Source organism: Saimiri boliviensis, chromosome 12 (assembly GCF_048565385.1).
Source record: "Saimiri boliviensis isolate mSaiBol1 chromosome 12, mSaiBol1.pri, whole genome shotgun sequence".
Taxonomy (NCBI): Eukaryota; Metazoa; Chordata; class Mammalia; order Primates; family Cebidae; genus Saimiri; species Saimiri boliviensis.
Genome location: NC_133460.1, coordinates 82,377,204 through 82,520,092, shown reverse-complemented (window position 1 = coordinate 82,520,092; position 142,889 = coordinate 82,377,204). Strand labels below are relative to the sequence as shown.

The following is a 142,889-nucleotide window of genomic DNA, read 5'->3' as shown; positions in this document are numbered from 1 at the left end:
GGGGTGGGACCTGGGAGGGGTGGGACCTGGCAGGGGTGGGACCTGGCAGGGGTGGGACCTGGCAGGGGTGGGACCTGGCGGGTGTGGGACCTGGCAGGGGTGGGACCTGGGAGGGGTGGGACCTGGTGGGTGTGGGACCTGGGAGGGGTGGGACCTGGCAGGGGTGGGACCTGGCAGGGGTGGGACCTGGCAGGGGTGGGATCCAGGGGATGTGGGATTCGGGAGGGGTGGGACCCGGAAGGGGTGGTACCTGGGAAGTGTGGGACCTGGGAGGTGTGAGAAGGCTATTTTGACCAGCAGAGTTAGGAGGAGAGCACTCCAGACTACAGAAAAAACAGGGACAGAGGTGTGGGCAGGAGGCAGTCAGCGAGTTCTTATAATCAGCTCATTTGTAATTCGAGACCATCCTGATTCTCACTAATCCCCACTGGTATGGGGGTACGGGTCAGGACCTAGAGACAGGAAGTGAAATTGGGGTTCCCTGTGGGGTCCCCAGCACATTGACCGTCCACGGTGGCGGGGTGCAGTGGAGAGAACACTGGCTGGGGAGTCAGGAAACCCAGGTTTGAACCCCAGCTCAGTCCTTTATGAGCTGTGTGACCTGTGACAGGCCATGGGCCCTCTCTGGACCTTGTGCTCTCCATCACTGACAGAGGCAGGTGCTCTCCCAGGCTTGACACTCTGAGATTTGCAAATTCTCCTGCATTCCAGCTGTTCATGTATGTCTGGGTTTCTGTCCCTCATTTGAGTCATTTTATACACAAGAGAGCAGGAAATCAGGATCGGTGAGAGGTCTGTGAAATTGAAGTCACTGAGTGTCAGAGGATCTACCAAACACAACAGGCAGGGACTTCCCTATGGCTCCAGAGTGGCCAGCTTCACCAGGCCCTGACTGGTCAGACAGAAAGAGCAAGGTGGGACGAGCAGGTCCTGCATGGAAAGCCACAGCCAGAGAGATGCTGGGCCCCAAGAAGAGGAGCCTTTGCCCGTGCCCAGGGCAGGTTCCAGGGGACCAGCTGGCTCCTACATTGCTTCAGACAGCCCTGGGGTAGCTGGGTACCACCGATGGCTCAGCACGCAGAGCGGGGAGACCTGACCCACATCCTGGTGTAGCAGGACCACTCCCATTTGTTGACCCTTACTCTGCCGCCAGGCCGCAAGGCAGGACCTCACAACCATCATCTCATTTAGTCCTCCCAGCCACCAGCCATCCTGCGACGAGTGGTACCTCTGCCACACACATTCTACAGACAAGCAAGGAATTTCCCCAAGAGGAGACATCCAGGTAGGAAAGTCAGGATTCCAACCCTGGTCTATCTGATACCCAATCTTGTCCTCTTTCCAGAGACTCCTCCACTCCCCTAGTGGGAGTTCAGAGACTGGAGGCCAGCCTACCCCCGCCAGCCTGTATTCCACTGTCCACTCCTCTGAATGAAAGCACTGTTGTCTCCTGAAGGTCCCAGAGGGACACAGTAAATGGGGAAGGTATTGGACTGCCAGTCACTCCAATAGGCCAGGCAATAAGCAAATAGGACATGGGCCAACAAGCTTTGCCGGGAGATGAGGCTGGGACTACTGGGAGGGGAGGGGGTCTGAGAGACCTGCAGGTGCTCCGGGAGGTGTGCCTAAAGAAAGAGGAGCGTGGTACCGCAGAGTGACCAAGTGACTGCAGTACCTCGCTCCCACACTTGGGTGCAGCCCAGTAATCTAGAAAGAAAAAGCTCGCCGGGGCAGAAATGCACAAGGCCAGAGAGGCTTTAGAGAGAAGGCCTCTCTAGCAGGAGTTTCAGCTGACTAGAGAAGACTGCATGCAGCTGGGGCCCTGCTCCCAGGATCTAAATCAGGCCACCCAGGCTCTGGAGCCCCCAGGCACTGGACGGCTTTGGGAACTGGGGAAATTCCTCCGGGAATGAGACGGCACACAGCCTGTCAGCCATCCTCCCCGGATGCTCACTGAGCTTCCTGGCAGGGAGGGAGCCCAGAGCCAGCAGAGGGGCTGCATTTTGAAATCAGCAGGATGCCTGCAGGTGGGAGAGACTGTCAGTAGGAAGCCTATAGCCCCTGGGCTCCTGTGGAAGAGAGGAGGGATGGAGGAAATGGCCTTCTTAGAGGCCCCTGGTCATGGCCCAGCCACACCAGGAGGGGAGACTGGCCCAACATATCCTCCAGAGATCATATAATAAATAATAACATATTACTGAGCACCAATTCTGAGCTAGACCCTGGAGGTATTGTGGGGCACAAAACAGGCAAAGGGCCCTGCTCTCATTACGTTCTAATGGGAGTGACAAGCAGCACAATACAAATACATAATACATTAGAAGGCGATCAACACTGAGAAGGGATATAGAGGAGGGAAGGGAGACGGGGAGGGGGGCGGGGTGCTGGCAGGGGCCAGGGGGCAGTGTGCAGTGTTAGACAGCAGGACCAAAGACCTCACTAAAGAGGTGACGTGGCCGAGCGCAGTAGCTCACACCTGTAATCCCAGCATTTTGGGGGGACAAGGCAAGAGGATGGCTTGAGCCCAGGAGTTCGAAACCAGCCTGGGCAACATGGTGAGACTACATGTCTACAAAACACTTTAAAAGACTAGCCGAGTGTGGTGGCATATACCCGTAGTCTCAGCTACTCAGGAAGCCAACATGGGAAGATCTCTTGAGCTCAGGAGGTCGAGGCTGCAGTGAGCCATGTTTGCACCATTGCACTCCAGCCTGGGTGACAGAATGAGACCCTGTCTCAAAAAAAAGAAAAAAAAAAAAGTGACACGTGATTGAAGACCTGAAGGAGGCTTCCCAGGTGTCCTCCCCTGTGGACACCTGGGGAGGAGCATTCCAGGTGCAGGAGCAGCAGGTGCAAAGGCCCCGAAGCAGGAGGAACCTGGCAAGTTCCAGGCATGGCAAAGAGGCCGGCAGCTGGAGCAGAGTGACAAGAAGGGAGCAGCATGGGGACACTTGGGGAGGATGCTAAGGGGCAGGTCAAATCAGGCAGGGCCGGAAGATCGTCACAAGGATTGTGGCTTTTCCCATGCGTGAAAGGGGAGTCCCTGGAGACTTGTCAGCCGAGGAAGGATATTATCTGCCTATGTCTTAACAGAACTACTCTTGCTACTGTGTTGAGAATAGATGAAAGGAAATCGGGAAGCCCAGTTGCTATTATCACCATCACCATCACCTGCAGCAGCAACAGCCAGTGACTGCACCTGCACCAGGCTCACTCCCACCCACTTTACGGTTATCTAGTTTATATCTCACAGCAACCTGTATAGACAGAGGGCCTTATTTTTCCCATTTTCTAGCTGAGGAAACTGAGGCTTGGCCAAAGTCAGAAGGCCACACAGATACACCCTCTCCAGAATCTGGCCCACTGCTCTGGCTCCCCTGCCCAGCCTTGTCTCCCACACCTCCCTCCTCACCTGCACCCAGCCTCCATCCCCAGGGAGCTACTCTCAGTCTCCCCAACTCCACACATCCTCCAGGCCTCTGATTTTTCTCATATGCTGTTCCAGCTACCTAGAACTCTTTCCTCCCATACCTAACTGCCACATGACTTCCAACCCATCTTTTGAGAGACAACTCAAGCTCTGCCTCTTTGGGGGACCCCTCCCCGATTGCCTCCACGACGGTAGCTCATGCCCACCTCCCCAGAAATACGAGGCATTGCAACTACCCTGCAGCTGCCTACCACATACCAGGTAAGCACATGGCCAGGAGCTGGAGCTCGTCAACCTCAGTTTCCCCAGCCATCAGTTTTGCAACCTGACAGGACTCAAGTTCAAATCCTGCTGACTCTGTTGGCCTAGGTTGTTTTAAATTTCTCCGTTGCAATTTAATTCTGAATCACAGTTCCTTCATGCATGTCCATTTCTGTGCACATACTCCTGACCTTGGACAGATACACGCAGAGCCTTGGGCTGATGGATGCCATCTTGCTTTAGAAGAATGATGCTTGTAACAGAGGAGGAGGTGCACGGTACAGAGGGAGCCCTGTGCATGTTAGCATCAGCCAGATCCCATTTCAGGTCCTGTCCTGCCTCTCACTGGCCGTGTGGCCATGAGTAAATCATTTAACACGGGCCTTGCTGTCGTCGTCTATAAATGGTGCAAATGATATCCGCTCTCATAGGTGTTGTGAGATCTGGAAATGGAACAATGCCTGGCCTTGAATGTTCCCTCAAGACATGGAATTAATGTCTCCTTGCCTGTCCCATTCCTAACCCCAGGAGTGCCCTGTACATTACACCTGGCCACAGTACTTTCGGGAGTCCTCGTGCTTCTCAAGGGCTTGTGTACTAAGCCAGAATCCACACTTCTGGCCCCAGTCCTCTCTCGGAGGCAGAGCCTATAACTTCCTGCCAGTTTCGACTGCCCTGGTCCCTCCCCAAAGAGCACCCCTGCCCCTTGCAGCAGCCCTGGCCGACCCCACTGCCTGGCAGGTCCATGTGCCCACTCCTTCCCACCTACCAACTGTCCTGGCTCCATTGCTACCAGGTCTTCCTGCCTGATTGTCCAGGCCAGCCACACTTCCAGCCGACAGTGGGAAACAGGTAACAAGAAGGGGAGACGCCACAGCAAGGAACAGGTCAGAGCAACATTTGATGCCAGCCAATAGGCAAACACCCCAGCTCCTGGTCACTCAAGGTATTATAAGATGCCAGGTCAGGGAGATTTGAAGTTCCAACTCCCTCACTTTACAAATGAAAGGCCCAGAGTGGGCAAGAGACTAGCTCAAAGTCACACAGTGAGCGAGGAGGAGGCTTCGGACTTGCCCCTGGCTGCACTCTTCCTACGGCACCAGGCTCCCCTCATCAGGGTCCACATTTGTCTTATTCTGTTTTGTTTTGTTTTGTTTTGTTTTGTTTTGGAGATGGAGTCTCGCTCTGTCACCCAGACTGGAGTGCAATGGTGTGGTCTCGCTGCAACTCCTGCCTCTTGGGCTCAAGCAATTCTCATGCCTCCACCACCCACATAACTGGGATTACAAGTGTGTGCCAGCACACCCTGCTAATTTTTGTATTTTTAGTAGAGAAGGGGTTTTGCCATGTTGGCCAGGCTGGTCTCGAACTCCTGGCCTCAAGCGGTCCTCCAGCCTCGGCCTCCCAAAGTGTTGGGATTACATGCGTGAGCCACCACACCCAGCCAGAGATTACTGTTGAACTGGACTGACCACAGGAGCAGAGCAGCTTGTTGAAGGCCCTGGAGCTCTGTTTCCCTTGAAAGATACCGAACCCTTCAGCATCTGAATCCCCATAGGCATGACACCTGACATCAGTCTCGGGCGTGGCCTGCAGGGAAGCCGTTGCCGAGGTTCTGTGCAGCCACCAAGTCCACTGACTAAGCTCCAAATCCACAGTCTCCTGAGGTTGCTGTTTGTGCTCTGCCTATGGACTGCTACTACATCTGCGGCAGCACCGTGCTTGAAACCTCAACAGCCTATCTCAGGGTGGGTAGGGGGAGGCTGGGATAAATGGAGCCCCCGCCTCTGGAGGCCTGAGGTGGAGGCTGCGCATCTCAGTCCCCGGGCCTCACCCTTGGAGAGTCCCATCCAGTGGAGGGTCAGAGGGCGACTCGGGGATCTGTACCATAAACAAATGCCTCCAGGGATTCTGGCATGCCAGAGCCACCAGCCTAGTTCAGCCTTTCCCCAGGAAGTCCTCTCCTCCACACCCTCGCAGAAGGCCACCCATCGGGGGAGCGGGCACTCACTACCTAACGGGTGGAAATGCTCCGGCAGTGAGCACACAGGCGGGGCCATGCTGAAATCTGAGTCCAGGGTCCTCGTCTGCCTTCTGCGGCTGACCAGCCAAATGTCTTTTCTTCCTCAGGAACAAAATCAGGCCTATTGCAGCCCTGTCCCCAACCCCTGGCCCCCCAGATGCTGTCCCTGCCCTGGAGGCTCCCGGTGTCCCCCAGGCCTGACGAGGGAGAGACTCTCCTTATCCAGTATGCAGGCTCTATCCGTGGGTAACTGCCCCTCCTCCTGCCCCACCCACACATGCCCATCTGCACCAGACACCGCCAAGCACCAGGGCACAGTGTCCTCCCCGGCCTGAGACCACGAGCAGGCCCAGTCAGGAACATACAGGGCCCTGCCTTCTCTGTCCAGTGGCCTCTGGCTCCTGGTACCATTGTGTCTACTTGAGATCTTTCCAAACAGAGAAGACAGAAACAAGGAGCATTCCTCCCAAGAAACCGAGTGTGAAATCAGAACACCTCCCCAACCCCCACCACTTCCAGCCGTGGGACCTTAAGCAAGTCCCAGGGTCCATCTGATGAATGGGGCTGCTGAGGGAAATTCAGACAAGCATCAGAGCCCACAGTGCCCTTCCCTCTCAGCGTCAGGTGTTTTCTGCCTGATGTGACCCCACTCCTTTGCTAACCCTTCAGACAGCTGACACATATACAGTTGTTGCCCTGGCGTGGGATCCTGATGTGGCCCGACCAGCACGGACCCCTGACCAATGCATTAACTAGCAGCAGATGAGCCTCATTAAAAAATATTTGAGGCCAGATGTGGTGGCTCATGTCTATAATCCCAGCACATTGAGAGGCCGAGGTGGGCAGATCACTTGAGGTCAGGAATTCGAGACCAGCCTGACCAACATAGCAAAGCCCCATTTTTACTTTAAAACACACACACACACACACACACACACACACACACACACACACACACACACAAATATCAGCCAGGTGTGGTGGCATGTGACTGTAGTGCCAGCTACTTGGGAGGCTGAGGCAGGAGAATCATTTGAACCCAGGAGACAGAGGTTGCAGTGAGCCGAGATCATACTATTGCACTCCAGCCTTGGCAACAGAACAAGACTCTGTCTCAAAAAAAAAAGAAAAGAAAAAAAAAGGACCAAGTGCAGTGGCTGCTGCCTGCAATCCCAGCACTTTGGGAGGCTTAGGAGGGAGGATTTCTTGAGGCCAGGAGTTTGAGACCAGCCGAGGCAATGCAGTGAGACCACATCTCTACAGAAACTTTTAAAATTAGCCGGGTGTAGTGGTGTGCACCTGTAGTTCCAGCTACCCAGGGGGCTGAGATGGAAGGATTACTTGAGCTTGGGACATTGAGACTACAGTGAACTGAGATCATACTACTGCACTCCAGCTTTGGCAACGGAGCAAGACCTCGTGTCTTAAAAAAAAAAAAAAAAAAAAAAAATTGCATCTTGAGGGACATGAGGGCTCAGTAAATATCTGTGGCATCTAATTTAGGAACACCAACATGTACCCACCAAGGAGAATAAAAAATATACCTTAGTACTCACCTAGTTCAACCTTTTAGGGTTCCCAGAGAAGGGAAGTGACTCATCGCTGGTTGCCCAGCAACTTTAGCCCATAGTGGCTCAGTGAGCCCAGCCAGAAATCCCCGATGCTTCCATCAAAGGTTGCGGTGCTGACAACATCACAGCTGAGGGAAGACTCTGCGCTGCCCAGAACCCCCACAGCACCATTCACCAGAAGTGGACAACGCTCCCTCCCAGCATCCTCTGGGGCCTGGCTCCTGACCAGAATCCTGCCCTGGACATCTCAGAAGTCCTCAGGACCTTGGTGCTGCCACCTGCTCACAGAGTGTGGCGAGTACGGGGGTGGACAGCCCACGTCCCTCTGCCAGGTTATTTATAACGTGGTTTCAGATGAGTCAGGCAGGGAGCTGCCCAGCACCACCAGGGACTATACCCTGGAAATGCTAGAATGATCCCGAGCTCTGGAACCCCACCGCCACCTTCATAGCCTGCTTCTCTTGGAAAGCTAGAGGCAGGAAGCTGAGGCCAGGGCTGTGGGGCTGTTGTGATGCTCCCCATGAGTCCTGGCAGGCCAGGCTTGGGGAATAGATGGGGGAGCCCCAGGCAAGAGAAGAAGGGCCTCGGCCAGGCCCCCTCCAGGCCACAGACCACATGCCCTCCCCCTGCACCTCCCAAACAGGAATGACGGACAAGCCCAAGAAGCCAGTCCCACCCTGTGCCCCAGGTACCGGCTGCTCGCACCTCCATTCCTGTGTGTACTGCTCTCCGCCTCCACCAGCAGCCCAGCTACTTCCTGGAAAGGGAGCCAATGCCTCCAAGCCTCCAGCCCCGCTTTCCTGCTCCTGGCAGTGCTCTAAGTACTTCCTCAGCTGGATGCTGCCTTCTGTGGGTACCCTGGCCTGGGCTGCCCTGAATAAGTGCACCTGCACTCACACCCAGCTTCCCACAGAGGCAGGGCCTGGTGCCCCTGCAGAGAGTGTGACCCCAGGGGGCCTGGTCCTAGGGGCCTGGACTCCCCAGGCCATGCACTCTCCTTTGTGAGCCTGAGCTGAGGGCAAATGGGGGTCTTTGGGACCCGCCTTCTCCCCTGCAGTCTCCATCACAACCCTGAAGGGGCCACTTGCATGTTCAGCAATCCTGCTGTGTGCCTGGCATGGGGCTCAGCCCTGAGCAGGGGAAGAGATGGGAGGGCAAGGAGATGAATAAGCCTGTTTGCCCTCAAGGGAGGCAAACACGTAAACAACTCATTATGCAATAAGGAAGAATGAAGCTAGTGCTAAATTAAGGTACAAGCTGGGCACTGAGCCTGCCCCTCAATTCTTCCCTACTTTTTTTTATTATAAAAGCAATTCATACTCACTTTACAAATAATTTGTATATGCAGATAACAAAAAGAACATTATAATACATTCTTTATCACATCCATTGAGGACAACTTTGTCCATACCTGTGGCCCAGATTTCCAGACATATTTTTAACAGAGCAAGGACAGGTCACAGATCTGAGGGTCTTTCTCCCAGGGACTGCTCACCTGGCTCTGGAACAGTCTTTCCAACTTGAAATTCACACGAAATGAATATAAATATTTCAAAGCAAGATAATAGGGATAGTATGACAAGTTCGCATAAAAAGAAAAAAATCTAAAATTCTGTCAATGCCTAGAAAATGTCTGGAAGGATACATACTAAAGGGCCAGCATTTGTCAGCCAGGGGGAGAGTGCAGGGGGAGCAGATAGACTTTTTTCTGATAGAAATGTCTTTGAATTTTTACAGTAGGCATGTGTGTATATGTAACTTTATTTTTTTAATTGAAACTTTTTAAAAACTGCTCAATGAATAATTTCCAAATTTTCTATAGTGTTGTCTTATCTTTGCACTTAGAATAATATAATCCGAAAACTAAAAGGAGGTACCAGCCACTGTGGGGAACAGTTTGGCGGTTTCTCCAAAAGATAAACAGAATTTCCATATGACCCAGCAACTCCACCCCTTGGCATATGCTCTAAAGAATTGAAAACAGGGACTTCCCTTGTTCACAAATGTTCCTCACGGCACTATCCACAGTAACTGAAAGGTAGAAACAACTCAATCTCCATTGACTGCAGAATGGATAAACAAATCGTGTTATATACATGTAATAGAATATTATTCACCTATTAAAAAGAAATAAAGTACTGACACTTGCTATAACATGGATGAAACTTGAAAACATTATGCTAAGGGAAGGAAGCCAGACACAAAAGGCCACAGAGTCTATGATTCCTTTGAAATGAAATGACCACATCAGCAAATTCATAAAGAGAGAAAGCAGATGAGTGGTTGCCAGGGGCTTCGGGGAGGGAGGGAATGAGGAGTGATTGCTTAATGAGTATGGAGTGTTTTTCTGGGGTGATAAAAAAAATTGAAAATAGTGGTTTTGAAACTGGTGGTTGTACAACATTAGGAATTTCCTAAGTGCCACTGAACTGTATAATTTTTATTTATTTATTTATTTTGAGACAGGGTCTCACTCTGTCTCCCAGACCAGAGTGCAGTGGGGTGACCTTAACTCACTGCAACCTCTGCCTCCTGGGCTCAAGCCGTCCTTCCATCTCAGCCTCCTGAGTAGCTGGGACCACAGGCGCACACCACCATGCTCACCTAATTTTTTTGTAGAGATGGGGTTTCACCATGTTGCTCAGGCTGGTTTCAAACTTCTAGATTCAAGTGATCACCCCATCTGTGCCTCCCAAAGTGCTGGGATTAGAGGTGTGGGCCACTGTACCCAAACTGAATTGTACACTTTAACATAGTTCCTTGTATGTTATGTGAATTTTATCTCAAAAAAAAAAACCCAACGAAACGTTAAAAAAATCTTAGTCTCACTCAGCTTTCATGCTCCCTGACTCCTGACCACCAGTCTGGCCTTCGAGGGTCGTGAAGGAAAAATCTTCAACCTGCCCACTGGCAGGTCTGAGGCACTTGGCTCCCAGAAGGCCTTGGAGAGGCAGGGGGAGTCCAAGGGGAAAAAACACCCCCAAGTAGAAGAGGGGAAAGGGGAGCAGGGGCAGGAGCTGGGCCGGGCAGACAGAAGGGAGAAGGCAGCCATCCTACACCAGGAACCACACTGCTGAGGAGCCCTCAGATATCCCCAAGAGGTCAGAACTTCCATCCCATTCTCCAGATGAGAAAACCAAGGTTCAGTGTGGCTTGGAACAGGGCTTGGACCTCCTGACTCCAAGGAGGAGAGGCAGGGGAACCTGGCATAGCCCCAGGGCTGCAGCCCAGCACCAGCTCCTTCCAGCTGGCTGGTCCCCACACCACACCTCCTGGCCCCTGGAGGGCAGGTGAGGGACATGAGAGGGGAGCGGGGAGCCTGAGGGAGGGGCAGGGATGCACTGCATGGGCGGGAGGGTGAAGAAGCTTACCCTAGCTCTACCCCTCCCCTCCCTGCTTCCGAATCTAGATGTAACCCTCTGGCCGCCCAAGGCCTTCCTATCCCTCACCTTGTGCATGGCTAAGGTAGTGGTTAGGCCTCGAGCTCTGGTCCAGACTGCATGGGTCCCCGTCCAGCCCGGTGGCTACATGGCTCTATAATGCTCAGCTTCCATATCCCCAACTGTCAAATGGAGATGATGGTATCAGTCCCAACCAAATAAGACCAACGAAGGAGAAAATGCTCAGAAAAATTCGCCACAGCAACTTCTGGACATTTTACTTTTCTTTTCAGCCAAACATCTGCTAGGATTACCAAAGCTTCTGGGGTTATGGGATTCAAGTGCCCTCTGGTCCTATCTCTCCTCCTGCTGCTCAGGGAGGCCCCCTTGTTGGGGTGGATGCTGGGCAACTTGCAGGGCCTCTGAAGCGCTGGCCAAGGTACCCGGCACTGACATTCCCAGGCCCTGGCTCCTCCAGCCAGCCCTACCCTGCCCTCATCAGAGCTGCTACCTGGGATTTCTTTGTTTTTCTCAAGAATTCAACAGTTCAAACCCAGCCCTTTGACTCTTTATAAGGGTTCAGATGGTCCTGCTTCTAACCATTAAGGCCCAATTATACCTGTATCATGTTTTATAGTCTATCGAGCACTTTTCCAGGTATTATCTCACTCCGTTCTTACCAAAACCCAATGAGGCAAGGATCATTGTTCCCTATATTACAAACATGGATTAAATACAAATACATAGATATAGATCTACCAGGTAGTGTCTTTGTTCTGAAATCTACTTTGTCTGATATTAACATCGCCCTTCCAGCTTTCTTTTGATTAGTGTTAGCATGGTATATGCTAATCATCTTTGTACTTTGAATATATTTCTGTCCTTATATTTACAGTGGGTTTCTTACAGGCAGCATGTAATTAACTCTTGCTCTTTTATCACATAATCTCTAAATGGTGTTCAGACCATTGACATTTAATATGATAATTGATAGAGTTTTTGTTCCATCTATTTTTTCCCTTTTCTGCCTTCTTTTGGACTATTTTTGATGATTCCATTTTATCTTCTTTGTTGGCTTAGCAGCTGTAACTGGCTTAGCAGTCACTTTAGTATTTATAGTATACATCTTAACCTTTTCACAATATACCTTCAAGTGATGTTGTGCCACTTCACATCGAGTATAAGAACCTTACAGAAGTTACTTCCATTTCTCCCCTCCGAGCCTGAGTTTCCCCTCTCTGGTTGTAGCCAGAAAACACTCTCCAGGCAGTAAGGAGGGACAATCGTAGAGCACTCTGGGGCCCCTGAATCTTGTAGCCTGATGCCTAGTGTCTTGAAAACCATTATTTCCTATGTTCTGTCTGTTTTTTAAAAATTGTTTCAGGCAGGAGTGCAAATCCAGTCCCTGTTACCGTGTCTTGGCCAGGAGCAGAAGCCCCCTGCATGCACAGGAGGAAGCCAGGACTCAGAGGCTAAACCCCTCATCCAAGGTGAGGGAGCCCCTAAGTGGACAGGCAGGAATCCAGCCAGCCCTGGTGCTGTCTTCCCTGGCCTGCTGCTCCTGCATGAACCAACTGAGAATGCAGAAACCACTCTCAGTAGGAGAAAGTGGACTTCTTTCACCACAGAAAAAGCTGCTCACAGCATTGTCACTGCTGTGGAAGCCAGTGGGACAATTCCTTTGCATAAAGTTACCCATTAAAGAGCAACTTTCAGCATCTTCCAAGTCTCACCTTAAATACTCTCTCTTTGCATCTTCAGAAGCCTCCATGGCACATTCTCCACGGTGTTTGCTGTCTGCCAGGATGCATAGGTCTGCTGAGAATGTGGGATCGGCCCCCACACGAAAGGAATCTGTAACCTATAATGTGCTGTCACAGATGGAACTGTCTCCCCACTTACCCTCCCATGAGGATTTTCTGGCTGAATCTAATCACCTAATTGGTGAAATTGCAGTAACTCTGAGAGAGAGAGAGAGAGAGAATTTGGAGGCAAGGAAGAGGCCCCCTTTTTACCACACTAGTCAAATCACTTTAGGTCCAGGGACCTATCTGGCTTTAAGCAAAGGGAGAGGTATTTTTTCTTAAAATCACTTGGACAGCTGGCTGAGGCCAGATTCTGACTTAATCTGATGGGGAAAGGGGCCTGAAATAGCCTTCAGCTCCTCCTCACCCTCTGTCTTGCAGGAAGAGAGAAGTCGGAGCCCAGTTCTTTCCTAAACCCGCTCCTCCACCAGCTGACCCCAGAATTACTTTGTTTACAAAATCAATTGAAAGCAACAGGAAGGACTTTCATCCCTACCAGCACCTTGTCACACATCAATTTCAATTAAGGCACTACTACTCCACAGCTGTGAGGTGCAGGCAACGTCCTTAACCCGGCCAAGCCTCGAGCTCCTCGTCCGTAAACTCTCAGGGCTGACCATTAAGTGGCAAATATGATGCGTGTGGCACAGACTGGGAGCCTGAATCTCAGGCTTCTTTCCATCCACCTCATAGTCTATTCACTTTGTTGAATGTTGACAATAGCATACAGCTATTGGTGTTACCAGCAAAAGCATTACCCAGGCCGGGCATAGTGGCTCACACCTGTAATTCCACCATATTGGGAGGTCAAGGCGGGCGGATCGCCTCTGGTCAGGAGTTCAAGACCAGCCTGGCCAACATGGTGAAACCCCATCTCTAGTAAAAATACAAAAATTAGCCAGGCGTGGTAGTGTGCAATTTTTATCCCAGCTACTCGAGAGGCTGAGGCAAGAGAATCTCTTGAACCTGGGAGACAGAGGCTGCATCCGTCTCACAGAAAGAAAGCATCCTGCTTGTTGGTCTGCGGCTCACAACTCAAACAGATGGAAGGAAAACCCATAAACAACACCCTCCCTGCTCCACCCACATCAGAGCTTTTCAAACTTTGCTGCACATTAGAAGCCCCTGGGGAGTTTTAAAAACCCCAACACCTAGGCTGCACCCCAGATTAATTAAATCCAAATCTCTGGGGATGGGGTCCTGGCATCAGGAAATGTTAAAGCTTCCCGGAGGCTTCCTGTGTGCAGCCAGGGTTGAGAGGCAGTGGTCTGAAGTGAGAGCTCCTGAACGCTCTGCCTACCCCACCCTCTCCTTCACCTGCAATCCCAGCACATTCCTCGGGCTCCCTGAGTGCAGTGATCAGGGTGCAGGACCCGACAACGGTTGGCCAGTGAGACATTTAGGTAGCCCACATGCTCAGGTGCTGGCAACAGTGGCTGGGGGTGGGCCCTTCACCATCTTGAGAATGAGGGCCTCCCATTTGCTCCCTGGGAACCTCAGTATGAAGGAGACTCTCCCTTGCTGGGCCACTTCAAGAACCAGAGCATAAGCACCTCCTTACACACGCCCTGGCCACCCCCAGGGTGCCTCCCTACCCCTGCCCCTCCTTACCTACAAAGGGCCATGATTCCAGCCCCCTAGCCAGAGCCCAGCAACTGTCAGGCCACCTGGCTGAGAGGCAGGCACACCCATCAAAGGGAAGAGGAGACAAGGTGTCCCTTACCAGCTGACCAGCCGCCATCCCACTCCCCGGAGCTGGCCCACTGCCTGCGTGGCAGTTCAAAGATGCTGGAAAATGACAAGACTTGGCAAAGGCAAGCCTGACCTTTCCTCCAGGTGCAGGGCCCGGAAGGCTGGAGAAGAGGATTCTCACGCCTTCAGCCTGGTGGGGGCTCCAGCTGTGCCTGGAAGCAGGGTATCCAGAACAAGCCTCCCTTGACTGGAAGGGGGAGTTGTGTCCCGAGTCTTGCCCTAGAAAACATGGTTTGTGTCAGACCCACGGCCCGCTAAGCCCCAGCCTCCTCTTCTCATACTTGAGCAAGAAGGACATCACCGGGAGCTTCCTTGCAGGCTGTGCTGCAGTGGGGCTGCGTTTTCAGCCAGCACCCCCAGGTGATCCTGATCCAGGTAGTCCAGACCATGAGATCCACTACCCTGAGCCTTGGTGGTATGGTATCGCAGCATCTTGCTCTCCTGCCCATTCTCCCTCCCCCCACACTATCATCCTCTCTGGAGAGCATCTGACCAGGACAGCATTACCCTGAGAAGGAAGATCCTGAGAAGGCTTGGACGGGCCCTCTCCAACCAGTGACCAAGCCTCACTGCCTCCCCTGTGAGGCCTTCACCAACTCTTCCCATCCATCCAGATTAGCAGAATTGTCTACATGTCTAGCGATGAAGCAGAAACGTACATACCTCGGCCAGTAGGCATGAGACTGGAAGGATTCTGGGGACTGTAGCAAACTGGAGAAGGCATGCTGTGCCCACGGCTTCCTGCTGCTGTGTAGCAGGCTGGGGTTGCCAGATCTCTTGATTTGTCGAGAGAAATCAGGAAGCTAGTTTTTATAGGCTATTTCTGGGTTTTTAAACTATAGAAACCAAAGCCAGCCCATCTGAAGTCCCAATCTGGCCTATGGGGTACCCGTTCACAACCTTTCTAGGAGGCAGGCCCTCAGGACGAGAGCCCCTGTGGCATCCTCACACAGTTGGCGTTAGCACACCGCCTGGCATACCCAGGGCCCCAGGAAACACCCCCGACATGAAAAAGTAGGTGAGCACATGGTGTCGGCAGGCAGGCGAAAGGGATATTTTTGTAGGGAAGGGGGACTTCCCACTATACCACACCTAAGGCCAGCCTGGTTGGCAGGGGTGGAGCCTGTCCCCCCTCACTCTCAGTGGAGGGCCAAGCTAATGCCTAATTCACCACCCCACACTTAACCGCCGCTTCTAAGATCACTGGGTGTTCTGTGAGCACCCCGCATGGTGCAGATCTCTCTTGGGTCTGTAGCTTTATCCACTCTCTCTCTAAAGCCCCCCAGCTTGGCCTGGCTTCAGACCACTTCTCAGAAACCTTTGCCCAGGGCACCCAGCCTCCGGCCCCTTCCCAGCTCCTCTGAGCCCTGCAATGCAGCAGCCAGTAAAGCCACAGAGCTGCCCCTGGGAGCAAAGGCCTGATCTGGGTGCCCGCAGGAATATCCCAGGGCACATCCTGCCAAGGGAGGCACATCTGAGGCTGCCATCTCAGGAAACCACAGTAGACTGTCACCAGTGATGTGCCAGGAGGGAGGAGCCCCGCCCATCACAACAAGAGCTGAGAGGCTGCTAAGATGGACAAGAAAAAGAAGTAAAGGTCCTGAGGGAACGATGTAAAGCACATGGTGTATAATACCACTCCATGTGAAGTTCAAGGACAGCTGCTGCATGCTATGAGCACAAGCTGGGTTGATGGGGGAAGCGGGTGAGGGGATGGGGAAGCCTCTGGAGCGATGGAAACAGTCCATATCCTGATTAGAGCGATGCTTGCACTGATGTACAAACACAGAAAAAATACACAAACTATACAGCACATGACTTGGCCAAGTATGGTGGCTCATGCCTGTAATCCCAGCACTTTGGGAGATGGGTGGATCATTTGAGGTCAGGAGTTTGAGACCAGCCTGGCCAACACAGTAAAACCCCATCTCTACTAAAAATACAAAAATTAGTCAGGCATGGTGGCGGGAGCCTGTAGTCCCAGCTACTCAGGAGGCTGCGGCAGGAGAATCGCTTGAAACCGGGAGGCGGAGGTTGCAGTGAGCTGAGATCGCACCACTGCACGTCAGCCTGGGTGACAGAGAGAGACTCTGTTTCCAAAAAAAAAAAAAAAGAATTTGTGGACTTTACTGTAAGTAAATTTTACCTCAATAATAAAAGAAGAAAATAGCAAAGGACAAACGGAAGGAAAAATTTCCCCACACATACCTGCAAAGCAAGAAACTGGAGACCTGCTTATCTGCTCCTTGGGGAAGCGTAAAGGGAGGCCCAAAGGCCAAGGAGGTAGAAGAGCCTTGCTCCAAATAAGCCACGGCCTTGATTTCTAACAAAGCCAGCCATCAGGTGGCCAAGTTCAAGTGCAAATACATAACTGAAAATCTGCTCCTGGTAGAAGCCTTGAAGGCAGGAAGTAATACCACACTTAGAGCCCTCCAGCCTTCTCCTGCTCAAGTCCCAGTCCATCCTCACAGCAACCCTGAGGCAGCAATCCTGTCTCCTATTCAGAGGGACATCAATAGAGGCCCAGGGAAGTTCAAGGACTTGCCCCAGGTCTCACTGTCAGTGCCAGGACTCAAACCTGGGCTCCCAAGTCTGTGCCCCTCCTAGGCCACCTTGCATTGGAAAGCAATGCAAATGCACGGAATTGTCTATAACAATGGCCAATTACTAGGAATAGTCATTTTACCCAAACTTGATTTGGGGGATAATTTTGTGCGTGGGGCTAATGGTCAGCCTTTTCTTCAGAACAATCTCTGTTCGCAGAGACAGCAGTCTTTGAGATGTGCTGGAGTGAGAGCCATCTCTATCTCAGTCATTTGTAACCTACAGACTGGCACAGCACGCAATTCTGTGAAATTTGACGAAAGAGGACATCTCTTCCCTATGACATATTTCATAGCAAAGTACGAAGAGGGCCTCAAAAGCTAAAAGGAGGGTCTGACAAAGAAGGGGGTATTCTCTTGGGGCTCCTCAGGCAAGCCAGAGGTGGGCCTGAGGGCTTATGCCAGCAAGTTGAGGGTGACACAGGAAATTAGAAAGACTGGTGGACACTGTTAGTGCCCATCCTAAAGTCCCTGTCTTCTCTTTATTGCTCAGACTCTGATATTTGTTCCAGCCTCAGAAGATGAATCATGACTGGGCTAAACGAACACAGTAATTTCATTTGCTTTTCCCAGATTCTTACTTTCCCATTTTCCCTTGCCATCGAGATACAGTTCTAGTCAATGAAAAATAAAGACAAATCTGAGGAAGGGCTGCTTGCCTCCTGATAAAAGAGATAGATATTTAATTGAAGAAACTGTCCCTTTCTCCTCCTTCCAGCCTTGACTGTGGTTGAGTGAGGGTGTGATGGCTGGAGCTGTGGCAGCCATCTTGCCATCAAAAGGTAACAAGCTTGGCCAGGCACAGTGGCTCATGCCTGTAATCCCAGCGCTTTGGGAGGCTGAGGTGGGCAGATCACCTGAGCTCAGGAGTTCAAGACCAGCCTGGCCAACATGGTGAAATCTTGTCTCTACTAAAAATACCAAAATTAGCTAGCTGTGATGGTGTGCGTCTGTGGTCACAGCTACTCAGGAGGCTGAGGCAGGAGAATTGCTTGAACCCAGAAGGTGGAGGTTTCAGTGAGCAGAGATCGTGCCATTGCACTCCAGCCTGGGTGACAAGAGTGAAACTCCATCTCAAAAAAAAAAAAAAAAGACAACAAGCTTAAGAAAAGCAAATACAGTGAGGATGACTAAGCAGAGAAATCGAAAGAGCCTGAGTCCTTTCAACATTTTTTATGTGCTCATCAACTCTAGACCAGACTTCTGAGATAATTCAGTGTCATTATGGTTTAAGCCACTGTCCATGGAGTGTTCTGTTACCTGTATCCTATCTGACTCAACAGGCAGAAGCAGACAGATACAGGCTGCAGGATTCAAAGCACATAAATGAGACCAGTCTTAAGAAGCAGAAGCAGGCCAGTCAAAGACCTGGAGGGCAGCAAGAGACAGAGTTCTGCAGCTTCACCAGGTCAGGGAGCGCATGCTCATTATTTCCCGGGCTATCCAGCCCGCAGCAGAAGCCTGAACTTGCTCCACGGGCCCACTGCTCTCATGGTATTCCAGATGTCTCTCATCGACGATTACCTGAAGCTGCTGCACAAAGGGCTACTGCCCTTTATAGCCACAGAGTTACATGGATCTGGGTTTTTAACGACTATAACCTTGGGAAGAGGAGAGAAGCTAATCTTCGAGGCAATGTGATCTCTTTTCAAATCAGCGCATACGAAAAAATAGCTAGATTCATTGCAGCTGCATCCCATGCATTAATGAACAGGGCAGCCACTCTTCGTATTCTTTCCTGGTGGTAAGTTAAACTTTTTATATTATAATGACTTGTTCAAGTCAGGAAGTGCTGCAAAATCCACACGAATTAAAGATCAGACACAAGGCTTTAGACACCCTTCTCACTTGTAGCAGACTTGAACGGTGTTCACACGCCTTTGTCTCCGGGGGTGCTTTCAGGCAGAAGCTGGAGAAGCACCAATCTGCAGCCACCTCTGAGCCAATTTATCAAGGAGGTTCTCAGAGCATCTAACTAGGGCAGGTCAAAAAGAGTATCTCAAGATCTTCAAGATCAGGGAACCCAAATTCATGGCCAGAAAAAAGACACAATTCTGGGGACCAATTTAGGATCAATAGGAAACCTGAAGTCTGGGTTCCAGGTCAGAGCTGAGCCATGAAGTCCAGAACCACACAGAACAAGAGCATAGCACAAGCAAGAAGAAACAGAAGTGTCCTGGAGGAAGACCTTTGCTAAAGAGTTTATTCACGCCCACCTGAGCCTGCCCCTGTAGCGGGAGGAAAGCATTTCAGCTGCTGCGGGACAGGAGGCGGGAGCAAGGCTGCAGCCAGGGTCCTCACAGTGGTTCATGTCTCCAGAATAATCATCACAATGGCTTTCATTTGCGAGCTTGCCATGTGCCAGGCACCATGCTCAATGGCTTTTCAAATTCTCACAAAGTCCCATGATTTAGGCCCTAGTATTATCCCCACTTGACAGATGAGGAAACTGAGGACAAGAGAGGTTAAGTCAATTTCCCAGCTGCATGTGGTGACTCATGCCTGTAATCCCAGCACTTTGGGAGGCCAAGGCAGGCAGATCACCTGAGGTCAGGAGTTCAAGACCAGACTGGTGTGGCGGTGCATGCCTGTAATCCCAGCTACTCAGGAGGCTGAGGCAGGGGAATTGCTTGAACCCGGAAGGTGGAGGTTGCAGTGAGCCGAGATTGTGCCATTGAACTCCCCCAGCCTGGGCTACAAGAGCAAAACTCTGTCTCTAAATAAATAAATAAATAAATAAATAAAACAATTTCCCAAAGCTTCACTGCCAGTAAGTGGTAGAGGCAGGTTTCAAAGCCCAAGCTCTAGGCCAGGCATGGTGGCTCACACCTGTAATCCCAGCAGTTTGGAAGGGCAAGGTAGGCAGATCACCTGAGGTCAGGAGTTCAAGGCCAGACTGGCCAACAGGGTGAAACCCCTGTCTCTACTAAAAAAATACAAAATTGGCCAGGGTGGTGGTATGCACCTGTAATCTCAGCTACTCAGGAGGCTGAGGCAGGAGAATTGCTTGAACCTGGGAGGCAGAGGTTGCAGTGAGCCAAGATTGCACCACTGCACTCCAGCCTGGGCCATAGATGAGACTCCATCTCAACAACAATGACAAGAAGCCCAAGCTCTCAGTCATTTTGAATCCCAAGCCCACCCACCTCCCCTCTTCCTTCTCTCAGACCTCACCCTTCTCTCCGATCACTGTCACTGCGTGATCAGTGCTGAGTTACCTCCTGCTGCCATATGGTGACCTAATGATACCTGAGTATGTTCCTTCTCTCCCCAGGAGCCCTGTAAGCTCTTTAGCGACCATAACCATTAAGATTATGCTTTTGGCTGCAAGTAACAGAATGCCCAACTGAAAGTATCTTTTGTAATAAGAACACTTATAAACTTATACAAGAAGCCTGGAGGCAGGGGACATCCAGATTATGTTAATTCAGTGGCTCAACAAAATCAGGGCTTTGGGTCACCTTCTCTGGCATTCTCTGGGCTTTACCCAATCCAGTCATAGAGTCCTGTAACAGTGACTAACATCTCATTCTCACACAATAACATCCAAAGACAGGAAGAGGCCTTTGCATGTCTTGCCTTAAAAGCCACTACAATTTTCCCAGATGCTCTCCCCCGGCATACATCTCCTAGCGTCTCACTGGCCAACTGCTAGGGCACTGAGCACCTACCACATGCCCAGACCTAAGGCAACCACTAGCAAGAGGACTGGAAATACGTGTAATCAGAGATAAGATGAATGGTATGGGCTTGTTTTTTTTTTTTAAAGTTTGTACAAAGTCGTGTTTATTGAAGTATGATTTTACATTCAGTAAAATTCATCCTGTTAAGATTTGGCAAATGAATAGTCATACCATAATCAAGATGCAGAAGAGCTGTAGAATCACTCTAACGATTCCCTCCTGTCCATTTGCAATCAACCCCTTTTTGATCCCAAGGAACTCACTGATCTGTTTTTCTGTCAAGTGTCAAATTTAATCACTAAAATGATCTACGGTACTATAGAAAAATGTATAAGCACATAAAATACACAAACCAATTTTTTTAAAGAGTGAGATACTGTAAAAAGTTTCTTTAGCATACCAACAAAAAATAAAGGTAGCATTGCATTTTACTATAGATGTGCAAATATTCCAAGTCCACCATTGTCCTATATATGGCTTAACAGTAATGTTGAAGAAAATACTGGGTAGGCATAGTGGCTCGTGCCTGTAATCCCAGCACTTTGGGAGGCCGAGGTGAGCGGATCACCTGAGGTCAGGAGTTTGAGACCAGCCTGGCCAGCATGGTAAAAACCCATCTCTACAAACATTAGCCTGTAATCCTAGCTACTTGGGAGGCTGAGGCAGAAGAATCACTTGAACCTGGAAGGTGGAGGTTGCAGTGAGTCGAGATTGTGCCACTGCCCCCCAGCCTGGGCACTAGGAAGACTCAAAACAAAACAAAAATGTGTAAAAATACAAAATTAGCTGGGTGTGGTGGTTCGTGCCTGTAATCCCGGTTACTCAGGAACCTGAGGCAGAAGAATGATTCCAAGAGGCAGATGGTACAGTGAGCTGAGATCGCACCACTGTCCTTCAGCCTGGGAAACAAGAGTGGAGCCTTAAAAAAAAAAAAAAAAAAAAAAAAAAAGACTCGGATCTCATAAACTACAAAAAAAAAAGTACTGTAAAATAACAATCTTAACAATATTTAGAGTTAAGTCATATCTTTGTTGAGTATATGAACCATGATTAAGGTATTGCTCTTTGGTATTAACACTGCCAAGTTACAGACCACAGCTGGATCATAGAAAAACTACTTTAAATAATGAAATTGAATTCCATAAAAATTTTCTGCAGGATCAATTCAACTATAAGGCAGAGACACAAAACTGTCAGGTAGTATTCTTATAGATGGTTGGGGCCATCTCAAAATTCACACTTGCTACCGCTATGAAAAGAACAACCAAAAAAAGCAACCTCTATTCTGTAGATACTAAAGGTAACATATCCAAATAGATCTCATCTACTTGAAAAGCTTCACTGATTCTTTCAAGCTCCAGACCATAAGTTCATCAGCATCTTGAAACTCCACCACACCTAGTCATACGCCATGGCCGAAAAGCTGGGCTTCTTAAGATATGGCCTTTGAGCCGGGCGCAGTGGCTCAAGCCTGTAATCCCAGCACTTTGGGAGGCTGAGGCGGGTGGATCACGAGGTCGAGATCGAGACCATCCTGGTCAACATGGTGAAACCCCGTCTCTACTAAAAATACAAAAAATTAGCTGGGCATGGTGGCGCATGCCTGTAGTCCCAGCTACTCAGGAGGCTGAGGCAGGAGAATTGCCTGAACCCAGGAGGTGGAGGTTGCAGTGAGCCGAGATCACACCATTGCACTCCAGCCTGGGCAACAAGAGCGAAACTCCGTCTCAAAAAAAAAAAAAAAAAAGATATGGCCTTTGGAGCTGGAGAAGGGGCCATGAAATACTGTTACCTGATACCAGAACAAAATCTCATTCAGTCTACAAGGAAGGGGTTTGACTGTGAATGGTCAGCTATAGGATCTGATTCAGGGGCCCTGTGCCCCTGGGCCTGCGTTAGGTGCTCAGTAAACACTACTGTAGGTCAGGTGTGGTGGCTCACCCTGTAACCCCAGCACTTTGAAAGGCTGAGGCAAGAGGACTGCTTGAGATCTAGAGTTAAAGACCAGCTTGGGCAACATACCAAAACACTGTCTCTACAAAAATAACACTACTGGCGGTATTTAATAGTACCAGTCACTCTAAGGATGGTTTGAAACCTTTGCCTGCACTCAAGCAACAGCAATTTTGGTCATCTTATAGGAAGTCAAGTTAAAAAACACATTCCCTTTGATATGAGACAAGTACACTTGTCCGCACACACACAAAATATACATATATATATATGTCATATTAGGTGAGAACAGTGTCTGTCTCTAAGAACAATATCAACAATCCTATTATCCAATATTTTTGGCTGCTAACTATGTGCCTGGCAGCCCCTGTGTTCAGCAGTAAAGCTCCTAATGTAGACATGGTTACTACCATACACTGTCTACTATGAAGGCAGTATTTGGCATCATGATTAATAATGCAGGCTCTGACAAGTGTAATGGCTGACACCTGTAATCCCAGTGACTTGGGAGGTTAAGTCAGGAGGAAAACTCGAGGCAAGGAATTCTAGACCAACCTGGGCAATATAACAAGACCCTGTCGCTACAAATTTTTTTTTTAAACTTAGCCAGACATAGTGGCATGTACCTGTAGCCCCAGCTACTTGGGAGGCTGAAACAGGAGGATCCCTTGACCCCAGGAGGTTGATATTAGGCTACAGTGAGCTATGATCACACCGCTGCACTCCAGCCTGGGCAACAGAGTGAGATTCCCGTCTCCAAAAAAATGTAGGCTCTGGGGTTATATCCCAGCTCTACCACTTGTTGTGGTGTGATTTGGGTAGGTCCTTGACTTCTCTAAGCCTCAGTTTCTCTGTCTGTAAAATGGGGGTCATAAAGCACTCTGGCTTTGGTGTCTAGCTAATCTTAGGTTCAAATCCCAGCTCTGACATAAACTAGTCATGTAATCTTAGGAAAGTCTCTTCACCTCTTTAGGCCTACATTTGCTCATCTGTAAAATGGGGATAATAAAGCCAACCTTACTGGGATGTGGGAAGGGTTAAATAGGAATACACAGAAAGCACATAAGACAGAGTCATCATTCAAGGGAGCGCCCAGGAGAGCAAAGTGTCTAGAGATCATAATAGATAAAAACTGGTCAAAAGATCCAAGGATCTTGATAGGACAGCAGCCTGCAGATGTCTGCAGGGCTGCCATCTAGAAGACACGCTGAGTTTACTTGATCTGACTCCAGTGGGCAGAACCAGAGCCACAGGGTAGAAACCCCAGGGAAGGAGATTTTCTTTCAAATAAGAAAGATTCGGCCAGGCATAAGGGCTCATGCCTGTAATCCCAACACTTTTAAAGGCTAAGATAGGAAGATCACTTGAACCCAGCCTGGCCACATAGCAAAAAATACAAAAGTTAGCTGGGGACAGCGTGCATGCCTGTGATCCTAGCTATCCAGGAGGCTAAGGTGAGAGGATCACCTGAACCCACGGAGGCTGAGCCTGCAATGAGCTGAGACTGTGCCACTGCACTCCAGCTTAGGCAACAAAGTGAGACCCTGTCTCAAAAAAAGAAAGATTCCAGCTGGACATGGTGGCTCACGCCTTTAATCCCAGTACTTTGGGAGGCCGAGGCAGGTGGATCACTTGAGGTCAGGAGTTTAAGACCAGCTTGAACAACATGGTAAAACCCCATCTCTACTAAAAAACACAAAAATTAGACAGATGTGGTGGTGGGCGCCTGTAATCCTAGCCATTGTGAGGCTGAAGCAGGAGAATCGTTTGAACCCAGAAGGCAAAGGTTGCAATGAGCCAAGACTGCGCCATTGCATACCAGCCTGGGTGACAGAGCCAGACTTCGCCTCAATTTTTAAAAAAAGAAAAGAAAAGAAAGAAAGAGTCACCTTTTATCCACTGTGAACAATAGCCTTGCAGGTAGTAACTCTGGAGACCTAGACACCATCAGGCAGAGGCCAGCTGAGCCCAGATTCCATTATCTCAGAAGGCCAAATGCATGCATCCAATCAAGGAGACCTAGCCCCAGCTCCCAAAATGTTAAGGAGCTGCTCTCCCGTATAGTTGTCCTCAAACTTTGACATACATTAAGAACCGCTCGGGAAACACGTTCCAAAACCCACTCCAGGCCCCGCTCCTAGAGATTCGAACTTGGCGGATCTGAGCTGGAGATCTGTATTTCCAACAGGGTGAAGCAGGTTCATGTGGCCCGAGGACCAACCTTGAGGACCTCTGCCTTCAACTCCCGTCTGCTGCTGTTTCAGAAACTCAAATGTGGGGGCTGAGCCCACACTTAGAAACACTGTACACAAAGAACCGCTTTGAGCTGAGAAGACAGACCCAGGGAAATCGTCCTCACCCTTGGAGGTGCTCAAAACAGGTGCTAATGAATGCTGGTCCTAAATCAGAAGGTGTAGCACGCAGCACCTAAGAAGGAGAAAAGTTATTCCACGTGATCTCTAGAACAGGTGGGGATGAGAGAGTGAGTCAGGGTGCTCCTCTCCAACAGGCACCTACAGAGCCAGCCCTTGGGGAGCACACTGGGGGAGATGGAAACCCAGTGGTTGGGAAGGGGACAGGACCCTACCAAGGGGGTGTCACTCACCTTGAGGTCTTTGTGATGGCACCCCCAAGAGTTGGCCACTGCTGGGGGCCCTGAGGATGAGGCTACAAATACACAGATCAAACCCTTTTGCAAAGCATTCAAAGGCCCTTAGAGTTGGGCCCCAGGCCACCCTACAGGCACCTTTTCCCCTCAGCGGCCCCTCCTGGAGCTGATTTATTTGCAAGAAATTGGGAATTCTATGGGCAAACTGTGCTCCCGGAGCATCCCTGGCTCCTGCCATGTGGCCCTTCCAAGCCTGAACTTGCCCAGCTCCTGCTCACTTCCAGACTCTCAGGCATGGATGCCCCTCCGCGGCTCTGCCTCTGTGTGCCTTGGTGAATCTCGCTCAGCATTCAAGACCCTGTCAAATGCCTCCTCTTATGGGAAGCCTTTCCAGTGTCCTAAACACACACACACACACACACACCACAGAGCAATCTGGGTCCCCCAGCACTGCATTGTATTCAAGAACAGAGCTTTATACCCCCCTGTGTCTTTCTTTTACACACTGCTCACTGGTGTATCCCAACTGCCCAGGACAGTTCACTGTCCAGCACACAGGAGGTGCTGCATAAACACTTGTTGAATGTGGCTGGGCGTGGTGGCTTATTCCTGTAATCCCAGCACTTTGAGAGGCAGAGGTAGATGGATCACCTGAGGCCAGGAGCTGGAAACCAGCCTGACCACAATGGTGAAACCCCATCTCTACCAAAAATACAAAAATTAGCTGGGTGTGGTGGTGTGCGCCTGTGGTACCAGCTACTCAGGAGGCTGAGGTACAAGAATCACTTGAACCCGAGAGGCGGAGGTTGCAGTGAGCCAATATCGCACCACTGCACTCCAGCCTGGGCAACAAAGTGAGACTATCTCAAAAAAAAAAAAAAAAAAAAAAAAAAAACACCCTCTTGTTGAATGCAGAAATTTTGCAGGACAGAGGCTCCCAGCCATTTCAACTAGGTGAACCAGCAACGCACCATGCACCACCAATATTCTCATCTGGAAGAAGACGACTGGTAACCCCTCTTGGTTATATAAAGGTCAGGCAAGTAGACATTCATTGCCCAGGACCTCCTATGGCCTGACAAAAACCACCACACCCAATCTCCCTTGGTACACAGAAGTAATTCCAGAGGAGCAGATGGGTAAATTTGCAAATTTCCCGGAGACCAAAAACTTCCCTAGAGGAACGTGCTGCCCAACCCCAGTAGCCTTGAAGATGGATGTGGTGACATTCACATTTCAGGACACAACATTGTGGGTCTATGGCTCGTCCCCTGGTCTGGGAGTCTGAGGGAAGGGGCATGGCTTGGGATTGAAGCTCACTGCCTCTTAGGACTCAGCCCCTCGGGAGCTAAGTGAGTATGAACTAAAATAACTAGAACTTCAAGAGCGTGAGAATGGGGCAGTCTGCAACCTACCAGGCCGGGGCATCCCTGCAGCAGCAGATGAGGAGACCCACGAGCGCCCAAGACTGGGTCCAATAGTTAAAAATTCTGAGTGAAGGGGCAGCTCTCTCCAGTCTTCTGACACAAAGCACTGTGGATTCTTGGGTTTTTCAGGAATGGGGGAGGCCTCACTAGGAAGAAACAAGCTAGCGGATTTTTGCATGATTAATTGGCATAATAAGAGCCATGATTGCATTTTGGCAAGTTGATAATTTAGCACCCATTCAAACCATTGTTTGTAATTATTTACACAACATGCATTTAGCGAGGATGAGGAGAAACTCCTTTTCTCTTATAAAACTTGAATATCTTCCTTTTGGTTCAAACTAATGGATTTATTACATGCATTTATTATGGGCAATTTTCTAAACCAGACAGCTTCCTGGGAAGCACAGGCACCCTTTAAAATTTAGATGCTAAATAAATCACTTGCTCTGGTAAACAGCTCTGTGCTGGCATGAATCCATTTCACCCGGCTCAGCTGACTGGAGCTGTTAACGGTGGTGGCCACAGAGGCCCTCAGGCTGGGTCTGGCTTGCAGTCTCCTATTACCAGCAGGTGCTCATCAGAACAAAAGAAACTCTACAGAGAAGTAGGTCAGCAGTGGTAAGGAGGGGTTTTGATTTTTGTTTTGTTTTCTTTTATTTCCAGAAGAAGATACCACACTGTCTTCTGCCTGAGCCAAACCAATGAACATAGGTCAGAGGTCAGCAAACTTCTACAAAGAGCCTGAGAGTCAATGTTTTAGGCTCTGTAGGGCCAAGAGTCACAAGTGAGCAACTGTTCTAGGTGAAGGGCTACATTGTCTTTTTTTCTACCCCATTTTATATTTTAAAATGTGAAAACTATTCTTAGCTCTAGGACATATAAGACCAGGTGGTGAGCCGGATTTGGTCTGTGGGCCATAGTTTGCCAACTGCTCATTCAAATCAGGCAGTTATGGAAGGAGTGAGGAAAGCTGCGTGCCCAGGCCCCAGGTGCATGACTCTTTAAAGGGAGGTTTTCGCTGGGGATAGTGGCTCACGCCTGTAATCACAGCACTTTGGGAAGCCAAGGCAGGTGAATCACTTGAGGCCAGGAGTTCTCGACCAGCCTGGCCAACATGGTGAACCTCGTCTCTACTAAAAATACAAAAATTAGCCAGGTGTGGTAGCATGCACCTGTAGTTCCAGCTACTCAGGAGGCTGAGATGGGAGAATCGCTTGAACCCTAGAGGCGGAGATTGTAGTGAGCAGAGATTGCACCACTGCACTCCAGCCTGCGTGACAGAGTGAAACCCTGTCTCAATAAATAAAGGGAGGTTTTCATGTCTTTATTAGGATAATTTCATGGCTGATAACTCCTTAAAACAATTCTGAATAAAATACTGTCTGGTGTTTGCAGAGCACTTTACAAGTTCTTCCCCAACTTAATATAAGCCACCCCGGCCACTCAGCCAAAAACCCAGGGGTTCTTCTGCTCCCGTCTTTGCTTCCGCCTATCCATCTTTCTGATGGCTCTGCTCCGAAAGACCCCTCACAACCAACCACAGGACTCTCTCAGATCCTCGAACACCCCCGTGCACAGCAGCATTACTGTGGGTGAACCTTGAGGATGCTACGTGAAGTAAAGTAAGCCAGCTCCAAAAGGACAAATACTGTGTGATTCTGCTTCTATAAGGCACCTCGAGTAGCCATAGTCATAGAAACGGAAAGTGGAGCAGGGGTTGCCAGAGACTAGGGGAGAGAGAATGGGAAGTCATTGCTGAATGGGTACCGAGTTTCTGTTTGGAGTGATGAAAAGCTCTGGAAATGGATAGTGGTGATGGGGTTCAACACTATGGATGTATTTAAATGCCACTGAACTGTATATACTTAAAAGCAGTGAAAATGATAACGTTTATGTCTATTTTACAATTTTATTTTATTTTAATTTTATAATTTTAAAAATTAAAAATTAAAAAAATATTTTTAAGGCAACTACCAGCACCATCTACCCTGCTACCACCCTAACCCAAGTGATCGTGATTGCTGGTCCCTTAACTGGCCTCCTAGTGTCACCTCTAGTCCCCGACACTGGACTCTTCACAGACCAACACAGATCAAGTCACCACTTTCCTTTTTTTTCTTTTTTTGGAGATGGAGTCTGGCTCTACGGCCTGGGCTGGAGCGCAGTGGCACAATCTCAGCTCACTGCAACCTCCACCTCCCAGGTTCAAACAATTCTCCTGCCTCAGCCTCCTGAATAGCTGGGATTACAGGCACCTGCTACCGTGCCTGGCTAATTTTTGTATTTTTAGTAGAGATGGGGTTTCTTCATGATGGCCAGGCTGGTCTCGAACTCCTGATCTCAAGTAATTCACTGCCCTCGGCCTCCAAGCGTGTTGGGATTACAGGCATGAGCCACCGCGCCAGGCCTACCACTTTCTTACTTAAAACTCTCCAGTGGTGTTTACCCATCTTCTTCAAAGTCTCAAGGATAAGCCAGCCCCATCAGCAACTGAGAGCATGTCTGAAACACAGAACCTCAGACCCCAGCACAGACCCATGCATCCTATGTCCTGAACGTTCAAGAAGCGCTAGTGCTGCTGAGGCCAAGGCCCACCCACACCCAACCTCTAGCCCTAGCTCTCCTGCTTGCCTTCATCTGGGGGCCAGAAAAGTTCATTCCTATACTTGACTCCCTTTTCCAGGCTTCCTTGGAGCTAAGAGCAGTTCTGATTAAGAAGAAGCCAGTAGACTCTGCCTGGGATGTAGCTGTGATACCTGGAGCTGCTGCAGCCACTCACAACCAGAGGGGAAAGTCCCGGAATGGCATACATCTCAGCCCCAACCTCCCCAAGTCACGGAGCCAGCACAAACAGCCACCCAGCCCCAGTCTCCTTCTCAAGTGAGAAAAATAAACTTCATTTGTTTGTGACACTGTTGGTTTAGTTTTCTGCAACACATGCATCTCTAAATTACACAACCCAGTTCCCATTCCCCCAAGAATAAAATCCACACTTGGCTGGGCACAGTGGCTCACGCCTATAATCCCAGCACGTTGGGAGGCTGATACAGGAGGATGGCTTGAGCCAGTAGTTCAAGACCAGTCTGGACAACATAGTGAGACTTCATCTCTAAAAAAATAAAAATTTAAAAATTTGGCAGGTATGGTGGTGCATGCCTCTAGTTCTAGCTACTCAGGAGGCTGAAGTGGAAGGACCGCTTGAGTCTTGAAAGTTGAGGTTGCCGGGCGCGGTGGCTCAAGCCTGTAATCCCAGCACTTTGGGAGGCCGAGGCGGGTGGATCACGAGGTCGAGAGATCGAGACCATCCTGGTCAACATGATGAAACCCCGTCCCTACTAAAAATGCAAAAAACTAGCTGGGCGTGGTGGCGCGTGCCTGTAATCCCAGCTACTTAGGAGGCTGAGGCAGGAGAATTGCCTGAGCCCAGGAGGCAGAGGTTGCGGTGAGCCGAGATGGCGCCATTGCACTCCAGCCTGGGTAACAAGAGCGAAATTCCGTCTCAAAAAAAAAAAAAAAGGAAAGTTGAGGTTGCAGTGAGATGTGATTACACCACTGGACTCTCAAAAAAAAAAAAAAAAAAAAAATCCAAAGTCCCTGCCAGTGCCCACAAGACTCCTGCAGCTGGCCCCTGCCTGACTCTGTCCTCCCACGCTGCCTTCCTTCCACTTACTGTGCTCCAGCCGCTGGTCAGACCCTCCTCCCATCCCTTCACCAGTAAGGTTCCTTACGTGGCTGGTTCCCTTATGTCAATGGTCACCAACTCCAGGCATCACCTGCTCACATGGCCTCTCTCTTCCAGTCCATCTGACATAGACTGAGTCCCATCGCCATCTCTTGTTTTTTTCTAAGCACTGAGCATTGTGAGAAAGAACACGGTGTTGTTTATTACCAATTTGTTGATTGCATGTCTTCCTATCCCCACACTAGAGTTTAGGTCCTCTGAAAGCACGGACCTTGCCTGTTCTGTTCACTGCTGTCTCTCTGGGGTCTGGAAGGTGTCCAGCACAAAACAGGGACTCCATAAATCATCGTTAATTAAATAATAAATGAACCTACAAATAGGTGTCACATGCCTGTTTCAATTGAGTCTAACTGCTTGCTGTGATGTAATCAGGATAAAAGTATTTAAAACCATTTTGCTGATGAGCAAAAGGAAGTTGGGAAAGGTAGGGTGGCTCACAGCTGACAAGTGACATGCTTGTCCGTGATGCTGCCTGTGACCTGTGGAGGAGACACAATGGGATTGGTCCCATTGTGAGACTCTTTGCCTGCCACAGGACCTTGACAAGTCACAGGCCTTCATGGTACTTGCCTCTTTGAAAATGACACCTTCCTCATAAGATTCCTGGGATGATTACAAGAGACCATTCATAGATGCCCTTGGCACAATGCCTGGCATATGGTAAGCAGTACATAAAGAGTTGTTCCCTTATTAGTTCATGGTCATTATTCATTGACATCTATAAAGCTGGCACCATGATTACGATGTTAGCTTAAATATACTTAATGAGCATAAATGCCGGAACCAGGGCTGGTGCTTGGGTCTTCTGACCTCGGACCCAACTCATCTGCCAATGCCCCACTGTTCCCCAGCCACCAGCCCCACCCTCCCTCTTCTCACCCAGTGGACCCTGAGGAGGGTGAGAGGGACCCAGCGGTGGTTCTGTGCCTCCTTGCTGTGTGCCTCTGGGACCCAGCCCTGCCACCCACCATTCCCCAGCACCTCCATGGCACTCTGGGCAACCTCCGCTGGCAGATCAGGACCCTGTGATGCTGGCTAGCTCAGGGGACCCTGTTCATGGGCCCCTCCCTACGGCCTGGGCAGCTTCCAAGGACATTTCTCCAGGTTGGGCCAGCTCCTTCCTTGGGCACGCAGCACACATTCTGAGGTTCAGCTGCAGACAAAAATCGAACGGTACCTGCAAGCCTGGATCTGCATCTACGCCTGAACTGGGGCAGGTGGCAGAGAAGTGGCTGTCTCTGAGCTCCTAGACCTACAGTGAGCACAGCCGAGGCAGCAGGGGGCTCACTCCAAGTGGGGCCCAGCTTGGCTCTGCTTGCTGCACGGCCTCTGTTGGTCCACTCCCCACTGTGTCCCACCCCATCTTCCTCCAAGGACACTCACAGCACTCAGCCTCCCTGTTGGCCCAGCCTTGGTAAACCTTCTGAAGCTTTCTGCACAGGAGCCGTGTGGCCCGGATCCTCCACCACCTCCATCCCCTGCACTCCCCACGAATCCCAGCCCCTCTCGGCAGAACAACAAACCCCAAGGCTGCCACTTCCCTCCCGGGGAACCCCTCTGCATCATGGGTGGTGGAGAGCTTGCACTGTGAGGTAGGCAGGGCCATGCCCACACTGGCTGACTGTGGAACCTGGAGCGAACTGCTGACATCCTCTAAGGCACATGGTATGCGCCAGAATCTCCAGGGCCAGGAACAAAGACAGCAGAGTTCCACCCAGAATAGCAACAACTACCACTTGCTAATATGAACTATTATTATCTCCATTTTGCAGATGAGGGAACAAACAAGAGAGAAAGGTTAAGCAACTTTTCCAAAGTCACACAATTAAATAAGTCTCAGAACCAGCTTTGAATCTAGGCAGCAAAGCTCTTGGGAGTCACAGATCCTCCCCTCTGGCTCCATCAGAACCTACTGGGGTGAGTACAACGTGATCCACCTAATTGCCTCCCACACCCCTGACAGGGACCAGAGACTGAGAGCCTGCAGGAGAGGAGGCAGAGCCCCTGGGCACCGGTCCAGTCTGAAGGCCTCCTGGCCCGGGGTTCTTTGATCAGCCCTGCCAGATGTAGCATCTGCTGCTCCAAAGGTCAGGCAGGCCCCACTTATGAGGTCCCGCCAATGGACGTGGAAGCCACTAATAAGGGCATCATGACAGATGAAGGCCAGTGTGCCAGCTTCTCAGGAGATGACTCTCACGCCAGGGGCACAGTGAAGGCCTGGGGAGGGGCAGCGGGCCCCTGCTGGAACGAGGTGTTCTGGGTTCCTGCCTCCATCTCTCTCATTCCTTGGAAAGTTCTGTCCTGGCCTCTTCCTTCCCTTCCCTCTGTCCTTTTTCCCTCTCTGCCCACTGACCTTGGAGACCAATGACCCTGATTCTAGCTGCGTAATGATTCCTTTCTCCCTCTAAAGCCAAGGAGAACTGAAGAAGCAGATTTGCATTCCCCTCCTCTCTCCTTCCTTTGCCCGTTTGACAGATGAAGTCACGGAGACCCAAGCATCATAGAACCACAGGCTCCCACAGAATGCCACTGTCAGGGGGACTTTAGAACCGCGTTGTCCAGGGGTTCACAACAGGAAGCAGCACTGTCCCCTAGAAGCAGGTAGCAAAGAGCAGGGCTGCTTTGGTGGCAACAGAGCCCAGGTATGCTACTGACATTTAATAGACATGGCGTGGGAGTGCTAAATGTCCTACATGGCAGAGGACAGTTCTGCACAGTGAAGAATTGTGCCATCCAAAATGCCAACAGTGCCTTCTCCCCAATTATACATGAAGAACTGAAATCCAATGAGAAAACGTGATCCAGTCACAGTGACAATGGCAGAAACTTCCAGTTGCCTTCCAAGTTCCCTTTTTCTTGCCTTCCTTAGAAAAAGAACCCTACAACCAGCCCAGTGCTACCCAGCTCAGAGGTTCCTTTTCCCAACTTCCCTGGCAGCTCCGCATGAGTGGTATGAAAGGTCCAGTCCGTGAGACTGAGGAGGTTTATTCCGCAGGACTGTCAAGAAGTCTCCTCAAACGGGAAGGTGTGTCTTTTTCCAGCCCTTCTCCTCCCACACCTAAAATGCAGGTGCAGCTTGAGTGGCATCTTGGGCCGCAAGTCCCTGCACTAAGGATGAAGGAGCAGCAAGGTGGCTGGCATCAGCGGTCCCGATAAAGTGGAGTCACTGCCCCAGCCCTGGACTACGTACCTGCAGATGTCAGTGACATAAGAGTGAGAAATAGGCCGGGCACGGTGGCTCAAGCTTGTAATCCCAGCACTTTGGGAGGCCGAGGCGGGTGGATCACGAGGTCGAGAGATCAAGTCCATCCTGGTCAACATGGTGAAACCCCCGTCTCTACTAAAAATACAAAAAATTAGCTGGGCATGGTGGCACGTGCCTGTAATCCCAGCTACTCGGGAGGCTGAGACAGGAGAATTGCCTGAACCCAGGAGGCGGAGGTTGCGGTGAGCCGAGATTGCGCCATTGCACTCCAGCCTGGGTAACAAGAGCGAAACTCCGTCTCAAAAAAAAAAAAAAAAAAAGAGTGAGAAATAAACTCTCTGTTGAAAGCTACTGTTATTTTAGGGACATTTCTGGTATTTGCAACTAAATTGATATAGCATGTAACTGGTTCAGATTAATATTCTTCAAACATTTTCTGAGTGTTAAAATGTGTCAAGCAGCATGTTCACAGGCATTATTTTAGGAGAGCTGGTTCTTAATTCCATGTTGCAGATAAGCTATTAAAAAAAAAAAACAACAACAGAGGCCTAAAAGGAGAAGTAACTCCCTTTTCCAGGATAAGGAAGGAGAAAGTGGCAAAGCCAGCACTGAACCAAATCTCCAACTCCTTGACTATTGCTGCTTCTGCTTGTGGCAAAAGAAAAATTGGGGCCAAGAACATAACTATATGAGGATGGCACTACCCATCCTGCGTGACCAAGTCAGATGTGCTCATGGTCAACATGGGGGCCCTTTGTGATGAAAGCAAGTCCAGGAAGGCAACCAAACCTCCTTTGGAGAACAAAGCCAGTGTTGCTATTTCTCTAAGAGTAAGGTCACTATCACTCATTCTTCATTTAAACTCTTGGTTGCTATAACAAGGTAATTCAGGCGAGTTTTCAGTGAGGACAATGAAAGGAAGGTGATCCAAAAAATCAGAAAAATCTCTTCTTGAAAACATCAAAGATTACAAACCCCTGAGGAGCTGCTAGGCTAGGATCTGGGAGAAGACAAGAATCCAGAGAGATAAGCCCAGTCACAAAGTGGCTTTTGTCCAAAAGACATTTGCTTGCCTGGGAGAAACAGATGTTTGTGCTGTGCTCTGAGTATCCCTCCCAGGGATGGAGGGAAAGAAGTAAAAACCCAGGGCTTGTCAAAGATGGGACTGCTGAAAACCCATGCCTTGCACAGAACTGAGACTATAAACCCAGGATGGGTGCCAGAACAGGCAGGGAGTAAACCAAACCTGACATAAACCAGCCTTCACACAGACTTGCACCCTGGTTTCTTACCATGAAATGTCAAGCCTTAAAATTGAATTGTGGTGGTCCCAGAATGGTAACACCCCTAAGCATTTGGCTGAAGCAAATAAAATTATTCTCTGGATTTTGAACCCTAGGCTTCAATATATATATATATATATATATATATATATATATATTTTTTTTTCAGATCTCTAATTGATCACAGCCGGGTCACAGCCTGGGTAGCACTGGACTGGTGGTAGGGTTCTTTTTCTAAGAATAAAAGAATGGACAACAGAAATAGATCCCAAAGTACATAAAATATGGATATTACCAAGTAAAAACTGAAACCAACTATGCTTACTATATTCAAAGAAATAAAACTCTTCACACACAGGTCTGAGTTTAAGTCTGTTTTAAAATTTTGGCAGGGAATGAGTAATTATAAAAGGTGACATAGCAAATCTGAAAAAGAACTAAACAGAAATTCTAGCTCTGAAAAAAAAAATTAGGATCTCAAAGAATGGGGTTAATAGTAGTTTAGATACAGCTGAAAAGAGAATTAGTGAACTAGAAGTTAGGTCTTAAGAAACTATCCAGAATGCAGCACAGAGAGATTAGGACGAAAAATATAGATAAAAGTAAGAGACATAGGAGACACAGTGAGAAGACTTAGCACACTTTTAAGACAAGTCTAAGGAGAGAAGAAAATGCATGTGGCAGAGCATTCCTTAAGTGACTCTATCCTATGGGTTCTTTGATGATAGTGAGGTGTTTTTGCCCTTAAGTAAGTAGAACACTAGTCAAAGCCTTAGTAGAGAAAGTCTAAACTTTTCCTTCTTTGTCAAATCCCTCTCCTAATTTTCAACCTGCAAACACCTGGGCAGAGGAAGACCTCATTAGCATCTGGCTGAAGCCTGAGATGGCAGAGTTTTGCAACACAAAGGAAGGGGCATGGGGGTTGGGACTCTGTTACCTTGAGCAGTAGAGAGGAGTATATGCAAGGACCAGGGCAGGGAACCAGATGGGGAAGGTGTGAAGAGGCATCTACAGGAGGGCTCTGGGGAAGCCTGGGAGAACAGAATTCAGACCTGAGAGAGATCCCTAGGAGCCTCTGAAGGTTTCAAGGGCATTTAACTGTTTCTCCCCAGAGTGTCTGATTTCCAGTGGCCCTGTCACCCTGACCCTCAGTTGGAATCCCACCACCCTTCCAGATGGTCCCACTGGAATAAAACTAAAGCAGCTCTAGACTGTATCTCCCTCATGCATGGCCTCATCTGGTCCACAGGAAACATGCACACCTCCTTTGCTTTACCATCCAGAGAAGAGGAGTTGGCTCCCAACACAGGTCTTTTTTCACTTGCTCTTTTTGCTACACCTTTTCAGGCTGAAAGCCAAAGCCCTTCACATTAGACTCCTTGGGTTCATGTCATGATCCTTGAGCCTCCCAAACTCCAGAAGACATACCCCAGGTTCCTCCAAGGGATTTTCTTATAGCCCATCTTACCAGGCTTGAGGAGAGGGGCAACCTCCCTCCCTCAGGGTTTGGCACCAAGGGGTTGGAACTCACAGCATAGCCTTCTACAAAGAAATTCTTTCAAAATTCTCCCCGATCTCCAGATCCTGACCCCCTTTTGCCATCTCCCCAGTTCTCAACCACAGTGCACTGCCCACAGCTCCTTCTGCATGTGGCACCTTTGTCTTCATGCCTCAGTCACTACTGGAAGAGAAAGGGTCCTGACTTCATTTCTCATCTATGTGTTACTGCAAGTAAATAGAGAAAAAAAATGAGAAAGATATGGATACTGCACAATGCTAACAATAATAATTACCAGAAGTTGGAATTATAGGTGAATTTTGTTTATTTTACTTTATGTCATTTTCAGATTTTCTAAAATGCATATTATAAGCATAAAAATTAAATTTTATTTTTGAAAAAGATGTAGGCTGACCACATCACTTTGGGAGGACAAGGAAGGAGGATCACTTGAGGCCAGGAGTTTAAAACCAGCCTGGACAACACAGTGAGACTCCCATCTCTGCAAAAGTAAATAAATAATCTGGGCATGGTGGTGTATGACTATAGTCCCAGCTATTAGGGAAGCTGAGGTAGGAAGATCACTTAAGCCCAGGAGTTTGAGGCTGCAGTGAGATGTCACACCACTGCATTCCAGCCTCAGCAAAAGAATAAGATCCTGTCTCAAAAAAAAAAAAAAAAAGAAAAAAATGTGATTGCTGAAGCAAACATTGTTGGTTACCCACCCAACAGCCATTTCCTGACTCCATCCTCACTAAACAGCCCATGCAAGAATGTTTTCATGTATTCAGTTGTCAGATCTTCAGGGAAGGCTGGACTCTCCCTTGTCCCAGGACAGATACTGAGTCACTCATGGTAATGTCTTTCCCCTTGCCATCAACTGGCTTAGGAAGGAGCATGTGACTTGATTCTTCCCAATGAGACATGACAGGAAGTCAGCAGGGGAAACTTCTAGGAAATGCTTTCTTGGTCTTAGAAAACGACACAAAGGATAAGTAAACTGTGGCCAATCAATGCAATGGAATGTTATTCGGCAAGAAAAAAAAGATGAGCTACCAAGTCATGAAAAGACATGGAGGAAGCTTAAATGCATATTACTAAGTGAAAGCAGCCAGTCTGAAAAGGCTACGTACTATGTGATTCCAACTATATGACACTCTGGGAAAAGAAAAATGGCGAAGACAGTAAAAAGATCAGTGTTGTCAGGGGTTAGTGGAGAGAGGGGATGAATAGGTGGAGCGCAGAAGATTTTTAAGACAATGAAACTATTGCCAGGCACCATGGTGCACGCTTGTAATCCCAACACTTTGGGAGGCCGAGGCAGCCAGATCATGAGGTCAGGAGATCAAGACCATCCTGGCCAACATGGTGAAACCCCATCTCTACTAAAAACACAAAAATTAGCTGGGCATGTTGGCACATGCCTGTAGTCCCAGCTACTTAGGAGGCTGAGGCAGGAGAATCACTTGAACCCAGAAGACAGAGGTTGCAGTGAACTGAGATCACACCACTGTACTCCAGCTGGGGTGACAGAGTTAGACTCTGTCTCAAAAAAAAAAAAAAAAAAAGAAACTATTTTGTATGATACTATAATAGTGAATACATGTCATCAGACATTTATCCAAACCCATAGAATGTACAACACCAAGAGCAAATCATAATGAAAACCATGGATTTTGGTAACCATGGTGTGCTCACATAAGCTCATCAATTGTAACACATGTACCACTCTGGTGGGGGTTGTTAAAGTGGGGGAGGCTGTGCACGTTCGGAGGGCAGCAGGTATATGGGGAATCTCTCTACCTTCCTCTCAGTGTTGCTGTGAACCTAAAACAGCTCTAAAACAATAAAGTCTATTAGCCAGGTGTGGTGGCTCACGCCTGTAATCCCAGACCTTTGGGAGGCTGAGGCAGGTGAATCACGAGGTCAGAAGTTTGAGACCAGCCTGGCCAACATAGTGAAACCTCATCTCTACTGAAAATACAAACAAACAAACAAAAAAAAAAATTAGCCAGGCGTGGTGGTGAGCACCTGTAATTCTAGCTACTTGAGAGGCTGAGGCAGAAGAATCCCTTGAACTCAGGAGGCAGAGGTTGCAGTGAGCTGAGATCGAGCCACTGCACTCCAGCCCAGGCAACAGTACAAGACTTCGTCTCAAAAATAAATAAATAAATAAATAAATAAAAATAAATAAAGTCTATTAAAAATAAAAAGTTAAAGAGAGACATGAGAAAAGAAACAGTTCTCTTCTGCCCATTAACAAGGTCCTGTGAGACGAGACACAACATCCAGGGGCGCGGTGCACGTGGAATGAATGCCTGCATTGTTGGTGGGGGGAGCAGGGCGGTGACAGTGGGCCCTCCCAGGGGCAGGCAATGTCGGGGTGTGCTGGGAGAGAATCGGAAACATTAGTAAAACAAACCAAGGGGCCATCTACATGCTATTCTCACCACGCAATTCCTTTAAGCTATATCGACAATAAAATACCTTTCCCAAAAAATCCTTCATTGGTCTCGGTTCTAAACAAGTGCCGTGGTTACTGCTGGGCTTTCGTACGTGTTAACTTCCAATTAGCACATTTTCGTGACTTATTCTTTCATAAGCATCATATTCTACATGATAATTTAGAAAGCTCTCCGTAATTTGGGCAGCCTTAGACACAGGTTGACTTAGCTATCCTTGTGATATCTTTTTAATTAGTAAACTTCATTTTTAGAGCGGTTTTAGGAAAAATTGAAAGTGGGTAGTTCCCCTTAATATTAACATCTTACATTAGGGTGGTACATTTGTTACAACTGGCGAACCAACGCTGATAGATGGTTGTTAATGAAAATCCCTAGTTTGCATTGGAGTTCACTAATGACCAGCAAAAGCTTTGTACATTCTATGAGTTTTGACCATGTATAATGGCATTACTCACCATTATAGTATCACACAAAATAGTTTCACTGTCCTGAAAATCCTCTGCCATCACCTATTCATCCCTCCCTCCCCCAGCCCCTGGCAACCACTGATCTTTTTGCTGTCTCCATATCTTTGCCTTTTCCAGAATGTCATGCACTGTAGCTGGAACCACACAGCATGTGGCCTTTTCAGATCGGCTTTTCCCCTTAGTACTATGCATGTGAGGTCCCTCGGTATCTTTTCATAGCTTGATAGTGCATCTTATCTCTTTTGCTCACTGAATAACATACCATTGCATGGACACACCACAGTTTACCATTTATTTATTGAAGGGCACCTTGCTTGTTTCCCACCTGTGTATTTCTAGGGTAAGTTCCTAACAGTTTAGAATCATTCAAGCTGGGCCGAGCATGGTGGCTTATGCCTGTAATCCCAGCACTTTGGGAGGCTGCGGCAAGCAGATGACCTAAGATCAGGAGTTTGAGACCAGCCTGGCCAATACGGCAAAACCCAGTCTCTACTAAAAATACAAAAAAAAAATTAGTAACTGGGACTACACACCTGTAGTCCCAGTTACTCAGGGAGGATGAGTCAGGAGAATCACTTGAACCTGGGAGGTAGAGGTTGCAGTGAGCTGAGCTCAAACCACTACACTCCAGCCTGGGTGACAGAGCAAGACTCCATCTCCAAAAAAAAAAAAACAAAAACAAAAAGAGAGAATCATTCAAGCTGGCTTCATGTGCAGTTTGTGTCCCCAGATCCTGCAGTACTGCACAGTCCTGCATTTAAAGGGCATTTTATTTAGTTCGTTATTTTATTTTTTATTTTTATTTTATTTATTTTATTTTATCCAAAATAAAAAATTATAGCATATTCAATATGAAAACAAAAACAGAACTTGAGTTTCTTCAGTTCTGTCATTCTACGGGACCAGTCTACGGAGGTTTGTTTTGTGTTTAAAATGGATAACCGGGCGCGGTGGCTCAAGCCTGTAATCCCAGCACTTTGGGAGGCCGAGGCGGGTGGATCACGAGGTCAAGAGATCGAGACCATCCCGGTTAACATGGTGAAACCCCGTCTCTACTAAAAATACAAAAAAATTAGCTGGGCATGGTGGCGCGTGCCTGTAATCCCAGCTACTCAGGAGGCTGAGACAGGAGAATTGCCTGAACCCAGGAGGCGGAGGTTGCGGTAAGCCGAGATCGCGCCATTGCACTCCAGCCTGGGTAACAAGACCGAAACTCCATCTCAAAAAAAAAAAAAAAAAAAAAAATGGATAACCATGATGTAAAGTATGAATGCTTTTGTCTGGTAAACACGACTTTTGTTTACACATAAAACATTTTACTGACTTTGAACAATATGTTTAAAGTTGACATTTCCTTTGTGCTTGTTTCTTTCAAAATGAAAAAACAAATTGTTTAAAAAATAATTATTACTGATTATTACATGGTTATTAGTGAAAATAATTTTTGTCCTACTGATAATTCTGAAAGAGCGTCTATGAGTCCTACCCTGACTGTGCATGGCCTGTATGAGCTCCTCTTCCTTAGTGTGGGTGGGACCAGCAAACATGGAATGTTCTAATCCGTTTACTTTTTGTGAATAGAAAGTGAGAGGATCCTGGGTAGGCCTGACCTAATCAGGTGAGCCCTTTTAAAGATGGTGACATCTCAGAGAGAGCTCTCCAGCTGGCTTTGAAGACACAGTCTTCAAGAAGAAGATGTAGGGCTTGCTGCAGTGGTCACGCCTGTGACTCCAGCACTTTGGGAGGCCAAGGTGAGAGGATCGCTTGAGCCCAGAAGTTTGAGACCAGTCTGGGCAACATACGAGACCTCATCTCCTAAAAAAAAAAAAAAAGAGAGAGAGAGAGAGAAAGAGAGAAAGGAAGGAAGGAAGGAAGGAAGGGAGGGAGGGAGGGAGGGAAGGAGGATTTTAAAGAGGCTGGGCTGGGTGTGGTGGCTCACACCTGTAATCCCAGCACTTTGGGAGGCCAAGGCAGGAGGATTGCTTGAGCTCAGGACTTTGAGACCTCATCTTTATATGAAATAATAAACAGGGAGGGAAGGAAGGAAGGAAGGAAGGGCAGGGAAGGAAAGGGAAGGAAGGGAGGGAAGGGAAGGTAGGGAGGGAAGGAGGGAGGGAGGGAGGAAGGGGTTCTCCAGCTGCAAGGAAATTAATTCTGCCAAAACCTAGGAAGTCAGGAAGAAGCCCCCAGGTCTCAGAGGACCCTAACCCCGGCTAACATGTTGAGTTTTGTTTTGTTTGAGATGGAATCTCACTCTGTTCCCCAGGCTGGAGTGCAATGGCGAGATCTCAGCTCACTGCAGCCTCCACCTCCAGGGTCTAAGCGATTCTCCTGCCTGTCTCTCAAGTAGCTGGTACTACAAGCATGCGCAGCACCACACTCGGCTAATTTTTGTATTTTTAGTAGAGACGGGGTTTCACCATGTTGGCCAGGCTGGTCTCAAATTCCTGACCACAAGTGATCCACACACCTCGGCCTCCCAAGTGCTGGGATTACAGGCATGAGTCACCGTGCCTGGTCCTGGCTGATACTTTAACTGCAGCTTTGTGAGACCCTGAGCAGAGGACCCAGCTAACCTGTTCCTGGACTCCCAACCCACAGAGACTGTGCGTTAATAAATGTGTGTTGCTTTAAACGCTAAAGCAACACACATTTGTAATTGGTTTCACCAGCAATAAAAAATGAATGTATGTGAGTGCAAGGCATCACAGCTGGCAAGAGGTGGAGCTGGCAAGAGGATGGACACACCACAGTCCTCACGCCATGTAGGAATCTTTATTACTGCTTTGCAGATGCCAAAACATAGAATTTAAGCATCTTAGCCAAGGTCACACAGGTGATAAGTGACTAAGCCAGGCCAGAAGCCAGGCCTGTGTCACTCCAGGCCTCCGGTGGGTTAGTTCCATGAATAATAATCCCACAGGTGTCTAGTAAACTAAACGTCCTCCCTGCTGTCATGGCCTGTGCTGATGTCTGGTGACAACAGGAGCCCACAGCTGAGAGGGTCACAGTGGAGGAGGCAGTTCCCACCCACAGACTTGCAGACTTGCTCCACCTCAATCGCGCCTGGCCATCTAGGTGAGCAGTGTAGACATGGGTCCCCCGCTGCTGCCTCTCCCAGCCTCCTGTTTATTTCCTTTACCGCACATTTGCCATTACTCCATTCATACATCTTATCTTTGCCCAGCTTCCCTCTAGAATGTCAGCCCTGTGAAAGGCCACGTCTGCCATGCACTCCCAGGGCTACCACGGTGCCTGGCACACAGCTGGCACTGTATGACATTAGCAGGACAGGCTACGGAGTGAAACGGTGACTTCTATTCCTCCCTGGATTGCACGGGAGGCAGGGGCTGAGATCTCAGGCCCAGGAAACCCCATCCCTTCCCTTCCTTGCCCATCTCCTGGGCTATGGAGAGCTGAGACTGGCCTTCTTGGAGGAGATCTAGGATGCAGCCCTCACCCTTGCTATCTCTGCTCCAAATCACTCAGTCACCCTCTGGGCTGAGGGGCTCCCAGGACAAGAGTACACCCTGCCAAGAAGCCACCTCACCAGCCTCTCTGGTTCCCAGACACAGCTCCTGCTCCCTCTGCTGGCGAAAGCAGACAAGTGCCTGCAGATTCCTCCCTGCCAGAGACCTGGGACACGCTGGGAAGGCAGGAGGGGAGGGCTCCAGGGAGCTCGCAGCCTGGACCCCCTAAGCCTAGGAAGAGGCAGGGCGGGAAGGTTAGGGCAAGTCGGTAGCCTGGCCAAGTCCTGCCCTCAGGCGTGGGGGCCTGGCCTCAGCCCCACTTACAGGGCTGACAAAGCAGCAACATCACTTGGATTCCCTGTCTTTGCTGAGCACAACCTGGATGAGAGTCTCCAGACCAAGAAGCGGGGACATTGCTTCCACCATGAGAACACACTGCTCCTAAGGAGGGCAGCCCTCCCGCAGCCCAGCCCCAGGGTTACCTGGCCCCATCCCATGGTAATAACAGACAGCGAGGCACACCTGCTGCATACACACCTCATCTAATCCTTGCAGCCGTCCTGCCCCACGGACACGATTGCTCCTGCCATACAGATGAGAAAACTGAGGCACGAAGCCAAGTCAGAACCTGAACCCAGGTCGGTGTGGCTCTGAAAGTCCCTACCCTTCCATGCCCTGTGCTTCATACATTACTTTCAATCCTACAACCAAGGAGGTCTCCTTACTGTAGCCAGTCCTGTGTGGCTTCAAAGCCAAGGCTGGATTAGATGCTGCTGAAACTGGGGGTTACCTGGGGTGGGGAATGGCCTGGTGTGGTGAGAAAGGCCAGGCTCTGGGACGAGACAGCACTGTGGACACCCTTTGGCTGGTGGCCTTGGGCAAATCGCTTCATCCCATTGAACCACTATGTTCTCACCCATAGAAGAAACTTCATTCCATGGGTCGTGGTGGCACGTGCCTATAGTCCCAGCTACTCCGGAGGCTGAGGCTGGAGGATCGCTTGAGTCCAGGAGTTCTGGGCTGCAGTGCGCTATACTGATTGGGTGTCCACACTAAGTCTGGCATCAATATGGTGACCTCCCGGGAGCGGGGAACCACCAGGTTGCCTAAGGAGGGGTGAACCGGCCCAGGTCAGAAACGGAGCAGGTCAAAACTCCCGTGCTGATCAGTAGTGGGATCGCACCTGTGAATAGCCACTGCACTCCAGCCTGGGCAACATAGAAAGACCCTGTCTCTTAAAAAATAAAAAAATAAAAATTTAATAAAAATAAAAAAAGAAGAAACTTCATTCCTAACTTAGAAAGGCTTTGCGGGAATTAGAGATAAGATGCATCCAGTTCCCACCACAGAGCGCCTGGGCATAGAATAGCTGGTAATGTTGGTGGTGGCTTTAAAATAAGTACACAAATTCTGACACTCCTCCCTTCCCTCGGGTGTGAACTGGAGGTAGTGACTCGTCTCTAATGAACAGAGTAAGCAGAAGTGATGGCGGGCAACTTCAGAGACCGAGTACTGAGAGGCACTGCACCTCCCCCAGCCTGGCTTCCTTCAGTCACTCGCCCCAGGGACGCCAGTTGCCATGGCATGAGGACACTCAAGCTGCCCACGTGGCCTCTGTCCAACAGCCACACAGTGGACTTGGAGTCAGATCCTTTAGCCACACCCAAGCTTCCAGGTGGCTACGGCCCTGGCCAATATCTCTTTTTTTTTTTTTTTTTCTGGTGGAGGCGGGGGAGAGTCTCACTGTCACCCAGACTGAGTACAGTAGTGTAATCACAGCTCACTGCAGCCTCAAACTCCCAGGCTCAAGTGATCCTCTTGCCTCAGCCTCCTGAGTAGCTGGGATGCCACCATGCTCAGCTATTTTTGTTGTTGTTGTTAATTTTTTGTAGATCCAAGATGGCTGATCACTAGCAGCTCGGGATTGTAGCTCCCACTGAAAACGCAAAGAACGAGAGGACGCCATACCTTCACATGAATTCTTGTTGCTCACGCACCAGGAGATTCCCAGCGGAGGAGCCCCACGGGTCGCCAGCGCGACTCTCGGGACCGGCGAGGCAGTTTTGCCGGCGCCTCGGAGCGTCGGTTCTCGGTGCAGAGTCAGAAAAGCACCATCCATCTTAACGCCGCTGATTTGGTCGGCGCAGTGGGTTGCTCAGATTTCGGCGCTGAGAATCAGTAAGTTGGACGTCCACTCAGAAACCCAATTACAAAGACGGTAATTATAAAGACCACAGATGGATAAATCTACAACGAAGGGAAGAAAACAGCCAAAAAAGGCTGAGAATACCCAAGATCGGAACGCCTTTCCCTCACCAGGGGATCCCAGTTCCTCATCAGCAACGAAACAAGGCTTGATGGAGAACGAGTGTGTTCCAATTACAGAAGCAGGCTTCAAAATGTGGATAATAAGAAACTCCTGTGAATTAAAAGAACTTATGCTAACACAATCTAAAGAAACTAAGAACTTTGAAAAAAGGTTTGACGAAATGTCAACAAGAATACAAAATTTAGAGAGGAAAATAAGCGAATTGATGGAACTGAAAAACACAATACGAGAACTACGTGAAGTATGCACAAGTTTTAACAGCCGAATTGATCAAGCAGAAGAAAGGATATCAGAGGTCGAAGACCAACTCGATGAAATAAAACAAGAAGACAAGATTAGAGAAAAAAGGATAAAAAGGAATGAGCAAAGTCTCCAAGAAATATGGGACTATGTGAAAAGACCTAATCTACGCTTGATAGGTGTACCTGAATGTGACGAAGAGAATGAATCCAAGCTGGAAAATATGCTTCAGGATATTATTCAGGAAAATTTTCCCAACTTAGTAAGGCAGGATAATATTCAGCTCCAGGTAATACAGAGAACACCACAAAGATATTCCTCAAGAAGAGCAACTCCAAGGCACATAATCGTCAGATTCACCAGGGTTGAAATGAAGGAGAAAATACTAAGGGCAGTCAGAGAGAAAGGTCAGGTTACCCACAAAGGGAAGCCTATCAGACTCACAGCAGATCTCTCAGCAGAAACCCTACAAGCCAGAAGAGAGTGGGGACCAATATTCAATATCCTTAAAGAAAAGAACTTTCAACCAAGAATTTTACATCCAGCCAAACTAAGCTTCATAAGTGAAGGAAAAATAAAGTTTTTTGTGAACAAGCAAGCACTCAGAGAATTCATCACCACCAAGCCTGCTTTACAAGAGCTTCTGAAAGAACCACTACACATAGAAAAGAACAAACAGTATCAGCCTTTCTAAAAAATACCAAAAAGTAAAAAACATCAATATAATGAAGAATTTACATCAACTAATGGGCAAAATAGCCAGCTAATATTAAATGGCAGTATTAAACTCACATATATCATTATCAATTCTAAATTTAAATTGACTAAATTCCTCAATTCAAAGACAGGCAATTTGGACAAAAAACTAAAACTGTATGCTGCATCCAGACCCATCTCACATTCAAGGATACACAAAGACTCAAAACAAAGGATGGAGAGAGACTTACCAACCAACCAGAGAGCAAAAATAAATAAATAAAAAGCAGAAGTTACAATTTTTGCCTCTGATAAAATAGTATTTAAAGCAACAAAGATCAAAAGAAGCAAAGAAGGACATTATATAATGGTAAAAGAATTAATGCAACAACAAGAAGAGTTAAAGGTCCTAAATATACACGCACCCAATACAGGAATACCCAGACAAACAAGACTTATAAAGAGACTTAGACTCCCACACAATAATAGTGGGAGACTTCAACATTAATATTAGACAGATCAATGAGACAGAAAATTAATAACGATATCCGGGACTTGAACTCAGATCTGGAACAAGTAAACGTAATTAACATTTATAGAACTCTCCACTTTACACAAAATATACACTCTTATCAGCACCACATCATATCAACTTAGAAGTTTAAACGAAATGTTGGTTGGCTCCTTGTTTGTTATTCTCTTCCCTCATTTTCTTTCATGTCTCCATTATTAAGGACAATTATAGGCATACCCATATTTAGACTGCATTCTAGCCCGGGCAGCAAAGCAATACCCCCATTCTCTCTCCCTCTTCCTCTTTCTCTTTCTTCCTCTTCTTTATTCTTTTTCTTATTAAAAAAAAATTTTAATAGCAAATTACTTTTGCACCAATCTAATATGTAAGTGGACCATGTTTACTATGCTGTGTCTACAACACAGGAGAAAAAAAAAAAAAAAAATTTGTAAAGACAGAATCTCCTTATGTTGCCCAGGCTGGTCTTAAACTCCTGGGTTCAAGCAGCCCTCCTGGCTCAGACTCCCACAGTGCTGGAATGACAGGGGTAAGCCACTGTGCCTGGCCCCTAGACAATATTTTGATGGCAGTCTCATGAGAGAGACCCTGAGTCAGAACCACCCAGCTCAGAGGCTCCTGAGTTCCTGAGCCACTGAATTATTTCTTATAATTTTTTGTTGCATTGTGAGGTAATAAATGTTGATCATTTTAAGTACAACAATGTAACTAATACACTTTAGAATCGGCATCCTTGGGCCAACAGTTTCTTTGAGGCTGAGCTGCCCCATCTCCTTCAAAGTTGTGGTCACAGAGAATCTGCTCTAACAAGGGTCCAGGCCCTACGGAACTCACATTTACTGGGCACTTGCCATCTGCCAGGCATCAAGCTAAGCACTTCACATTTCTCTTTCTCACAAAACCTCCCCAAAATGACAAAGTAAACACTATCATCAAGCCCATTGTATAGATAGAAAAACTGAGGTGCCAGAAACTGAGGAGCCCACCCAAGGTAACACAGAGGAGAAGTAGAGCTGGGATTTGAATCAAACCACTACTCCAGCACCTGGATGCTTACCCAGCGTACTGCATGGCCCTCCCAAGTACACAGTGTCTTAAGGGTCCCATTACCCCCGCTGTCCCCGAGCAGCACCCCCACCACCACCACCCACTTGCTGTCCTGGGTGACTAAGACAGGTATGAGAACAAATTCCGTCCAGCCTACTGTCCCTTAGCCAAGGTGATGCCTCTGCCCCCACACCCTCTGCCCCTCTCCCTGGTAGGTGAGGTCACCCTCTGCCCCTCTCCCTGGGTAGGTGAGGTCAGCCCATGCCTCACCTACCCAGGACCAGGCACTGAGCACCTTTAAAGTGTAAGAGCCCTTCATGTCATCTAGTCCAATCCCCCAACCCCCCATTTTTTCAGATGTAGAAACAGAGGCCTAAAGAGATACAGTGAGTTATCTAAGGACACAGAGCGGGCAAGGCGCAGTGGCTCACACCTGCAATCCCAGCACTTTAGAAGGCCAAGGCGGAAAGATAATATGAGGTCAGTAGTTCAAGTCCAGCCTGGACAACATGGTGAAACCCCAAATCTACAAAAAATACAAAAATTAGTCCAGTGTGGTGATGGGTGCCTGTAATCCCACCTACTAAGGAGGCTGAGACAGGAGAATCGCTTGAACCCAGGAGGCAGAGGTTGCAGTGAGCCAAGATCACACCATTGCACTTCAGCCTGGGTGACAGAGTGAGACTCCCATCTAAAAAATAAAATAGTGGCCGTGTGCGGTCGCTCAAGCCTGTAATCCCAGCACTTTGGGAGGTCGAGTCGGGTGGATCATGAGGTCAGGAGTTGAAGACCAGCCTGACCAATATGGTGAAGCCCCCGTATGACCCCTGTAATCCTAGCAGTTTAGGAGGCCCAAGCAAGTGGATTGTCTGAGGTCCAGAGTTCAAGACCAGCCTGGCTAACATGGTGAAACCCCATCTCTACTAAAAATGCAAAAAATTAGCCAGGCGTGGTGGCATGTGCCTGTAATCCCAGCTACTTGGGAAGCTGAAGCAGGAGAATGGTTTGAACCCAAGAGGAGGAGGTTGCAGTGAGCCAAGATCACACCCTGCACTCCAGCCTGAGTGACAGAGCCAGACTCCATCTCAAAAATGAATAAATAAGTAAAAATAATAAAATAAAGACACAGAGGGGCAGAGGGAGCCCTTTGACCAGAACCCAGGTCTCCTGGCTCCTCTCAATCCAGCCTGCCCTGCCCTTTCCAGCGCAGTGACCGCCCCAGTGCCCACCGTGGGCTCTACCCTCCTTACCCAGACACTCGGGATTGGAACCTGAGCCAAACTTCCCAGAAACCTCCACTGGCCCACCCCCTGAGGGAGCCAGGAGGAAGGGGCTTATCTCCACCTGTGATATGGTGTTGTCCCACCCCACCCCCACCTCGCCCTGCCAGGCAGCCTTGATTAATGAGCTGGCGCTATCTTATCTCCCAGCTGCATTGGTTAGAAATTAATGAGGGTGGCAGGGCTCAGGGAGAACACATTCTGCCCCCTAGATCAACCCGAGAGCTCTGCGGGAGGGTGGGGAGCAGAAGGAGAGGCTCCGAGGGGACCAGTCTCTCACTGCCATCCTGCTCTCCACCTGAACCCGCTGAGCCACCGCAAAGTAGGTAAAGCACCCAGGACTTAACAGGGACTCAGTACATTGAGCTGTTTCTGTTGCTGTTGTTAGTTCTTGGAGTCCTAGCCCAGCACCTACTCTGGGGCTGAGCTGCCCAGTAAGATCCCTAAATAGCCCCTGGAGCAATGAGAAAGTCACCCCCCTGGGTGCTCCATCGGGTGCTCCATCTGGAACACAGGCACAGGTTTGGGGCTTAGAAATGAGGCTATAGATCTGACTGTTTTTGGTTTTTTTTTTTCTTTCAGATGGAGTCTCACTCTGTCACCCTGGCTGGAGTGCAGTGGCGTAATCTTGGCTCACTGCAACCTCCACCTCCCCAGTTTAAGCAATTCTCCTGCTTCAGCCTCCCAAGTAGCTGGGACTACAGGGTGTACCACCACGCCTGTCTGATTGTTGTATTTTTAGTAGAGACGGGGTTTCACTATGTTGGCCAGGCTGGTCTCGAACTCCTGACTTCAAGTGATCCACCTGCCTTGGCCTCCCAACTTGTTGGGATTACAGGTATGAGCTACTGCACCCAGCCTAATTTTTTTTCTAATGTGATTTTATTGAGTAGGCCTGAGAGTAGGCTTAAAGGTCTTTCCAGCTGAGAGGCTTCAGCAAATCCCTTCACACTCAGAGCCTCAGCTTCTCCATCTGTAAAAGGGATAAAATAATCTCACATTGTCCTCCACACAGGATTGTTAGGATGAGATAACTTCTGGAAAGCCCTTTTTTTGGTTTGTTTTAGTGTTTTTTGTTTTGCTTTGTTATTGAGGACGGAAAGCCCTATAGGGACTACTCCACGTCACACAGGAGCGTGGGCTTTGGGATCCCAGAAGGAGTCAGACATGAAACTCCCACCAAGGGGCTGATGATGACATGGTTCTATGCACAGGATCAACTCCAAAATCCAGCTCAGCTCTAGGAGAAAAAGGATGCTAAGTTACAGGCCCTACCAGGGCCGGGGCTGAAGGAGGATGACCAGATGTCCCTCTTTGCCCGGGACAGTCCCTGGCTGTTCCTCTTGCCTGGGTGTGATAAATCCTATTGTCAAGAGAATCTGTCTACTCTCCAAAGTGTCCCCATTTGGACAATAACTGACATGGTCCTACATCGAAGAAACAAGTTTTCTCCTTCCAAGGACAGTGAGCCTCCATCTAACCTGAGTGAGTGGCCTGCATGTCTGAAGCCAGGCAATTAACTCTGCCAGGGCTACGTGGGCGCCCACACTCAGAACCCCACGGCTGGGCTTGGCCCCCATAGGAAGGGCCCACAACACTCCCACCATCTCGTCCCTGGCTTTCTCAAGAAGCCTGTGCTCACTGCATAAGGGAAAGGAAGATAAGAAAATGAATGCGTGAATGGGAGTGGGGAAAAAAGATGGAGGGAACAAGGTGGGGCATGAACTTTCAGACAAATCAACAGAATAAGGGAAGAATGGGCGGGACGCTGTGGCTCACACCTGTAATCCCAGCACTGTAGGACATGGAAGTTGGGGTATCACATCAGCCCAGGAGTTCAAGACCAGCCTGAGCAATGTGGCAAAACCCTGTCTCTACAAAAAAATTAGCCAGGGGGTAGCAGTGCACACCTGTAGTCTCAGCTACTCAGGATGCTGAGGTGAGAAGATAGCCTTGAGCCCAGGGCATCGAGGCTACAGTGAGCCATGATTGCGCCGCTGCACTCCAGCCTGGGTGAATTAAATGAGGGGAGGGGACAAATGGGTGAAAGGGAAGACTTAGTGAATGGAAGAAGGGAAGGAGGGAAGAAGGATGTCAAAAGCGAGGGATGAAGACATGGACAGATGGATGAAGGGGGAATGAAGAGAGAGAACGTGAGGGTCTTGCCAGCCCGAGCTCCCATCCCTTTGGCAAGGCACAAGAGCCCGGCAGACGACTTGAATTTCCAGAAGGACCTACAGATTGACTCTCTGAGGCCCCAAGAAGCCAGCCTTTCCTCCCTCATTCCAAACACATTCGTTGGCTGGCCCCTTCCCCTTCGCTCTCTTTTGCCCTTTCCCAAAGGGCAAAGGGTAACACAGCCAAGGAAAACGCTCTGCTATCAGCCCCGGTAACCCCAGTCCTGTTTACTTTGAGTGGGCAATTAACCAAGTCTCCTTTCCAGATCAATTAATAGTGGGGGGACTACAGCAGGCACTGGGAGCCCCGACAGGCCAGGTTACTCATTGATAAACAATAGGGAATTGATGGAGGCTACTCCCTAGTCCGGCTCCCAGGTGTCACATCGGCCACCCCTTCCTGACCCAAAGAGGCTCCCAGGCAGTTCCAAGCTCAGAACAGCCAGCGTGAGATAGAGTAGACAGCCCTGCCTTGAGGTGTGCCATATGTGTGTATAGCTGGGGTCCTTGATCAGCCTTTACTGGGCAGCCCCAGAATCAGCTTGAAAAGACTGTGTAGCCTAGCAGTGAAGGTCATGGACTCAGGAAGGGACCAGACACAGCTTCCTAGACCTGTCCCTTCCCAATAACCAGCTGTATGACCTGGCGCAAGCTATTATACTTCATCACTCAGTCCCACTCCGTCACACAGGGATGACGGTGGGACAGACCTACATCAAAGGGTTGCTATGAAGATCCACTGAGTTGACATCCACAATACACACAGCCCAGTGCCCGGCCTCATGAGGCCTCAGAACATGCTAGATGCATGTCAGTCAGTGGCAAAGCTTTGGGCTGCTTTGGGGAACCTGGGATGCCCATCTCAGTCTTCCTACTCTCCAGCTCCTTCTTCTTACCCATGGGGTCCTCTCAGGTTCCAGCAGGCACGTGGGGGTCCTGCTCGCTCACCTGCCCAGAAGAATACCAGGGGTTCCTGGCTGTCCAACAGGGTAAGCAGCAGCTGCTTGTGGTTGTTGAAATTTAAATGAATTAAAAGAAACCAAAATGAATATTATTCCGTCATTAAAAAGGAATGCAGTACTGACGCATGCCACAGCATGGATGAGCCTCGGAAACATTACGTTAAGTGAAAGCAGCCAGGCACAGAAAGTCCCATACTGTAGGGTTCCACAGATATGAAATGTCAGAACATGCAAATGCTAGAAAATATCATGGCAGCTGCCAGTGGCTAGGGGCAGAGGGAACAGAGAACAACAGCTTAATGTGCACAGAGCTTCTTTCAGGGGTGACAAAACATATTTTAGTACTAGAGAGAAGTGATGGGCGCATGACACTGTGAATATACTAAATGCCATTGGATCGTTCACTTTATTTAATTATTTTTATGTTATGTGCATCTCACCTCGCTAAAACAAAATTAAATTTAAAATTCAGAGGGCCAGGCGAGGTGGCTTACACCTGTAATCCCAGCACTTCAGGAAGCCAAGACAGGCGGATCCTTTGAGGCCAGCAGTTGGAGACTAGCCTGGGCAATAAAGGGAGACCTTGTCTCTACGAAAACTAATAATAATCATAATAATAATTACCTGGGCATGGTGGCACATACCTGCAGTCCCAGCAACTGGGGAGGCTGAGGCAGGAGGACTGCTTGAGCCCAGGAGTTCAAGGTTACAGTGAGCTATGATTGCATCACTGCATTCCAGCCTGAGCAACAGAACAAGACCCTGTCCCTTAAAAAAAAATTGTTTTTTATTCAAAAGTTTAAAATTCAGCTTCTCAGGAGCACAAGCCACATTTCAAGTGCTCAGCAGCCATGCCTGGCTAGTGCCTACCGCACTGGAGAGCGCAGAGGTAAAGCCCCCCTGTCCTTGCCGAGATCCTGCTGAACAACACTGCCAGGCAAACTTGACCTCCAGGTAACCAAATAATTATAATGGTACCCCCTCTTCACATATATTTTCCCATGATCCTCCCACCAGGAAGGTATTATACTCCTTTTTTTTTTTTGAGACGGAGTTTCGCACTTTTGCCCAGGCTGGAGTGCAGTGGTGTGATCTCAGTTCACCGCAACCTCTGCCCTCCAGCTTCAAGCAATTCTCCTGTCTCATCCTCCTAAGTAGCTGGGATTACAGGCACGCGCCACCACACCCAGTTAATTTTTTGTAATTTTAGTAGAGACGGGGTTTCCCCATGTTGGCCAGGCTGGTCTTGAACTCCGGACCTCAGATGATCCACCTGCTTCGGCCTTCCAAAGTGCTAGAATTACAGGAATGAGCCACCACACCTGGCCTATTTTCCTTTAGACGGAAATTGGGACCCAGAGAGGGGAAGCACAGCCCCACGGAGGACAGGCCAGGGACTTACACTGGAGCTTTAAGCATCGAGTCCACGGTCCACGGTCCTTTCTACCTCCCTTGACATGGGCCCAGGATGTTGTCACCAAACTCCTCTCAGGCCATCTGGTTCCTCTGCCACCCTCGCCTCTTGGTTTTCCATCAGAGCTGCTTTTTCCTAACAAGGCCCTGGCACCAGTTTAAAGGAGGAAAGGGTGTGAAAGTATGTGGTCTTGTAGTTGAAGGGTGCTTGGTTCCTGTCTGCAAAAACTGTGGAGAAGAGAACTTGTTGGAATATTAACAAAAATTCCAGGAAGCCAGAGGCTGGGTAATATGAGTAGAAGGGAAAGAATGCACCTTTCCCCGACCCCGAGCTTCCTCGCCACATAACTAGGTCAACAGGACATGGACCTCTTTGTCTCCAGCAGACCTTGAGCTGGCTTCAGAGCCCTCCGGGGTGGGTTGGGAAGGGGCAAATCTCAGGCCTTTTCCATTTTGCTGACTTTGGCGCAATCTTAATTCATGGGGCAATAGGAAAAGCATGGCATCTCAGCAGAGTCAGGACTTTGTTCAATTTGGGCTCCATCACTTACTGGCAGAGAGACCTTGAATAAGCGAACTTAACCTCTCTGAGCCTCAGTTTCCACATCTGTAAAATAAGGACTGTCCATGCATGCCTCCCTCGGTTGTTATAAGGAAGAAACAAGATCACAGATGTGATTCCCAAGCACCCCATAAGGAGTCATCCTCCCCAGGACCACAGCAATTCTCAGCTGCTGTTCCCCTGGTATCTTTCCTTAAGCACCAACCTCTTGGGAGTCTTAAGACTCAAGTCCTCATTAACAGCAATATGAACAGGTTGGGCGTGGTGGCTCACGCCTGTAATCCCAGCACTTTGGGAGGCTGAGGTAGGCAGATCATCTGAGGCCAGGAGTTAGAGACCAGTCTGGCTAAGATGGTGAAACCCTATCTCTACTAAAACAAAAATTAGCTGGGCATGGTGGCTCATGCCTGTAGTGCCAGCTACTCGGGAGACTGAGGCATGAGAATTGCTTGAACCCGGGAGGCAGATGTTGCAGTAAGCCAAGATCACACCACTGCACTCCAGCCTAGGCAACAGAGTAAAACTTGGTATCAATAATAATAATAATGGCCTGGCACAGTGAATCACACCTATAATCCCAGCACCTTGGGAGACTGAGGCAGGAGGATCCCTTGAGCCCAGGAATTCGAGATCAGCCTGGGCAACTCAGGGTGACCCGTCTCTAATTAAAAAAAAAAAAACAAAAAACCCTCAAGTCCTCATTAATAATAATAATACTAATGGCCAGGCACAGTGGCTCATGCCTGAAATCCCCATGCTTTAGAGGGCCAAGGCAGAAGGATTGCTTGAACCCAGGAATTGAAGACCAAGTTGGACAACATAGTGAGACCTCATCTACAAAACACAGGAAAACTTAGCAGGGCGTGGTGGCGTGTGCTTGTTGTCCCAGCTATTTGGGAGGCTGAGGCAGGAGGACCACTTGAACCCAGGAGCTTGAAGCTACACTGAGCTGTGATCGTGCTGCTGTACCTGGGCCACAGAGGGAGAGCTTGACTCAAAATAATAATAATAACAGTACCATGCCAGACTCACTGAAGGGTGATTATGAAAACCCAGACAGAGGCCAGGGTGGCTGCCCCCCCAGTACTCAGCATGTGTGAAGTGGAGTCAGATCTACCTGGGAGACCCCCAACTCTGTGACCTTGGAAAAGTTACTCAATCACCTCTCAGTTGTCATCTGTAAATAGAGTGGAGGCGGGTGATAATACTAACACCTGTCTCATAGCACTGTCAAGAGGTTTAAATGAGATGATAAGGCACTTAGCCTAGGGCTTGGGCACACTAATGTCTGCCAACACCATCATTAATCACAGCCCTGAGCTGGGCGCTGGAGCAGATAAGGGGGCTGTGAACCCAACTACCTACCCCACACAGACGGGGACAGGGAAAACGGCTGTGGAGGGGATGCCAGGTTGCGTGCAGCTTCCAGAAGGAAAGAGTTCGCATTTCAGCCTGAAGGAGGCCCAGCAGCAGGGCCCTGGAGGGAGGCTGTGGCCAGCCCGGGCAGTGGAGGCAGGGGCAGAACAAGGAGCAGGCACAGCCCCTCAGAGGCCAGCACGTCCCATCCTGGTCTGCAACCCACTGCCTCAAAAATGCCTGGGAGTCACAGGTGTTGAACTGGAATATGTGCAGTGGTCCCACAATCTAAATACGTATTTTAATCAGCTTCTATAGTGATTGTGTTGCAATATAAAGTTTGGGAACCCCTCTCCTCTCCTGGCTGTGGGGTGTGCCCATGTCAGCAGCCTAGTCTCAGCCAACCCCATCAAGGTAGCCCAGGAGACCAAGGACAATTCACAGCCACAGGAAGTTAATCTCCAAACCCCATCTGCCCATCCTAGCTCTTAAAATTAAACCCAAAGAGAAAACCCTGCCGCACACGCAGGAGTGAAGAGTGACAACAAGTGCAGCACAGACATTGCCGGTTTCAGCAGATGCCCCATCAATCAGAACAGAACCCCCAGAACCGCCCACACAGGACACAGCCAGCTGCAGAGAGGCCTGGATGAGGGCCTAGGGAGGGTTCCCACTGGGCCTCCCCCGCCAGCCCGAACAATACTTGCCCCTTTCATCTGTTTTATCTGTCGAGTTCCCCCAAGCCACATTGTTTGAAAACAGAATGGTGCTACCTTAAAAACAACAAGGGTGAAAGGGACGGACCTAGCAGTGCATCTCAACAGGGGCTCTATCGGCACTTGGAGCAGGACGGTTCTTGATCCTGCAGGGCTGTGCGGAACCCAGCAGGAATTTGGCAGCCCTGGCCCTTCCCCTGAGTGCCAGCCCCAGGGGTCCTGAGGACTGAGCCCACGCCCCATCCCAGGCAGGATGGGCTATCCACCAGGGGAGAAGCACTGCTATTAATAACCCGACTCTCTCACTTTACAGGTAAAGCAGCTGAGACCCAAGAAGCCGAGCAACCCGGCCACAGGGCAGCAGTGTCGAGCTGAAAATAGGAGAACTCCAGGAAGTGGGCTGAGCCCAGGTCTCAGAGACAAGCCTAAACAGGGCTCAGGTTTCCCAGAAGTGGGCAGAAGGGAGGTGGGGGCCCCTCTTCAGAGAGCCTTGGGTGGGCATCCACACCCCAAACTGCCAGCTGGAAGAAGCAGGATGGGGTAACCCCTACTGGGGCCCAAAGGACCAGCAGCCAGCACAGAGGAGCCATTCTGGGGCCAGGCGAGGAGGCCAGGACCACCTCAGTGGCCCCAAGGGCAGGCGTCCAGCCGTTCCTAGGCCCAGGCCCAGCTCCCTCCCAGCAGAGGACAATTGCTCCATTGGCCAGGATTGGGGGGAAGAGGCTCAGTCCACTTCCTCACCCTCACTAGCTGTGGCCTTGCCGCTTCTCCACACCCTCACCCTCTCCTTAATGAAGCCATTGTTCCCCAGGATTCCCCAACACTCCTGCCCCCACCCCTAACACTTCTGCCCTGGGTTTCCCCTCCACAATCCTGCCCCCACGGTCCTCCCTGGGGTTCCTCACTTCCTCCCCTGGCCCCCCAGCCTGAGGTCTCTCTGACCTATTGTCCCCTGCCGGCAGTCACTTCCCCCTCCCAGCCTCTGTTTTTTATATTAATCAGAGATGCAGGGACTGCCAGCCGACTTCTGTTCAGCATGAGAGGAGTTCCAGCCTGAGAGCTGTAATTCCAGCCAGAAGCAAAGAAATCTGCTGTTTTGTTTACGGCAAATGAGCCCTTCTGTGTTGATCTGGGGAGACATGGAGAATCATTTATGAACCTTTAGTACTGCCTTCACAGCCCCTGGGTGGTCAGGAGAGGACAGGAGAGCTTTCAGCTGCAACATTTTATAAATCTGGGGTCCCAAGGGCCCCATGTGGCCACAGCCAGGGCGGAGAGAGTGGGGGCCATGCCGTGCACCTCCCGTGATTGTGCAAAACCCTTCAAATACTTAACACTAGTAGTTTTAAGCACTTTCAAGTACCTTTCATTTAATCTTCCCAAGAAATATACAACGAAGTTCTTCCTGTCCCTGTTTTGCAGATGAGGAAACTGAGGCACAGGGATTCATGTGCCCGAGTTCCCAGCCCCCGGAAGTGGTAGAGGCAAAGCATAATAAGCTTTACAACTGGTGCTTTTTCCAGCTTCCACAAAGAGGAGGCCGTGGGGCGCCTTTCCACCCGCCTTCCAGGAAGCCACCCCAATTGCAGTTATAAGCCATTTGTGTATTTGTGTATCAGCTGGCTCCCCCTCTACCTCTGGACTGCGAGCTCCCTGAGGGCAGCAACCCAGCCAACTGGATCAAACCTGCTGTAGCCTCAGTGACTTGATTCTCGAGGTAGGGTCTTCTCCCCGGGGCCGCCTTCCCCTGCAAGCCAGTTTGAGTCAGTGTTCAACAGAGTGGCATTACCCCCAGTCACTTCTCACATCCACAGGAGGAAGTCCTGGGTTCAAGTCCTGACTGCTGCTTCTTGGCTGTGTGACTCTGAGCAAGTTGCTGACCCTCTCTGAACCTCCATTTTCTCATATAACATGGGGATAATACTGCCTCCCTCACAGTGCTATATGGGTGATGAAATGAGATAGCGTGTGGGAAAGCAGGGAACATAATACGAGGCACCCAGGATGCCCTAAACAAGTATTCAAGGAAGGAAGGAGACAGGGAGGCCAACCGCAGTTAGGGAGCTTGTCCATCACTCTCTGGCCCACAGCAAGCACTGCAACTGACATATCCCTCCATGTACTCCACTCTATCCTCACCAGCTCCCCACTTCCTGAGCCTCCCGATCTTCCCTGAGCCTCCCAAGAATTCCAGCAGAGCCTGATAAAGGTTCTGGGCTCCAACCTGAGCCCATCTGGCTCCAAAGACTGCTTCCTGCTATGACTTCCTCCCACGGAGCATTCATCCATCTGTTCAGTCATTCATTCACCAAACATTTATGGAGCACCCATTATGTGATTGACAGGGGTCTGGGAGTCACAAAAACGGAGATGAACAAGATGAGGGCATGCCCTCGTGGAGCTCTCAGTCCAGTAAGAAGCCAGAAGTTGAGAAAATAAACACAGTAACATAATGACCAGTGTCATTATATGCAAAGGGAGCTTCAGACTTCCAGACAGTGCCCAGCAGGGCACCTGGACTTGGGTAAGAGCTTTACCTAGAGCCTGGGCAAGAACTTGACCCTAAGAACAGAGTTGCTGAGGGTCTTGAGCTAAAGGGTGAGACCATCAGGCTTACAGCGCGAAATGATCTTGTTGGCTCCTGCAGAGTGGACAAGTGAGACTGCAGAGGGAGCAGGGAGGATGTGCTGAGAGCAAGGGGAGGGAGAGCACGGGCCGGGGGATAGCAGGGAAATTGGGAGTGAAGAGCTACGGGATTTGGCGACGGTCTCTAAAGACCGCTGTCATGCCATACTCAGTATTCAGTAATATCAACGAACAATTATATAGTGCTTACTATGCACTGTCCTAAGCGATCTTTAAAATTAACTTTAACCTCAATAATTCTATAAGAAATTATTGTTAATATCCCCTTTCTACAGATGAGGAAACTGGGGCACAGAGAGGTTAAATAACTTGCCCAAGGTCAAGTGGCATTGCTGAAGTCAGAACCCATCTGGCTCCAGTGTTCACACTTTTAACCAAAACACTGGACGGCCTCTCCAGTGTGCTTCTAGCCAGTGCTGCCAACTGGCCACAGCCCAGGGGCTCCAGGTGTGCTGGGAACCCAGGGAGAAGAGGAGAGCAGTATTCAGCCTTCTCTCCATCCACAGCCCCAGCTAGAGACTGCCAGCAGTGCTCAACCCATCCCACCTGCCTCCATGGTTCAGACAGGCACACTTTGAGCTGGACTCAGCCCCAGGCCCAAGAGAAGCCTCGCCTCTGCTCTCGTTCCTCAAGCCATGTGAAATCCAGGATGTCGGTAGCTAGGCTCATGGAAGGGAGGACTGAGGCTGGCCTCCCTGGTCACTCGATTCAATGGCCAGTAAGTCCTGCTTAAGCCCCTCCGTGACCAGCCTACCCAGCGATGCCGAGCAGGCCTGCCTGAACTGCCAACCAGAGCACAGGCTGCTCAGCAGAGAGGCTCTGCACAGCTGGGGGCCCCTGGGACAGATGTTGACTTCGCAATTGACAAAGCTAAAATGCTGGAAAGTAAAACAACAGGAGGTGTGGTAGGAAGGGCTCTGGACTGCGGGCTCAGGAAGGCCAATGTTCAGCTTCCTCTTACGGAAAATGGTGGGAGACCAGGAGGGTGATGCTTGGGGACAGTAGGCCCCTGCCGGCACTGATAGTTTCGTTAATTAGACCACTCACCCTGGCTTTGTAATGGGCACTCAATGGCAGCTGCTATAAAGACCCCACCCTGGCAGAGGAGCACTGGGATTGTAAAAGGCAGACAGTTCCAGGAGCCTGAAATAATGACAAGACCCCATCTTACCACTTCAGTCACCCCAGCCCTCGGTGGGCAAGCCTGTGTTGGCAAGGCTTCTTCATAGCCCGGGACAGGGGAGGCAACAGCGACCCTGGGGCATTCTTCCATTCCTCGGCCCCACCTCCATCATCATCCCAAGCCCATTCCATTACCACACTGGATCCTCAAGACAACCTCATGGAGAATGCAGGGCAATGTGGTCCCTGCCACTGCACAGATAAGGCAACTGAGACTCAGGATCTCAATAAACTAAAAAGCAATTAAAATACTTTTGCTAGTGAATTAAACAAGTGTAACTCAGATCTTTCAAATCCCAGCTTGGTGTGCTCCCCACTGCCCCAAACTGCCTCTCCTGCGGGCCTTGTCAAGAGACATAAATGGGGCAGATCTGGCTGTGCTGCAGCATTGATCACAGAGTGACTACACAGGACACTACAGGGTGCCGCTGTCACTCATTATCTCAGGAAGCTTTCACAGACCAGCAATACCAGTACATAGATGCTATTAACCCTGTTTTATAGATAAAAACTGAGGTTCAAGGTCCAACACACACAGGCCCAAGGACACACCACTAGGAAGTACTCAGAATTCAGCACAGGTCAGTCTGACTCTGAAGCCCAGACTCTTCCTGCTGCACTGCGTACACTGCCTTCACGTGCCTGTGTACTCCACACAGACAAGGACCAAGTCGCTTTCACATCTATACCTGCCCCATAGCAGGTTCTGGTTAAGTGTTGGTTCATGAAATCATTATTCCTAAGGCCTAAGGCACTAAAAGGAATAAAAAAGGATATTTCATACAGATAGAAGTTACAACTCAACCAGAAGCTATAAAAATCACAAAGCTTTATACACCTGACAACATAGCATCAAGGTATACAAAGCAAAAAACTGATTTCAAAAAAAGGAAAAATTGCCAAACCCATATACACAGTAGATTTCATATACCTCTATCAGAAGTGGGCAGATTAAGTAGCTCAGTAGTTCTTAAACATTTTGGTCTCAGAACCTCTTTGTGCTCTTAAATATGGAGAACCCCAGGCTGGGCGAGGTAGCTCACACCTGTAATCCCAGCAGTTTGGGAGGCTGAAGCAGGTAGATCACCTGAGGTCAGGAATTTGAGACCAGCCTGGCTAACCAACATGGTGAAACCCCGTCTCTACTAAAAATTAGCCAGGTATGTTGGTGCACACCTGTAATCCCAGCTACTTGGGAGTCTGAAGCGGGAGAATGGCTTGAACCTGGGAGGCAGAGGTTGTAGACAGCCGAGGTTGCACCACTGCACTCCAGCGAGACTCCTTCTCAAAAAAAAAAAAAAAAAAAAAATTGAGAATCCCAAAGAGATTTGGTTTATATGGGTTTATACCTATCATTATTCACCATATTTGGAACTAAAAATGAGAAAAAGTTAAATGCATTAATGCATTTAAAATAATAAATGTTAATATGTTAACATAATTTTTGTAAAAAATAATATTTTTCAAAAGAAAAATTCATTTTAATGAGAAGAGTGACATTGTTCTACATTTTTGCAAATCTCTGTAATATCTAGCTTAACAGAAGACAGTGGATTCTCATATCTGCTTCTACATTCAATCTGTTGCCATATGTTGTTTTGGTTGAAGTATATGAAGAAAATTTGGTCTCGCACATAAATGTAGTTGGAAAAGGGAGGAGTATTTTCATGGCCTTTTCAGTTCATTGTGGATATGCTTCTTTGATACTACCCCAAAGACTGACATGTGTAATTTCCTTTTCTTTTTATTTTATTTATTTATTGATTTTTCTTGAGACAGGGTCTCTCTCTGTCACCCAGACTGGAGTGTAGTGGCGCAATCTTGGCTCACTGCAACCTCCACTGCCCCCGCCCCCCGCAACAAAACCCACTCCCCAATCCTCACTCAAGCGTCAATCCTCCCACCTCAGCCTCCTGAGTAGCTGGGACCACAGGCGCACACCACCATGCCTGGCTATATTTTTGTATTTTTAGTAGAAACAGGGTCTCACCCTGTTGCCCAGGCTGGTCTCAAACTCCTGAGCTCAAGTAATCTGTCCACCTGGGTCTCCCAAAGTGCTGGGATTACAGGCAGGAGCCACCTCACCTGGCCTGACATCTATAGTTTCTTAAACGTAATTCAGAATCTGAAACCATATCAATTAGCTTCTCTTACCCAATTACCTTAAAATCCATTGGCCTATCTTGTTCTTTGAATGGGCATTTGAATTATGTACAATTTTGACCTTGTATACCACTTTGGAAAGAGTCTTGGGGTCCCCCGGGGAATGCTGACCACACTTTGAGAACCATTGAAATAGACAATAAAAGAGTAGAAAATGTATAACATAATTAGCAAGTTTGATCTAAATATTTATATAGAACTTTGCTCACAACAAAACACGAGTACACATTTTTTGGCAAAAATGGTCCCCTCCATCAGCTGGGGGGAAGGTCTGGACAGGCTGTGGATGCTCTGAGATTGACAGGTGCCCATCACGGTGCCCAGGTGTTCCACCCGCTGCTTAGGCCCTGGTTCAGCCTCAGCAAGAAGGGGCACTGCCTCAGAGAGCAGCCTTCTCCTGTCCAGGCTGCAGAGCCAGGGAAAAGGGCCACTGAGAGACAGCTCCCCTGACAACAGCCCCGTGGCACAGCCCTCACCTCGGCTTGGCTCCTGTCAAGTTTCACCCTGTCCCGTGTCAGGGGCCCTTGGGGGTCCCCACAACAGAGTTGCCAGGTCAAGACTGTCCATGCTCCGCTTCCAGGAAGCTTCTAACCTGGCCCCTCTGCCCGCGACAGGCCTTGGAGCTGTCAGGTAAGGACTCACAGCTCCCCAGCCATGTGCATTTCTTACATAAGCACCAGTAGGAACAAAGCCCTGCTCTGTCCAGGCCAGGCACTGGGACGCCAAGAACAGCACAGCCAATCAACTGCCCAAGGAGCCAGCACCTTGCACAACCACCTGGGGGCTCCAATACCCCTGCCAGTGCCCAAGGCCACACCTCCCCTGGAGGGCAAGAGCCTGCCAAGCCCGGAGGGGTGGGAGAGTCAGGGTGCAGGGGGCAGAACTGCTGTTCAGAGAGCTCCAAACCAGAGCCAGAGCCAAGGCATCCAAGGGCTTTCGGAACACACACCACTTTCTTTTTTTAAGAGACAGGGTCTTGCTCCGTTGCCCAGGTGGAACGCAGTGGTGCAATCACAGCTCACTGTAACCTCGAACTCCTGAACTAAAGGGATCCTCTCACCTCAGCCTCCCGAGTAGCTGGGATTACAGGCGCATGCACCATACCCAGCTAACTTTTCTATTTTTTGTAGACATGGGATCTTGCTGTGTTGCCCATGCTGGTCTCAAACTCCTGGGCTCAAGTGATCCTCTCACCTCAGCCTCCCAAAGCACTGGGATTTACAGGTGAGAGTCACTGTACCTAGCCCACACACCACATTTTTACCCCAAAGTCACACATCCCTTGGGGATCTGGCATTCCTAGGTGTTCATTCTGTGTGTTGGCACTGTGCAGGGGGCTTTCCTTCCATTCACCTTATTTGCTCTTCACAATAACTGCTGAAGAAATTCCATTTTACAAAGAAGGAAATCAGGTTAAGAACTTGCCAAGGTCATACAGCTAGTATGTGGCCAGGATCTGAAGCTGTCTCCATCGTCTCCAGAGCCCAGGCTCTCGCACCATTGCTACTCTGCACTGCCTGGCCCTGCAGAGACCTGTCCTCCACCTTCTGAGTGGCCATCTGCATAACCTCTTCATGCTGGGAGCTGGGAAAGGGAGAGGGGAAGGGAAGGCCAAAGCTTACTCCACCTGGACCCCACTAGATCATCCTGGACGTCAAACACAGCCCATCCCACCCTTGGGGCTCAGTGGCTGAGGCTTCTCCTGCTTCCTCTGTCTGCCTTGTGTCTTTTTCTTACAACTAGATCAGACGGAGGAGAGCCATCCATGTCTTTTGCACCTCTGTGTCCCCTTCCATACCTTACCCCATTCCTTGCAGAGAGTATGCACTCCATGGGTCTTCCATGAATATTAATGAGTGGCCCCTCACCCTTCTCCACTACCACTACAAGGACAGACCCAGAGGAAGACAGGAGCCCTGGAAATATCTGTCAGTGAGACTAAGGGGAGGAGTAGAGGGGGAAAGTGCCCCAGTACTCCTGCCTCCCAGCAGAGCCAGTCCCCATCTCCCCAAGCCCTTCTAGGGGACACTTCCCCAGGGTACCCTCCCCACCAAACGCTGGGAGGTCAGGTGTCAAGCTAGGCTCTCTGGAAGGAATTCCCCTCCCTTCAAGCCTCCAGTCCAAATTCCTCTCAAGGGAACGCCAGTGAAAGGCAGGACTCAGGAGAGAAAGGCACCAAGCATGGGGCTCCTGAAGGTCCCCTCCCCACTGATGCTTGCCTGGGTGCCCCACTCAGAGACACCATCAATTCCTTCTCCCCCCACCAAATTCCCTGCCATGGGTTGGAAGTTATCTTACCACAGAGTGGTTAAGGCCTGGCCTTTGGAGCCCAACACCTGGATTCAAATCCTATCTTCTTCACATATGAGCCATGTGGCCAACAGCCAGTTACTCCACCTCTCTGAACTCCCCATCCCCTTGGTCACTAGGCCTGCAGACTCAGAATCCAGGCCTCTTGGCTGTTTCTGGGCTCTGACTCTAGAACCAGACTATCTGGGTTCAAATCCCAGCTCTAATCCGTGCTTAACCTCTGTGCCACAGGATCTTTATCTGTAAGGTGGGGACAGTAATAGTACCTACCCACCATCTAGCATTATTGTGAAAATTAGCTGAGGGAGTTCATGCAATGTGCTTAGATCAGACTGGGCAGACAATTAGCACCCACTGAGTATTGGCTTTCATTAATAACAGCTGATAAGCTTGGAAAGTACCTTGCACCGTCCCTGGCAGGTAGTAAGATCTCTCTAAATAGAACCTATGGTTACCTTCACCCCCACTGGACTATCTTGGACCTGAAGGTGGGTTCTGGGTCACACCCATCTTTGATTCCCCAGCAGCGAGCACAGGGCCTGGCACCAAGCTCAATGAAGGCCTGCCCGGAGGACCAGAAGATCCAGGAGGGTGTGGGGCAGCAGGAGCCTCCCATCAGGCAGAAGAAGGACCGAGGTGTCAGGGAAGAGAAAACAGATCGGAGGGAGAAAGGCCGAGGCAGAGAGATAAGCAAGTGAAGTGAGAAAAGGCACAGGAGAGGCTGTGGTGGAGAGAGATAAGAAGGAAGGATGGAGTAGGTGAGGGGTGAGGAAAATGCCCAGGGAGGCAGGGAGCCCCAGGGAGAAGCGCTAGGAGAGGCCAGAGCCGCGGCAGGGGAGCCTAGCCGGGAGACGGGCGCAAGACCCGGAGCTGGGCGGGACGCGCGGGTATGTGGCGGGAGGGGCCGAGGGGCCTCTCCCTGCCTCCCCGCCTCAGGGCGGGGGCCGGGCGGCCGGAGATTGGCTGGGGCACGCGGCGAGGCCTGGGCAGGAGCCCCGAGGTGGGAGGCGCCAGGATCAGTCCGGGCGCCCGGAGCCGAGCGTAGGCTGCCACCCACCTGGGCGACCTCCGCCGCGGCTGCTGGAGAGCGTCGGAGCCGGGGGCGCACGCCTGGGCACCTGGGCCGCCGCGCACCGAGCGTCCGGGGGTTGCGCGGTGCGCGCCTGGAGACGGCGCAGCCATGCGGGCGGCGGCGGGGGGCGCGCGGACTGCCGCGCTGGCGCTGCTGCTGGGGGCGCTGCGCTGGGCGCCGGCGTGCGGCGAGGAGTACGACTACTACGGCTGGCAGGCCGAACCGCTGCACGGCCGCTCCTACTCCAAGCCGCCGCAGTGCCTCGACATCCCCGCCGACCTGCCGCTCTGCCACACGGTGGGCTACAAGCGCATGCGGCTGCCCAACCTGCTGGAGCACGAGAGCCTGGCCGAAGTGAAGCAGCAGGCGAGCAGCTGGCTGCCGCTGCTGGCCAAGCGCTGCCACTCGGACACGCAGGTCTTCCTGTGCTCGCTCTTCGCGCCCGTCTGCCTCGACCGGCCCATCTACCCATGCCGCTCCCTGTGCGAGGCGGTGCGCGCCGGCTGCGCGCCGCTCATGGAGGCCTACGGCTTCCCCTGGCCGGAGATGCTGCACTGCCACAAGTTCCCGCTGGACAACGACCTCTGCATCGCCGTGCAGTTCGGGCACCTGCCCGCCACCGCGCCTCCAGGTAGCGCCGCCGCCGCCGTCCCCGCGCGCTCCGACGGCCCTCCGCTCCCCGCCAGTTAGCACAGCTCTGCGAACCCCCCAAGAGGTGCAGCTCCCTGCCCCACCACACATACACACACACATACACACACACACACACACGCACGCACGCGCGCACACACACTGTCCTAGCTCAACCCAGCGACCCTGGAATTATCCCCCGCAGCCTTCCCACCTCCCCAGGGAGTGGCAGTGTAGTGCCTCCCTGCGGTCCGGACCTTCCCTCTGGCTCTCTCCCTGAATACCCCTGGCACCCCTCGAAGTGCCCACCTAACCAAGCTGCTGAGAATCCACCCGTGCCGTGCCCCCAACCTGGGACGTCCTGTTAAATGCCTTATGGCCCCTTTCGGCCCAAGAATGCCTGGGGTCGTTAAACAGTGCCTTTCATCTGGATCCCCAGGATCCAAAGCAAGCATCACCCCCACCCCATGTTGGGACCTTGAGAAGAGAGGAGAGGTGAGGGAAGCAATGTGGGGAAAGACTAGGAGCTAAGAATGTTCCTGCGCTATGGTCTGCCTTCCCGTTTTCTGTACCTGGAACCCTAAGCTCTCCACCCTCTTCCCCAGTTCCCCTGGCTGGAAGTCATTTGGATCAGGCTCAGTGCAAAAGGAAGAGCAGATTAGGCTCTCCTCCAAAAAAAAAAAAAAAAGCCCTTAGGCAAGCCACTTGACTTCACTGAGCCTCAGTTTCCCCATCCATAAAATAGCCATCCCAGGTTCATAAAACCTATGAGATCCTAAGTCCCTCCTCCAACCCACACCCTCAGGCCCCTGAACCCTAATTTCTCTCTGGCCTCAGCCTCCCCTTTGCTGTGCTGGTCCACACAGCTCTTCCAGGCTGGCTCCATGCCCTCTCCCCCTTCCTCCCTGTCTGCTGCCAGATTTGACCCTCTGGGTCTCAGTTCCCTTTCCTCCAAAACAGGAATAAGGGCCAGGTGCAGTGGCCAACGCCTGTAACCACAGCACTTTGGGAGGCTAAGGTGGGTGAATCACTTTAAGTCAGGAGTTCTAGACCAGCCTGGCTAACATGGTGAAACCCCATCTCTACTAAAAATACAAAAATTAGCTGGGTATGGTGGCACATGCCTGTAATCTCAGCTACTGGGGCAACTGAGGCAGAAGAATCACTTGAACTGGGGAGGCAGAGGTTGCAGTGAGCCAAGATTGGAGAGCCACTGCACGCCAGCCTGGGTGACAGAGTGAGACTCCATCTCCAAAATATATATAAATATATATATATATATATATGAATGAATAAGAATCCCTACTTCTTAGGCTGAGGATGAGAGGAGATAAAATTTAAGACATTGCACACCATGGCTGCAGCCACCGGGGTCATGGGGCAGTCACTGTGCCCACCTGGCAGTTTGGTCCCTGCACAGCTTATCTCGTGATGGTCAATCACTCTGTGAGCAGGTAGTGATATGACTGCCATCATCCCATTTCTTGATAAGGAAGTAGAGGCTTGGCAGGGGGAAGTGGCTGGACAGTGAGGAAGCCTGCACCCTGAGTAGCTCTGGAACTCCAATCTCCTCACCAACTTTCTCTTTTCAGTGACCAAGATCTGTGCCCAGTGTGAGATGGAGCACAGTGCCGATGGCCTCATGGAGCAGATGTGCTCCAGTGACTTCGGTGAGTGTGGGGCCCACGCGGCCACTGCCCCGACACCACTCCCAACCCCTCTTTCTACACACACGGAAACATATGTGCCCACATCCATCACAGTGAATGGGTCCCGTTTAGAATCCAATAATGACCATAAACTCTCTCCCAAGAGAAATGCCCCTCTTTCTGCATCATTTCAGGACCTTCAGAAGTCCCTCAAGGCCATGGGCCCTGGGCCTCAGAAACCACCCCGGCCAGGGCTCCCGCAGCCCTCCCTTGGTGTCATCTTCAGAGGGGCCTCCATGGCTGGATCATCTCTGTGGACGATGCAGGCTTAGCGCAGAGATGGAGGGAGGCAGGTGGGGAGTGAGGGCTCCAGGATGGAATGGGGGAAACTGTCCCTGGTACCTCCACCTGGGACTCAGCACACCTCCTACCAGAGGAGCTGTGGTCGCCTGTTCCCAAAACTTCATCCCAGAGCCTTCCCATCCAAGTCCAGTCAGGACCTGGCTCACACATGGGCCCCGCAGTCCAGTGTGGCCTTTGCCAAGTCGGTTCCCTGTTTTGTGTCTTAGCCTCCCTGTCTATAAAAAAGAAAAAAGGACACAGTAATGAAGTCCTTTCTTCAGAGGAGTCTTTTATGTTGGTAGCCTGTTTGGAAAGAGAATACTGCTATTGCAAGGGGTGTGTGTGTGTGTGTGTGTGTGTGTGTGTGTGTGTGTCTCAGAGAGAGAAAAGAAGACTTAAAGAGAAGGAACGAGATTTTACAACAATTTCCTGCCCACAGTGGGCAGAATTATTCTCTGGCTTCTCCCTGGTCCCTCAGAGATGGGGGCCCAGAAGCCTGAAGAAGGGAGAGACCAGCCCGAGGGACACCCCACCCCACCCTGAGGCAGGACTCCTTAGGCTCCCTACATCTACAGTGACCTGCACGTGGCTCTCTGGCCGCAGATCCTGTCTTCATCCACCTCCCTCACCCCCGCCCCGCTCCTATACATACCACAAACACCCTCATCCACAGAACCACCCTACACACACACTCCCGCCCGCCGTACAACCTCTCTCACACACACGTAAGTATCACTGTACAGTGGTGTGTTCACACCAGCAAGAGCTGAACTGTGTGTATCCCCAGCTCCACGCCCAGTCATGCAGTCAGTCATGATGGGAGGATATACCCCACAGATGTCCACAAATGCAAAGCAGGGCCCCTCGTCCACAGAGTCAGCTGTTAAATATCTGCCAGCCCACCACCGCTCCCACCACACGCACTACACATATACACACCCCACATTTACCCCATACCATACACTCACACACAGCCAGAAATCCAATGGGAATCATCCCCAGCGACCAGGAAGTCCAGTCTCCTTCCATCACAAGGACCCCTTTCCAAGCAGTGAGTCCCACTCCCATCTACTCCCTGTCCCTGCCCTGGGGAGCCCACACGCTGCTCCATCAAGAGCTCTCCACCCTGCATTTGGTGTCTCAGAAGAGCCTGGGCTCTCAATTCACGCAGGTCACAAGCTCGCTAGCCTTCGTTTCCCCTCTCCTGTACCTTGAGGATGAAACGTGCTACTGTCCGTGAGAGTACAGCATGACAAGTGCTTTCTAAATATGAAAATGTGCACGTACAAGCTCCTCCCTTCCAAGCCCCGCAGAGCATCTGGCTCCCTGAGCTGAAGGTCCAGAACACACCAGCTCTGGGCCCACCAGCATCCCACGTAGATCTGACCATTCCCAACCTGCCTCTGTCTTTCCTTCCCACAGTTGTCAAAATGCGCATCAAGGAGATTAAGATAGAGAATGGGGACCGGAAGTTGATTGGAGCCCAGAAAAAGAAGAAGCTGCTCAAGCCGGGCCCCCTGAAGCGCAAGGACACCAAGCGGCTGGTGCTGCACATGAAGAACGGCGCGGGCTGCCCCTGCCCACAGCTGGACGGCCTGTCGGGCAGCTTCCTGGTCATGGGTCGCAAAGTGGACGGACAGCTGCTGCTCATGGCCGTCTACCGCTGGGACAAGAAGAATAAGGAGATGAAGTTTGCAGTCAAATTCATGTTCTCCTACCCCTGCTCCCTCTACTACCCTTTCTTCTACGGGGCCGCAGAGCCCCACTGAAGGGCACTCCTCCCTGCCCTGCCAGCTGTGCTTTGCCCTCTGGCCCCGCCCCAACTTCCAGGCTGACCCGGCCCTGCCGGAGGGTGTTTCCATGAGTGTTGTTACTGGCACAGGCCCCAAGGGATGGGCACGGAGCCCAGGCTGTCCTTTTTGCCTGGGGGTCCTGAGGTCCCTGGGATGTTGGCTTCCTCTCTCAGGAGCAGGGCTTCGTCATCTGGGAGAAGACCCCAGGGTCTCAGAAGGTAGGCAGGGGAGGAGAGGGTGAGGGAAGGGTGGAGGGGCTCGGGCCACCCTGTGTCGGAGGTTTCAGAGTAGATGGTGAAGTCAGCTCCGGCTCCCCTGTCAGGGTGGGGCCTCGCCTCGAAGAGGGAAATCTCAATATTAGGCTAAGCTGTTGGGGAGACAGTTCTCCCCATTGCCCCTGTATGCATCATCCTAGCCCCGAAAGGAAACGAGTTAGGGTCTTAATGCCTCCAGCCACACCCCCTGCCTTCCCCAGCTTGCCCAAGTCCCTGTCCCAAGGCAGAGAGCTCTCCCTGGGCTGGAGAGCAAGCCCAGCCCACCCTTGGCACATACCCCCTTCCCGGACACCTGCAGGCCCACGTCCCAGGGTTCACTCCGCAGCCTCCGCATCTCCCTTTCATCCTGATGATAAGTTATTGCTTCTGCTGTGAGGACATAGGTACTAGACAACCAATACATGCAGGGTTGAATTTTCTAATTTTTTTTTTTTTACTTTTTAACTAAATCAAGGAAAACAATCATTGGTTTGGACCAGGTGGTTTCTTTGTCAGCTGGTTGCCAAGAGGTGGGGGGAGAGGGAGGTTTAGAACGGACCTTCAGAAAGAAGGCCTTGTCTGAACCCACGGCCTGGCCACAAGACCTCCTTGGAATGCCTAAGAAAAGCAAGGCCTGTGTTTTGTAGTACGTAGCAAGGGTCACCCTGCCATTCTGACCGCTAAGTGAGGGATGGAGATGGCCGTTATTTTTGTCCCTGAGGAAGAATGCAGGTGCCAGTTCCCCAGCTTTCTCCCACGGTCAGAAGATTCCATGGTCCCACAGCAGCTCCCCCATAAAACCAGGGCCTAATCAGAGGAGTCCAAGAAGACGGGGCCACAGGGAACTACCCTGAAAAGCCTGAGGTCAAAGACGAGTCACTCCTCTCCTCCGGCTTTCACACACTGCAGGCACTGCTCCTTACCTGTCCCTGGTCCAGCAGCATGGGCATCACCTGGGAGCTGGTTAGAAAGGCAGCATCTGGCCAGGGGCGCAGTGGCTCATGCCTGTAATCTCGGCACTTTGGGAGGCTGAGGTGGGAGGAACCCTTAAGCTCAGGAGTTCAAGACCCACCTGGGCAACAGAGCCAGACCCTGACTCCACAACAGCAGCAAAGAAACGCAGACCTGCCGTATCCCTGCATTTTAACACATAAAAACGGTAGAATCATCTAGGGATCCTTTACAGAACATGGGCCCTACTCTTAATGCAATGAAATCAGAATCTCTGTAGGGTGACCAGGAGTTGGTGTTTTTAGATGTTCCCTGCGGTGATGTGCAGCCAGAATTGAGAACTACTATCTAGATAAGGTGACAACTGAGACAGGGAGAGGGCAAGGGGCTGAGGGGGTGCCCCAGTGGGCTCAGAGCAGATGGAGGCTGCTGCCTTGAGGTGGACGGCTGGGGTGGGGGGAGAAAGCTTGAGATGGAGGCGAGAAGCCACTCCCACTCTAATGGGCAGCCTGTGGAGAGGGCAGTGCCAGGAAGGAGCTCCCTGGGGGGTCCGTCAGCAGATGCCAGATGTACCCAGAGCAGGAGGCTAGGGGCACCCCCTGAGGGCTCTCCCCACCAGTGGGGGGTAAAGCTGGGATGCCAAGTCCAGTCAAGTCCTGCTGTTCCTCCAAGACAAAGAAGCCTCGTTCTGGAGCTGAGGAAAGCCTCGACTTTCACTCTCGGAGGCGCACATCACCTCAGGGAAATGACTCCAGAGGGGCGAGGAGCCGCGTTCTGCTGTGGGCCATGCGTGCACACTCCCCTAACTTCTGGCTAGCAGGTGGTCCGGCAGCGCACCCATAAATCAGCCTGGGCAGGCAGGTGGCCTCACCGCAGGTCAGCGGCTGCACAGGCCACCTTGTTCCTCCCTCACCCACCCACGCCCAAACCCTGCCAGCGCACCTGGCTCCCTGAATCCGCCCCTTGTCTCCCAGCCTCCTACCCTGACCAAATGTTTATGGACACTTCTGTGGTCAACCAGGACCAGGGATGATTTTTCCATGGGCACACAGGACGGGGCCTGCCCTGGCTGAAGTACTGTGCTGATTTCCTCTGCCAGATGCTGGCAGCCGTGGGGCAGCGGGGCGAGGGGAGGGCTCCCTTAGCCCATCCCATGAAGCCCAGGAAGCCACTCCTCTACCCATACAAGGGGTCAAGGCCCAGTTTGAAACATCTGCTGTCCCCCGACATCTGCTGTCAGACCCACCAGGAATCTCTTTGCTGGGACCAAAAAGAATCTTCTCAAAGACCAGGGAGGTCCTTCCAGGCCTGAGCCCTACCCTTCATTTCCTTCAGTCACACAAGGCTCCCACCCACTGGCTGGAAACCCAGCAGCTGTGCTGCCCGGAGAGCACCTGGGTGCAGTGAATGATGCAGCCCCCAACCGCACAGAACAGAAACCCCAGGAACCAAAACCTCAGCTTCTCCACACAACAGGGTTGGAGGTGCACAAGTGGGAAGTCTATGTCCAGCTCCTGTGTCCTGCCCTGCCATGGGGCGACATTCATTCTCGTGGTTATAGACAATGCCTCCTTCCAACTTCACCACATTCCAGACAGCAAGGCGGGGAAGGGTGAGGAGCACAGCATGTCAGCTGCCTCTGACCCCTTTGATCAGGGAAACAGCAATTTCCCCAGCAATCCACCCTGTAGATTTCCACTTCTAGCTCACTGGCCAAAACTAAGTCACATGGCCACCCCTAGGTGCAAGAGAGCAGAGGAAGTCAAGCTTTTTCAGCTGGGGACAAAATTAGAGTTCTAATAGAAGACAGGAAGGACTAGGGAGTAGCCAGCTGAACACTCCAGGTTGGGGTGAGAAGAGGCAGGTACAGTCCAGTCCTGGCTTCTAATCCTGTGACTTAGTGACTGTGTGACATCGGGAATAGTGCCCAGCCATAAAATGGAGTAAAAATGTCTACTTCACAGGGTTGCTGAGCATTAAGTGGGCACAGCATGTAGATGTCCAATAAATGGCAATGAGTATTTTTATTAACCAAAGCCTTGACCTAACAGTGCCTGTCCATAGCAGGTGCTCAACAAAATTCCTAATTGATTCATTAATCAACTAAGAAACAATACTGGCAGGAAGGCAGGGAAAAGACAAGAGTATCTTGTCTAAAAGCCAGAACACCACTTTCAGAAGAGAGCTAGAAACAATATTTGGGGTTTTGCTTCAAAAATACAGGTGGTGGTATAGGCCAGTATTGAAGAGATTACAAATATTTCTCTAATACTAGTAATCAATAAATATCAAGGCCATGATGGGTGGCAGGCACTACTCAAAACACTTTTGCCAGGTGCAATGGCTCACACCTGTAATCCTAGCACTTTGGGAGACTGAGGTAGGCAAATCACGAGGTCAGGAGTTCAAGACCAGCGTGGCCAACATAGTGAAACTACTAAAAATACAAAAATTACCCATGCATGGTGGCAGGCGCCTGTAATCCCAGCTACTAAAGAGGCTGAGGCAGGAGAATCACTTGAACCTAGGAGGCAGAGGTTGCAGTGAGCCGAGATTGCACCACTGCACTCCAGCATGGGCCACAAAAGCAAGACTCCATCTCAAAAAACAAACACACATATACTTCTATATTCTATGATTTTTTTTTTTTTTTTTTTGAGACAGGATCTCACTCTGTTGCCCAGGTTAAACAGTATTATGAGCATGGCTTACTGCAGCCTCAACCTGCTGGGCTCAAGCAATCCTCCCATCTCAGCCTCCCAAGTAGCTGGGACCACAGGAGCATGCCACTACATGCGGCTAATTTCTTGTTTTTGTAGAGTTGAAGTCTCCCATTATGTTGCCCAGGCTGCTCTCAAAATCCTGGACACAAGCAATCCTTCCTCCTTGGCCTCCCAAAGTGCTGGGACTACAGGCATGAGCCACTGTGCCTCACCCCATTTTTGCATTCTAATTTACGCCTCCCAACAACCCTTTGAGGTAGTGGCATTTCAGTGATGGTGGCTGAGGCTCAGAGAGGTTAAGGAACTTGTTGGAGATCACACAGCTTGCACAGGGCAGTGCTAGATTTTGACCTCATGCTCTTAATCATCATACTACTGTCTGCAGGGACAAAGCCAAGGCCGGGGGGTGCAGGCAGCCATGCTTCTGCCAGCCTGTCTCACAGGAAGATTTCTGGGAGCCCTGCTTCAATCCCACTCCAAGGATCCTGACAGTAGCAGAGGAGCCAGTGGCTTTTCTCCTAACTCCCAAAGACAGCCCACCCGCAACCTCTTCTCCCCTCTCAGCCCTGCCAGCATCCAGCCTTAGGTCTCCACAAAGGAAGCTCACATCCCACAACTGTTTAGTCGCCTGTAATCCTGGCTGAAGTTCACTCCTGGGGAAATGTAATGTGGGGGGTGGTTGCTGCTGGAATGTGTGTGGCTGGGACCCTGTGTCCCAGCCCAGACAGCAGGCTGTGCTGGAGCTGTGAAGAAAGCAGGCAGCCAGGGGAATACGGAATCCCCAGCCCCCAGCTGTGCCAGAGAATGGAATGTGCTGCTCTGGGGTGTTGAAACATACCCAGGCAGCCTGGAGGTGGGGTGGCTGGGAGCTGGGGGAGCTTCAGCCACAAGGCTGCCTCTGTTCTTGAGGCTGAGCCCACTTCACTAGGGCTGAGGGTGGGAGGGAGGAGAAGAGAGGCTGTGCTTAGTGGGCAGGCCCTCTTGTTAGCTCAGTGGCTAGCTCCTGGAGCCAGTGGGGGCCAGACAGAGGGGAGGGCAGCACCCAGGATTGCTGGTCCTCCCAAGGCTCTCCTATGAGGCCTCTACAAGTGCAGGTGGCACAATTCACATCCCAGCTTCACAGCTTACTAGCCATGTGACCTTGGGCAGGCTCCCTAACCTCCCCATGCCCCCATTTACTCATCAATTAAACAGAGCTAACAACAGAACCCACTTTTGGAGACTGCCACAAGGTCTCGATATGATGCACTCAGCATGGTGCCTGGCACAGGTGCTCCATCAAAGTAGGGATTTTCCTGAGGGCCACAAGCTGTAAGACGGATGCTGGGCCAGGGCCCTTCTTAGGGGGTGCCCTGAAGGTCCCAGGGAGACAAGGGGGTAAAGACAGAACTTCAGGTGGCTTCAGCCACAGGGCCGAAAATCCTGAAGATCCCGGGAACCACTGCCAGGTCAAGGTCGGCCAGGGCTCACAGGAGGCTGCTCAACAGAACCAACCACAAAAAGGGTTGGCAAAGCCCTGAGCCCACACCAGGCTGTGGGAGCTGGAGCCCCAGGCCTGCTCCAGCAAGCGCCAGGGCTACGGCAGTCTGGTTCGCCATCCCCTCCTCGGGGGCCTGAGAACATTTTTTTTTTTTTTAAACATGGACAGTTTATCTTCCAGACCACCAACATGCAGGTCCTCTCCATGCTGTGGACGCAGCCAGTTGTAAAGCACAATCCCTCCGTGACTTTGCTTCCCAGTGGCACCTGCAATTTAAAATTATGTACCCTGCCTATTCTCAGGGGCACCTCAAGGGGACAAGGCCCTCTAGCTTCCCCTTCTCTGAGGCTGCTGGCCCAAAGATGGAAACCCATGTTTCTCCCATCTCTGTAATCCATGCCTGCACACACAGGTTTCAAGTTACTGCTGTTATGGCTGAGATTTCACCACTATTTGGCGTTTTCATTTTCCAAAAACAAAATGTATTGACTCTGCTTTTCCAAACTACACTCATGCCTCTCTGATATTCTTCTATGAAGAATAATCTAAAATTATCTGGTTAAAAAAAAATAATAACTGTCCTAAGCCACCTAGGACAGAGCTGTTTGTCCTCTGAAGGTGGCCAGGATGATAGTTAGGAGCCAGCATGTCCTGTATGCCAGGCACCGTGCCCCATGCCTCCTGCAGACTCTCATTTCTCCCTCACAGCACCCGCACGAGCGAGGCATCACCAGCAGGTGCACTTTACAGAGGAGGAAAACATGGCGAGCCTTCGGGCAGTGCCTTACGCCGATGGGCCCCAGCATCGCTCCAGCAGATGGTAAAGGGGGCCAAGCATGAAGCTGGCCCACAGCAGGCACCACGCTCTACTGCTGCAGGACTCTGTTTCTAGTTTGGGGAAACAGTGCCTACCTCAGAGTTGTTGCGAGCAGTGAGTACTGCACACAAAGCCCTTAGTGCCCAGCACCCAGCCACTGCCCACCTGCCCCAGCTCAGGGCACGGCATGTACTTTGCATCTCACAGCCAATCCTCTTTCCTGCTGCTCCTGGCCTCCCTGAAGGCTGACCCTTTCTGGCTTTCTCGGGGGGATTAGTTAAAATCTTTCCAATCTAAAGCCTACATTGTTTAGAGTTTACCAGGTTCTAGTCCAACACCAACCCCCAGTGCTGGGCCCTCACAATTTGGTCATAAGACCGGGCCTCAAGTCAATCCAATAGGCATATGCTGAGCCCCTCCTGCGTGCAAGGCACAGCTTTCCTCCTCTCAGCCCCCAGATCACACCCAGACCAGGCTGCAGTCCCCACGCCCCCTGCCACCAGGGTGCCCCAAAGGCCCGCCCCTCAGCCCAGTCCTGCAGGCCTTGCACAGGCCTGCAAACTCCAGCAGTGCCAGGGAGATCCGGTCTTCCAGCCTTAGGGAAAATGCCATTAACAAAGACAGGACAAAAATATAAGAAGCTTGAGGCCTTTTTAATGACAATTCTCCTTAGACACAGAGATCCTTTTAGTTCCTCTCCAGTATAAAGAAAGCAAAGTTCAGTAAAGGGTACTGAACTCTCTCTCTTAACAGGGCACAGAGGCAATACCAAGGCCTGACTGGCTCCCCAGGGCTCTGACACCTCCACTGACTTGGGCAGGCCCCTGCCTGCAGAGCCCCAGCTAAACTGCTCGGACTGGCAAGAAAGCAGGCCTAGGATGAGTCCCTTGTCTCCCAAACCTGACTCTTTGGACCCCTGCTCCTTGAGTGTAGAAACCTCTCAGCCACCCATGGGTCCTGGGTTCTAGGCAGCCCATGACTCCAGGGAAGAATCCTAGACAGGAGAGACACCCCCACGCCACAGTCCTCCTCCTCCCATTCCTTGTGTTACATGTTCCCAGGAACCGTGCAATAAATAAATAAATATTTCAGAAAGGCAGGGCAGCTCCAGGGAAGGGAAGGGATGCCTGAGCCAGCTCATGGCTAAGGGAGAGACACTGAGCCCATAAGAGTCCAACAGTGAACATGACGTCGTTGGAAAGAAAATGGAGACCCCAAGGGGCCTTATCCCATAACTGAGACTGTCCTCCAGGGAAGAGCCCTGGGATCCAGGTCCCAGCCCAGCGAGATCCTACACTTCCCAGGTCCCTGGTGGGTCAAAGACTTCAGGACCTCTGCTCCACTCACCTGACCTCACACTCCATGGGGCAAGGGGCAGGGAAAGGAAGATGGAGCGCTGGGCCAGTGGAGGGCTGCCCCAGACTCTGGGCAGAGGGAGCAGAAGCAGTGAACCAAGTGTCCTGCAGCTGCCCCAGCAGAGCTGGGGACACTAGGGCATTGTGTGGGCTGAGATTCTGTGAATCAAGGCGTCTTCGAGGGGAGGCTGTGGCCCATCCAGCTGCTGGGGCTTCCCCATGCTTTCTTCCGCTTAATGCTGAAGGACTCAGCCAACCCCTCCCATACACATTCTTCTCTGGGAGAAACTGGGAACTTCAACTCTGTTTCTAGAAGCACCCCGAGTCTTGTTAGCCCTGACCACACCCTCTGATGGGGAAATGATCAGATCCTGGTGCCTGAAGGTACATTCAATCAGCAGAGTTGGGGTGTGGCACTCCCAAGCGCTTCAGAAGGCTCTCTGAGGCTGAAGGCCTGACCCAGTATCCTGCAGGAGAAAAACCTCTCTTCCCAACCTCAGGTCTGGAATTCTCAGGCATGGCCACACTAACCCTGTTCATCAGACCCCACTCATACCTGGCCTAGCTCACTGCTGCCCTCTAGTGGCTACTGCCTGCCCAGCCCTGAGTTCACTCAATCCCAGGCAGAGCAGGGCAAACATGCCAGGAACTCCAGGGGTTCCTCTCCCCAAGGGATTGAGAGCAGCCATTGCCAGCCACTCTCAGGGGTGAGGAACAGCTCCAGAAGCCAGCTGGAGAGAGCAAGGAAGGAAGGGGAAGCCTACCTAGCCTTCAGACCACATTTGCCCAGCACAAAACATAGGGGGCCGGGGTGGGGAGTTGGGGCCTACTGCTGGCCCCAAGGGCAGGTGCCTGGTTGGACCCTGGCTTCTCTTCTCACTTGCTCAAGGTCTGGTTACACGAGGCGCACACAAACACAGTCTCCCTCTGGGCTTCAGGGGCTGAAAAGGAAAAAGAACTTGGCGAGACATTTCCTTGTGCCCTTTGGTTCATGGCAACGACCACTAGAATCACCCTCCCAAATGCCCCACACAGATCCCCCCAGCCCAAGCCTTCTTGCCCCAACTTGCTAGCCTGCCAACTGGGGATCCTGGGGGTGATGATGCCAACAGCAGTCCGCTTCTGGGCTATGAATTAGACATTATTGTGGCACCAATGGAACACCTTAAAAAATCTTTTTTAAATAAAATATCAAATACAAAATTAGCCAGGCATGGTGGTGCATGCCTGTAATCCCAGCTAATCAGGAGGCTGAAGCACAAGAATCATTTGAACCCAGGAAGCGGAAGTTGCAGTGAACCGAGACTGCACCACTGCACTCCAGCCTGGGCGACACAGCAAGACTCCATCTCAAAAAAAATAAGTAAGTAGAATATCACACTAAAATTTCCCAAAATGTTTTAACAGTGGTTATCTCTGGGTGGTAAGATTACAGGGTTATTTTTCTCTTCCTTCTTCTGTATAGTAATTTCCAAATTTTCTAGTTAGTAAGCATGTCTTACTTGCATCAGAAGAAGAAAGCACTTGGTTTAATATTATACTACAAAACGGTACATGAAACGTGGCCACATTTTTGAGGAACATGCTTCTATCCTATATGCAAGCTAATGAGCAGCAGGGTCCAAACCCGATCGTTCTCTCAGGAAGAAATCAGGAATATTTTTCTTCCTTTTGCCTATCTGTGTTTTTTTTTATTTACAATATGTATGTATAGCTTTTATAAAAGGAAAAAAATGAATTTTTAATTTTGTTCAAAGTGCCAAGGCAATAAGAAAAAGATGAAACTGCGGCTGGTTATTTACTCCGGGAAGGCAGGAGCAGCGCTGGGAGCTGCAGGGGTGTGGCCAGTGCTCTTGTTTTTCAACTTTAGTGAAGCGGTCACAGGTATTCATTTTGTTATCACGCTTCAGAATTCAAAGGTACATCATGCCTATTCTTCGGCATGTACCAAATGTTTCCAGATTTTGCTAAAGGGGATGGAGAAACTGTTCCTGCAGGCCTGACTACAATCCCAAGTCCCCTTGATCTCTGACACCCTCGCCCCTTTGCCACGATGTGGCATCCCCTTGGCAGGGCACCAGCCAAGCCCTCCCACCACCTGCACCACTCACCTGTGGCCCCCATGGAGGACTTGGGCACTTTGAAGGAGCAGCATCGAGAGCAGAAGCTGTTTCCACAATTACTGCAGCTTCGCTGCAGACAAGAGCCAAGGTCAGATGTGTTCCCCACCCTCAGGCACCTGGAGTTCTCAGCACCTCCCTCCTTTCTACCAGCTGATCCCACCCAAGGAAACTGGGACTGGGGGGCACCCAAGTGGAGCCAGAAACAGACCAAATGGAACACCCCCTGGGGAGGCTGATGAAGGTGGCACGGGAGCAGGAGAGGGCACACTCACTCCAGAAAGCCATCACCAGGCCCAATGTGACCCGAGCCAGACTTCAATGACTCAACTCCTCCCCAGCCAACGTCCCGAGCACATTGTCCCCAACAAACGCACCCTCACAGACACTCACCCTCTTCTTCAACACTGAGAAGGTGGCCGAGCAGCCCGTACAGTTCCCTGAGAAACAGAGGCAGCAGCTCAGCCCTCACCCATCCCGGGACTCTCACCTGCTCCAGGTTCTTCTAAATGGGACACTCAGGACACCAGCCCAGCCTCCTTGGCTGGACAGTGAGCCAGGGAGCAAGTCCAGATTCAGAGCCAGAAAGAAGGATTCAAACTAAGAAGACTGATAGCCCCTGGGAACTGATGTCTCCAGCCATACACAGCTACCAGCCCCTGAACCCTCCAGAGCTTAGTGGCCCAACCTGCAGAAATCAAAGAGCACCCAGCAGAATCCACTCCTGGAAAGCCAGATAGGCTGGCAGGGACCTGATCACAGGTATCCCCAAATGAAACCTGCCTAGTAAGACTCTTTCCGGAGCAACACCTTACAAATACTCCACCCACAGGGTAAAGACAGAAATGCCTCCTAAAAACCCAAACTCCTGCTTTCTGTCTCCTTTAGATGCAGGAAAGAAGCTCAGAGCCAGGCACATTCCAAGAAGACATGAAGGGTAGAATGCTCAATTGTGGGGAGCAGTGAATGGCATGGGGGGGGGACACAGAACAAAGCAAGGTCCTGCCTAAACCACCAGAGATACCAGGATGGCCAAGTGCCAGGCAATGGTGGAGGGGCAACAGTAGCTTAGAAAATGGCTAGAAGACGACAAGGGGGTATAAGGAGAGAGGAAAGATGGGGAAGGAGGTGGTTTCTGGGATGTGGGGCCCAAAGGCCTACTGTGACCCAGCCAGACCTTGTGTGTAGGCAGGTACAGAGCACCAGGCCTCATTTTCACACTAAGGCCCCAAAGCTTTATTGACAGCTACATGTGGTCCCTTCCTCCGTCCAGCGAAAATCACCTAAGTCCTTGCTAAAGGAGATTCCCTCGGTTCAGGGAAAGGAAGGCCCAAGCTAGAGCCAGGGGAAACCTGAGGCCAAGGTGCTTCAGGTAAATGCCTGCTCCGTCAGCCAGGGAAGGAGAGGCACAAGCCTGCTGCTGCCAAACCAGGAAACTGACTGCTCCAAGATTCTGCCCCTACACTAAGAATTGGGGAAGGCAGCCTGCCCCAGCCTCTCCTTAGCAAGGGACGCAGGGGAATGGGACAGGCAAAAGGAGCTACTCAAAGACTGACACTGGCCCATGCCCAAGGGCCCCTCTGAACTAAATGGAATGCCAGGGCCAAGCACCCGTGGGAAGCCAGGTGGTCTGGTGAGACAGCTATGAACCCACACAGGCCAGAGCCAGGGAGGACTCTGGGAGCTGACAGCAGCTGAGCCAGGTGACGTTCCCTTCCAACACCTACCAACCCTTTCTGCCCCTTCTCGGCAACAGCCTGGACTCATCCATCCTCACTCACCACATGATGATGCCACGGAGGCCATGAGAGCAGGGGCACTAAGGCCCAGTGGTGCCTGCCAGGGCAACAGTCATGGAGCCTCCAAGACAAAGAGGGGTTCCCCACCAAGGCCTCTCCCACGCAGAGGCCACAGAGAAGCTCCTGCACAGTCTGTCCTCATTCTCCCATGTACCCCCTCATCCACTGGTAGGGGTAAACAGAACCCCCACTAAAACCCCCCAACATTTACATATGGAATCCTAACACCCAAAGGAGGGCCCCTGGGAGGTGACTGGGTCACAAGGGTGGAGCCCTCGTGAATAGGACTAGTGCCCGTATAAAAGAGGCCCCAGGGGAACTGCCATGGCCCTCCCATCTTCTCGTGAGGATACAGTGAGAAGGCGCTGTCTATGGCACAGGAAGTGGACCTCACCAGAACCCAATCATGCTAACACCTTCACCTTGGACTTCCGGCCTCCAGAACGATGAGAGATTTCTATTATTTAAAAGCCACCCAGCTTAGTGTATTTTGTTATAGCAGCTGAAATGGAGTAAGACAGTCCCCAAAGCAGCTCACCTCACCCTGCTCTCAGGACCCAGACCCAGGAGCAAAGGCCACATGAGCAGAGCTGCTACACCTACCCTCACAGCAAAGAGTTTGGGAACATCTCAGATAAGGGAAAGAAGCAAGAGGTCTTGAAGAACGAGGAGCTAAGAGGTGTTTAAGAAAAAAAGCACTTTCTGCCCTTGCCATTCTTGAGGGAGCCTGAAAAGGCCTCTGCCCATGCTGGCAGAGTTTATCCAAACCAAAAATAGAACACAAAACCGGGACGGGCATAAAACAAGGGACTTCACACGCCAGGGCAAAGGGAAATGGAGAGGGAGGATGATGAGGCAGAAAGAACAGAGAATCAGAGAACCGGAATTTGAGTCGTAACTCCACTAAAGTCTTTGGGCAAAGCACTCTCTTCACCTCAGGTTACTTATCTGTAAAATGGGAACAACTAAGTACCTTTACTTAGAAGTCGTAGAAACAGAAAAATTATTTGCTGGACCAGAGTAATACTTCTTATGTAGTGTTACTGGGGACTGCTGGAATCTGGCTGCTCTGAGCCCTTAAGAACTGCCTGTTCCTGTCACACCTACAGTAAGGACGAAATGAGATCACACATGTGGAAGTATGGAGAGTAAACAGATCACTGAACATACAGAATGCCCTAGAGAAGTCAGCAGGCAGCATAAATAAAAGGGGCCAGGTGTAGTGGCTCACATCTATAATCCTAACACTTTGGAAGACCAAGATATGAGGATCACTTGAACTCCAGGAGTTCAAGATCAGCCTGGGGAACACAGTAGGACCCTGTCTCTACCAAAAAAAAGAAAAAAATCAAATAATTAGCTGGCATGATGGTACATGCCTATGGTGCCAGCTACTCGGGAGGCTGAGCTGGGAAGATCACTTGAGCCCAGGAAGTCGAGGCTACAGTGAGCTGTGATCATGCCACTGCACTCCAGCTTGGGCAACACAGTGAGATCTTGACCAAAAAAAGAAAAGAAAAGAAAGGGATCTTGAATGACTGGGGGACATTCACACCGCAGAGGAAAGATTCTGTACAGGACATCTAATCCTGAGAAAACTGCCTGGCTGCTACAGGGGTAGGAAGGCAGGACACTGGGGGCCCCAGGTCAAATTCCTCAAGGTAAACTCTCCGGCTTCTTCCAAGGCACAGACCCTAGAACTCACTTCACACCAGAATACACAGTACTCTCCTGCTCCCCTACTCCCCCTACTGACAGCAGGCAGGAGGGCCCTTCCTCATGAGCAAGGCAGCTCCGGGGTCACCAGCTACTCTAGGTTTCCACCATAATTGTATATGGCTCAGTTCCCAGCACTGCTGATCTGAGCCAGGTTTCCAAGCTGTGCTAACCATCAAGTCGGCCCTTCTCCAAAACTTCCTTCCTTGACTGCTCTTCCCCCAACCCTCAGTAAAATAAGGACTGACTGGGGAGAAGTGAACTATCATGTCCAGAGAAACAATTTGCTTCAACTTGGATCTTGCTTCCAGCTGGATCATAAAGACTAAGACAGGCTCCTAGGAACCCACAGGGTGGGCCAGGGCCTCCCACATTAACCGCACCCACTACACACCATGAACCAGCCAGTGAGATTCCACTCTGTTCTTAGCCATCATGCTACACTGCCTTCTGAGGTTCTGTCTCGGGATTATGGCTCTGTAGCCCTGGGATGGCATTTCTCAAACCGAGTTCCTCATCTTCCCACAAGTGAATATCCAATCAGGACAGAGGGACAAGAAGAAACCCACACTCACTCCCTCAGCAGTCCTGCCGGGCATCTGCCAGTGCCCCGGGGTCCCATGGATACACCTTCACTCCCCTGCTCTTGTCACAAGTCAGTACCCCCAGTTCTGAGACTCTTCCCCTGTGTCTGGGTACCCCACCCCGCTCCCCTGCCAGCCCAGCCCCGTCTCCTGGCCGCACCGAAGTTGTTGGTGGGGTAGCGCTTGCGGAGCCGCTCCGTGAGCCGGGACACCTTGCTGCGCAGCACCTCATTCTTGCTCAGGAACCCGTTGTCCTGCAGGGCCAGCTCGTCCTCTGCTGGGCACGGAGCGCCCTCATCATCCTCCTGCGGGAACAGCTCCTTCCAGTCCTGCCCACCTCTTGTGAGGCTGCAGGACCCGTGTGCACAGGCACCCGGCACAGCAGACCCCACGAGGTGTGGCGGCAGCCGGCTCAGCCACCCTCCCCAGCCCAGCCCCTGCCCACCCACCAAGGCTTCCACTTACCAGCACCACCAAGTGGGTCTCCTGCCTCCCAAGGTGCGGGGAAGAGGAGAGAAAACAGAGAGAAAAAGATAGCAAGAAGAAAGAAGCCGCCTGGAGGAAGCCCCCAAGCAGAAAGAAGCATGGAAGCGCTGCTCTGAGCTCTGCGTACTTCCCAAATGGTGACCTTGACAGATGACCCCCGAGAGGATCCCAGCATCAAACAGCCTTGGAGACAGCTGGGTACCACTGTTTCTCAAACTGGGTGAAACTAATTTAGTGGGTCTTTATTTGAATAGAACAGAAAAGGAAAGAAAATATCCCTTACAACGTACTTTGAGGAAACTTTCATTTCCCTTAAGCTTTACATATTTTATGGACCTAAGTGTGAACTGGGTCAAGAGGCAAAATGTGTTCCTTACTATGGGTCAGGGCCAAAAATGCTGAAAGCCCTGCTCTACATATCCCCCAACCAAGATTCACAGTCTACAATCACGAATCAAAGTTCTGGAGCAATCTTTTAGCCACCAAAAAGTCAAATGCCTGCATGGCCTGGGCTGACATATGATTGAGGTAAGTCCAGGTAAATCACAGGCCTGGTGGAAATCCACAAGGTGTATTTCTTATATCTCAATTTCCCACTTCACAAAGAGAAATAAATAAAGAGAAATGATATCCTGCTCTAAGAAAAACAAAAACACAAATGTGACAAATGGCAACCACCACCTGACCTCAGTGACAAGACACAGCAGGGGGTGTTGAGGACCACCTGTATCCACAACATGTGACCTGCCTAAAGGGAACAGCAGCTCCTCTGCTATACCGACTGCTGTAGACTCAGGGCTACCAGAGAAACTGGAAACCTACAGTTCTAACAAAAATCTCCCCATATTTAAACATTGGCTCAAAAAAATTATTTTGAAACTTTGCATGCCAAATAAAACACTTCTGCAAACTCCCAGTTTGATTTACCATCCTAAAATCAAGAAGGCTGTTTACCTTCCTCTGACCTAGCACTTGGCCATGCAACTACTTTCTCCAACCTCCCCTCCCGCCCTGCAAACGGACATCTTATGGAACTCATTCTACAGAAGGGCAGAGACCCAGGGGCAGTAGCTTCCTCAAAGACTGCCTTTCCGACATCAAAGGCACCAAACCCACGGTCTCCAGCAAAGGCTAGAAATCATCCAGCTCCCCCAGCAGGGCATTTCCCAGAGACTTCCAGAGCCACTCTTGCCCTGGGAACACAGGAGAGCTGGCTCAACCAGAAACAGGAGCCCCCAGGGAGGGGTTCAGTGGCACCCTTTCAAACAGTGAGTTCTAGCTCACAGCAAGTTTTAGCTTCTCATGTGGACATTAAAAATAAAATAAAATAAAAAACAGCTCCAGGACCACCCAATTTCTGGCCTGCTCAGTAGAGGAAGCTGGGGAGGGGCCACCCACCTCAATTGCATCTTTAAACTCTTCATCTGGCTCAGCCTCCTCAGCTTCCTCCACGCTGCCCGGTGTGAGGTCCTGGGAAGAAAGACTCTATGACAGAAGGAGAAGGATGGCAGCACTGCTCCCTGAGACAGAGGACCAGCTCCCCAAGCCAGCATCCAAGCTACCCAAAACACCAGGAAATGGCACAACTACAAGAAAGAAGGAAATCCCAGGAAGGAGCAACCTCTAGCCTGGCAGGGCACGGGAGATGGAAACAAGAGCACAGTGGGCTCTACAGTGGCGGTATCGCACAGTGGTTGGGGGCATACGCTCTAGAACCATAGGGCTGGGGTCTTAGACCCAGCCCTGCCACTTACTAGCCTCTCTGTGCCTCAGCCTTCTATTCTACAAATGAGAATGGTCTCTTTCTCAGAAATAACCAGCCTGGCACAGTGGCTCACACCTGTAATCTCAGCACTTTGGGAGGCCGAGGCAGGCCCATCATTTGAGCCCAAGAGTTAGAGATCAGCCTGGACAATGGGGCAAAACCCCCTCTCCACTAAAAATACAAAAAAATTAGCTGTGCGTGGTGGCACACACCTGCAGTCCCAGCTACCCAGGAGGCTGAGGTAGGAGAATTGCCAGAGCCCAGGAGGTGAAGGTTATAGTGAGCCATCAATGCCCCACTGCACTCTAGCCTGGGCAACAGAGGGAGACCCTGTCTCAAAAAAAAAAAAAAAAAAAAAGAAAGAAAAGAGAAGAAAAAATCTACACTCTATGATGTGAATATCTATCCATAAAGCACTTAAGAATGGCATCTGACACAGGGTAAGCACTCAATGAAGCATGGGTAGCTGCTGTTATTACAATTATCATTATTAAGCACTTCAGGGGAGATAAGGCCTGGGAAACAGCAGGGACTACAACAGAGGCCAGCCCAGGAGCTATAAACAAGCTAATAATAGGGGGGCCCGCAAGCTGCCACAGCAGGCTCTGCCCTGACAGTCAGTGGCACCTACCTCCGTGGGTGTGAGGGCAGGCGTGCTGTCCATCAGATCACCCTTCCCCCCAAAATCTGGTGGTGGAGGGCTCTCAAAGGCATGCTCTTCCTGCTTGGGGTTCATCCGCCGCTGCAGAGATGCCCTATACTCAGACACAACTACCCAGGGAATGAAGAACAAGGTAGGAGGCAAAAATGAGACACTATGAGTGGCACTTTGGGGGTGCCCACTTCTGCAGCTGGCTGGCCTCTCTTCCCTCCACTGCAGGAAAGAGTCACCCTCCTAACTCTTAGAGAGTCACCTAACCCAAGCCTCTTAAACAAAACTTAGAAACCACCACCTGCCCCAGACCGCTAGACAGATTAAATGTAGTAAATGCTTGATAAATCATGGCTTCTGTAATTAATTACTCTACCACAGGGAGGAAAACAAATACAGCAATCACCCCAACAAACATATGTACAGACTCAGGCCTCTGTGACTCAGGGCCTCTCCAGACTGCCTCAGCGCTTTAGAAGCCAGATGACAGAAGGAAACTCTGGTCTCACACAGAGACGTGGCAGCAACTCCAGGTGGCTGCACCCCAGGGGATGGGTGGCAGCTTTGGGAAAACATCCTTCCCTCATCTTCCAGAAGCCATCATATCATGTAAGCAGTGATCCATCTGCCTTGGGAAGGGAAGGAGGGGAGATGGGAGCCCAACGGTGGCAGCCTCCCCTGGTGAGATTCCAGCTTCATCTAACATCTCAGAGCCCATGAGAGAGGACCCTAGTGTGGTGCTGACCCTCATGGAAGCACAGCAAGCTGATGATTAGCTATAGAGACAGAAGAACTGGGGAGCCTAGCCCAGCCCTCAGAGCCAGCCTGGGCCCTGTCTCTCTCAGGCCTTCCAGAGCTTACCTCGGAAGAACTCCACATTCCCCAGAAAGAGCGTGCTGTTTAAAAGGGCGAGGACCCAGCAGAGTGGCAGCAGATACAGCATGCAGACCATGCCCAGAAGAGCCCCATAGAACCTGGATGACAGGGAAGAACCACAAGATCAGAAATTCATAACAGCAGCAGGAGATGAATTTGGAGCACACCCACAGAGGGTTCCAGGTGAGACATAGCTCTGGACACATTAATAAACCGACAAGAGCCACTCATCAAACCAGTAGAAAATGGCGATGAAGTCTGAGAACTAGCACCCAGTTGCCGGTGCGAACACCTGATGCTGGTGAGGCCGAGGTGGTGTCAGCTGGGGGCACATAAACTGGTTCAACCACCATCACTCCTCAAGGTCTACACCAGGCATCCCCAAACTTTTTTTTTTTTTTTTTTTTTTTTTGAGACGGAGTTTCGCTCTCGTTACCCAGGCTGGAGTGCAATGGCGCGATCTCGGCTCACCGCAACCTCCGCCTCCTGGGTTCAGGCAATTCTCCTGCCTCAGCCTCCTGAGTAGCTGGGATTACAGGCACACGCCACCATGCCCAGCTAATTTTTTGTATTTTTAGTAGAGACGGGGTTTCACCATGTTGACCAGGATGGTCTCGATCTCTTGACCTCGTGATCCACCCGCCTCGGCCTCCCAAAGTGCTGGGATTACAGGCTTGAGCCACCGCGCCCGGCATCCCCAAACTTTTTGCACAGGGGGCCAGTTCACTGTCCCTCAGACCGTTGGAGGGCCGCCACATACCGTGCTCCTCTCACTGACCACCAATGAAAGAGGTGTTCCTTCCTGAAGTGCAGCGCGGGGCCGGATAAATGGCCTCAGGGGGCCGCATGCGGCCCATGGGCCGTAGTTTGGGGATGCCTGGTCTACCCTCTGAAGTCTAGAGTAAAACAGACTGGGATTGGAAGCCAGCTCTGCCACTTCTCATTCTGAGAAGTCTCTTGGTTCTCCGGGCATGGCTCCCTTCCCATGTAAGATGGGGACTGAAGTAGTGCCTACCAACAGAGTTACCAGGAAGAGTGAGATAATACAGAGGCAGTGTTGCACAGTGCCTGGCACCAGGTGAAGACAGCAAACATTAGTTATCACTATTATTCACATTAAAGAGCCTCAAAAACATTCCTTCTGTTTGATATGGTAGTTTCATCCTTGAATTTAAGAAAAATTTTCCAAAAGATTAAAGCTAAATCCACAAAAATGTTTACCACAAAGTCAGTAATGAAAAGAGAAACTGACTAAATCTATAACAGAATGGCTCCATAAACTGTATTCACCATCTATATTAATCTGGTATTATAAATAATTCCGAAGGCTATACAGCAACAAAGAAAATCATCTTTAATATAATACGTGGGAAAAAAAAGAAAAACTGAAAGTATACTATGAAGCTATACATCTATAAATTAGAGGCAAATGACAAACTCTAGCAAGCAAGCCAAACATGAGATTCGGCTGCATGGTGGATTACATGTTGAGTTATTCTCTTCTATTATTAAAATATTTTTACCACACATAAAAGAAAGCGTCTAAACAAAAGCAGTGCATTAGAGCCCACAAGCATATATGCAGATATACACACAAGAGCCCAGGAGGCGAGCTCTTCCCCTGAGATAGGAGGAGCAGAGGTCATCTCAAGGCAGCTGGCTTTGCTCAGGCTCAAGCTGCAAATTCCTATAGACTACTGGGGGCAGAGAAGGGGTCACTCACTGTGAGGACACGACGGGGTTCTCCCAGTGCAGCACGCGGTAGGCGGCTTCACAGGTGCAGCAAAGGCGGCTCAGGAAGGCCTCCAGCTGGATCAAGCTACAGACACAAGGGCTTTGGTGAGTGGGCAGGACAGAAGTTCTGGGAAGTGGAGCCTGGGGCCTTGCAAGGTGCAGCTGGCTAGGGATGGCCAATCTCTTTAAACACACTCACCATGTGTTTAAGGAGAGAGGGGTTGAGAGAGCATGGGAGAAAAGGGCCTGGCTAAGCCACCCCAACTACATTCCAGTCCCCTTTTTGGAGGCTCCTGCTGAGGTAGGAACAGTATAAATGTCCTGCTTTGGTCTCTTCCTAGCTGTTGATGTCAGGCAGGCCACTGAACTTTTCCAGGGCTGTAGTTTCTGCATCTATCAAACGAGGATCAGAGGACCCATCTCAAGGGTACACAGCAGCTGTCAGGATAAATGGCATGATATTCTCCACCTGGGAGGTGAAACAGACTCACTTGGGGAGTTCTGGTTGTTGCTTTTTTAAAACACAGATAAACCACAGAAGCCTTGAACACAGTCTGAACCCAGATCTGGGTTCTGAAGGGTTCCTTGGAGACAAGCTGATTCCAGGGCTGGGGCAGGGAAGTATAAGATGAGTATGAACATCCTGTTGTACCATAAAGTAAGGAAACACTCAAAAATGATGGGGACAATGCAAACAAGAGTCAACTCAGAAGAGCTCCAACTGGCCAAATTTAGGACAATTTGAGATCAAAATAAATAATGACAGCAATAGATTCTAACTCATCAAATAAAATATAAATCTATGAGTTCCGACTCATAATAAAAAAGGAAGAACTTTCTTATAATAGAAAGCCAGCTTAAAAAAAAAAAATGTAGATAGAATGACAATTAGAAAATCACCTTTCCCGGTGGCTCACGCCTGTAATCCCAGCACTTTGGGAGGCCGAGGCGGGTGGATCACGAGGTCAAGAGATCAAGACCATCCTGGTCAATATGGTGAAACCCTGTCTCTACTCAAAATACAAAAAATTAGCTGGGCATAGTGGCGCGTGCCTGTAATCCCAGCTACTCAGGAGGCTGAGGCAGGAGAATTGCCTGAACCCAGGAGGCGGAGGTTGCAGTGAGCCGAGATCACGCCATTGCACTCTAGCCTGGGTAACAACAGCGAAACTCCATCTCAAAAAAAAAAAAAGAAAGAAAGAAAGAAAGAAAATCACCTTTGCAACCATCATAGTAATAAACTGATTAAGGCTGGGCGCGGTGGCTCACACCTGTAATCCCAGCACTTTGGGAGGCCGAGGCGCGTGGATCACGAGGTCAAGAGATCGAGACCATTCTGGTCAACATGGTGAAACCCCGTCTCTACTAAAAATACAAAAATTAGCTGGGCATGGTGGCACACGCCTGTAGTCCCAGCTACTCGGGAGGCTGAGGCAGGAGAATTGCTTGAACCCAGGAGGCAGAGGTTGCAGTGAGCCGAGATCGTGTCATTGCACTCCAGCCTGGGTAACAAGAGTGAAACTCCGTCTCAAAAAATTAAAAAAATAAATAAATATATAAACTGATTAACATATTAATCCATAGACCCATCTATGGATTTTAAAGCAGTGGGTAAATGTTTGATGAAGAACAAGATATTTTCATAGTCTCAATATATCTCCCCTCAAATTACTACAAATGAAGAGTAAAATGATAATTTACACTATGGATGCCTTCATCAAGTGATCAAAGTCAGTATTTCCTGACATCATGTGCCTCCTGACATGGATGCACTGAACACGACACATCACTTGTCACACTCCTAAATCTAATCACAAGGAATCAAACAATCCAAAAATGAGGGAGATTCTACAAAATAATAAGCTTAAACTATTCAAAAATATCAAGGTCACAAGAAACAAAGACTGAGGAACTGCTCCAGGTTAAAGAAGACTAATGAGACATAAAAAAATTAAACATGATGTATAACCCTGGATTGGATCCCAGATCAAGGAAACTGATACAAAGAACTTTATTAGGCCACCCGCACTGGCTAATACCTGAAGTACCAGCACTTTGGGAGGCTAAGGTAGAAGGACTGCTTGAGCCCAGGAATTCAAGGCCAGCCTGGGCATGACAGTGAGACCCCATCTCTACAAAAAAAAAATTTTTTTTTTATTTCTTTTTTATTTTTTATTTTTATTATTATTTTTTTTGAGACAGAGTTTCGCTCTTGCTACCCAGGCTGGAGTGCAATGGCGCGATCTCGGCTCACTGCAACCTCTGCCTCCTGGTTTCAGGCAATTCTCCTGCCTCAGCCTCCTGAGTAGCTGGGATTACAGACACGTGCCACCATGTCCAGCTAATTTTTGTATTTTTAGTAGAGACGGGGTTTCACCATGTTGACCAGGATGGTCTCGATCTCTTGACCTCGTGATCCACCCACCTCGGCCTCCCAAAGTGCTGGGATTACAGGCATGAGCCACCGCGCCCAGCCAAAAAAATTTTTTAATTAACAGGGCATAGTGGCATGTGCCTGTGGTCCCAGCTACTCAGGAGGCTGAGGCAGGAGGATCACTTGAGTCCAGGAGGTCAAGGCTGCAGTGAGCCATGGTCATGCCACTGCACTCCAGCCTGGATGACAGAGCAAGACCCCGTCCCGAAAAATAAAAAATAAAGAAAATTAATAAAAGAAAAAGAACTTTATTAATACAACTGGTAAAATCTGATTGTGAATTATACATTAGATAATACTACTGTTAATGTTATCAATGTTAAGTTTCCTAATTTTGTTTACAGTTCTGTGGATATGTAAGAGAATGTCCTTGTTCTTAGGAAATCCATGCTGAAGTATTTGGGGTAAACAGTCATATTTGCAACTTACTTTCAAATGGTTTAGGAAAATGAAAATAATGTGTATATGTAGAGAGATAGACAATGCCAATATGGCAAAATGTTAATAATTGTTCTATCTAGGTAAAGGGCACACGGGAGTTCTTTGTGTTATTCTTGCACTTCTTTAATTTTAAAACATTTCAGGCCAGGGGCAGTGGCTCATGCCTGTAATCTCAGCACTTTGGGAGGCCAAGGCAGGCAGAACACTTGAGGCCAAAGTTCAAGACCAGCCTGGCCAACGTGGTGATTGTCTCTACTAAAAATACAAAAATTAGCTGAGCATAGTGGCACATGTAATCCCAGCTACTCTGGAGGCTGAGGCACAAGAATCGCTTGAACACAGGAGGCAGGGGTTGCAGTCAGCCAAGATCACACCACTGCATTCCAGCCTTTGTGACAGAGCAAGACTGTGTCTTTTTAAAAAAAAAAAAAAAAAGCATATATATATAAAATAAAACTATTTCAAAGTAAGAAAGTCTTTTTTAAAAACTACATATCCACGACTGGGCATGGTGGCTCAGCCTGTAATCCCAGCACTTTGGGAGGGTGAAGTGGGCAGATTACCTGAGATTCAAGACCAGCCTGGCCAACACGGCGAAACCCCATTTCTACTAAAAATGCAAAAATTAGCCAGGCGTGGTGGCACACGCCTGTAATCCCAGCTACTCAGGAGGCTGAGGCAGGAGAATTGCTTGAGCCTAGGAGAAAAAGGCTGCAGTGAACCAAGATCATGCCACTGTACTCCAGCCTGGCAGACAGAGCAAGACTCTGTCTTAAAAAAAAAAAAAAAAATACATATCCAAGCCCCACTCTAGATAACTGACTCAGAATTTCTGCGGTGAGGCCCAGACATCTGTTTGTTCATAACTTTTCTTTCCCCTACTGTATCTTAAGAGAATGCACAGACCCCACTCCAGGGAAGGGAGGAGTAAATGCCCACTGCTACTGAAGTTGGTAGTTTAATGCTTCCTCAAAAGTACCAGCTCTGTCATGTTTAGGAAGTTTCTCCACAGTGTAGTGATGATGACTAATATCTACTCAACACTTCCCAGTAACAAACACCTGTTCAATCTTCACAACCACCTTGTGAGTAAGTCCTGTTATTATCCTATTTAACAGATGAGAAATCTGAGACAGAGAGGCTAAGTAACTTGCCCAATGTTACACAGCAAATAAATGGAAGAGCTGGGGTGTGACATGCAGCACATGCTTAGTCCAGACCCTAACCTGTCTCTCCAGCAAAAGAACACAGGCTGTAAAACAGCTAGATCTAGATTCCCATCCCAGCTTGGTCACTTTCTAGCTAAGTCAGTCAGCCTTTTTCTTCACCCATTTATGGAAGATATAAATGGAAGATATTAATACTAGCTACCTCTCAGAACTGTTAAAAAGACTAACTAACAGCTGTGGTTTGCCTACTACAATATCTGGCACACACAGCTAGCACTCAGTGTCACGGCTGCTGTTATTGTTCCCCCACCTCCCTGGCCTCTCTTCCATACTCACAAGCTCTTCACCTCAGCCACAGCCTCGGGGCGAGACAGGCGCACTCTCTGCAGGTCCTCCTGCCTCACGCTATGATACTTCCTCCGCATCAGCTCGGACTCGGGCAGCCGTGCCCGGCAAACCTCCTGAAGGTAGCCCAGCAGGGCGGGCACTGAAATCATCAGGGCACCTACTGAGTACCATGCACCTAGAGAATCAAAAACACTGCAGGTAACACAGGTAAGCAAGGACCAGGAGTTGGCCCACCCAGACACCCACTGCTTGTTCCTCACCTCCTCCAGCTCTCTGCCAGTCAGACTTTCCTGATGGCCCGTATGACACAGTGTCTCACGCCTACTCTCCAGCCCCCTTAACCCAGCTTCACTCCTCATAGACCTTATCACCACATGACACATTACAGGCATGTCTGCTGTCTCCTCTACTGAAGTAAGCTCTTGAGGGCTGGGACTTTGTCCCTTTGGTCACTGCTGTGGCCCCAGCCTCACTTTTAATACATTTTAAGATGCTGCTAGCACACAGTCAGAGGCTCATGCTGCAGTATGATTGCCAGGAGCTCCTGCTGACTGACATTCGGACCTCTGGGCCACTAAGGTAGCCTGGAAGCCTTTCCTTTGGCTTTTAGCACACCACAGATGACTGTCTCGAGAAACGGTAAGGCCGAGATAAAATTCAAAGAAGGAACTTCTTCCATGCAATATGGTACAACAGCAAGCTAACAGAGCAGCGGGCCCATAATAAATGCTTATTAAATATCTGTCATGGGAACTGATTTACTTTGGGAGCATATATAGAAAAAATCAAACATTCTAGGAAGTTCTGAACAGGTAAAGATGAATCCAACTAAGAAACAGAAAATGAGATCCTGTATGAACTGGATTTATTTTCAGCCTCCTCAGTCTCTACCTCCAGAGGAAACAAAGAAGACACCTGAGAAATACAAGGTCAACATAAGAACGAAAACATGAATAATGGTCCAACTCCTCTGAACATTCTGTTCCAGACTTTATTCTGACCCTGAGGGGTTTGGCTTTTTGTATAGCCATCTGCCAGCTTCAACCATGGACAGGGTAGGATCAGAGCATGCACCGTAGTAAGAGGTTCATAGGCTACACTATCCAGGACCCCAATAGACACCTATGTGTCCACACTTCTATCTCAAAGGCTTCATGCCACTCCTTACTGCTGGTGACTGCCCAGCAGCTCCCGCTAGGCTCACTGGCTAAACCAGAGAAAAGCAACAGATATGGCAGAAATCCCTTATCAGCTCCTCTCCCCTCTACCTTTACCCATGCCATGTCCCCAGATGACCCCTGAATCAGCTGGAAAACCAAAATGGAAAAAGGTCAATGCATCCCCAGCAGGCGGTCAAGGAAACAATAATATTGAGAGCAGCTCCAATGCACTGGCTGCCTATTCCATGCCAGGCACTGTGCCAAGTATGATGCCGCATTCCTCACAAATACTCTAGGAGGAAAGCAGCATTTTTATCCTCCTGTTAGAGATAAGGAAAATTAGGAGTAACAGGGAAGTTCATAATTTGCCCAAGGTCACAGCAGGCGGCTCAGCCTGGATTGTCCCTCTGGAGCCTGTTTCTGACTCCAAGCAGACACAGAGGAAAGCTAACTCCAGGGCAACAAGAGCAGCTCCCGCACACAGGGCGGGCTACATCCAGGTGTCCTTCCCCCACATTCATTCACAAAAACCACTGGCCCCTGGAGGCAGTTCTTACCCTCATTCAAAGTGAGGAACAAGATGTTGAGGCCCAGGCAGGTCAGCAAGGAACACAAAGGCATCTGCCACCTACAACACAGAGAGTCCTGATCACTACAGAGAGCCACACCTCCAGCCAGGGAGGGGAGACCGGGAGGCGCAGATGGGACATGAAACCAGAAGAGGAGGCCTGGAACACAGAAGGTCAAGGAGAAATGAAAAGGGGGCCTCTCACTTGGACTGGTGATCACGAGAGGTGGTGACAGGTCACACATTAGCACCTGGGGTAAGAGAACTGGAAGGTCTATAGTGCCTTCTCCCAAAAGGAAGAAGAATTCATAAAATATCAGTTAAGATACCCAGTTAATATCATTTAAACTGTGTTTTGTAAGGTCATAGTCTCCTCAAGAGGTGACACTAACAAAGTTCTTAATACTTTCCTCTATTTTTTTTTCATAATTTCATAAGACTGTATAATCATTGCACAAGATTCAACTAATACAGAAATCAAGAAAGAACAAATCGTAACTTCTTTGAGCCCGTTTGTGCCTTTATCTTCTTAGGTCCATGATTTTGAAAGTTTGAGAGTTTATCTGAAAGTTTATTTTGAACACCTATTAATTCAAAAGGAGAAAAAATAATAAAGATTTTATTTTAATATATTAAAAACCAAAATGAAAGTAGGGTGCAGCATTCACTTAGCAATCACACCTTAAGTGAGCTGGAACAGACAGAAGCAAACACAGATACAGCCACTGCCACCACCAAATGGCAATGCAGAGGCCCCCAAAGAGGGAAGAAGACCAGAGACTCAAGTTGCTGAGAACAAGCAAATGCGCTAGCCCCATCCCTGATAAAGGACATTTAGTAGGGAAAGAGGAGCACATATGCAACAATGAAGCCACGAGGCCCAGATTCTAAAGACAGTGTCAGTATGCAAGGTGAGCCATCAGAGGTGAGAGACAAATATCATAAAAATAAACAGGCAAATTTCTGGCAAGCAAAGCATTAAATGCATTTTTTTTCTTGTTCTTTTGAGACAAAGTCTGACTCTCATCACCCAGGCTGGAGTGCACTAGCACAATCTTGGCTCACTACAACCTCCGCCTCCCGGGTTCAAGCGATTCTCCTGCCTCAGCCTCCCTAGTAGCTGGGATTACAGGTGCCCATCACCACGCCTGGCTAATTTTTGTGTTTTTAGTAGAGACAGGGTTTCACCATGTTGGCCAGGCTGTTCTCGAACTCCTGACCTCAGGTGATCTGCCTACTTTGGCCTCCCAAAGTGCTGGGATTACAGGGGTAAGCTACTGTTCCAGGGCTAAATATATTTTCTTGTGCTCTAATTGGAGTATTTCAGAGTTACTCAATGAGGTTAACTAATTTATGTAGGGTTTTTACTTTTTTTTTTTTTTTTTAATACTTTAAGTTCTGGGATACACAAGTAGGACGTTCAGGTTTGTTACATAGGTATACACGTGCCACGGTGGTTTGCTGCAGCCATCAACCCATCATCTACATTAGGTATTTCTCCTAATGCTATCCCTCCCCTAGCCTCCCATCCCCCGACAGGCCCTGGTATATGATAGTCCCCTTTCTGTGTCCATGTGTTTTCATTGTTCAACTCCCACTTATGAGTGAGAACATGTGGTGTTTTGTTTTCTGTTCCTGTGTTAGTTTGCTGAGAATGATGGTTTCTAGCTTCATCCATGTCCCTGCAAAGGACATGAACTCATCCTTTTTTATGGCTGCATAGTATTCCATGGTATATATGTTACCACATTTCCTTTATCCAGTCTATCATTGATGGGCATTTGGGTTGGTTCCAAGTCTTTGCTATTGTGAATAGTGCTGCAATAAACATGTGTGATGTGTCTTTATAGTAGACTGATTTATAATCCTTTGGGTACCCTCTTATATTCAGTAATGGGATTGCTGGGTCAAATGATATTTCTGGTTCTAGATCCTTGAGGAATCACCGCACTGTCTTCCACAATGGTTGAGCTAATTTATACTACTACCAACACTGTAAAGGGGCTTTTACTTTTTAATAAAATTCATGAGTAAGGGAATGAAATGACATCTCTGCCTTGCTCCTGAAATTCAACACACTCCACCTGTACCACCCTAATTAGGCCTCAGAACCTCTAGTGGCAGCTACCAGGGTAAACAGAAATAAAAGCCAATCCGATCTTGGAAATAAATACATCACACCACCACTGAAGTCACTTTCATTTTAACACCTCTTCCCTTCTATCCAATGTCTTTACTGACACTTTGGTCCCAGAAGACCCACGTAGTAGAGTAGCTGATCCCAGGAGAGAGTCTGTTAACAATTTACTGCAGCTCTAGGCTTCAGACCTAATAGCTAGAGGCCAAGATTAGGTCCCTCTTCAAAGTCAAATCCTCTTTACCAAGAAAAGAACAATCAAAAGCACAAACTAATGTGACAGCCACTTTCACAGACCAGTGCTCCCTCTCGCAGCAGCACAGAAACCACAGGCTCCTGAGGGCTTTTAGGTCCAATGCTCCTCCTGCATCCAGCTTTAACCAATCCTACCACATCCTCCAATTTCTAATTCCATAAAATGGAAAAAAACTAACATATTAGTGAGCTAAGAAGGACTACAGACCAATAGAGGAAAAGCAGAAGGGCAGGGCGGGATATACTTCACTTTCATACTTTGCCACAAAAGGGCAATACACACACATACAAAGAATGTCCCAGGGAGCACAGGCTCTTCAAGGAAAACCAAACTTCACAACATGCTGAGATTATAAAAGCCCTTCCTCATACTATGTCCCTACCCCTTGTGCCAAGAGCACAGTGATCTTACAGTACAGACCACAGCTCTGCAACACTGACTAGCTCACCTCTACAGATACTGACATAAACTAGGTGAACAAGAAAAATGTAGGGCCTTGGCCAGAGAACTAGTAACAAACCATCCACTATTTCCAGACTGATGGCAGACTCAATGGTATCCTTGGAAGTTAACCTAACTCCACTCACCCTGCTTCCTACCAGTCTCTCTCCAGTATTTTAGAGGTTTGAGGGTCTTTATGAGAATCTGATGAAAACAAGCAGCTTTTCCCTAGAAATATACACATGTGCAGACACACAATTTTACATGCAGTTTCAGGGGACTCACTGATCCCTAAAAGCCACCCATAGGCTCCAAGTTAAAAACCTCTGCTCGCCGGGCACGGTGGCTCAAGCCTGTAATCCCAGCACTTTGAGAGGCCGAGGCGGGTGGATCAGGAGGTCGACAGATCGAGACCATCCTGGTCAACATGGTGAAACCCCGTCTCCACTAAAAATACAAAAAATTAGCTGGGCATGGTGGCTCGTGCCTGTAATCCCAGCTACTCAGGAGGCTGAGGCAGGAGAATTGCCTGAACCCAGGAGGCGGAGGTTGAGGTGAGCCAAGATCGCGCCATTGCACTCCAGCCTGGGTAACAAGAGCGAAACTCTGTCTCAAAAAAAAAAAAAAAAAAAAAAAAACTCCGCTCTTTAGGACAGTCAGGTTTCTGTGTGACTCCTGATGCAATGCAGTATCAGGAACACAACATTAACCTTTGCCAAAAAAAACAAAAAGCTTTTCTAACTTGAATTGAATCCAACCTTTTTTTTGGAGATAAGAGTCTCACTCTGTCACCAGGCTGGAGTGCAGTGGCACGATCTTAGCTCACTGCAACCTCGGCCTCCCAGGTTCAAACGATTCTCCTGCCTCAGCCTCCTGAGTAGCTGGAACTAACTACAGGTACACGCCACCACACCCAGCTAATTTTTGTATTTTCAGTAGAGATGGGGTTTCACCATGTTGGCCAGGATGGTCTCAATCTCTTGACCTTGTGATCCACCTGCCTCGTCCTCCCAAAGCGCTGGGATTACAGGCTTGAGCCTCCGTGCCCGGCCACAATCTAACCTTTAAATCTAACTTCTAGTCTGCACCACAAGGAAGAAACCAGACAAATCTCGGTAGTAAATTCTCCAGGACAGTCAGTTCAGGCTCCGCCTCTTCAGCAAGTTAATGTCATGAGAGAGATTGTTTTAGACTGAAAAAGACTTAAAAGACAATAACTACAAACAATGCACAGTCCTGGACTGAAATGTGATTTAGCCAAAGAGATTGTACAACTGAGGAAATGGAATATGAACTGAATATAGGATGATATCAAGGAGTTATTATTAATTTTGTTAGGTATGATATTACTTTGATTTTGAAAGAAATGTCCTTATTTAGAGACAAAAACTGACATATAGGGAATAGAATGCCATATACACAATTTAAAATAATTTTAACATAATAAAATGAGCCAAAAGAAAATTTTTTTTTTTTTTTGAGACGGAGTTTCGCTCTTGTTACCCAGGCTGGAGTGCAATGGCGCGATCTCGGCTCACCGCAACCTCCGCCTCCTGGGTTCAAGCAATTCTCCTGCCTCAGCCTCCTGACTAGCTGGGATTACAGGCAAGCGCCACCATGCCCAGCTACTTTTTTGTGTTTTTAGTAGAGATGGGGTTTCACCATGTTGACCAGGATGGTCTCGATCTCTCAACCTCGTGATCCACCCGCCTCGGCCTCCCAAAGTGCTGGGATTACAGGCTTGAGCCACCGCGCCCGGCTAAAAGAAAATTATAGAGAATGAAAATCAAAGCAGGATAGGAGGGAAAAAAATTAATATCCATAATCTCAATAAATTAGTGAAAATGGGCTGGGCACAGAGGCTCACACCTGTAATCCCAGCACTTTGGGAGGCTGAGGCAGGAGAATTGCTTGAGCCCAACAGTTCAAGACCAGCCTGAGCAACACAGTAAGACCCTATCTCTACAGTTTTTTTTTTTGTTTTTTAATTAGCCAGGTGTGGCAGCTGAGGAAGGAAGATGCTTGAGCCAAGGTGGTTGAGGCTACAGTGAGCCATGATCACACCACTGCATTCCAGCCTGCACATAAGGACAAGATCCTGTCTCAAAAAAAAAAAAAAAGTGAAAATGGTATCTGCTTATTCATAAGTTTTTGTATTTCTTTAACTTTTGTTCAAAATTATACCCTAATTTTTAATATTGATTATGCTAATATTGGGAGCAAAAGAAAACATTAAGATTGCTCCATGCTATAGAAAGCCTAATGTTCAAGGCTATCTAGCAGTCCTGAGGAGTTTATTCAGTCACAAAAAACCTTGCTGAAAGGCAGGATCACTCCCAATGTCTGCTTTTCCTGAGCTGGGCCTGAGACGCAGGGTAGGCCTGGATAAACCCAGAGGTCAAACAGAGCTCCCAGAACTGCTCCTCATTAGGGCAAAAAGGACAGCCAGACACTGCCTAAATGGTCAATGTTAGTTACTACAGAGCAGGAAGGCAGAAGGCACAGCAGACCAGAGCAACTCCACAAGTCTGTACCTGAGCAAGTATCGAACACCATCACCTGCATCCTTCAGGGGTTCCAGGTAGATCTCCAGCCTCTTGTAGGAGAGAACCAAGTCGAAAAGATCAAATGCTGGGGATTTGGTAGGAAAAGGTGGAGACTCCAGGGGAGCCTCGGGCATTACGCTGGGGCTCACCTCCGGCCCACACCCCTCACGTTCTGATGTCTGCATCCTGTAACCATAATAATTCCCAACATTAGCACTGCACATCTAATCCCCAAGACACTTCTACCTACTGCTTCATGTGGTGCCCACAGAAAACCTGTGAGCAAGGCAAAGTGAATTATTCAGATCTAAAATCCTGTTCTTTGGACTCCCCATCCAATGCTCTTTTCCAACACAGACACATCAAAACTAAAAGTTAGCTGGGCAAGGTGGCTCACTCCTGTAATCCCAACACTTTGGGAGGCCGAGGTGGGTGGATCAAGAGGTTAAGAGATCTAGACCAACTTGGCAAACATGGTGAAACCTCGTCTCTACTAAAAATACCCAAAAAATTAGCTGGGCTTGTTGGTGCGTGCCTATAATCCCAGTTACTCGGGAGGCTGAAGCAGGAGAATCGCTTGAATCAGAGAGTCGGAGGTTGCAGTGAGCCGAGATCACGCCACTGCACTCCAGTCTGGCGACGCAGCGAAACTCCGTCTCAAAAAAAAAAAAAAAAAATCATAAAAATCAAGCATAAATGATCGCTGCAGGGAGGCAACCCATGGTCTGAAAAGAAATGATGCCCTGGAACATTTCTGCTCCACTCTTTACCTGGCTAATTCCTACTCATCCTTCATCTATGAGCTTAAACATCACTCCCTTACTCTGGGAAGTCTCTGCCAACACCCTCAAGTCTGGACTGGGAGACCCTCCCCAATGCTCCCAAAGGATCACGTACTGACTCTTAACAGAGCACTTACCACGTCAAAGTAAAACTTCCTACTCTTAACTTTGAGCTGGCCTACATTCACCAGTTTCTGTACACAGTGGGTGCTTAACAAATGCCTGCTGAATGAATGAATGAAATATCGTGCTCCAGGACTCCCGCCCCATCCTCTAATCCAGGCGTCCCCAAACTTTTTACACAGGGGGCCAGTTCACTGTCCCTCAGACGGTTGGAGGGCCACCACATACTGTGCTCCTCTCACTGACCACCAATGAAAGAGGTGCCCCTTCCTGAAGTGCGGCGGGGGGCCGGATAAATGGCCTCAGGGGGCCGCAGTTCGGGGACGCCTCCTCTAATCCTCACTCCCTTCGGTTCCCAACAACTTCCTGGGCCATCTCTGCCCAAGGCAGTCGACATCAGAACGCCCCATTCCCATCTGCCCTCTCTGATGAGGAATCCCAGGAACGCTTACGCTCTTTCCCAGTTCCAAGTCCTGGCTAAGCCGCAAACGAGGGGGCGGAACTTCGGTGAAAAGCAACATAAACCAGTCCCAGGCAACAAGCCGCCAACTGATGGGACTGTGAGGGGATGTGACAAAGGAGCCAAGGAGAGCCCAAAATCCTCGCGGGCCGAGCCAAGGCGAAAAGGGCCCAGAGGGGCGCAAGGTAGGAGCCCAGGAAAGGGTTAGGCAGGTCGGCGCCCACACTGGCCTTGGCCAACACCTCTTCAGCCAAGGGGGCCTGATGGAGCCGGGGAGGCTGGACAGGGAAAGCCACGCCCAAGGTCGCGGGGCCAGCAGGTGGCGGCCCCGGCAGCGCTCAAGCGCCCAACTCCACACAGTCTGCGGAGACACCGGGACGCGGCGGGGGCGGCATCTCACCTACCTGGCCACTGGCTCCGTGAGGGAAGGAGCAGGGTCGGGCAGAAGCAGAGGGAGAGGCACTGGGCCCCAGAGTGTTTCCTCAGGCCAGCCCCAGACGAACACCGCTCCTCCTCCCTGGGCCGTTCGGAAATCACAGGTCCAAAAATCTCCTCCGCCTACGCCGCCGCCATCGCCGCTTCCGGGACGCGACTCACTCTGCGGCTGCGTCCCCATGACGTCATCTCGCCCCGGGTTTTGCTCCGCCCACCCCAGCCCAGGTGAACGCTCTCTCCCGCAGTGCGCCTGCGCTTCTTTCCCCGCGCGCTCCAGGCTGGAGTAAACTCTGTCCTTGGCCGGCAGCGGTTTGCAAAGCCTTGAGGAGCCTCGGCAGTACGTGCTTGGCCACCCTGCACCTCGTTGCCCTGCCTTGCAGTTGGCCAGAGGCTGAACTGAAGAATTTACGACTTCGTCCTCTTTCCTTCCAACTTTGGGACTGAAGTGGGGGGCTGTGAGCCCTGGAAAGGCAGAAACCGTATCCTGTATGAGATGCCCAGCAGACAATTAGGTTGTTTCCTGAGTAGCTACGGTACAAGGTCCTGGGCAGGTTTCTCCCACCTCAGTCCGCTTCACACTGTGTGGCCCAGTTAATTTCCCTTAAAGCACGCATCCCATGGCTTTACATTCGTGACTTAGCGCTCAGATACGGAAGCGCCAAGCACTAAATTGGACTGAGCTCTTTGGGTTTTGGTGGTGCGGGGGGGAGGTTGTTTGTTTTTTGGTTTTGTTTTCTTTTTTTTTTTTTTTTTTTTTTTTTTTTTTTTTTTTTTTTTTGAGATGGAGTTTCGCTCTTGTTACCCAGGCTGGAGTGCAATGGCGCGATCTCGGCTCACCACAACCTCCGCCTCCTGGGTTCAGGCAATTCTCCTGCCTCAGCCTCCTGAATAGCTGGGATTACAGGCACGAGCCACCATGCCCAGCTAATTTTTTGTATTTTTAGTAGAGACGGGGTTTCACCATGTTGACCAGGATGGTCTCGATCTGTCGACCTCCTGATCCACCCGCCTCGGCCTCCCAAAGTGCTGGGATTACAGGCTTGAGGGTTTTGTTTTCTTTTTTTTCTGAGACGGAGTTTCACTCTTGTTGCCCAGGCTGGGGTGCAATGACACGATCTCGGCTCACTGCAACCTCCACCTCCTGGGTTCGAGTGATTCTCCTGCCTCAGCTTCCCGAGTAGCTGGGATTACAGGCACGTGCCACCATGCCCAGCTAATTTTTATATTTTTAGTAGAGACGGGGTTTCGCCGTGTTGGCCAGGCTGGTCTCGAACTCCTGACTTCAGGTGATCCATCCACCTCGGCCTCCCAAAGGGCTGGGATTACAGGCATGAGCCACGGCGCCCGGCGAGGGCTGAGCTCTTTGTAGACATCTAGTCCCCCTCCAACAACCCTTAGGGTTGTCACCGTTTTGCAGATGGAGAATCTCAAACATGTTCCGGACCTTCCTCAGTGTTGCAGCTAAGAAGCAACTGGGAGCTGGAATTTGAAGCGTATGTGTCATCTGACCCCAGTGCCCCAACCATACCACCACCCACCTTAGTCTGCATTCCCTGGCCTCCTCCCCTGCCATCCTTCACCTGCCTTTAACTTTAGCCAATTCACCCCTCCATTGTTACCCTCAAGTGCCCCTGGCACTCAAATGTCTGTATCCCTTCCTTGGGTGCCCCAGCTAGAAGTAATCACTTCCCTCTCCAGGCTGGAGTGCAATGGCGCTATCTCGGCTCACCGCAACCTCCGCCTCCCGGGTTCAGGCAATTCTCCTGCCTCAGCCTCCTGAGTAGCTGGGATTACAGGCACATGCCACCATGCCCAGCTAATTTTTTTTGTATTTTTAGTAGAGACGGAGTTTCACCATGTTGACCAGGATGGTCTCGATCTCTCAACCTCATGATCCACCCACCTTGGCCTCCCAAAGTGCTGGGATTACAGGCTTGAGCCACCGTGCCCGGCCTAATTTTTTATTTTTAGTAGAGATGGGATTTCACCGTATTGGCCAGGATGGTCTCGATCTATTGACCTCGTGATCTGCCTGCGACGGCCTCCCAAAGTGCTGGGATTATAGGCATGAGCCACGGTGCTGGGCCTGGTATTCTGTTAAGAAGGGCTGCAAGATGTTACCATTAGGGCGCAGTCTGTGGGATCTCCCTGTTATACTTCTTATAACTATGTATAAATTGACGATTGTCCCCAAAAGAAATGCTCACCCTGTGTAGGGATTTTTCTTACATCTCCCTGCTTTCGCTGACTTTTTCAATTACCTGGCATGTGCCAGTCCCAACATGAGTAAGGTAGGAGGGCTTCTCCTCGGATGAGTTGCTTGGTTGGTTTTTCCAGCTGTAAAATGGGGGTAGCCGTAGTGGTAACCTCAGCTGTGATGAGAATTAAATGAGCTAAAGTGTATAAATTTCTGGCATAAGTGTTCAAAAATAGTTAGCAATCATTGTGATTTTTCTTTTTACTTAAAGCCCTACCACCACCACCCCCAGCCCAAAAATCAGACAAGAATCCATGAAAGGCCAGAATGTAGAAAGATCCAATTCCCACACATATCACTAAGCAGCTATATCTAGAAATCCACTCACCACTCCTTAGAGAAATGGACTCAGCTTTGTGGCTGGGCCAGGCCCATCTGCTGGACTCCTGCTTCTCCTCCCTTAGGATGCATGGGTCTTTTCCCTGAAGACTCCTGGGTCTGTCATGCAGATAGCCTCTGAAGGCCCCTCATTTTCATTTCCTAACCTGACCTCAGGTCTGAATTCCAGAATAGGCTATTACCACTCCCCACCTACTCCCTTCCCACTCCCATCCCCCACCCTGCCCACCCCTCTGTATCTTTCTCAGACCACTCTCTTGCTGGATAGTTTCAGTGGCACCCTGTGACCTCCAGGATAAAACCAAAGCCTGGTGTATTCAGCTCTGGGAGTTCCCAGATGTGTCACACATTCTCCCATTACTGCAACTTTCTACAGATCTACAGACTACTCCCACATTCTTTATTATTACTATTTTTTTCCAAGACAGAGTTTCGCTCTTGTTGCCCAGGCTGGAGTGCAATGGCGAAATCTTGGCTCACTCCAACCTTCACCTCCCAGGTTCAAGCAATTCTTCTGCCTCAGCCTCCCAAGTAGCTGGGATTACAGGCATGCGCCACCACGCCTGGGTAATTTTTTGTATTTAGTAGAGATAGAGTTCCGTCGTGTTGGCTAGGCTGGTCTCACACTCCTGACCTCAGCCTCCCAAAGTGCTGGGATTATAGACTTGAGCCACCACGTCCAGTCCAACATTCTTTAGTTGGCCAGCTCTTATTCTTCCTTCAAAATTCAACTCAGATCCCACTCCTTCAGAAAGACTTCTCTGACACCTACCCCATCATCGGCCACTGTATGGATTAGGTGTCCTTCTGATTTGGCACTGTGGGCCTGCCCCACCCTAGCACTGATGGCTCCTCTCTCTAAACAGTGAGAGTCCCGAGGGAACTGACTATAATTTCCATGTGTCCAGCATCCAGTACAAAGGAGGTACCAACAAATGTTCCTTGAATGAATGCATGCATGTTGGTTTCCTCTTGGAGCGCAGAACTCACATCTCTTTGGAAAAAAAAAAAGCCCCGGAACAATACCCATTTTTTTTTTCTTTTTCTTTTCTTTCTTTCTGTTTTTAATGTAATTTTATTTTATTTTTGAGATAGAGTCTTGCTCTGCTGCCCAGGCTGCAGTGTAGTGGTGCAATCACAGCTCACCGCATCCTCTAACTCCTGGGCTCAAACAGTCCTCCTGCCTCAGCCTCCAGAGTAGCTGGGACAACAGGCACACACCACCACACCCAGCTATTCAAAATGTTTTGGTTTTTTTTTAGACTGAGGTGTCGCTATGTTGCTCAGGCTGGTCATGGACCATTGCTTAAAACAATGACTGTGAAACAAGCAATGGTGACCTGGACAGAAATTCTACCCTCTATGAAGTCTTTGTTCAACAGTAGGTGCTGCCTTGAATGAGCCATGATACAAAGCAGGGGATCCTAGGAGCAAAGAGAAGAGGCAGACTTAATCTAAGAGAGAGGATGGGGAAAGTTTTCTGTTCAACGTGGTATTTAAGCTAAGGAGGCCCCACCCTTCTTTTTTTTTTTTTTTTTTTTTGAGACGGAGTTTCGCTCTTGTTACCCAGGCTGGAGTGCAATGGCGCGATCTCGGCTCACTGCAACCTCCGCCTCCTGGGTTCAGGCATTTCTCCTACCTCAGCCTCCTGAGTAGCTGGGATTACAGGCACACGCCACCATGCCCAGCTAATTTTTAGTATTTTTTTAATAGAGACGGGGTTTCACCATGTTGACGAGGACAGTCTCGATCTCTTGACCTCGTGATCCACCCGCCTAGGCCTCCCAAAGTGCTGGGATTACAGGCCTGAGCCACCGCGCCCGGCCGCCACCCTTCTTAAGAAGAAAAATTTTTTTCTTTAATATCCTAAGTACCAGCCAGGTATAGTGGCTAACAACCATAGTCCCAGCACTTTGGGAGGCCATGGCGGGCAGATCACCTGAGGTCAGGAGTTCCAGACCAGGCTGGCCAACATGGAGAAACCCTGTCTCTACCAAAAATATAAAAATTAGCCAGGCTTGGAGGCACATGCCTGTAATCCCAGCTACTCGGTAGGCTGAGACAGGAGAGTTGCTTGAACCCAGGAGGCTGAGGTTGCAGTGAGCCAAGATGGCACCACTCCAGCCTGGGCGACAGAGCAAGACTCCATCTCAAAAAAAAATTATATATCTCCTAAGTACCCGACCCGACATTCTCCCATTGGTAATTTACTCCAAAGGTAAATTTTAGTTTCTTTGCAATTCTTCCTCGTTGGCCTCAGGCTGACAATAGAGAGTAGTAGTACTTGTTTTCTCTTCCAGCAGCTTTAAAATTTAGGGATATTATTATTATTATTATTATTTTTATTTTTATTTTTTTTTTTTGAGACGGAGTTTCGCTCTTGTTACCCAGGCTGGAGTGCAATGGCGCGATCTCGGCTCACCGCAACCTCCGCCTCCTGGGTTCAGGCAATTCTCCTGCCTCAGCCTCCTGAGTAGCTGGGATTATAGGCAGGCACCACCATGCCCAGCTAATTTTTTTTTGTATTTTTAGTAGAGACGGGGTTTCACCATGTTGACCAGGTTGAGTCTCGATCTCTCGACCTCGTGATCCACCCACCTCGGCCTCCCAAAGTGCTGGGATTACAGGCTTGAGCCACCGCGCCCGGCGATCGAGGGATATTATTAAGAACTTCTAGACATTATTTGGAGGGAACACTGAAGAATACAGGAAAGCTCTAAAGGCCAGAAAGGGAAAATAGTCAAGGCCAATGTCAATGAACAAAAGTCTGCCCTTATGATTAGAGATGGATCAGCTTGACTGTGCTCTCCTGAGTCTAATTCTGATTTTTTTCACAATCAAGTTCTAGTTCCTTCTTTCCCTCCTCCAGCATTCTGCCTCAACCCCTGGTGCTACTGATGTTTCTCCCTGGATAGCAGACAGGTGGAAGAGACTAAGGAAGAAAATTAAATAATCACTGAGGATAATATCTTACCTTGACATTTTGCTGAGGTTAGTCTTTGCATCAATGAGCAAGTGTGTTTATGGCCCACACACTTGATTCATAAACCTCACTGTGGCCCTTGGAGAAATACTAGGTGGAAATGCTGAGAACAGGCTGGTAAATGAGGGAAGAGAGGAAGGACTGTCTAAGCATGTCTCCTCCACCAGGTGGCTCCCTTGCCCACTCTTATGGAAAAACATGCTGTTTCAGAAGCATCAGCCTCAATGCGTTTCTCACCGTTTCCACACTATGACAGATATTTTCATGCTTGTAGCTGCGTTAGTTATCTCTTGTTGTGCAACAAAGTATTTCAAAACTTGATGACTTAAAACAACAATAAGCATGTATTATCTTACGGTTTTGGGGTTCTGGCTGGTTTGGGTCAGAAAATCAAGAGCAGCTTGGTGGTGGTTTTGGCTCAGGCACTTTCATAAGGTTGTAGTCACATGTTGGCCGAGGCAATCATCTGACTCACTAAACGTGAGGCTGGAGGATGGGCTCCCAGGGTGGCTTCCTCACATGGCTGAGAGGTGATGCTGACACTCTCTCATAGTGACAAGATGGCAAGGGTGCCATTTCCTCTCACCTGGGGCTCTCCTGAGGGTTTCTTTATTGTCCTCCTGACATGGCGGATGCCTTAACCGAGAACAACAGATCCACAGGGCGGCAGGAAGGAAGCTAAAGGTCTCTTATGATGCATCCTCAGAAATCACACACCATCATTTTCTTATTTATTTATTTATTTATTTATTTGGAGATGGAGTCTTACGCTGTTGCTTAGTCTGGAGTGGAGTGGTATGATCTCAGCTCACTGCAACCTCCGCCTCCTGGGTTCAAGCAGTTGTCCAGCCTCAGCCTCCTGGGTAGATGGGATTACAGCTCTCTCCACCATGCCTGGCTAATTTTTGTATTTCTAGTAAAGACGGGGTTTTGCCACGTTGGCCAAACTGCTCTCGAACTCCTGATCTCAGGTGATCCGCCTGCCTCAGCCTCCCAAAGTGCTGGGATTACAGGCACGAGCCACCACGCCCAGCCCACACCATCGTTTTCACAACATGCTATTGGTTTTACGTGTCAGTCCTATTAAGTGTGTGGGAGGATCATACAAGAACAGGAACCCCAGGAGAGGAGAATAACTGGGGCTACACTGGAAGCTGTCTGGAGGCTGGCTGCTATGCGCTGCTCTGTCAGATTAAGATGCCCTTTCCCTCCCCCCAGCCTCCTCCCACTCACCTTTTACACCCAGCTCGAATGTCAGGTCCTCTGTGAAGCATTCCCCAATTCCTCACGCCCTCCTCTGTGCTTACATAGAACTCTGTTTCTTTCTTTCTCTCTCTCTCTCTTTCTCTCTCTTTTTTTCTCTCTCTCTGTCTATCTCTATCTCTGAGACAGAGTCTCACTCTGTCACCTAGGCTGGAGTGCAGTGGTGCAATATCAGCTCACTGCAACCTCAGCCTCCTGTGTTCAAGTGATTGTCCAGCCTCAGCCTCCCAAATAGCCGGGACTACAGGCGCCTGCCACCACGCCTGGCTAATTTTTCTATATTTAGTAGAGACAGTGTTTCACCATGTTGGCCAAGCTGGTCTCAGACTCCTGATTTCAGGTGATGCACCTGCCTCAGCCTCCCAAGGTGCTGGGATTACAGGCGTGCACCACCACACCCGGCGTTCCAGCTCTTTTTTTTTTTTTTCTAACTTTTATTTTTGTTTCAGGGGTGCATGTGTGGGTTGGTTCTACAGATAAATTCCATGTCATGGGGGTTTAGTGTCCACATTATTTTGTCATTCGGTTAACAGGATAGTATCCTGTGTATTTATAGGTAGTTTTTTAATCCTTAGCCTCCTTCAACTTTCCATCTTCAAGTAGGCCGTGGTGTCTGTCCCGTTCTTTGTGTCCGTGTGTATTCAGTATTTAGCTCCCATTTATAAGAACATGCAATGTTTGGTTTTCTGCTCGTGTGTTAGCTCACTTACGATAATGGCCTCCAGCTCCATCTATGTTGCTGCAAAGTCTGTGCTCTCATTCTTTTTATGACCTTGTTATATACGTACCATATTTTCTTTTTTCTTTTTCTTTCTTTTTTTTTTGAGACGGAGTTTCACTCTTGTTACCCAGGCTGGAGTGCAATGGCGCGATCTCGGCTCACCGCAACCTCCGCCTCCTGCGTTCAGGCAATTCTCCTGCCTCAGCCTCCTGAGTAGCTGGGATTACAGGCACGCACCACCATGCCCAGCTAATTTTTGTATTTTTAGTAGAGATGGGGTTTCATCATATTGACCAGGATGGTCTCGATCTCTTGACCTCATGATCCACCCGCCTCGGCCTCCCAAAGTGCTGGTATTACAGGCGTGAGCCACCGCACCCGGCCCCATTTTTTTTTTTTTTTTTTTTTTTTTTGACACAGGGTCTCACTCTGTCACCTAGGCTGGAGTACAGTGGCACAATCATGGTTCATTTCAGCCTTCACCTTTTTGGGCTCAGGTGATCCTCTCACCTCAGCCTCCCAGGTAGCTGGGACTACAGATATGCACCACAAAGTCCAGCTAATATTTGTATTTTTTTTGTAGAGTCAGGGTTTCACCATGTTTCTCAGGCTGGTCTCGATCGTCTGAGCTGAAGCTGTCTACTTGCCTTGGGCTCACAAAGTGTTAGCATTACAGGCGTGAGCCACAGCACCCAGCCTGTACCACATTTTCTTTATCCAATCTACCATTGATTCCATCTCTATTCATCATCTATCATCCTCCATTTCATTCTATCTCTTGAACATGAGTGTTTCTCCCATTGTTTCCTAAGTTGCTAAGAGGAGGAAAACAGAATTAACATTTTGGCAGCCTCAGTACCAAATATAGAGCCATGGCATAGTAAGTACTCAATGAATCCCTGTTTAAAAATGAATAAATAAAATGGAAAATAAGAAGTTGGTGGGGGCCAGGCATGGTGGCACATGCCTGTAATCCCAGCTACTCAGGAGGCTGAGGCAGGAGAATCGCTTGAACCCAGGAGGTAGGAGGTTGCAGTGAGCTGAGATCACACCACTGCACTCCAGCCTGAGCAACAGAGCGAGACTCCATCTCAAAAAAAAAGAAGAAGAAGAAGAGAATTTGGTGGGAATATGGAGAAACTGGAACCCTTGTGCACTGTCGATGAAAATGTAAAATGGTGTGTGGAAAGTAGTGTGGTAGTTCCCTTAAAAATACAAAATAGGGCCAGGTATGGTGGCTCATGCCTGTAATCCCAGCACTTTGGAAGGCCTAGGTGGGCGGATCACCTGAGGTCAGGAGTTTGAGACCAGCCTGGCCAAACATGGTGAAACCCCATCTCCACGAAAAATACAAAAATTAGCCAGGCCGGGCGCAGTGGCTCACGCCTGTAATCCCAGCACTTTGGGAGGCCGAGGCGGGTGGATCACGAGGTCAAGAGATCGAGACCATCCTGGTCAACATGGTGAAACCCCGTCTCTATTAAAAATACAAAAAATTAGCTGGGCATGGTGGCGTGTGCCTGTAATCCCAGCTACTCAGGAGGCTGAGGCAGGAGAATTGCCTGAGCCCAGGAGGCGGAGGTTGCGGTGAGCCAAGATCGCGCCATTGCACTCCAGCCTGGGTAACAAGAGCGAAACTCCGTCTCAAAAAAAAAATAAAATAAAATAAAAAAATAAAAAAAAATAAAACTGGGAAATTTTATGTTATATTATGTGAAATTTTATGATACATGAATTAGGTTTCCATTTTAAAAATGAATAGATGTCACAAAACAAAACAAAAAAAGAAAGAAAAAAATGAATAGACAAATGAAAAAATAGTTGACTGGTATGTATCTTTAAATTCTCCTTAATATTTGGATTTTCTCTAGTATTTAAACTTATCATTTAACCAGTGTACATTTTTGGATTAACAGTTCAGTGTCATTACCCTAAAAAGTGTTCAATAAGTACATCTTTATGTTCTTGTACCTGGGAAAGAAGTACTCATCATGAGTAATGAGTTTTCCAGCTGTGAGACAGCGGTTGTTGGACAAACACAGCAAGGAAATGACTGTCTGAAGTTACATTCTTACTCAACAGCTCTTGGCAGCCATGAAAACAACCATTCATCAAACACTGGCACTAAAAGAGTCTCACAAAGCAAAGCAATGAAAACCTCAGCAATTAAACCTTGTGCCTCCCTTGAAAGAGACGATTAACTGTCCACCAAAAAGTCCTGTGCCCCCTACCATGATATAGAGTTGTTGCTAAACAGCAGCTGCCCGTCCAGGGACCACATTTCTCAGCCTCCCCTGCATATAGGTCAGGTCCCGTTCCTCCCAGGGAGGTGAGTGGGGATGCTAAGTGTTACTTCTAGATCAAGGTATGCAGGAGGCAGGAAACCTCCTCCTGCCTCTCCTTCCTCACCTGCAAGCTCAATGCAAAGCAGATGGCCGAACCACAGGGTGGAAGGAGCCTGAGTCCTTGACTCACCTTCTGGTAGAGCGTCTCCCTCTGCCCCAGAGTAGCCACAGTGGACAATGATGTGAGGAAGAAATAGATTTGTATATGAATAACAAATAGATTTTCATTATATGAAGCTGCTGAAATGCTGGGGTATATTTGTTATAGCAGCTAGCCGTCAGCATTTACTCATTCCACCAAATGACTACATATCATGTGCCTTTCGTGGGATTGTAGAGATCAAGTGCCTGGAATTCTTTCCTGAAAAGCTTACAGCCTAGTGGGACAGACAACCTGAATAAACATATCACCAATGGGAAGCAGCATGTGACCCAACAAAAAACTTCAATACACCAGTTTCCATTTACAAAATTGAAAAATTTTTTTTAAAAGAAATAAAAATTTAAAACCTGAAGGGCATCAGGCCCAGATTATTTCATAGACATTTTACAGAACTCTTTTTTTTTTTTTTTCTTTGCAGGCAGAGACTGGCTCTGTCACCCAGGCTGGAGTGCAGTGGCACAATCTCAGCTCACTGCAACCTCTGCCTCCTGGATTCAAGCGATTCTCCTGACTCAGCCTCCCGAGTAGCTGGGGTTACAGGCACCCACCACCACAACTGGCTAATTTTTCTGTTTTTAGTAGAGATAGGGTTTCGCCATGTTGGCCAGACTGGTCTCAAACTGCTGACCTCAGGTGATTTGCCTGCCTTGGCCTCCCAAAGTGCTGGATTACAGGCATGCGCCTGGCCAGAACCCATTTTTTAAAATGATATAGTTAAACTATTCCAGAACATAGAAGAGTATAGAAAACTTCCTAATTTAGTCTATGAGTCCAGAATCACCCACTCTGGGACAAACGCTAAGTAAGAACATGGTCACACACACACACACACACACACACTCACCAGATTTCATCCGGAACATAGACAATTTAAAAATAATGAAAACAATAAGCCTACCACACAAATGAGCCATTCCACTGCTAGCTAGCTACCCAAGAGAAAGCATATGTGTCCACACAAAGACGTGTACATGAATGTTCGAAGCAGCTGTATTTGCGATAATCATAAATTTGAAATAACACAAATGTCCATCAACAGGCTGAACAAATTATAGTATGCCTATACCATAGCGTGACACTCAGCAATGAAAATGAACTATCATTACTGTAACATCATGAATGAATCTCAAAATAATTAAGCTGAGTAAAAGAAGCCAGATACCACCCTCTCCCAAAAGGAGCACATATTATTCATTCCATTTATATAAAATTCTAGAATTCTTTAATCACAGAAAGCAGATCAGTGGTTCCCTGGGCTGGGGGAGACAGGAAGGAAAGAAGAGGGAGTACAAAGAGCACAGGGAAGCTTTCGGACATTATGAGTACGATTTCTTTCTTTCTTTTCTTTTTTTTTTTTTTTTTTTGAGACAGGGTCTTGCTGGAGCACGGTGGCACAATCATAGCTATCATAGCTCACTGCAACCTTGAACTCCTGGGTTCAAGTGATCCTCCTGCCTCAGCTTCTATATTGGCTAGGACTACAGTCATGCACCACCATGCAAGACTGATTTTTTTGTTTTGCAGAGACCAAGTCTTGCTTTGTCACCTAAGCTGGTTTTGAACTCCCGGGCTTAGGTGATCCTCTCACCTCAGCTTCCCAAAGTGCTGGGACTACCGGCATGAGCCACTGTGCCTGGCCTGTTCATTGCCTTGATGGTGATGATAGTTTTACCAGTGTATCCACATGTCAAAATTCATCACATAGTCCACTGTAAGTATGTGCGGTTTCATGTACATCAAGTACCCTAATAAATAAATTTTTTAAAAAAGTAACCATCTAGGCAACCACTTCACCTCTTGGAGTCACATCTACAAATTTGGTTATTATTTACACCATCTATCTGTTGATAGGAGAATAAGATAACATTATGAATGTAAAAATATTTTGTGAACTGTGAATACAAGAGTACAGTGATATTGTGGAAACTTTATTACTATTAATGTCTTTAGCTAAAAATAATGTCACCATTATTATCATCACCAGCAGGTTATTCACTTAAGAGAAAAAAAAAATCCACTTTAAGCCAGGTTACTCACTTAAGAGAAAAAAATAGGACTGGGCGTGGCGGCACGCAGCTGTGGGTCCAGCTACTCAGGAAGCTGAGGCAGGAGGATGGCCTTAGACCAGGAGTTGGAACCTGCAGTGAGTCGTGATCACGCCACTGCACTTCAGCCTGGGCAACAGAGGGAGATCCTCTGTCTGAAAAAAGGAAAAAAACAAACCCAGTGAGTTCATTGGTTCCTAGGAATGGCTGTGAGGAGAAGGCAACAAGCTGACAACCAACTTCACCAGGGAAATGAGGAAAGTCAGGTTGTGAAAGACCCAGATATGCAACAGCCAGGGCAGCCAAGTACGTAACTGTTACTGGGAAATGTCCCCTTTGCCTGGAAAAATTTTGGTTTGAATGAAATCATGGAAGACCCTGTGAACATTCAATGAAGGGAATCGGTGAACCTGCCATTACTAACACCTGAGAACCTGAGGCGACTCTTCCCAGATGGACTGGAAACCCTGAAATCTCTATGGGAAGAGTGAGTCCTCTTTCTAGGCTGAAAGGAAAGCAGAAGGGCGTACTGCTTGGTGAAGAGGCATAGTCAGGGAACCGCAAAAGGGAAGAAAAGAGAGCAAAGAAGGACCTGAGAGTCTGGAGAGAAGGACCCCAGCTTTAGGAAAGTAACAATAATTTCAGCACCTCTATGCCATCTTTTTTTAAAAAAGCTCAAGAAATTAATATAAGAACACAAGAGGCTGGGCATGGTGGCTCTCACCTGTAATCCCAGCACATTGGGAGGCCGAGGCAGGTGGATCACCTGAGGTCAGGAGTTCGAGACCAGCCTGGCCAACATGGTGAATACACCTCTCTACTAAAAATACAAAAATTAGCCAGATGTGGTGGCCGGCACCTGTAATCTTGGCTACTTGGGAGGCTGAGGCAGGAGAATCACTTGAACCGAAGAGGTGGAGGTTGCAGTAAGCCAAGATCACACCACTGCACTCTAGCCTGGGTGACAAGAGTGAAACTCCATCTCAAAAAAGAAAAAAAGGAGGCCAGGCGCAGTGGCTCACACCTGTAATCCCAGCACTTTGGGAAGCCAAGGTGGGCAGATCACGAGATCAAGAGATGGAGACTATCCTGGCCAACATGGTAAAACCCTGTCTCTGATAAAAATAAAAAAATTAGGTGGGCATGGTGGCGCACGCCTGTAGTCCCCGCTACTCGGGAGGCTGAGGCAGGAGAATTGCTTGAACCCAGGAGGCGGAGGTTGCAGAGAGCCGAGATCGCGCCACTGCACTCCAGCCTGGCACCTGGTGACAGAGCAAGACTGTCTCAAAAAAAAAAAAAAAAAAAAAAAAAAAAGGAGCACAAGAAAGAACAGTAGACACCAATGAGAAAGAAGGATCAGCCTATGCTGGTGAGATTATCATTCCTCAGGTGCAGGGAGACCCAGGGTGAAGGGGGCAGGAGGGAATTCACATTTATGAGCATTTACTATTACTATGACTACGGTTCAGCCACTGAGCTCAGCATTTTATGTATATCTTATGAAATCCTCCCAACAAACATAGACGACTGAGAGCTGAATTGCACTGACTGAATTGTCAGGCACACCTCACCTCATGAAGCTCTTTCAACAGCCCAGTGAGGTAGGTACTAATATTATCCCCGTTTACTAAGTCAGGAAGCTGAGAGGCAAAGAGGTTTCATAAATTGCCTAAGATGAGACAACTAATAAGAGATAGAGCTCACCGCTGACATCACAGTCTGAGCTCACCCCAAAATTAGAACAAGTCATGCTAACTGCCTGGAAGACACAAAAGGAAACAGAACAGAGAACAGGACAAGATTGCAAAAGGCACGGGCTTTAGTATTCAGAGTTCAGAGTCAGGTCAGGTATCCATACCTCTGGCACAGGGCCGTGAGAGGGAGGAGGGGCCGGTGGGCAGTCTGACTTACCCTTCTCACAGCCGGTGGACAGAAGGATGGTCTCCAGGGGACGGGAGGGTGACTTTGGCACAGTGAGCTAATTATACCTAAAGGTAACTACCTAACTTCATTATAACCTGGGAAGAGAGAAGTTCTGGAAAGAAATTCAGATTTGTAATAACTTTTTAAAATATATATATAGGTTCTTGCTCTGTCGCCCAGGCTGGAGTACAATGACACAATCATAGCTCACTACAGCCTCAATTCAACCTCCTGGGCTCAAGCAATTGTCTCACTTCAGCCACCCATGCAGCTGGGACTACTGGTGCATGCCACCATGCCCAGCTAATTGTTTTATTTTTTGTAGAGATGGGGTCTTGCTACATTGCTCAGGCTGGTCTCAAAATTCTGGGTTCAAGCAATCCCCCTGCCTTGGCCTCCTAAAGTGCTGGGATTACAGGTGTGAGCCACCACCCCCAACCTACTTTTTTTTTTTTGAGACAGTCTCACTCTGTTGCCCAGACTGGAGTGCAGTGGCACAATCTCAGCTTATTGTAACCTCCAGCTCCCAGGTTTAAGCAACTCTCCTGCCTCAGCCTCCTGAGTAACTAGGATTACTGATGCCCACCACTACCATGGCTGACCTTTTTTTTTTTTTTTTTTTTTAAATAGAGACAGGCTTTCACCATATTGGCCAGGCTGATGTCGAATTCCTAACCTCAAGTGATCCGCCCGCCTTGGCCTCCCAAAGTGCTGGGATTACAGGCATGAGCCACTGCGCCCAGCCTCCTGGCCTATTCCTTACAGTCTTTCTTTCCCACATTAGCTCAAGATGTATTTCAAAACTCAGATGAAGTTTGGATAAAGCATTTGGATGGTTGTGGAAAAAGTTTATCTGCCAGGAAATCTTTGAAGCAGCAAGGTGGCATGGTAGCATGGACCTGAGTTTGAAACTTGTTTCAGTCACTACATAGTCAAGTGCCCTGGGCACATTAGCCTACTCCTGTGAGCCTGTTTCCACGACTGTGAAATGGGGGTATCTGCTACTTGGTGGGAATGAGAGGATAAGAGATGTTATATAAGTCACCCATTATGTTCTTGGCTCATGGTAGGTCCTTCTGAAAGTTAGTTCCCTTTCTCCCTCTTCCCAACCTTGACTCAGAAGTGCTTCACAACTGGGTGTCAGGGTGCCTCCCTCTAGGTGTCCTAGAGATGGCAGCAAGGAGAACTTGCCTCCAGCTGGAGGGACAGGCAAGTATGAAGCCTGGAGGGTCCGCCTCTGGCCTCTGTCAGCTCGCTGTCCCCATCTGTGCTGGTGAAGGAATAGCACGGTCTTGATGCCTACCAGATCCCAAACAGTCACCCAGTTCAAAAGGAATGAGGTGCCAGACGCAGTGGCTCATGCCTGTAATCCCAGCACTTTGGGAGGCTAAGGTGGGTGGATCACCTAAGGTCAGGAGTTCAAGACCAGCCTGACCAACATGGTAAAACCCCATTTCAACTAAAAATACAAAAATTAGCCGGGCATGGTGGCATGTTCCTGTAATCCCACCTATTCGGGAGGTTGAGGCAGGCGAATCGCTTGAACCCAGGAGGCAGAGGTTGCAATGAGCCAAGATCACACACTGCACTCCAGCCTGGGTGACAGAGTGAGACTTGGTCTCAAAAAAAAAAAAAAAAAAAAAAAAAGAATGAGGCCATGAGGCCATGGAACAGGGAAGGCAGAAGGGCCTTCGGATTAGAAACCAGATTGGAATTTCCAGGGGCTATTGAGACTGATGTGGGTGGATCCCACAGACCTCCTGCTGGCTGTCTCCAAATGCTCCTCTTGGGTTCTGACTAGCTCCTCAGCATACTTTGCCCCACAGGGCCCAGAAAGTCTCAGGCCCTCCTCATCTCTTTCCAGCTGCCCCCACTAATCCTGGTCCCTGGGGTCCCTGTCCCCAAGACAGGCTATGGAGGGGGATGCAGCCACTCCAGGGCTCCCGCCCATCCACACTACTCTCAGCAGGATAGGGGTTAGAAAGGGCACAGGCCTGAGGAATCACTTCCCCTGTCGGTTTCCTCATCGCTAGAAAAGGACCCCACCGTCTTTTTAAGGGTTTTATGAAGATCTCTGTAGGGAACAGCCAAGGGACTAACGCAGTGAACCAGAGTAAGAAAGTTAGAAAAGTTCCAGAAAGCCCATAGAATTCTTGCAGTCCGTGACTACTGTTTCTGTGGACATAGAGAGAGAGTTAGAGCTGTATTATTATTACATTTAAAAAGCAAGTTGTAGATGAGTCTGTGTGTGTGTGTGTGTGCATGTGTGCGTGCACGTGTGCGCACGAACATCTGTACATGTTTGATAAGTTATAAACAATGAAGAAAGTGGCCAGGTGTGAGCCACCATCCCAGCCTCTTTTTACTTTGTGTCTTTTTTGTTGTTGTTTTGAGAGTCTCACTCTTTCCCCAGGCTGGAGTGCACAATCACAGCTCACTGCAGCCTTGACCTCTCAAGCTCAAGAGGTTCCCCCAAATTCAGCCTCCTGAGTAGCTGCGAGCATGCCACCACGCCCAGCCAATTTTTTTCATATTTTTTGTAGAGACAGGGGTGTGCCATGTTGGCCAGGCTAGTCTCGAACTCCTGAGCTCAAGTGATCTGCCCATCTCGGCCTCCCAAAGTGTTGGGAATTACAGGCATGAGGCATTGCACCTGGCCCAGCTTTTCTTTTTACTTTTTACACATCTATACTGCTTACATGTTTTGATGGTACATATTGGTATTATATTTTCATGGATATATATTACTACTTTATTTTACAAATAGCTATTGTGACCAAACAAAAAACATGTAAATAAATAATGCCAACGAAACTTTTCTCTCATATTCCTTTTTCCTTTTATCCCTGAAAATGTTCATTTATTAATTCTCATTTTTTACCACTGACCACCCCACCTCCATCCGTAGAAAAGCAGGAAAAGTAATAGACATAAACCCCTGCGATTTCCCACTCAATGGAGCTCATTATGTCCCTGAGAAGCAGTGTCTTATTTCAAAGTCCGTTAAGCAGGAAATGCCAGATTAGGCCATTCCTAAACACCTGGTCTCCTGGAAGGAAAACCAACCTCTCACTAAGCTTTAGAGCCTGCCAAAGGACCACAGGGCTTAAAGAAACCTCTGCCTTCCAGTTCCTGCCCTGCCACTAGCCAGCTGTGTGACCATGGATAAGGCCTTTCCATTCTCTGGGCTCCAATTCCTCTATTGAACGGGGTGGGAGGTGTTGGGGGGGCAACAGTGCCAACCTATAAGATTACTGGGAAGGGGCTGGGTGCAGTGGCTCATGCCTGTAATCCCAGCACTTTGGGAGGCTGAGGCGGGTGGACCATCTGAGATCAGGAGTTTGAGGCCAGCCTGGCCAATGTAATGAAACCCCGTCTCTACTAAAAATACAAAAATTGGCAGGGTGTGGTGATGCGCACCTATAGTCCCAGCTGTTCAGAAGGCAGAGGCAGGAGAATTGCTTGAACCTGGGAGATGGAGGTTGCAGTGAGCTGAGATGGTGCCATTGCATTACAGCTTGATTGACAGAGAGAGACTCCATCTGGAAAAAACAAGACTACAGGGAAGATCGAATAGGGTAATGCAGGTAGAAGCATATTTCAACTGCAAAACGCTCCACCGCTAAAATAGAGTAGAGCAGGGGCTTACCAGCCTTTGTGGAAAGCAGAGCCACTTTTTACTTTGCCAGAAATTCACTAACAGGAGAGGGAAGAGGAGGGGAGGGGAGGGGCCTCACATTGATGGTGTTTACCTCCACCCACTCTCCAATCACAAACCAAATCATGAAGAGGGTGTGTGTGCCTGTGTGTATGTTTGTGCACGCAGGCATTGGAAAGGCACTTTGGAAGACAGTGGGTGTGGCACACACACATGCATGAGATCCCACCCTGGAGCTGTTCCAGGTGAGTTTTGAAATGTTCTAGTAGAATCCTGTTTCCTGGCTGCAGATGTCAGGCCCGGGGCACAGGGAGGAGGAACCTGGGAGGAAGCCTCTTAACGCTGCCTCACACCCTTTCCAGGGCATCCGTCAGCAGGCAGCAACTCGCTGGGCAAAGAATCTGTGGGGAATCGAGGGAAATACAGGTGGGGCGTGGTCCATGAGGCAACACCAGAGCAGGCCACAGTGGTGTGGAGGGGAAAACACAGGGCCCGGGCGACAGGAGACAAGAGCTCCGCCCCTAAACAGCTGTGTGGCATCAGGCGGGTTGCCACCTCGCGCTGGACTTCGTTTCCCCTTCTATAAAATGATGGGGTTGGACTAGAACTGGACCCTATAGCTGCAGCCACAGTCTTTCTGTGCCCAGAATGAGAGGCAATGGAGCTCCCTAACAGAGGGCCCATTGAGAGCAGGGACAAAAGCCTCTGGAACTCCCTCTAGCCTCCATCAGGGACACAGGCCGTTTTCTTCCCTCTGGTTTCTGCCCTCAGACAACCCCTGGTCCAGGCTCCTAACAGCACTGGAGATCTGTGAACTCACTCTCTTTCCCTCCTAAAGGGAAAGAGGAAGCCAGACAGGCAGAAACGAGGCCAGCAGCAGGGTGTGAGGCTCAATGAGATGGACTGGGAGGACCTCCCATGGGGGGATACTGCAGAGGACCAGGACAGAAGACACACACATCAAGAGCAGACAACCAAACTTTATCCAGAAAAGCATATGAGGAATCACCACTAAATAATGAGGCACATCGGTCCCCTCTCCCCAGCCACCCTCATTCTTCCCAAACCCACTCTCTCTTTTGGCTTTTACAGAACACTATAGAAATCCTGTCCTGAGTCTGCAAATGGTCCCAGACCAGGATGGGAGCTGCCCAGAGTGGTCTTGGGCTGGACTGAGTCCTGGTGTCCAAAGAGGGAGGCTTATGTGACTGCCTCCACTATCCAAAAGTTCTGCAGGCAGGTCAGGTGGCCACCCCTGTGGCACAGGGCCCTGAGGGAGGGTGAGTGTGGTGGCGGTCTTACACATCCTTCTCATACCTGGCAGACAAAAGGAGCACAGAGCTGCTGGAAGCCCAGTGGGAAGGCACATCTAAGAGCAGTGAGCTCTGCAATGCTACAGGCACGTGTGGATGGATGAGGCTCCATGGTGGCCAAGGAGATATCTGCTCCTGAGTAAAGTCACCTGACCGCAGACAGCACCAGGGGCTGGGGGGGCTAAGAGGGAGATCTTGAGAAGGCTGGACCTGAGCTAAAGGTGTAACTGAGATGGTGATCTGAAAAAAGAAAAAAAGAATAAAGGCTGGAAGTCAAACCCATTGTTTAGGGTACAGGAGTATCAGCTAAGTTCCAGGTGTCCAGAATCTTGTGTCCAAACCATAGCACAAGGAGAACAGGAATTCTCTTGAGTTAAGGCAATATCAATCTTCACCCATCTGGGATCTTCCATGGCATGATGTGGAAAGAAAACTACTAGGCAGAGGTCATTTCTCTCCCCACCTCCTGCTACTGCCAGTGAAGACTCTGAAAGCTCCTGCAGGCCTAGGCCAGAACGGTGTTGCCAGCCCAGGGCGGCGGGCCCTGGGAGCGGTCGGTGTGACCAGCTCTGGTATTCTCTGTGGCCTCAGCAACATGGAAACCTGCAACAGGAGAACCAAAGTCAATGGGCTTCCAAGGCACCCCAAATGTCTCACCGCAGGCTCTCACTGCACCAGCAGCTGGGGCTGAGGGAACGTTACCCTTCCTAGAGCTTGGCAGTGGGACCCGGCCTAACTGAGACATTGAAGGACTCAGTTAGGGGACTTGGGGCTCCGTGTCCCAGAATTTCCCAGAGGAGAGAAGGAAACAACAAAAATAACCACAGTCTGACTGGGTGTGGTGGCTCACACCTGTAATCCAGGCACTTTGGGAGGCTGAGGCGTGTGGATCATTTGAGGTCAGGAGTTCCAGACCAGCCTAGCCAACATGGTGAAACTCTGTCTCTACTTAAAATACAAAAATTAGCTGGGCATAGTGATGTGTGCCTGTAGTCCCAGCTACTTGGGAGGCTGAGGCAAGAGAGTGGTTTGAACCCAGGAGGCGGAGGTTGCAGTGAGCCAAGATCGCACCATTGCACTCCAGCCTGGGTGACAGCGGGACTCCATCTCACACACAAAAAAATGGAAAACAACCCCCCCAACACACACACAATTTTACTGGGTACAGAGTTTCAGTTTTACAAGATGAGAAAAGTTCTGAAGATGGTTGGTGGTGATGATGGCTGCATCAATGTGAATGTTCTTTTCTTTTTTTTTTGAGACAGAGTCTCTCTGTTACCCAGGCTGGCATACACTGGCAGGAACACGGCTCACTGCAGCCTCAGCCACCTGGGCTCAACGATCACCACTTCAGCCGCCCAGGTAGCTGGAACCACAGGCACACACCACCACACTCAGCTAATTTTTTTTTTTTTTTTTTTTTGAGACGGAGTTTCGCTCTTGTTACCCGGGCTGGAGTGCAATGGCGCGATCTCGGCTCACCGCAACCTCCGCCTCCTGGGCTCAGGCAATTCTCCTGCCTCAGCCTCCTGAGTAGCTGGGATTACAGGCACGTACCACCATGCCCAGCTAATTTTTTGTATGTTTAGTAGAGATGGGGTTTCACCATGTTGACCAGGATGGTCTCGATCTCTCGACCTTGTGATCCACCCGCCTCGGCCTCCCAAAGTGCTGGGATTACAGGCTTGAGCCACCGCGCCCGGCCACACTCAGCTAATTTTTAAAAACTTTTTTTAGAAGCAGAATCTTGCTATGTTGCCAAGGCTAGTCTCAAACTCCTAGTCTCAAGCCTCGGCCTCTCTGAGTCTTACAGGCCTGAGTCACTGCACGCAGCTGTGAATGTTCTTAATGCCACTGAACTATACACTTAAAAATGGTGAAGATGGTAAATTTTATATATATTTTACCACAATTTTAAAAATAGCCACATTAACAGTATCTAACACATATTGATACCCTACTATATAGAGTATAGCCTAGTCATGAAGAGGCCAGACTGCCAGGGTTCAAATCCTACCTTTACCACTCACTAGCTGGGAGACTTTGGGCAAGGTATTTAACCTCTCTGGGACTCATTTTCCTCATTAGGAATATGGAACATTAGAACTCACCTCAGCAGGGTTATTGAGAGAATCAATGGACACCTGTAAAATGCTTTGAGATGTGCCAATCACATAGTTAGAACTACATAGGTGCTCTGACGGCAACAGACCTAGAACTACATCCATGCTTCACACACCCTTAAACTACACCTTCACAACCTCCACAGAGAAATCGAACACTTGTGCACCTAAGCTTTAAAAACAAGCTCACAAAAACACATGGCCTCTTCCCCTCTTCTAGTTTCTAATCCAGAGAAGGTGAGCCTTTTCAAACAGCAGACCTGGCCAGGCACAGTGGCTCACACCTGTAATCCCAACTCTTTGGGAGGCTGAGACAGGAGGATCTCTTGAGCCCAGGAGTTTAAGACCAGCATGCAAAATATAATGGAGCCATGCCTCTAAAAAATTTTTAAAATTAGCCAGGCATGGTGGCAGGTGCCTGTAGTCCCAGCTCTCTGGGAGGCTGAGGTGAGAGGATTGCTTGAGCCCAGGAGATCAAGACTATAGTGAGCCATAATCACACCACTGCACTCCAGCCTGGTGTGGACTCTGTCTCAAAACAAAACAAAAAAGAAAGAAAAAATAAAAGAGCAGACCATTGAAGGATTTAGCAAAAAGGCTGAATTTTCACAACTCTGGAGATATTGTGATTATTACTGTCACCTCTCCAACTTGCTCTGAATAAAAACTGTTTAACTTTTGGAAAATAAATAGGCTCTGTGCTTTTTATTCAAATGACCATGACCCCTTACAGAAAACCAAGAAGCATCTTACTTACAGGCCCAGCCAGCAGGTCACCCCAGCGCCAGAGAGTGGTTCTTCTCTTTGGTAAGCGAGACCCACCCTGCCAGCTGCTGCAGGTCAGCGCCAGAATCTCTTGCCGTGACTTTCCTTTAGACTGGGAAAACTATCCGAATAACTTTGGCTTCATTTCTCCAACAACATCAAGGAATGTTCACATTCCCCAGTTCAGGTCTCTGGCGAGGGGCAGCAATCTCCTTCCTCACTGGGGTGGGTCCCTTCCCTCTGCTAGAGAAATTCCCTGGGGAAGAGAAAGAGAAGGAGCTCCCCAAATCTTCAAACAGACTTAGGCATGAATGAGAGCCGGGACAGCACAGGGCTGCTGGGAACCTCCAGGCAGGAATACTGCTCCAGGCCCAGGAGCAGCTAATACAGTAAACGAAATTAATTCTGTAACAGCAAAACTTCTCAGAGTCTTTGCTAAGCTAATGAGCATCTCCAAGAAGGGTGACAGCACCGTTGACAAACCAACTTGGCCTTGAAACGCTCTTTTCAAGAGGCGGCTCCTGAGCCAGGGGTCCTGACTTACGCACCCTTTTAATGCAAATAGCGCTGGGCTGCGAGTACCGATTTAATCTTACTCTGGCTATTCCCAAAAGCAGGCTCTGGGTGTCCATCTGTAAGAAGGGGTGGGGTTCACCTTAATATTCCGCCATGCTTGTGGGACTCCTAATGCAAACAGATATGGGGGGAGATGAGAGCGGCGGCAGAAGCAGGTAAGGAAGGCTGGGGAGACACTTGGGTTACGGAGAGGCCAAGACAGTCAGCCTGTGTTTGGGACTGGCCTGCAAAAAACTTGAAGGACAAAGGCGGAGTAGGCAGAGGCAAGAGGAGACTACACAAGTGTAAGGGTACAGCCCACCGGCTCCTCCTATCTGTCCCCACCTTGGCGGATGGGCCCCACGCCAAGACATCCCACCACCGAGAGACAGGCTGGGAGGGGCTTAGCAGGACGCCCGCACAATCCCAAGCTAAAAACAAACTCGTCGGTCATCCCGGGATCAGCCAAGGCCTGTTCTCAGCTCCGCCCGCGGCCGGGCTCCTGCGTTTTACAGCACGGGAGGCTGGACGAGGGGCCGGGGAAGGGGGTGCGCTTCCGACCGCGGGGTGGGAGGGAAGGGGGCAGCCAGAAGCCTGGTTCCAATTTGGGAGCCTCCCCCGGATCTACGCGGCGCCTGTCCACGTCTTAGTCTCAGCAGGGAAGGGAATTGGAACCGCGAGGTTTGGCCTCGGGGCGGCTAGTCTGCGAGCGTGCGTCCGCTCCTCGGATCGCAGCCCTGCGCTGGTCCCTGGAGACCGCGCGTCCGGCGCGGCGTTCGGGATTCCGGGCGGCGGCGACGGCGGCGATGCAATCGGGCGGGAGCTGCGCGTCAGGGTCCCTGGGCGCGGGCGACAGTGGAAACGCTGGAGGGGAGGGGGAGGGTGCCAGGGCGCACCCGCGCGGGGCGGCGGCAGGGACTGGGGGCGCTGGTCTCCCGGGGGTCCCCCGCCCCGATCCGGGCCGCGGCGGAGCGGGCGGCCTCACACCACCTCCTGCTTGCCCTGGCAGCGACGGCCGCAGCCGTAGAGCGCCGAAAGCAGGTAGAGGCCGTGGCAGACGCCGCCGCAGACGGCGGCCGCCAGGAAAGCGTGGTAGGCGCAGGGCAGCGGGTAATCCTTGAGGTTGCAGTAGCTGTGGCGCTGCATCTGGTCGCTCATGATGCCGGTCGCGGCGCCGTAGAGCGCGGCCGCCAGCACATCGTGCGCCACGTTGACCAGGAGCCAGCGCGAGCCCAGCACGGGAACCAGCTCGTGCTTGCCCAGCAGCGTGAGGAAGTAGAGGCCCAGAGTGAGCAGCCAGAACAGCACGGACACGAAGAGCGCGAAGTGCACGGGGCCCTGGTACTTGCTGGTGGCGATAGTGATCCAGAAGGCGGCGCCGGCCAGCAGCTGCAGCACCCGCAGCACGCCCAGCGGACTGCGCAGGAAGGGCCGCTGCAGGCGCACCGAGCCGCGGGCCGCACGCGCCTGGGGCGGCGGCTGGCGCGGGGGCGGCGGGAGCATGGCCCCCGGGCGCGGCGGCGGCGGCGGCGGCGCCCCGAGCAGCGGAATGGCGGCGCCTTGCTCGTCGGGGCGGCCCGGCCCAGGTGCCCGCTGCGCCCGCCGCGGCCTCCTCGCCTTGCTCCCCTCCTAGTCCTCTCTTCCTTTCCTCCTCTCCCCACCCTTCCTCTCCTCTCTCCTCCCCTCGGCCCTCCTCGCCTTCCCTCTCCCGCTCTCCAGCCCTCCAACCCGCCCCTTTCTCTTCCCCTCGGCGGTCTCCTCCCCCGCGCGCTCCTCCCGGCTTCCTGCCATCTCTCTTTCCGTCTGCCTCACCCTGGCGCCCCCCTTTACCCTCTGCGCCAGGCCCCCAGCTCGGATTCCTTCGTCCTCGGGCCAGGGCGGGGCGCATCCCCCAGCCCGACGCGGGCTTCAGCCCTGCCCGCCCTCGCGCTGCTGAGCCCAGTTTGCCACATCTGGGGCCGCCCCTACCCGCCCTGCCTTCTCCTTTCCCCTCTCTCCTGCCATAGCGCCCACCCCGGGCCTCCGGGCTCTTCAGCAGTGCTGATTTTGAACTGACATCCGCTGTCGCCTGGACGTAGGCAGTCTCCTGCCAGGGCCCGTCTCGTCCTGTCCAAAGTTGTCCAAGTTCCCGGTCTCAGAGTAAGAGTCCATCATACACCAGAGGCACCGCCACTGGTCCCACTGGGCACAAGCTTATCGTCCCTACACTCTTTTATCCACCCCCTTCCTTGTCATCCTCCCGTCTTGCCCAGATTAAAAAGACGCTACCCAACGTGACCGGGACATAAACCCTTCGGCTCCCAAAGTGCTGGGATTACAGGCGTGAACCACCGCGCCAGGCTGAAGACATCTTTCTAAAACATAGACCTGGTTGTTCATTACACTGCTTCCCCTACTGAGACAGGACAGAGGCTGTCTGTCTCTTCTCTGTGCCCTATTTCACAATCTGTCCCCAGCCAATTTCCGGCTTCCTGGCTTGCCACTTCCATCCCTTTCCCATGCTGCCACCTCGCATACCAACCCCACCAATCCTTTCACATTTTCCAGATAAGCTCAGAAGGCCCTGCATTTCCAGACCCCACTTGACAGCAAAACTCCTATTTACCCTTCAAGGCCCAATTTAAATGCTGCCTCCTTTTGGTCCAGCCTCTGAGGCTGCTCTTCTAGGCCCCCACTTGGACCATTCCTCTGCAGCAGTTCTGAACCGGCTACATAATAGCTATTGGATATCATGTCTTACCCATCTTTGCCTGTACCTGGCACATAGGAGACACTCAGTAAATATTTGTGGAACAGATGACTGAGTGGCTGCAGGGGCAGCAATGGAACTGAGAGGGCCCCTCTTACCCTGGGGACTGTGCATGCCTCAGACCTACAGCTGACCTCACGCTGCAGAGCTAGTCCTCATCTCCTGGTCATGAGTCCTCTGTCCTCTGGCCTGGATGAGCGGTCGTCTTCCAGCAGCCTGGCTCCCCTTGGGAGAGAAAAGCTATGTGGTTTCTGAGCGGATAATACCTCTCGCTGCCAATTCAGCCCACTTGGAGAAGGCTCTGAATGCATTTAAAAAGAGAGAGAGAGAGAGAAATGGAAGCTTGCTATCTTGCCCAGGCTAGTCTTAAACTCCTGGGCTCAAGCAATCCTCCCTCCTCAGCCTCCTGAAGTGTTGGGATTACAGGCATAAGCCACTGAATAGATAGATAGATAGATGATATAGAGACAAAGTCTCACTCTGTCTCCAGGCTGGAGTGCAGTGGCGCAATCTCGGCTCACTGCAACCTCTGCCTCTTGAGTTCAAGCAATTCTCCTGCCTCAGCCTCCTGAGCGGCTAGGACTACAGGCATGCACCGTCATACCTGGCTATCTTTTTGTGTTTTTAGTAGAGACAGGGTTTCACTACGTTGACCAGACTGGTCTTGAACTCCTGACCTCACATGATCTGCCTGCCTTGGCCTCCCAAAGTGCTGGGATTACAGGCCTGAATGCATATTTTAAATGAACAAATGGTGATGTGTGACACCTCTGGGTGCAACAGCATGGTGTAGAGGCTCAGGGTGCAGATCCTGGAGTCCAACTGCCTGGCTATGGATCATTGCCTCACTACTCCTTAGTGCTGAGGCCTAGCAGGAGGGCAGCTTGAGCTCTTTGTGCCTCAGTTTACTCATCTGTAAAATCTTGTTACCAGCAAATAGATACTGAGCACCTATTAAATGCTGGGCACTGTTTTAAGGGCCAGAGATTCATAATATACATGTGATTTTTGTTAATTGAATACTTACTGTATTCTAGGCACTATGACAAGCACTTTATATTTGTTGTTTAACTTGATCCTTCCACCAACCCATAAAATGATTAATAGCTCTGATTTGCTGATGGGGAAACCAGGGCTTACAGGGTTAAAGAAGCTTACATTTGGGCACGGTGGCTTACACCTGTAATCGCAACACTGGGAGGCCACAGCAGGTGGATCACGAGGTGAGAGCAGCCTGGCCAAGATGGTGAAACCCTGTCTACTAAAAAAACCCCAAAAATTAGCCACGTTCAGTGGCAGGCACCTCTAATCCCAGCTACTTGGGAGGCTGAGGCAGGAGAATCACTTGAACCCAGGAGGCAGAGATTGCAGTGAGCTGAGATGGCGCCACTGACCTCTAGCCTGGGTGACACAGAGCAAGAATCCATCTCAAAAATAAACAAATAAAATAAAATAAAAAATAAAACATTTAAGCTTCACGGTGGCTCACGCCTGTAATCCCAGCACTTTGGGAGGCTGAGGTGGGCCGATCACCTGAGGTCAGCGGTTAACCAGCCTGGCCAACATGATGAAACCCTGTCTCTACTAAAAATACAAAAATTAGCCAGGCGTGGTGGTGCACACCTATAATCCCAGCTACTTGGGAGGCAGGAGAATTGCTTGAACCCGGGAGGTGGAGGTGGCAGTGAGCTGAGATTGTGCCACTGCACTCCAGAAGCTGATCATGTTCACAGGAAGGCGGTGACAGCTCAAATACTAGCCCAGGGGAGCTGACTCCACACCACATTCAAAGTAAGTTTATATAATTCCCACATTTTATTCTTGGCTACACTCACAGGGACCCAGAAAGGATAAGCGACTTGCCCAAAGAAACACAACTAGTGTCATTGTTGGGACTCAAACCTAGGTCTTCAGATCCCAATTTCAGAGCTTTCCCCTCAGCATCCCTTAGCATCCCTCTGTCCCCTGCGGGGGAATCCTCCAAACCCTCCAGATGCTAGTATTGAATAGGGCTCAGGCTCAGATGGACAGCTGGGTGCGAATCTGGTTGCTGGGCTGGTGACGGGATTAATGTGAGTAGGGACCTAAGTGAACCAACTGTAAAAGGGAGGGAACAAAATCCTTCCTTTCTATAAAAGGCACTGGGAGACTTGAGGGTCAGAGCATCATCTGTGGGCATAAACTTCCAGCCTCAGGAGTCACATCACGCCTTACAAGGAAGCGCCTGCAGTGGCTTTGGGGTGATATTTTTAGCCTCTGGAATCCTGGAATGTTTTCACATTCTACGGGGCGGTCCAGAGGACTCTCTGGAAAAAGCATACTATGCAGAAAATTTTTGATTCTGTCCAACTCAACAAATATGGTCTAGGCACCTGCTAGCTGCAAACAATCTGGATGTGGAAAGCAGAAATGAAAAGGACCAACTTCTGCCCTCAAAGCGTTTGCATTCTGCTGGTAGGGGAGGGATCCATGTGGACACAAAAGAGAGGTGTAGATGGGGGTTCTAAGAAAATACAAAAGGGAAAGAAGAGAGTATGTGTGAGCGGAGGGCTGGGGAATCTTTCAGCATAAGGTGTTATTGGAGGCCGGATAGAATTTCAACAAGCAGAGGTGGGAGACCAGAGTTCCCAGGAGCAGCAGCCTGCCGTGGGTCCAGAGCACCGCTGGATGTTATCGCTGGGCCAAGAATTCATGGCCATGACTGCCATTCTTCAGGGTCGTGTCTGCAGCCAGCAACCTTAAGAGATAAGGGAACATCTCCCAAAGAGCAGACTTGCTTATATCAAAAATGGTGGTGGTGACCAGCTGGGGTGGCTCACGCCTGTAATCCCAGAACTTTGGGAGGCCAAGGCAGGTGGATCACCTGAGGTCAGAAGATTGAGACCAGCCTGGCCAACAAGGTGAAACACCGTCTCTATTAAAATACAAAAAAAAAAAAAAATTAGCCAGGCATGGTGGTGCACCCCTATAGTCCCAGCTACTTGGGAGGCTGAGGCAGGGGAATCACTTGAACCCAGGAGGCGGCGATTGCAGTGAGCCAAGATCGCGTCATTGCACTCTGGCCTGGCAACAGAGCATGACTCTCAAAACAAACAAAACCAAAATCCTCACCTTAAAATGAGAAACCTGAGACCGAGGCATAGGGAAGTTATGTGATTGATCTGGTGTCACACAGCTAGTAGAGATAGAAATTCCAAATCGAAGCTTTTTTTTTTTTTTGAGGCGGAGTTTCGCTTTTGTTACCCAGGCTGGAGTGCAATGGCGCGATCTCGGCTCACCACAACCTCCGCCTCCTGGGTTCAGGCAATTCTCCTGCCTCAGCCTCCTGAGTAGCTGGGATTACAGGCACGCACCACCATGCCCAGCTAATTTTTTTTGTATTTTTAGTGGAGACGGGGTTTCACCATGTTGACCAGGATGGTCTCGATCTCTTGACCTCGTGATCCACCCGCTTTGGCCTCCCAAAGTGCTGGGATTACAGGCTTGAGCCACCGCGCCCAGCCAATCGAAGCTTTTAACCACTGCATATATCTTTTTTTTTTTTTTTTTTGAGGCCTAGTTTCGCTCTTGTTACCCAGGCTGGAGTGCAATGGCGCGATCTCGGCTCACCGCAACCTCCGCCTCCTGGGTTCAGGCAATTCTCCTGCCTCAGCCTCCTGAGTAGCTCGGATTACAGGCATGCGCCACCATGCCCAGCTACTTTTTTTGTATTTTTAGTAGAGACAGGGTTTCACCATGTTGACCAGGATGGTTTCGATCTCTTGACCTCGTGATCCACCTGCCTCGGCCTCCCAAAGTGCTGGGATTACAGGCTTGAGCCACCGCGCCCGGCCGTCCACTGCATATATCTGAGGCTTCAGCGTTGGTCTGGGAGGAGACAAAACATCAGAGGATTGCCGCTGAATGGCAGGAAAGAAAACGGTCCCGATTTTCTGTGGGGAGGGTCAGTAGGAAGGGGGCTGGGCAAGAGGCCCCAAGAGTGAGTGGGGCCAGGAAGAGGCCATGAGAGTTGGGTATGGTTGCTACAGTCCCAGAGATCTGCACTTGGGAGCCTGACTCTGGTATTTCCGTGTCTCCCCCTGCTATGCTAGGGAGCCCCTGGAGTGGGGGATTTGCCCCCTAACTCCCTATTTTATCCACAGCAGAAGTTTTAAGGCAGGAGGTTGGCCCCCAAGGGCTGGAGTTGGATGATGCTCTGTGCTGAGTGTTTATTTGCATCACCTCCTTACCTGTGAACTGGCCGATTTTTATTTTATTCAGGCCTTCAACTGATTAGATGAGGCCTACCCACATGAGGAGGGCAATTGGCTTTCAGTCTACCAATGTATATGTTAACCCCATCCACAAACACTCTTGCAGAAACACCCAGAACCATGTTTGACCAAATATCTGGGCATTCTATGGCCCAGTCAAATTGACACATAAAATTAACTACCACAGGCAGATATGCAGAGACGAGATAGGGTGAGACAGAAAACAGCTGCCTGTGTCTCACTCCAGGTCCTTCAGCTGGACTTCGTCTCTGTAAACACACTGTAGGTTCATAGTACCTTTCTCCCCACTTCTTGGGCAAACTTAAACAGGTTTCTGTGCCTTACAATGACCCTGTAGTTAAGCAAATAAGGTCTGGAGCCAAACTGTCAGAATCTGAATCCTAGTTCCACGTGGATTCAGTTTTTTTAAAAATAGCAGCAAATAGCCGGGCGTGGTGGCTCAAGCCTGTAATCCCAGCACTTTGGGAGGCCGAGGCGGGTGGATCACGAGGTCAAGAGATCGAGACCATCCTGGTCAACATGGTGAAACCCCGTCTCTACTAAAAACACAAAAAACTAGCTGGGCGTGGTGGCGCGTGCCTGTAATCCCAGCTACTCAGGAGGCTGAGGCAGGAGAATTGCCTGAGCCCAGGAGGCGGAGGTTGCGGTGAGCTGAGATCATGCCATTGCACTCCAGCCTGGGTAACAAGAGCGAAACTCCGTCTCAAAAAAAAAAAAAAAAAAAATAGCAGCAAATTCTGTGACTTTCCTCCCATCAAGATATTGGGTCCATCAAGATATTATGTCCACTTCTTTTGAATCTGGCAGGCTTATGACTCAGTTGTAACTAATGGCAGTAACAACACTATATCTCTTCTAGGTCATGTCAAAAAAGGCAATGCAGGCTGGGCATGGTGGCTCACATCTGTAATCCCAGCACTTTGGAAGTCCAGGGTGGGCATATTGCCCTGACCAGGCTGGAGTTCGAGACCAACCTGGGCAACATGGCAAAACCCTATCTCTACCAAAAATACAAAAAAAAAAAAAAAATTTTACCTGGGTATGGTGGTGTGAGCCTGTAGTCTTAGCTACTTGGGAGGTTGCAGTGAGCCAGGATCACACTCCTACACTCCAGCCTGAGCAACAGAACAAGACCCTGTCTCAAAAAAAAAAAAAAAAAAAAAAAAAAAAGTCAATGTAGCTTCTGCCCTATTTGCCAAAATAAATATACACTTTAAGCTCTGAGCCACTGTGGAAGAAGTCTGACTATTCTGAGACCACCATGCTTCTGGTCACATTGAGAAGCCTCTGAAGCGCTCCAGTCAACGGTTCTAGTCTTCAGGTTTCCCCAGGCTAGGCGCCAAAGGGATGAGAAATCATTATTCCAGCCCCTCCAGCTATCAAGTCAACCTCAGCATTCAAGACTTCCTAGCTGAAGTCCTGATGTTGTCGAGTAGAAACAAGCTCCCCCTGCTGTGCTCTGACTGAATTCCTGTGTAGTGATCATGGGTTTTGGGGGGAGTTTTCTTTTTCTGTATTTTATAATGGATTCATTTTATCTTCTGTATTTTAAGATGTATTTTTGACATCTTGGGGCCTGGCAGACCAGGGGAGGGACTGCCCCCTCCAAAACCAGCTAATTTCTTTTTCTCTTTCTTTCTTTCTTTCTCTTTCTTTCAGTGGTCTTGCTCTGTCACCCACGCTGGTGTGCAGTGGTGCAAACATGGCTCATGGCATCCTCTAATTCCCGGGCTCAAGAGATCTTCCTGCCTCACTCTCCCAAGTAGCTGGGACTACAATTGTGCACCACCTTGCCTGGCTACTTTTTTATTTTTTGTAGAGATGAGGTCTCGCCATATTGCCCAAACTGGTCTTGAACTCCTGGTCTCAAGTGATCCTCCCACCTCAGCCTCCCAAAGTGCTGGGATTATAGGTGCGAGTCCCTGCACCCAGCTAGGCCAGCTAACTTCTGGAGATGGCAAACAACTTGCTTGCAAGCGTGCCTTTGACTGCAAACCAACCAACCCGAGTCCATATTCTGAACTGCCTCCTCTATCTGGCTCTTACACTCCAGGAGGCAATATTCCTCTGCCTCAATCATCCTAGGCCCAGGTATTGGGCAATTAGAGACAGTCCTTATGCCTGAGAGCCCACTGGAATTTCTAAGAGTAACCAATCCTAAACCTACCTCACCTGTTTACTCTGCCTCACCCATTGCTTTCCAAAAAAAAACAATGCTTTCTCCTGGCTCCTTCTGCCCCCGGCCAACCTTGGCGCTTCCCTGTGTGTGCTGCATGGTATGGGTTGCCTACTCCTCTTGGGAACTGTGAGTAACAAACTATATTTTCAATGTAGTCATCTCCTGAGCTGTTGGCCTTACCATTCCTGAATAATAACAAAATCTCAAGTACCTTTTAAAACATCCTGACCCACAAAACCCATGAGTGTATTAAAATGGTTTTTATTTTTTTTTTAATCAGAGTCAGTCTCGCTCTGTCCTCCAGACTGGAGTGGAGTGGCGTGATCTCGGCTCACTGCAGCCTCCACCTCCCGAGTTCAAGCGATTCTCCTGCCTCAGCCTCCCAAGTAGCTGGGATTACAGTGCCCGCCACCATGCCCGGCTAATTGTTGCATTTTTAGTAGAGAGAGGGTTTCATCATGTTGATCAGGCTGGTCTCGAACTCCTGACCTCATGATCTGCCCACTTAGGCCTTCCAAAGTGCTGGGATTACAGGCGTGAGCCACCATGCCTGGCCTGAAAGGTTGTTTTATGCCACTAAGTTCTGGGGCATAAGTTGTTATGCAGTAGTTGTAACTGGAACATATAACTTCCCAGCTATATGATATCCTACAAACTTCTTCACCTCAGCCTTTTCGTCAGTATAAGAAGATGAACAGCAATCGCACTGCCTCATATAGAGCTGTGGTAAGGCTTAAATGAAATATAAGTGCTAAGAGATTGTTAAACTAAATATAACCTGAGAAAGACTCCATACTTTTTCTTTCTTTCTTTTCTTTTTCTCTCTTTCCTTCTTTCTTTCTTTCCTTCCTTCCTTCCTTCTTTTTCTCTCTTTCTTTCTTTCTCTCTGTCTCTCTGTCTCTCTTTCTCTCTCTTTCTTTCTTTCTTTCTCTGACTTTCTGTTACCCAGGCTGGAGTGCAGTGGCAAAATCTGGGCTCACTACATACTCCGTCTCCCGGGTTCAAGTGATTCTCGAGTAGGTGGGATTACAGGCACGCACCACCACACCCGACTAATTTTTGTATTTTTAGTAGAGACGGGGTTTTGCCATGTTGGCCAGGCTGGTCTGGAACTCCTGACCTCAGGTGATCAGCTTGTCTCAGCCTCCCAAAATGCTGGGATTACAGGCGTGAGTCACTGTACCCGGCCCATACCTTCATATTTGAGTCCTTGTGGATGAACTGCAACCTAACTTAATAGGTAGACAAGATTGAAAGCCTGACTTATGAGTGTGCACCTGTAATGGTAACTGAGTCGTGGCCAATCCTGCAGCCATACTTCAACCATCATACACTGCTGAGTGTTCAAACTGTGTTCAAATAAGGCAACCTGTAACCAGTCCAGCTGTTTCTGTACTTCACTTCTGATATTTTTATGTCATTTTACTTTTTTTGACTATAAATTTATTCTGGCCACAAGACACCCCTGTAGTCTCTCTGCTGCGATTCTGGGGGTTGCCCAATTCGCAAATTGTTCACTGCTCAATTGTTCACTGCTGAATTAAACTCCTTTAAATTTAATTTGGCTGAAGTCTTTCTTTTAACAAGATCAATATATGCTACCTTTATTATCAATACTCTTTTCTAAAAGAGCTTTGACACCCAGGTCACTGGTTCCCAGGGCATCCCTGGATTGCAAGACAAAACTTGCTGTCTTGAGGTTTCTTCAATCTCCTTCACCATCCTACTGGACTTGTCCTTCTCCACTGTATCAGAGTCCAATCTCCACACAGTCATTTGGACAGGGAAAGTTTGACATGAAGGCTCATTCACTGTAACAAGGAGTTGGAGCACTGAGGGATTGACTGAAAAGACAAGGAGAGGCCGGGTGCGGTGGACTTTGGGAGGCTGAGGTGGGTGGATGACTCGAGGTCAGGAGTTTGAGACCAGCCTGACCAACACGGCAAAATGCCATCTCTAGTAAAAATACAAAAATTAGCATCTCTAGTAAAAATACAAAAATTAGCTGGGTCTGGTGGCAGGTGCCTGTCATCCCAGCTACTTAGGAAACTGAGGCAGGAGAATCCCTTGAACCGGGGAGGCAGATGTTGCAAGCAAGCTAAGATCGTGCCTGCCACTGCACTCCAGCCTCGGTGATAGAGTGAAACTCTGCCTCCAGGAAAAAAAAAAAAAAAGACAAATGCTAAAGAATAAGGAATAGAAGATAGAAGGGGCAGCTCCCCTAGGGCTGAGATAGACATCCTTCCCAGCCTTCCTCCAGGGTGGAAATCCAGACCTTATTGGAGAGGATGTGGCTATGGCTCACTGGAGGGCAAAGAAGTCATTGAGGTGCTGCCCTGGTGGAACTTGCTAGAAATCTGCCATTTAGGTGTGCTGGGGAAGTTACTCACAGGGAGGTACTGCATCTCAAAATCTGTTGCAAAGCCATCCAAAGAGGTGCTAGGGAAAGCCGCTAGCCATGGTGTGTTGCTGATTGCCATGCACTGTAGGACCCAGGCACTAAAGAAGCTGCTTACACCACAGGAACCCACGCTTCAGGAGTCTGGGCTGGAGAACCATATGTGCTCCGCGCCATGGAGGAACCTCAAAAATTTCAAGAGTCTGGGCATGGTGGTACACACCTGTAATCCCAGCACTTTGGAAGGCCAAGGTGGGTGATCACTTGAGCTCAGGAGTTCAAGACCAGCCTGGCCAACATGACGAGACCCCATCTCTATACACACACACACACACACACACACACACACACACACACAGCTGAGCATGGTGGCACATGCCTGTAGTCCCAGCTACCTGGGCAGCTGAGGTGGGAGGATCCCTCAAGCCCAAGGAGGTTAAGGTTGCAGTGAGCCATGATCACACCACTGCACCCCAGCCTGGATGACAGAGTGAAACCCTGTCTCAAAAACAAACAAACAACAACAACAACAAACCTGCAGCAGCCTGATGAGAGACACACACAGGTACCAAGGAGAGGAACCCCTCAACCCCTGCCTCCTGCAGTGTCCCGCTACCTCCCCCTACTGACAAAGCTGAGCATTGTGTTAGCTGGAAAAGAAAAAGTGCTTACAGGGCTCACTTCCAGGATTACCGAGCCGTATGTGCAACAGAAGGTATATTTTTCACTGAGAGGCAATAAGTTGACAACTGGTACAGAGGATCAACGGTCAGTTTCCACATCCACTCCTATATACATTTGATTTCCATGCAGCAATGAAGCAACTCATATTTCCACCTAAAGAGAAGATCAACTGTCTTTTTTTTTTTTTTGAGATGGAGTTTCGCTCTTGTTACCCAGGCTGGAGTGCAATGGCGCGATCTCGGCTCACTGCAACCTCCGCCTCCTGGGCTCAGGCAATTCTCCTGCCTCAGCCTCCTGAGTAGCTGGGATTACAGGCACGCACCACCACGCCCAGCTAGTTTTTTGTATTTTTTTTTTTTTTTTTTTTTTTATGAGAGAGAGTTTCGCTCTTGTTACCCAGGCTGGAGTGCAATGGCACGATCTCGGCTCACCACAACCTCTGCCTCCTGGGTTCAGGCAATTCTCCTGCCTCAGCCTCCTGAGTAGCTGAGATTACAGGCACGCGCCACCATGCCCAGCTAATTTTTTGTATTTTTGGTAGAGACGGGGTTTCACCATGTTGACCAGGATGGTCTCGATCTCTTGACCTCGTGATCCACCCGCCTCGGCCTCCCAAAGTGTTGGGATTACAGGCTTGAGCCACCGCGCCCGGCCGTTTTTTGTATTTTTAGTAGAGATGGGGTTTCACCATATTGACCAGGATGGTATCGATCTCTCGACCTCGTAATCCACCCGCCTCGGCCTCCCAAAGTGTTGGGATTACAGGCTTGAGCCACCGCGCCCGACCTCAACTGTCTTTCTTGTAAGTGAAGAAGTTCTCTTCCTCTCTCCAAAATGAGAAGACACACAGTCCCAACAATCGCCGTATCACTGGCTCTACTACATAGTTACCAAATGCGGTCATAGTCTCTATTATTTTTTACCTAAAGACTTGTAACACTAGCTTGCGTGCAACAAGAAATAAAAGTGGGAAGAATGAGAAACGAAAACGTTAGTGCTGTGGTTTGAATGCTCGTGTCCCCCCTAAATTCTGCTGTTAAAATCATAGAGACTTTTGGGAGGTGATTATATCACGAGGGCAGAACCCTCATTAATGAAATAAATGTCCTTATAAAAGAGGCCCCAGAGAGATGTCTTGCCCCTTCCACTATGCGAAGACACAGCCAGAAGGTGCCATCTTCAAATTAGGAACAGGCCCTTAACAGACAATGAAACTGACGGTGCCTTGATTTTGGACTTCCAGCCTCTAGAATAGTAAGAAATAAATTTCTGTTGTTTAGAAGCTACCTGCTAGCTGGGCATAGTGGCTCAGCCTGTAATCACAGTACTTTGGGAGGCCAACATGGGAGGATCGCTTGAGGCCAGAAGGTTAAGACCAGCCTGGGCAACGTATCCCATCTCTACCTACTGCCAGCCCCTCCCAAAAAAGAAGCAGCAGCAGCAGTAGCAGCAGCAGCTACCTATCTATGATATTCTGTTACAGCAGCCCCTGAACAGACTGAGGCAGCATGTAAAAAAAGTCCACATATACATAACAAACAGAAAGGAAATGTGCAAAATGGCTGCTATAGTCCAGGTGGCCAGTCACAAGGCCAGGCTAGTAATCAGTCACAAGGCCATAACTGATATCTATGGCTTCCTTCTTTCATTACCCATTCCCTGTTTTCCCTAATTTTAGCCAGAACCTCAGATTAGTGAAATTTTGTACCTGCTGAAGTAACCCAAAGCTTCGTTTCTTTTTTTCATTTGAGACAGAGTCTCACTCTGTCACCCAGGCTGGAGTGCACTGGTGCAATTTTGGCTCACTGCAGCCTCTGCCTCCTGGGTTCAAGCAATTCTCCTGCCTCAGCCTCCCAAGAAGCTAGAACTACAGGCATATGCCATCATGTCTGGCTAACTTTTGTATGTTTAGTAGAGGTGGGATTTCACCATGTTGGCCAGGCTGGTCTTGAATTCCTGACCTCAAGTGATCCACCCACCTTGGCCTCCCACAGTGCTGGGATTACAGGCGTGAGCCATCATGCTCGGCCCGAAGTTTCATTTCTGAAGGGCCTGAGATGTCAATCTTCCTGTCTTCTTTTGGCTACTAGTTTCCCGTTGACCCTTACTACTGGGCATGGAGGTATCACTTGGTACACCCTGAGGATCCTCTTGTTTTCATAGTCCTCCTACTCACATGTGGCAGACAGACTGTAAGGTAGTTCCCCACTATGTCTGCTTTCTGGTATTATTATTATTATTTTTTTTTTTTTTGAGATGGAGTTTTGCTCTGTCGCCAGGTTGCAGTGCAGTGGCAAGATTTGGCTCGCTGCAACCTCCGCCTCCTGGATTCAAATGATTCTCCTGCCTCAGCCTTTCAAGTAGCTAGGATTACAGGTACATGCCACCACACCTGGCTAATTTTTTGTAGTTTTAGTAGAGATGGGATTTCACTATGTTGGTCAGGCTGGTCTTGAACTCCTGATCTCAAGTGCTCCACCCACCTCGGCCTCCCAAAGTGCTGGGATCACGGGCATGAGCCACTGCGCTCAGCCTGGTATTCACCCTTTTATGTATTCCCAACACCTTGAGTAGGAATAGGACCCGAGACTGACAGGAGCCCAGGACATGGCAAAGGTGATGGCACTCCCGTGGTTACGTTATGCCACGCTCCCATGGTTATGTTATGCAAGTCTGCGAGTCTGTCTTGCTCATAGACTTGCTCTAGAGACTCTCCTTGCTGGCTTGATGAAGTAAGCGGCCACTGGCGAAAGCCCGTGTGGCAAGGAACTGTGGAACCCCTCGCCAGGAACTATGAGCAGCCTCCAGCTAGCAAGAAATCAGATCCCCAGTCCTATAGGAAGGAAATGAATTCTGCCAACACCTTGAATGAGCTTGGAAGAGGCTGCTTCTCCTGCCAGGCCTTCAGGTTCCAAGCACAGCCTTGGCCAACACCTTGATTGCAGCCTGTGATTCCTGAGCAAACAACCCAACTAAACCCTGCCCACTTTCCTGGCCCACAGAAACGGTGGGATAATAAATGGGTGTTGTTTTAAGCCACTAAATTTGCAGCAATTTGTTACACAGTAGTAGAAAACTGGCCTGGTGCAGTGGCTCATGCCTGTAATCTCAGCACTTTGGGAGGCTGAGGTGTGTGGATCACCTAAGGTCAGGAGTTTGAGACCAGCCTGGCCAACATGGTGGAACCTTGTCTCTACTAAAAATACAAAAATTAGTTGGGCATGGTGGCACATGCCTGTAATCCCAGCTACTCTGGGGTCTGAGGCAGGAGAATCACTTGAACTCAGGGGGCAGAGGTTACAGTAAGCCAAGATCATACCACTGCACTCCAGCCTGGGTAACAGAGTGAGACTCCATCTCAGAAAAGAAAAAAGAAAACTAATATACCTCACTATGTAGTAGCAACCCAATTTCCCCTGACCATCTGGACCAATAACTTAATCCAGCAGAATAATCGGTTTTCTGCTTATTAGCTTAGTAGCGTAGACCACCAAAATGGACAGTCTAGCCTTCCAATACAATGGAACTTTGTTATGCCACTTGGTTGAAACCTCTTCCCCACATCTCCCACCTTGTAGAATAAGACTTCCAAATCTGCAAGGGTCAAGGCTGTTTGCTCTGTCACCAGGGTAGAGTGCAGTGGTGAGATTGTGGCTCACTGCAACCTCCGCCTCCTGAATAAAAAATGCTAGTCTGGGCACAGTGGGAGATCTGTAACCCCAGCCCTTTGGGAGGCTAAGGCCAGCAGATTACCTGAGGTCAAGGGCTCGAGAACAGCCTGGTCAACACGGTGAAATCCCATCTCTACTAAAAATACAAAAATTAGCCGGGTATGGTGGTGTGCACCTGTAATTCCAGCTACTCAGGAGGCTGAGGCATGAGAACCACTTGAACCTGGGAGGCAGAGGTTGCAGTGAGCTGAGATCGTGCTATTAAACTCTAGTCTAGGCAACAGAATAAGACTCTGTCTCAAAAAAAAAAAAAAAAAGTTGGCCGGGCGCGGTGGCTCAAGCCTGTAATCCCAGCACTTTGGGAGGCCGAGGCGGGTGGATCACAAGGTCAAGAGATCGAGACCATCCTGGTCAACATGGTGAAACCCCGTCTCTACTAAAAATACAAAAAAAATTAGCTGGGCATGGTGGTGCGTGCCTGTAATCCCAGCTACTCAGGAGGCTGAGGCAGGAGAATTGCCTGAACCCAGGAGGCGGAGGTTGTGGTGAGCCGAGATCGTGCCATTGCACTCCAGCCTGGGTAACAAGAGCGAAACTCCGTCTCAAAAAAAAAAAAAAAAAGTTCTGCTAGTGGGTTACTGGGGATAGTGGTAAGCAGAAGTGCATCCACTCCCACTTCTACCCTTGATTCCTGGATTCATGAGTTCTAGCTATGGAAGAGATAGCATCAAATAATGATTCAAAGCATAGACTGCATGTTGTAAGACAGAAGCTAGCTTTTCTGTGTCTTGTCTCCTGTAACTGAGTCTTCAGTAAGCCATTCCACCTTTCAACTAGCCCAGCTATTTTCAGGTGATGGAGCAGGGGGTAAAACTACTTAACTGCATGGGCACGAACCCATTGCTGTGAAATGAGTTATCTGACCAGAATTATTGTTATGGGGAGCCCATGATGGCAAATAAGGCATTCTTGAGTCCATGGGTGCTGTTCCTGGCAGAAGCATCATGGGCAAGGAAAGCAAATCCATATTCAGAATATGTATCTACGGCAATGAAGACAAATCTCAGTCCCTCCGTGCAGTGTAATGAACTTGCCACAGGTGGCTGATTGGTCCCCTCTGTGAGTGGTGCCATATTGGAGGGCTTGGTGTGGGTCTCTGCTGTTGGCAGATTATGCATTCAACAGTGATGTTATCTAGGTCAGCTTTGGAAAAGTGAAGTACACATAATTGAATCTATGGGCAGCCTCCATCTGTGCCACCACGGCCACTTTGTTTGTGGGCCCATTGCACAAGAACCTGGGAGGTGAGAGAAAGGGGCTGAGTGACATCTAGAGGATGCTGTCGATTCTCCTGCTCTCTGTCATACACAGTCCTAGCAGGCCAGACACAGTGGTTCACGTCTGTAATCCCAGCACTTTGGGAGACTGAAGTCGGCAAATCGCTTTAGCTCAGGGTTATAAGACCAGTCTGGGCAACAAGGGAAAACAACATCTCTGCAAAAAAAAATACAAAAATTAGCTGGGCGTGGTGACATACAGCTATAGTCCCAGCTACTTGGGAGGCTGAGGAGGGAGGACAGCTTGAGCTGATGAGGCAGAGGTTACAGTGAGCCGAGACTGTGCCACTGAACTGCAGTCTGGTTGACAGAGCCAGACCCTGTCTCAACAAACAAAACAACAACGACCACACGAACAGAAAACAGTACTAGCAGATCTTGATGATTTGACACTCCATAAAACATCACGATGGTCTGTTACATTGACAATATTATACTGAGCTGGTCTGATAAGCTGAAAATAACACATACTTTAGACACCTTAGTAAAACTTACATGATGTGGAGGGTTGGAGATAAACCCCATAAAAATTCAGGGGCTGCCCATGTGAATGAAGTTTCTGGTACATTCAATGGCTGAAAGCATCTGAAAACAGGCCTACAGTGACAGACACCTTCACTTCACACCGTCTACCTTCACAAAAGAGGCACAATGCTTGGAAGATCTTTTCTGATTTTGGAAGCAACATACCCCATTTGAGTGTACTACTTTAATACATTTAGAGAGTCCCCTCCATGGCTACTGGTTATGAATTGGGACCAGAGCAAGCGAAGGCTCTGCACTAAGGTCAGTGTGTGGCACAAGCC

General features: G+C 49.5%; 3 protein-coding genes across 18 annotated transcripts; 1 reads left to right on the top strand and 2 right to left on the bottom strand.

Annotated features, from left to right (window-relative positions):
- The first annotated feature begins 65,255 nt into the window (after nt 1–65,255).
- On the top strand, nt 65,256–70,496 carry SFRP5 (secreted frizzled related protein 5). Its single transcript, XM_010333376.3, has 3 exons — nt 65,256–65,943; nt 67,535–67,612; nt 69,356–70,496. The coding sequence occupies exons 1-3, from the start codon at nt 65,421–65,423 to the stop codon at nt 69,700–69,702; spliced, it is 948 nt and encodes a 315-aa protein (XP_010331678.2). The 5' UTR covers nt 65,256–65,420; the 3' UTR covers nt 69,703–70,496.
- Nucleotides 70,497–76,585: 6,089 nt separating this feature from the next.
- On the bottom strand, nt 76,586–102,511 carry ZFYVE27 (zinc finger FYVE-type containing 27). 16 transcript variants are annotated; one of them, XM_003922323.4, is made up of 13 exons: nt 102,308–102,511; nt 100,527–100,724; nt 95,148–95,218; nt 93,419–93,605; nt 89,028–89,123; nt 87,290–87,402; nt 86,408–86,547; nt 85,410–85,496; nt 83,991–84,011; nt 83,686–83,830; nt 79,820–79,866; nt 79,418–79,499; nt 76,586–78,247 (listed from the first exon to the last, which is right to left on the bottom strand). In XM_003922323.4, exons 2-13 carry the CDS (start codon nt 100,721–100,723, stop codon nt 78,183–78,185), a joined length of 1,251 nt encoding a protein of 416 aa, XP_003922372.1. In that variant the 5' UTR covers nt 100,724; nt 102,308–102,511; the 3' UTR covers nt 76,586–78,182. The 16 variants fall into 16 exon arrangements, with proteins under 16 accessions (XP_003922372.1, XP_010331507.1, XP_039321033.1 ...); XM_010333205.3 differs by having other exon boundaries at nt 85,410–85,481; XM_039465099.2 differs by having other exon boundaries at nt 85,410–85,481; nt 100,552–100,724.
- An 18,484-nt stretch (nt 102,512–120,995) lies between these two features.
- MARVELD1 (MARVEL domain containing 1) lies at nt 120,996–126,531 on the bottom strand. The gene is made up of 2 exons (XM_039465312.2): nt 124,229–126,531; nt 120,996–121,951 (listed from the first exon to the last, which is right to left on the bottom strand). Exon 1 carries the CDS (start codon nt 126,292–126,294, stop codon nt 125,773–125,775), a length of 522 nt encoding a protein of 173 aa, XP_039321246.1. The 5' UTR covers nt 126,295–126,531; the 3' UTR covers nt 120,996–121,951; nt 124,229–125,772.
- Nucleotides 126,532–142,889: the final 16,358 nt, after the last annotated feature.

Bases quoted from the DNA above. Each gene is read 5' to 3' on its own strand.
- MARVELD1 (XM_039465312.2), bottom strand. From the start codon at position 126,294: ATGCTCCCGCCGCCCCCGCGCCAGCCGCCGCCCCAGGCGCGTGCGGCC.
- ZFYVE27 (XM_003922323.4), bottom strand. From the start codon at position 100,723: ATGCAGACATCAGAACGTGAGGGGTGTGGGCCGGAGGTGAGCCCCAGC. The intron at 84,012-85,409 runs GTGGGTGGCCCC...CTTGGGAGGCAG, and splicing joins AGTTTAAAGATGCAATTGAG to GAGACCCACTTGGTGGTGCT. The intron at 78,248-79,417 runs GTGAGTGGTGCA...TTTCCTTTTCAG, and splicing joins GTCCTCCATGGGGGCCACAG to CCCCTGAAGCCCAGAGGGAG.
- SFRP5 (XM_010333376.3), top strand. From the start codon at position 65,421: ATGCGGGCGGCGGCGGGGGGCGCGCGGACTGCCGCGCTGGCGCTGCTG. The intron at 65,944-67,534 runs GTAGCGCCGCCG...TTCTCTTTTCAG, and splicing joins GCCCGCCACCGCGCCTCCAG to TGACCAAGATCTGTGCCCAG. The intron at 67,613-69,355 runs GTGAGTGTGGGG...TCCTTCCCACAG, and splicing joins GATGTGCTCCAGTGACTTCG to TTGTCAAAATGCGCATCAAG.